The 115,773-nt window shown below is 42.8% G+C and overlaps 3 protein-coding genes and 1 pseudogene across 13 annotated transcripts; 1 reads left to right on the top strand and 3 right to left on the bottom strand.

The window, feature by feature from the left end:
- The first annotated feature begins 47,099 nt into the window (after positions 1-47,099).
- On the top strand, positions 47,100-88,311 carry lef1 (lymphoid enhancer-binding factor 1). 11 transcript variants are annotated; one of them, XM_019255355.2, is made up of 11 exons: positions 47,100-47,785; positions 49,788-49,854; positions 51,082-51,209; positions 69,257-69,389; positions 73,035-73,125; positions 75,219-75,338; positions 76,089-76,260; positions 77,064-77,171; positions 79,098-79,137; positions 79,763-79,798; positions 87,848-88,311. In XM_019255355.2, exons 1-10 carry the CDS (start codon positions 47,573-47,575, stop codon positions 79,789-79,791), a joined length of 1,101 nt encoding a protein of 366 aa, XP_019110900.1. In that variant the 5' UTR covers positions 47,100-47,572; the 3' UTR covers positions 79,792-79,798; positions 87,848-88,311. The 11 variants fall into 11 exon arrangements, with proteins under 11 accessions (XP_019110900.1, XP_019110898.1, XP_019110899.1 ...); XM_019255353.2 differs by having other exon boundaries at positions 79,757-79,798; XM_019255354.2 differs by having other exon boundaries at positions 79,095-79,137.
- An 8,154-nt stretch (positions 88,312-96,465) lies between these two features.
- hadh (hydroxyacyl-CoA dehydrogenase) lies at positions 96,466-101,030 on the bottom strand. The gene is made up of 8 exons (XM_010741301.3): positions 100,858-101,030; positions 99,222-99,350; positions 98,969-99,126; positions 98,720-98,846; positions 97,481-97,570; positions 97,328-97,400; positions 97,040-97,156; positions 96,466-96,955 (listed from the first exon to the last, which is right to left on the bottom strand). Exons 1-8 carry the CDS (start codon positions 100,972-100,974, stop codon positions 96,837-96,839), a joined length of 930 nt encoding a protein of 309 aa, XP_010739603.2. The 5' UTR covers positions 100,975-101,030; the 3' UTR covers positions 96,466-96,836.
- A 2,200-nt stretch (positions 101,031-103,230) lies between these two features.
- LOC109137375 (cytochrome P450 2U1) lies at positions 103,231-107,173 on the bottom strand. The gene is made up of 5 exons (XM_019255311.2): positions 106,633-107,173; positions 105,087-105,737; positions 104,192-104,353; positions 103,816-103,983; positions 103,231-103,716 (listed from the first exon to the last, which is right to left on the bottom strand). Exons 1-5 carry the CDS (start codon positions 107,051-107,053, stop codon positions 103,538-103,540), a joined length of 1,581 nt encoding a protein of 526 aa, XP_019110856.2. The 5' UTR covers positions 107,054-107,173; the 3' UTR covers positions 103,231-103,537.
- Positions 107,174-108,639: 1,466 nt separating this feature from the next.
- On the bottom strand, positions 108,640-113,546 carry LOC113746522 (phosphatidylcholine:ceramide cholinephosphotransferase 2-like; annotated as a pseudogene).
- Positions 113,547-115,773: the final 2,227 nt, after the last annotated feature.

Below are 115,773 nucleotides of genomic sequence, written 5' to 3'. Positions count from 1 at the left end.
TGTTGTTTTTTTCAGTTGATCAGTGTCAAAAACAAACAAAAACATAAAATTCTCCTTTACGTAATGCTGTAAAACATTAAAACATGAAGGCAGTGAATACATTTTATAGGCACCTTGAACTATTGACCTGAGCTGCTGCATCTGATATATTGTTTTAGCTCATACCTGACAGTCGCAATCCAAGCTTGTAATATAGTTGAGGAATGTGTGTGTGTGTGTGTGTGTGTTGGCTGAGCGGAGGCAGTAGAAAGTGGAGGGCTGTCAGAGTCAGAGGGACGGGCTGTTGTTTGAAGTGCCGGGGAGCGTGGAGCTGAGGTAATTGTGTCTGACGGGCGGCGATAATGATGAGGCGCAGATCAGATCAGCTGCAGATCCCCTGCCTCCAACCCCCCGCTGCTTGCCTTCACTTTTCCCTTCTCTCCTAATTGACCGGGCCGCGTCTCCCCTGAGCCCCTTTGTTATTATTTATTAATAATTCATCGCTAAATAATTCACACCCTTGGACCTTCAGTGTTAATTGAGCGGGGTGGGGTGGCAGTGCTGGTGTGTGTGAATATGTGTGTGTGGGAAGTAGAAGGTATGTGTGTGTGTGGGGAGGGGAGAGGCTTAAAAACTGGGGAGGAAAAGGGAAGTGAACCTTCCTCAACTTGTAGGTCAGCAAAAAAGGGAAAAGGTTTGTTTTGTTGGTCACAGGGACGAGGCTTTGGGGCAACCGGACAGTACAGTTGTACATTTGGCTCGTATGTATGTGTGTGTGAAGAGAAAGCGAGAGAGGAGAATCAATCAATACATTTCATTATGACTGGAAGTAAGAGCTGAACATCACCCGCATCTCAATTCTCACGGTGCTTACTTATACATGAATATTTTGCTATTTGGAATTTACTGGAAAATAAAAGCTAAAAGTATTAATTAAGTCTTTTCAAGACTTATGATAAATTAATAATTTGAGTAATTTCCAAGGTAAAAATGCTTCATGTTTGGTAATTTCCAATTTCCCACATGTGAGGAGTTGGTCTCTGGTTTATTTAGGAGATTTTGAACTTTTAGTCGGACAAAACTAGACAGTTTGACGATGGCACCTCAGGTTAAACATGCAGAACACTTTTCATTACTTTTGAACTTTTATACACAAAATGATAAATCTGGAAAAATAATCTGTTGGTTAATCGATAATGAAAATAACTGTCAGCTGTAGATCTACTCGAAAGCATGACAATCCTAAAGGCAATGATATGTCAAATGACTAACATACATATAAAGCAGAGCTATTAACCAATATTAAATTGTTGCAGATGTCATAGGTATATATGTAATCCAATAAATAACAAGAAACTGCAGTACAGGAATGTCAACTATACATAATTTAATGTAGAAACAGTAGATACACATTTGCCCATAAGGTATAATTAAAATATTTGTACCTCTTCTCATGAAATGAGTATGACAAAATGATTTATCCTTGATAGATACAGTGTATCTACTCAAAACTTTATTGATCAATCTCTTCCAAACATATCGCAGTGAAAATTAAACCACAATTAACCTGAAATAAGAAGAATGTGTCTAAAAACAACATTATTTCAGCTTTATGGGCAACAGTGTAGTTGATATCTTGGTCACAATTCTTTGATAAACAGCTTGTTTGTGTTATGTACTTATGAATATAGACACTATGTCATTATTACATTTTTCATTACATTACATACAACTCTCTAATACTCACTAAAGTCCAGTGTCAGCCGCGCTATTATATAGATAACAGAACCGTGGATATGCTCACATGTAAAATTGTTATACAAGTATCATTTAACGTCATAAAATCAATACGCACTAATCTCAACTTATCACAGACTGACATGTTATTTATTGTTATAGGACGAGCATGTGGGCCTGAGCCAGTCTGGTATCAATCATATATTCAGCAGCACAGCAGTCCAGTAGAGGTCAGCATCAGATCACCAGAGTACCTACCACATGCAGCGGCGTTGCTACGTGTGTTTGCAGAGCTGCACTTAATTTGGAATCACATGATTTGTTGACGTTAAATTATTCATGCAACCTTTCATTAACACCCTAAACAAATACAAATTGCACAGCATAGAGGGAATCATAGCAGTCACACTGTGCCAAGGAATGTTTTCTTAAGAAAATGCCCGCTTGCTTGATTCGTAAACCTACTTACTGTATATTATTACGAAGAATCACACATCTTTGCCAAAACCCACAGGCCGGCTCATTCGCTTTCTGCTCGCTAACTAGTTTGCAAGTGATTAGAATACATAAAATATGAACAGGTTGAACTTGGGAATTGTGTTGCCTCTGGCTGAATTGCTCATCACACTCAATCCAGTGTTTAAAATTTAAAATAGATTTAAGATTTTGAACATTGAAAATGCTGACTATTTCATAACAAGTTACAAAATCTTCTTTTCCCTCCTCTCTCTCTCTCTCTCTGTCTCTGTCCCAGTCAGTCTTCCTCAGACTCAAACACTGGCACTGTGTCGAGTCGCTTGGGCAATGTCGTCTTCAGAGCATTGCCTAGTTGCTAAATCTCTTTTAAGCAGAGCAACATATCAAAAAAAAAAAGAAAAAATCAAAGCAGCTGTGAAGCCAGTCTTTTAAAAGTTTAGGGTTTTTTTTTTGTTGGGGGGAAATTTCTGGGTTGGAGGAGAAAAAAACAAGTTTGTGTGAAAAAAAAAAAAATCTCCCTAGTTTGTGTTTCTTTGGGGAATGGTTTATCTGAAGCTGTCGACAAGGTCCATACAAGTCTCCTGCTACCACGGAGCATACAGACTGTCTTTCATGCTGTGGTGGTTTGGGACCAGAGAGGAAGGGCCAGCAAAGAGGAATCTGTCTAGCTGAGCTCAGTGTATACGCTGCATGTATTTTTGTAGACATCGGCGTAGACTTCACTTAATCTAAGAGTACATCAAAGCATCCTCTGCTCCTCTTCTTCAGCTAAATCCTTCTCTGGTCCTTATTACCAAAGTGCTCATAAATGCCTTTGGGGAGTTGAGAAGAGGAAAAAAACACAAACAAAAAACAAACATGTTTGCTTTTATCTTTCAAATAACTATTTATGCTTGTACAAATGAGCATTCTGAGAGCGGATCGTATTGTATGGTAGTGGGTGAAGATGTAAAGATTCATGTTGACTGAAAAGAACAAAAAGAAGACCGTGCACGGCAAACTAAATTGTTCCTGTGACGTTTGCCAGAATGTCATCATCGGTGGTAGATTTAAGCGGGGCTGCCAGTCCTCGAAAAAATGACGCTTTTTGATTCAGAAAGTGCCAGCGAACATGAGATTAACAAATGGCTTGCATCAGGCTCTTTTTGATTTATTTTTGATGGCTCTGATGTGAGCATGGAAGTGAAGGGACTGGTTGTATACTCCAGTGGACCTCGGGACCGGGGAGTAAACAGGCTCTCAGCGGCACAGGAGTCTTTCCATCAGGATAGAGAGTGTAACCCCATGGAGATCCTAGAGAGTTCTGAAGCCAGAGATGGTGAATAATAGAACAAAGTGAGGATGAGTCTTCTGAGGTTCCACTGCTCTTCAGCATCCCTCCATCGCAGGGAGAAGGGGTGGTGTGTGCATGTGTGAGAGAGAGGAAGATGGAGAGAGCACTGATAGTTGCAACTTCTCCATCAATCCTCACTAAACTCTGAAGTAAAGTTACCTGACATGTTTTTTCTCTTTATCAAGTGAAGCTACAACGCTACAACACCAAAAGTTAGTTCAGAAAACAACTATATTTCTACTAGAACAATGACAGCTACGCATAATGACTGCATTCATATGACAACATCCAAACCTAATCCCATAGGCCTGCGGGGCCCCTTCTCCCCTCCCTTTTTTTTCTTTCTCTTTTTCGCTTATGAAAAATTCACCACAGCCACCCCCCTACGTCTCTCTTCTGTGCATCTCCAACACCGAGAACTGACATGCGGTAAACGGAGAAATATTCAAAGGCAGGCCGGGGCTGCCTGTCTCCCACAGGGGTCTCCTTTTTACCCCCTCACCACTGCTGAGAAATCAAAACTCTTTGGACGTCACGCAGGCCGATTGAAGTTAGGCGCCTGCTCTGGAGCGGTCCCTTGCCCGACGATGGCAGGCTTCATTAGAGCTGTCAGTCAGGCCCTGGCGACGGGGCAGTGCCGCAGGGCACCCTCAGGGCCCAATCAATGATGGGGTCCCTAGGAAAGGGCCATCAAACGACCCTGTAAGACGATGCTGTAACCCTGCATCGCCGGGCTTCACACTCATCCCCCATTGATCACATGATTAATAGCACAGCTCCACACTTTCAGCTCTGTGTTTTTGAACTCTGATGCAAAGCTGTGGTCTTGTATTTTTAATCATTGACTTCCCATCGGCTCGGGTATGGAAATGTGCACCCTGGAAGTCTATATAGGAGCAGTCTTATCGAAACTCTAATGATGAAGGAGAATGAAACTTCTCTCACAAACAGCTCCCCAGTAGCGGCAGTGGGAAACAGGAGCCAGTTGTTATTTTTTGCATCATTTCAGCTTGCTTTTTCCCAGTGTGTTGCAATTACAATGAGTCACATGACGCAACGAAAATAAATGAGCCAGTGGGTGCTTCTCTGTCCAACAATCTCAAATCCTGGAACAATGAGATATCCACGAAATCGCAGTACACAATTCAAATACAGGAGCAAACAAAACCCAAACAAAACAAAGCAACCATCTTTGAAGAGCGAAAAACTCAGACTGCCGTAGTTCCTTTCAACAATATACAGAGTGCAATATTCTCAGTACCAGTATGTTATTCAGAGCGTTCCTCCAAATATTTGGAGAGAAGGAGGGGAGATGAAACGGGGATAGAACAATGGGACTTTGGCTGTGTTATGGCGTTCGTGCACCTCGCCCCGCCAGCCCTTTGTAGTGTGTGTTGTGTAGTGTCCGCGTCCCCAGTCGGTCCCCCGCTTGTTCTCAGTCCAGGTGGGGTCTCCTCCGTCCCTCCCTCCCTCCCTCCTCCACCCCCGGCTCACCCTACCCCCCTCCTGTCTTGCACACACCTGCTCCATCACTCTCACACACACACACACCTTTTTTTGTTTTTTTTTGTTTCCAGGCATCCAAACACAGATTAAAGAGTCAGGAAAGGGCTTTGCTTTGCTGCAGGTTAAATTATAGTTATTAAATATTTTAAGCATTTATCAAAATTAGTTGTTAAACACAAGTCTTGGATCAGTCTTGGTGACTGTAATCCAAATCTGACTTTGCCCATAAAATCATTTATCCCTCCATAATGTTAATAACACTGTGGAATATTCTGTTTGATCTGTTTGGTTCAATTCAGTTACATATGAGAAGGTATTTTAAGGATAGAAAAAAAAAAGTCTCTGAATAAAAACTTGATTATATAAAAATGGAGCTGTATTTAATATATACATATACATATTAATTCAGTCATATATTATTGATCACAAACAAGATCGCTGCTGTCAAGTGCTGTGGATAGATAAAGAAGGATAAAGGATGTTGTTAATTTATTCAGGCGCTCTCTTCTAATGGAAATGGGTAAAATATTCTCTCTGGACTATAGCAGTGAACAACTCCCGAAAGTTTTGCAGAAAGTTTCCCTCATTTCAAATGCATTTCATATGTAAAACTTTGCCCTTAAAGTGCCTAAAAGCAACACATTTAAACGTGGTAAGATATCAGTTTCATTTTATCTCACACTCACATCAAATCCATGAGATAAACCATTCACTGCATGTTTTCTCCCCTCTCCTCCTCCTCCTCCTCCTCCTCCTCTTACCAGTGTGTAGTACCCATACAACCCACTGGGTGATGCTGAGATGCGTGCCGCACGGAAAAATGAAGTTGTTGAGTCTGGAACAAAGAAAATAAAGTAATGATTTCTCTGTCAGATATATGGCTTTGGGTACAGAGCGTTGCTTGTGTTCTTTAGTAAAGGGTGATCATTAGCAAGCAACATGGACTGTAGACACCCTTTTATCCAGCAATCAAAGACAAATAACAACAGAAACGAGCTCTGACCTATATTCACTCTGCAGCAGCATCATCCCAAAGGAACGACAGGTACCCGTCATGCGCCCTTGTAGCAATACATAAACTCCTTTACGGGATGTGAAGTGTGCGTGTGATTAAAACAAATATGACATAACAATAAATGCAGAGTGATGAAAAAGAAACACCTTCTGACACGTGATCGGTAAATCGTAAATATTCAATATTCCATTTAAATCTGGCTCCATCCTTTCCTCTCCGTGGGGGAGTCGAGGGGTTGTCTATGGTCAACGTGTAGAGGCTGTGTCTGGTGGAGGTAATCCTTGGTGATCTGCCCTAATCTGTCACAGATACGCAGCTGAAGTGCAGAGAAGCTGTTAGAGGAGAGCGGAGGGTGTTGGGGGGGTGAGAGTCAGAAGAGGGGGGAAAACTGGATTATGGCAATACGTCTGCATTAACTCACTGGCCTTATCTCTTAAATGCTCTGCAAAAACAGCTTTGGCTTGTACACAGGGAATGGTGCAGTGACGTATATATGAGTGTGTGTGTGTGTGTATGAGCTTATTTCATGCCAGCCATACAGGCCTGAGAAATAAGAGTCCTTATTATAGAGAAGAAGCACGCCCAGTGCCACCTTATGCTCGTTCACATCCCGGCCTTACTTGCTCCCCGAAAGCCTGACAGCTGTTCCCAGGTGAATCCTCTTTGGTGCGGAGGGCAGCGACCAATTCGCTTCTCGGAAAACGTTTTTCTCGATTGCCACACATAGCTATCAAATCTCTCTTTGTCCCCCATATCTGAGAATTATGTGCTTTTGACATAATTTTTCCCGTTGAAACCGCACGCAATTATGGTTTACGCCATTATTGTGGAAAAATAACTAATTGTTGGTTGTTACGGATGAAACTGTCTCACATGTCGAGTCGCGCCCTCGTTTGTAGCCTGATTTACCCGGCAACACAGGAACACACACACATCCTTCGCAGCTGTAAACACACACACACTCCGTTGGTCACACGCCCACAATAAAAATCTCACAAAAAATCTTAACAACTCTTATAAAACTGATATGTTGATTGATACAGACGGTGCAGCTCTCCCCAACACAAACAGTCAGACGGCCAGAAGCACGCACAGTCCTGCGCTCGTGCAGTCCCTCATCTCCAGTCATGGGAGGGTCACCCCTTGGCCCTGTGAGAGAGACTGTGTGGATGCTCTCATGTTTATGTTTGGGAGATTAGCAATGATGAAAGAATGCCTTTTCAAGTCTGGGCTAGAGGGGCCTCTGTTCAATGCCCCACCCTTTTCACCATACGCACACACACACACACACACACACACATGCACGCACACACACACACATGCACGCACTCTGTCTCACACACACACTCGTGCATGTGTATGTACATACATACACTCACGGAGACATGTGTGATTTCGTCATCACTGCCTGCACATTGTACTCTATATAGCCACCATGTGTTCACCACATCCAAAGAGTTGCAAGACTGCAGAAACATTCCCTCCCAACCCAAGCCTGACATTGATTCAGTCATTGCTTGGGGTCCAGGATCTTCAGTCGTACTGTGCGTGGAAGCTGCGCTTACGTTTCACCCTCATCTATCCTCTTCCCTCTCATCTTCCCTTCATCATCGAACCCCAATGAAAGAGCCTCATTGTGCTACCCTGTCTGTATGTGGTCTCTCTTTCCTCTCTCCGAGAGTTCTCTCCGTCTTCCTCGCAGCCATTTGCTTGGCCGTCTTTACTGTTTCTTCATCTCATCTCCTTGTGGTGTCATGGAATATAATGTGACTTATTCATTTTTTGGGGGTTCCCGCGACCATGCCAGGAGACAAGCCCGGCGCACTCGATCTTCCTTGTCATTATCTATCTCCGCCAAACCAAACAAGAAGTTATGAGGTTTAAAGCTCTCTCTGTCTTTCTGTCTCTCTCTCTCTCTCTCTCGGTTGTGGATTTGGATTAGGGAATCCCTCAGTTTGAGGGGACAACATGCTCAGGCAATTTGTTTCCCATTAACTATAATATAAAGCAGGGTTTTCCAAACAAAACATGATTACCACTGGGTGAAGCACTCACCGCATCTAGGCCTCTCCCAGAAAAATGATCTAACGACTATTTGGTCACAGTCCCGTGATTCTATTCACTCTTGAACTATTCCATTGTCTGAACTGCATCAATCACAGGTTTGTTTGACCAGGTATTACATGCTCTATTGTGTAACTTTTCTCCTTTATGCAAAGCCGATTCTGTTTTCTTTGGCTCTTTGACAAGGCCCCACATGACAGTTTCATCCCACTTGCTTGGTGAACAGCTCATACTATTATGCCAAAGTTCATGCTCGTCTTTAAACTGACTAAACACTTTGATATACTCGGGTTTTATTACCTGGCGCGGTGACTGTATCCAGCTACCTTCAGCTACCTTTGTTGTCTCTGCAAGCAAACCATTCATTCATCAAATGGTTTGGACCCACAGATGTAATTGAAGTTTGTAGTATGATCACTGTTTCTGGGGGGCCCTGGCTGTCGAGAGGCAAACTCCCTGAGGTCTTACCTACCAAACAGTGGAAAGCACCTTTTCAGGTGAAGTCATGAGGGAGTAGTTTTGTGGTTGAAGACTGAGGTTAAAGGAAACAGAGGTGGGCTTTTAGAGCCTACTGGAAACTACTTAATTAAGCATAGATTCAGATGATAGTCATTATCTCCTGATTGGCTTGATAATGTGTTAGCACCAGGAGCCAAGGTCCTGTTCGGAAAGCCAAGGGGAGAATAAAAGCCAAAGAAAGATAGACAGACATATCAAGGGAGTATAAGAGAAGGAAAAAAGATGAAAAGCTGTCGTAAAAGGCACCTTAGCGAGCAGTAAACCTTGAGGCACTGGCCCGGCTGCCTGTGTGCAACATGATACGGCCTCTGTGACAGCTGCTGACACTGCTTGATGTGTAGACCAGTCAAGAAGTAGTATGGGTAGTGTGGATAGTTGTGTGTGTGTGTGTGTGTCGTGGCGGTGTGGGGTCGGCGTTGGCATGCTTATCCAAAAAAAATAAAAAATGCCACGAGGTAAATGATACACCGTACGCCATTTCTAGAATTGTTACTTGAAGATTAAATTGCATTCCAACGTGCCCTCCGCTCTCAAGAATGCGGCGTCTTGTGTGTTGTGCCCGCTGTCAATCACGGCGTCTGCTGTTAGCGACACACAAGAATGTGATGTCACGGGGAGCTGACTTATATCAGCGTGCCCTTAATACAGATCGTTAACACTGTATATGCCTGCTGGCAGCTGCCTGCCCCTTCTCTGCTGCGCAAGAACAGCCCTCTATTATTTGTCTAGGGCACAAAACTAAGGGAACAAACATATTGACTCAATCGACATTGCCCTCATGAAACTTGTATGAGCAGTCAGACAAACATCCTGAATGTATTACACAGTATATGCCCTAATATAAAGCCTATAGACTCATCAAAGCCACGGTCTGAGGAGCCGGTGTGTATGCCCGGATTGGATATGTGTTTGGACAGCGAAGCAGTTTGTTGATGTAAATGTACAGTATTTGTTGTTCATGGGGAGCAGATGGCACTACCGTTGACCCCCTCGGTGTGTCTTCCTGTCCCCTAGCTGAACCACAGCGTGAAGGGGCCCTTATCTGGTCAAACTGGGCGGTGGGGAGGGGAAGGCTTTGAAGGCACGGTTGTGTGGCGATGCAATCAGGCAGACTGCTGTAGGGCCGCGGCGTCCCCCCAACCCCCTTCCTCCCCCTCAACCCCACAACCCTTTACTGCCCTTCTTCTGCTGTGCCAAACCATAGAGGTATGCTTATGGAGAACTCTGGAGGCTCCCTGGGTGGACGGGCCTTGAGAATTATGCGGGTGGAATCACGTAGTGTCCTTTCCATCCCTCAATCAAAAGTAACATCAAGTGATAAAACACTTACAGAAAACCCAGGGGATTGGTTGCAAATTTTCCACCCTGGACAGAAAAATAAATAGAGATTATCTATAGAGACAATATGATCCCAGTGGTCCCCCCCTTACTCTACCCTCTTCTTGGAGGACACAGATAAAGCCTCCCAGATATCAGCCGGGAAAAAAATGAAGGCTTGTACAGTACATTCAAACCTAATAGTATTGTAATAAATGTTTCAACCTGCTGTCAAAAAACGTAGGTGGAAACGTGGGCGAGGTTTAATTGATGTAAGTGCAGTCTACATTACGCTGTCAGCCAGGTATGACTGAAACTCTGGTTTGTAAAATGTCACTTGGGCTAAAGAAGCTACGGCTTCCTGTTCATATGTGGTAGGTCACATATGAGAGCATTTGCATGTTAGCAAAAAAAAAAAAAAAAAAAAATGTATGCCAGCTCTCCCAGATTTTTCCAATTATTTCTTGTGATATGAAAGACATAATTTCATCTAGCTAACCACTTTGATGCTTTCATCTTCCGCTAATATGTTCCACACTAGCATTGTAACAACACTCTACCACTCACAGATATTGATTTGGATTAGGCTCTGTCACGTTTGGGGATTGCGTAAATGAGGCTTCTTCTTTTTTTTTTTTTTTTTTTTTTTTCTTTATTCTCCCCTCACTCATTTTCGTTCCCCCTCTCACTGTCACATCTCCATGCTGCCTCCTCACAGGCCCTTTGATGTGCCTGCTTTAATTTGGAGCTTAATGGAATCTGTGGCACTGCTGTGCCTATCGGTGGCAGGATCACAGATCCCAGGGTTCATTGCGGCATGCCTCCATTCTGGTGAGTGGGTGTCAAGATAGCCGTGAAACAATGGAGGAGGGCCTGTAGCCCTAGGAGACCAACTGCATTTCCAATGCAGATCGCAGAGTATCGGAAGCCCCTGTCGGGTTATTGCCAGTGTGTTTGACTGGAGGAAATCCCATCTGTGGCTCCGTGTTGCAAACAACTGTTGACTTAACAAAGACAAAAGAAAGCATCGATATTACATGACGTGTTGGACTATTATGTATGCAAGAAGAGGGGACAAACATGAGCAATGAAAGGGTTAAAACTTGAATAAGTAGGTAGTAAATGAGCATGTGAGTCAGTGCAGATACATACACATATATATTGTAAATAAATGCACATAGATGTACATATGCATGCATTGTAAATACAGTAAAGTGTGTGTTACACTGATACATCCTGATTTCTCACGATTCTTTATTTCTCCTTTTCAATCATGCCACAGTAAAATAAAGATATGTACAACTGGACCATCATTAGCAGCCCTCTATATAACATGAAAGTACATAAATACAAATCCAGACAAAATTCACAACGACTTTCTGGGGTCTAAACTCACCACTTGCCTCTTTTCATTCAGGAGTCTGGACAGTCACTTCCAGTCAGCCTGCATCTGTTCGAACAGAACAGCAGGAGTTTCACTTTCGGGATATGCTTTGGCTGCAATTTCTGAAACATGCATGTTTTATAGCCAGACCCTCTGGCTTATACAGCTACATGTGTGCCCTCAGATGGTAAAAAGATGATGTTGATTTATCCCTGTGTGGCACACTTCGTATTCGTATACAGGTTGTGGATGCTTGTGGATGCTGCCACCCTACTGTGGATCACACATTATCTTAAACTCTTACCAGTCGTCCCCGTTTGCAGATTTTCTTTTCATATTAGCTGTCCATATTCAGGTCTAACTCATAATTCAGACCATCAGGCTTAAAGTCTGGACTGATCAGAGCCCAGCACAGTGACTGAACCTAGAAGGAGATGTCAGGGATTTCATATACTTGCAGTCCAGACTACAACGTACAATCCATGGGGGTTATAAATCAAAGCAGGTGGTTTCCTCCCCCCCAAAAAAAACCTCTCCACAGGATAGAGTGCTTGGGGGCAGCGGGTTATGAGTGAGCGATGATAAAAGTATGGCCATAAATCAATTCTTCATCCTTATCAAAGGCATATTTCAATCTCTGTATGTACCGTTTAACTAGCATGCTAGTAAAAAAAAAAAAAAAAAAAAAGAAAAAGGAACTTCCATCTGTGTGTGGAAAGAAGACAGGATCTGGGATCTGAGGCCTGATGAGAAATACGCCCTCAGCCATGCATTTGTACAGTATTCAAAGACACAGGCAGTCATGTTCAGGCAGTACGCTAGCAGGGGGAAATCCCCCAATACAGGGGCCTTTATCTCTCCTCACATACTCAGCTTAATGAACTCTGCTGCATGTAATGGCACATACAGGAGCCGTGTTGGAGGTGCTTTGGCTCTGTCTTTCATCCATGTTTGTATTTGATGTGCGCCTGCCAGATCATTATATCGCAGGGAGAGTTGTTTATGGCTTTGAGGTCCTGCCTTTTGGAAGCAGAAAAAAAATACATCACACTGTAGGTCAGATATTGAAGTAAAACACACTAAAGAAGATTTGATGTGTATTAACAATAATGCATTTAATTATATGAGGCCTGCTGGCAGTAATAATGCATATTTGTTTTTGTATCAGCTACAGGAGAACTTTGTCCATTCACCCCCCCAGGAATGGAGACCGTGTGGAAAAATTGCTTTGAACATTAAAGTCCCACACCACAGCTTATTTCAAAATAAGAGGCATGTATGCACACAACCTCTGAAATGTTAATGCAATCTCATTTCGGGTGCATCAACAAATCGAAATTATGAATGAATGCAGCAGTTTGAAATGCAGTATGTTTAACTGCTCGGTGTGTAATTGAATTTTCTTGTGCGCAGAAATGAGATCTTGCCAAACATTTCAGAGATTTGGCGCATGCACAATTCATATTTTCAACCAGGCTTTGGTCAAGAAATTAAATATATATATATTTTTTTTCACCAGTCAAAGCAATTAATTCTCTGAAACAGCCTCCGTTCCTGTGATGTTCAGATTAAAACATTCGACTGAATCTGAGTTGTAAAAAAAATTGTATTATTACTCTTTCCTGCATTTATTTGATGTCTGACAACTCCTCATACAAAGACATATATTTCACTTGACTTCAATGCAGTTCAAAGTAAAATATGTTTTTTTTTTATCGCTTACAGTGATTTGAATACTCCTCATGCAGATCAAAGCTGAAAAGTAAAAATCTTAACTTTGGTCAAACTCAAATTCCAATACACCCGCAGGCATGTAAACAACATTAGCTTTGTTTGTGTAATGTACCTTATGCTACATCGACGTAGAAATCAGTCACTCTGGACAAATCGCTGTTGCCATGGCAAGCTCCCACTTCCTGTCGTCCCTCTCATGTCTCTCTGAATAAACTCAGTGATATTTAAGAGCCATGAAGATAAAGGCACATGGGCAAATTGCTAATACCATAAAGCAGTTTACTGGCTGTTGGAGCATGCTCTCTCGGGGGCTTTGATGTACCGACATACAAACCTTTATGGCTCCTGCTGGTGGACACACCACCTTAGCCGACGCACGCTTCATGACTCCGACTGTTTGCGCTCTTGCTCGTAAATCGATGTGTGTAACGAACGCAACAATGAACCTGCTTTAGCAGAGCTGTCCGAGCTGTCTGTTCCATTCAAATTTGACAGATGAGGAGGTTGTGGAGCTGCAGCACCAACTCTCTTGGCCCTACCTGTGCATGAGGAAGCCTCTCCCTCTGATGTCTGTCTGTAAATTGACTTGCCTTTTCAGGCTTTGACCCTGATGTCTGATGTAAGACCCAGACACCCACACATCAAAGGGAACCGGGGGTGTCAGGGGTGGGAGAATGGATTTCTATTTTGGAAGAAATATTGACTTTAGGCACTAAAGTGATGAGGCATCCAGCTTTTTCGTATCTCGTGATATTATTGGATCAAAAAAATGTTTGTTTTTTTTGTCTTTAAATCAAACTATCATAGGATTTTATTTGATTACTATGACTTAAATTGATCTGTTTATGTTTTATGTGGCAATTTCATCTGGATGCGTATAAGATTCAGCCTAATAACAGGCTAATTTTGTCTTCATATGCTCTGACGTTTGTGCTCTGGTTTAGTTCGGATGCTATATTTACCATATTAAATATTAAAGTCTGCAGTGTTTTTGTTTTTTACTCAGGGCTGCATTTTATTTTTTAATCTGGCGTTTCTCAAAAAGTCATTTACAGAAAATCTGAGTGATATTTCCATCACAGTTTCCCAAAGCCAAAGCACAGTTCATCAAATTACCTATTTTGTCTGACCAATAGTACAAAACAAAACAAATGATATCAAACAAAGACAACACATGAGCAATACTGGACTTAAAAATAGAGTAAAAGTAGCAATAAAACCAAGTAAAAATACTCATATTCATTGTATTATATATTTTTTTATTACTGGATCATTATTACTGATGCATTAATACATACAACAGAATAGTAATGTAGGTGGTCGAGGTGAAGCTACTTTACTTGCTGTTGGGCAGTTTATACTTTATTAATGCATAACGTTTCATAAGCCGATCAAATGTTTTGTATGTAAAGTCATGAGCTGCCAAGAAGTATCTTCTATAGCTGTCAGATGAATGCAGTTAAAAAGCATATATATAATATTTACCTCTGAATCGAAGCATATTAAAACAATAAAGTAGCTCAAAGTTTTGCTACATGCATACATACTGCATTTCTAAAGCTAAAACCAGCAAATATTTTGCATTTGTGCTTCATAAATGACTTAAATTACTATTAATAAACTATTTTTCTGTCCATTAACGAATGAATTAATAAACTAGTGCTAGTTTACACCACATGCTCTCTGAGTATAAGCGTTTTTATCTGGGAAACATCTTCCAAATGAGTTATATTCATGTAGACACATACAGACGCACTTCAGCCTTAAATATAGGGATTTAGAGTTTGAGTGGCTGGATTGAAAGTGGATGGATATTGAGCAGGCCTCTTCTCCTCCTGCAGCCCAGTATCAACAAACGGGACCCAGCTGTTGTCACTAGAGACATGGGCCACCTGCTGCTTATCCTGCAGGCCCATTCTGCTGCAGCATAAACATACCTGCACAGCTCGGGGATCTGGGACATGAGGGAGAAGCTGAACACACACACACACACACAGCGAGGAACCAGTTCTCGAGGCCTACAGGTGCTAATTTAGCTGATATCTTAGGTCAGAACTAAGACTGGCTTTGCTGGATTCCAGTAAAGACTCTGGTGAGAGGAACTGTGGTGAGTCACACGCACTGCCAGGAAAGGCTGAACAAGCAGCCGCTGTAGTTTACTTCTTTTTAATGAGCAGTTAGCCAGTACTTCATTTTTTAGTCACGTTCATCATATATATATATATGTCAACAATTTGAGGGCAATTAACATGCGATGCTTTTACCAAAAGCAACAATTTTATTTGGCATTTTCTTACATTTTATTGTCTGAATGTGCGATGAATCACCTGAAACGGAGTTCATGGAGTAATTAAAAAACGCGGTGAGACTGCAGCCACCGCATTACCCCCCCTCACACACACGCCAAAGCTCCTGATGACGGGATTCTACTCATACGCACACCCACGAACACGGGCGCGCACATCTTAATGGCACTACCAAAGCTCCAGATGATCTTTGTTGTGAAAAGTTAGCTGAGACTCTTAAGAGCCGTCTTCAAGGTTCAGTCAGCCGCTGCGCTCAGAGAGGAGTTTGCGGGATGGAAAAGCATTTAAGCTGGATTCACAGCGGGGATCTCCACAAAGCACGCTCAGAAGACGGCAAAACCGAGTATTATACGGCTTTCTTTGAAGAGTGGGAAATACCAGTTGTTATGTTTCCCCAAAATAAGCAGCGCGGCACACTGTGGGTTTGTACCTTCAATTTTTCTCCTTGTACAAATAAAACTAAACATGGGGGGAAACGCAAACACACACATCCATGCATGAGCACACACAGGAAAACTCTTTTAGATTCACGGGCACGTTGTATACATGAAAAAGCCTCAGTGATTTACTGTACTTGTACACGCATGCACACACTACACACACATGGCAAACCACTTCCTAACCCTTTACCGCTAACTAGAGTGTAGCAGTCTGAGAGTTATGTCCCTCCTCTGACTGCTCTTCTCGTAATCGCCGGCTGGCTGCAGCCTCGCTGCCTTGCTCAGGAGCCTCCGGGAGAACAAGCCAAGCCAGCCACCTGTGAGGTAGCCTGCCTGGCCTGTTGCCAGAACAGAAAACAGATATGAAAGATAGTACCTGTGAAGGCGTCACACTCTAGCGCAAAGCATACACACCAATGCTTGCACACATACACACAAAAGGAAGGATAATTCCCGTGGCCACATGAAAGCGGGAGGCGGTGGGCAGGACGCCAGCCAGCACTACCTGGAGACAAAGGAGCAGCACCTCTGGGGGGAGTTTGATGTTCATCTGGGATTCAACATGCTGATGGATCCTGCCCGTGAGGGGGGAGACTAGGTTTGTGTGTGTGTGTGTGTGTGTGTGTGTGTGTGTGTGTACACAGATGAATATATTTGAGCCTGCAAGCAATGTGTGCTCCCAGCATGCTGCAGCTCCGTAGTCTGCAATTAATCTCTCCAACATCAGGCCTTACCCCAAGGGGGGACGGAGGGGGGTGCAGATTTCTCTGTGCTGCTACTGATCTCCGCCGCACAGCGTGCCCGGGGGCATGTGGGCGGTCTGAGAGCTCACCCAAGTCTTACTGAGCCAGGAGAGGATCCACCTGAGACGTGAGCCGCAACTCACCTGGCTTGGCAGGGGAGATAGTGTGATGTAAGATTAGTTGTGATCATTGTCTAATTAAGTGTAAGAAAGCACCTTAAGTAATGTCATGACACGTTTTATTTCCCTCGTCATTAACTTCGTCTCGTGAAGCAAAGCGTGTGTCATGATAACTTTAACTGACCTACTTGGTAAAATGAAAGTTTTGTTTGTGAACATTGTCGTCACGTGCAAACTTTGCCTGTCCAAAACATGACTCCTTCTTTGTAGGATGTAAAAAGCCAAGCTGTGATTTTTTTGCTTTGATGACAATGCATTTTGACATCATCCGACGGGTTTTTAAAAAAAGCTTCTCCAGAGTTTGATGATGTCTCAACTCTGAACTTTTCCTTCAAATGATCTGACAGCATCCGAATCACCAGGATTGGAGAGTTCTCAAACATCAGCCCTGAAAGACAAAAACAAATATGAAAATAGCTCTTATGTATTTGTTCTGTGTGTTTACGCTGTATATGCTGTCTGTTATATCTTAAACAATACACACACGTTCGTGTTTGACAGCCTCAGATTTAAATTATTTGGTGAAAGAAGAAAATTTGAATTTGCAGTCGCTAAACTAACTAAAAGAGACCAAACTAAATACCACGTGTATGCTCTGCTCTCCTTTATGGCAACTAACGATTATGATCATTTATATTATTTAATATTCTGCATTCACTTTCTCAATGAATTTATCACTTATTTGGTCTATAGAATGACTTCAAATTGTCTTCAAATTGCTTGTTTTGCTGAGAGTTGCAACAAAACAACAACTATTTAAGCAATTCCAGCAAGCAATATTGCTGCTTTTCTTGGTCTTATTGAAAATGATTGTATATTGATTGTTGGTCGTCTAAAACAAGACGTTTGACATTGTCACTTTAGGGCTTTAGGACATTGTGACTGGCATTTTTCATTGCTTTCTAATGTTCTACAGAACAAACAGTTCAATTAACTCAAGAACGTTAATCAATAATAAAGATAATCATTAGTTGAAGTCCTAGTTCTGTTTAACCAACTCTTCAAAAACCCAAAGATATTACGTTTACTATCATAGAAACAATCTAAACCCACTAAACTCTTCAGCTCTACTCTTGTTTCTCTGGTTTATAGCTAGGCACGGAAATGTACGGCGACTAAAATCAATCAACTTTCCATCGAGTGATGTGATCTTCTCATCCCTCTTTGGTTGTAAGGCATTCCATTGAACATTGGCAGTATGGGATGAGCTGTTACCTTTGCAGAGTTACATAATCTGAACAAGAATAAACAAAAGGGTGACACTGGAAAGAAATACACTTTTCAAGCCTCTTGGTTGTGTTCCACATACGACACAGCTGATATAGCTCCGGCGTAAACGGTGATGCTGCTGCTGCCGGTGCCAGATAATCCCGTGTTTGTGTTTGCATGTGTATACTGAAACATGCACAGTGTCACTCCACATCAGCACAAAGGACCTGTGATGTGAGGATTACCGCGTTTAGAAGCCACGCGGCGCTTTTTTGGTTTCATGCCGCGTGGAACGACGGTCGGCCGCTGCGCTCCACACAGCCTCTGTACCGTCCTAATGATGTTGTCTGAGCGCTGAGGGGTGGGGATGTGGGAGGGGGTGCGGAGGGAAAGGGGGCAGGGGAAAATGGGGGAGAGGATGGCGGAGGGAGGGGGGTGTAACTTATCTCCACGGCTCGGCAGCATTTCTCTTAATTAAAACTCCTATCTGTGTCTTTGAAGTTCATAATGAGTCAGTTTGGTTACGAGGAGGAACAGGGAGAAAATAAGGCCAGGGCCGATATTTATGCTGTTATTTCTCCACCTCTGATTCCTCCCGGTATTCGACCCCCATATCGAATGTATGTTATTGTGTGTTATGTTAGGAAAGGAGCATTGTTGCGTTGTCTCTTATTTTGTTATTTACATGAAAACAACCCAAGAGGAGTGACGATGTAAGAAATGAGGCTGATAAAAAGGAGCTAGTGCTGCTCATTTTTTCATTATAGGATGTGAATGGGTTTAATCTTATCACTGGCTGCTCCTCACAGCTTGTGCTGATCTCGTTCTCTCTCTCTCTCTCTCTCTCTCACTTGCACACTCCTGCTTTCACAGGCCTTTCAGATTACAGTCAAATATTACAGCCCGTGACCAATCTCCAATTAACCAAATGTTGTAGGGGTATAGTATCACCCTTGGCTCCTTTCATGCTCCTTTAACGCCTTTTCAAGGGGTTTGAATATTTTTCCCTTCTGTACTATGAAATATCGTTCTGTTAAAGCCTCCTCACTCTTCCGCACGGCACCAAATGGAAGCTTAACCTAAATAAATCAGTCTTCCTGTGATGTATTCTAAATCAGCTCGGAATTAATTGAACCTCAAGAAATTGTATTCCAATCAAGTAAATTAACAACGCATCCCGGGGTTTTTGAAAGGCTGACCAAGGAATTTTAGTGTCTAATTTTCAGTCACAAACTACCGGGCATAATCGAGCGTTAAATGAGCCGATCTTTTGACAACATGGTCTACATGCGTTTTTTCCGCTGCTCTACACGCGTTTACATTGTGTGCGTTTTGACGTGCTTTGGCAGTGGTGTCGCTGTGACGTTTCTTTTTTTATCTACCCTCTCTTTCTCTCGTGTAGCTTATGCTTCACCATCACGTCTGGATGCTGTCAGTGTTTTAAAGCAGATAGAAAAATAATTAGAGGCTGAAACGGAACATTATGGGCAGAAAAAATCACAGAGGTCCAGTAACGACGACCAAGATGCAAACTGCTCCTGCCAACATTGACGAACAGATTGAAGTCTCTCTGGCTGGGAGACTATAAATGTTTTCACAGTGTGTGTGTGTGTGTGTGCTGTGTTTTGTTGACCTGCAAACAAACACAAAGTATTTCTTCTGCAAGTTTCTTAGAATCAGATTTTTTTTTTCCTCAAGTGCTTTTATTTTTATTTTCTTCGGTTGCTCAGCGATAACCCAAAAACTTTTTTCTCTCTCTCGCTCGCTTCTCTCCTAAACTCCAGTTGCTCGAAGCTTGCACCTTCTCTGTTTGCTTCCGAGCAAAGAAATCTGAACCTTCGTGTCCAGATACACAGGATATGAAACTCCAGATAGCATGTTATTTATTTCTTCTCCTTCTTTTTCTCGAGTCGAGAGAACTTCAAAAGAACACCCAGATAGTGTGAAGGACGTTTGATGTCACCGGGGACAAATATCGCAGGCGAGATGTGAAAAGCTGATATGAAAGACACGGAAAAGGTCTTACTATATATTCTGTATATGTCATATATGGCAAAATAGTGTCTTTGTGTTTCGAAATGAGTTTGGATTTAATTTCTAATATCTCTGAATTGACCTTTTGAAAGGACTTTTTGAGGTTGACACAGAAAATGATGACTGTGGGAATGGAGACTGTGAGAGTGTTTTGGAGCTTCTGGCAATCAGTTTCCTGTTTGAACTACCATAAAATACAGTTCTTGGCTATGTGGTTTTTTTAATTGCTAATCTAATTGTTAGCCATGCCTTTTTCTCTGCTTCAAAGGCCGATTTGATCAGTTGCAAAGACTTGGAGTTTCATAATTCAATTCTTGAGCTGATATTTCTGTCTAATGGCGCTGTAAATCGACAACATGTGCGCTGTCTTAATTACTCCTAATCAAGCTCTGAATAAAATTGAAATGACTCAAGAAATTAAACGCACATTTTGCAAAATGTTTAAAGATGGTTATTTGTGTGGTAATGTCATAAACAGCACAAGCGTGAACGTTCACATTCGCGATGTCACCCGCAGGTTTCTGTGGATCCGCCTGAAGCACGTTGCGGTGGCTCTGGCTGCTGCCACCATCTTGGTAGTTCTTTAGCTGCTAAATGCTCAATATGTTCACCAGCTAGTTACTAACTTGATCTGTTTTTGGTGCTGGGCGGATAATATACAGTTCTTTTTAACTGAAAACAGCTGCCTGGTTCAAAACAACACTAACCGTAAGAGAGTGCTGAGAGTGAATGCTATGGTTTCCTAATAAGGGACTGACTTTCATCTTTTTATGTAATTTGGCACTAATTACAGGGAAAGTTATGTACCATTGGCAGACTTATTAATGAATACTAACTCTAATTAATTGTTTGTAACTCTAATAAGATGTTTGCAATCTCAGCTGACATGCTGAGATTGCAAACATCTTGGAATTCAGTGGCATGAATTTTCCAATCGTTCATATTTACTTGGACTTTCATGGATCTGAATGAATTTGGTTTCAAGGGACAAATCAGCAACTCAACTCTTCTCAACTACAGCTACGAGTATTACCTCATTTATCCTCAGAATCTAGTCTCTATTTTCCTTATAATTAATGCGACTGTTTAAGGGAACAATACGCTAACAGATGTTAAAGTGTTTGTAATTAAAGGGAGTTGCAGGGTTGAATTGTTGGATTTGTCACCATGAGGGATGCTTTTCACGTTGAATCAGGTCATTTAGACCTTTAATGAGATAAAAATATTGATTATTAGTTATGAAGCTTTAATTTAATCAACTTTAAGCTCAAAATAAAAGAAAAAAAATGGAGAAACAAATAAAGCAAAGTTTATCCTTGACATCTCCAAGGCGAGGGCTCCGGCCGACACCAGATTTTCCAGGCACCTATATTACTGACATACACAGCCCAGGGCCTGGAAATTGCCTTTCTGTGTCCAGAGGCAGAATTCACTGGAGCATCTTGAGAAAATGCATCTGCAAGGACACAGAAGTCCTCTTCAGGTCTAAACCTTTGATCCTTAAGAGACCCCCACCTTCCTTTTACCCCTTAGGTACAGGCATCAGTGTAATTGAAGATCATTACCAACCCACAATGCAACCCTCTCAGCGACCGTCTCCATAATGGAAATGAATTGTGCGGCGCAGAGCTCACAACAGCAGAAAATGGAAGCCAAGAGGTAGAAGAAGCGAGGGATGTATTCCAAATTGAAATGAAGTGGAAATATCCTGTCCGTGGTGCTATTGGTTAGCCAAGGAGCCGAAACGAGCAAGATTACTGGCTTACATTTGTAGCTCCTCGGTGTTTTTGTTTTGTTTCGCTGAAGTGGGGTGGTATGGAGGGGGTAGGTTGGGGGGGGGTGAGGTTTATGTGTGTGTGTGTGTGTGTGTGCGCACTTCAAAAGAATTTGCAACAAACCTAATTCATCTGAAGCGTAGGATGAGCTGGTAAGAAAGATGAAAGATGAAAGTGAGTTGGCATGGAAACAGAAAGCACATCAGTGCTCGCCGGCACACAAAAGGGCTGCCTGTGTTGCATGTTGCATTTCTGCGGGAAAGGATCCAGAGAGGCTTCAAGTGCTATCCTGACCTTACACACAAAATTAGCCAATTATGACTAACTAGGGTGCTCAATTTCCACTTTTTTTTTACGAGACCGTGCTTATCATGTTTGTTTTTTTTCTTCTCTATTTTTACATAGGCCTGTAATCTGGAGCATAGAATCAACATTTTTGTTACACACCTTCGAGTATATCCCCCTTCACACTTGTTGTTGTGTTGGAGAACACATTCAAGATTTTTCCAAAACACCCATAAAGCTCACACCGTCTCATGTTTCACACTTTCTTTCTTTTCAACCTCTGGCTGTCCCCAGCTCTGTCGTTGTTACTTTTCATCTTCAGGTGAAGCATTAATTGGAAAGCAGTGAGAGGCCCATATATCTTTTTTTTTTTCCATTTGATCTCAGGTGGGGGAATTCCACAAGTTGCTACTGCACAGACCTCCAATGCTGCCGTCGCTGTCGCTACACACACACACACACACACACACACACATGCGTGCACTGCACATAAAAACACGAGCAAAGTCAACAGAACATGAAGAACTTCTCGGAGAGAAAGTTTTTTTTGCAAACTACAGCAGGATTCACAAAACAAACCAAGTAAGGAGGGAGGTGGTGGTTGGGGGGGAAAAAAAGAGAAAACATTAAAGCAATCATTTCCAGAAAAAGCAAACATTGTACAACACTGTTGCCCCTAAACATTTGTGGTCAGAACATTTGAAACAAAGAGAGCTTCTAAACAGGTAAACCGCCAGGACACTGTGTTTACCATTTCATGTTCTCTCTCCGCGGAGGAGTTTGATCTTTTTCTCCTGTATATCCCGCAGTGTCACAAACACAATGCAGTGTCTCGTAGCTTCAAAGGCCCATCGGTGACAGGTTCAGGGGGAAAAGATCAAATATTCATTTCTAAGACACAGAATGGAAATTTAAATGAAATACAGTGAAAATAGGAAAATAACTGCTTGTGTCACTTGTGACAGGGAACTCGCTCTGGAGGATAAAACCTTTGGGCTCTTCTTTGTGTTGCGTGTTTTATTTTTGTAACATTGTTCGGGTGTGCGGTGGAAATGGCTGTTTTTTTTTTGTTTTTTTCCTTAAATTTGCTTGCACAGAGAGTTTCGTACTTTAAAAAAAAATTAGTTCTTTGTTTGACAGTCAGAGAAACAGACAGACAGAGTCTGATTTTAATTATTCCCTCCATCTAAAAACCTTTTTCAGCCTCGTTTTTTAACGAAACCTTGGGCTTTCTCACTCCTCGCTGCAGCCAACTTTGTGTGTGAAAGATCGCGGGCTTGTTTTTCCCCCTTTTAATTAAAACTTTTCCAGTTTTGTTGCTTGTTATGGCACCAAATGTTCTCATCATATCATCATATTAACTGGCAATCTCTCTCTCTCTCTCTCTCTCTCTCGTCTCACTTCTTTCACTCGCCGTGTACCATCAACAAAATATCCCTCTGGGGCTCCGTGGCACGCCCAGCAAAGATCTAATTGAATTAAACTGCATTAATATGACATACTGTATGTCCTTCCAACCAAAGAGCATCGCTCTCTAATGCCCTCATGTTTATGATTATATGGGATATTGATTCCAGCACTTTAAAGAGATGTGCGTTTTATCAAATCACTCAAACGGCTCTCTCGTGGTTGCTTGTTTACAGCGCTGCCCGTCTAAATCGTAAACACAGATAGCAAACACATGCATGCAGAAATTCCCACAGCAATTTGAATACCATATCTTGGGCTCCTTCTTCTCTCTTTCTAATGCAACTCGCGGAGGGAGCAGCTTAATCTCTCTCCTCTCTGAGGGCGAGCCGGCTTGTCAACTGGAATATGGGCGGGCTGCAAACCGATGGCTAGCTGAACGTTTCATCAATATAAAAAACGATAACAACGGGGCTGACCTCGCGAAAGCCTCCAAATCCAAACTTCACAGGGAGGTTGGAGGAGGAGCTCCCTCCACTTCTGTTAAGTGTGTGAAGAGGTGCAGGGCTTTAGTGGATTATTATGATCCCTGTCTGGCTGGCACACGCATGGGAGCGTCTGTGCCGAAAAGTCAGGATGTAAGAAGGGATCCGTCACTGCCATCGTTGTTTTCCTGTTGTCACGTTTGTTGCATTTGAAGGTGAGCATCATTGGCCACAAGTATGCTGAAGTTCTTAATCAAATCCTACAATTACTCACAACAGTGCAAGAGCTAACGTCACCAAACACCAGAACAGCCAGGATTAAATGAACACCTCTTTCTCTCATCCCTTCCCCTCATACTGCATTATTATCACTCCTTCTCCTCCCTTTATATTTTCTGTATGTCTGGATGCATCTGAAATGTGAGAGACTGCTCCAGCAGAGGGGAAAGCGGAAGAGAGACCAGCCGGCACATGTTGAAAGGCATGGCTGCTCTTTAATGTGGCTCCAGCTCGGGAGTCCTGGGCCTAATGAGGTGCTGTGGAGCTCTGCTACTTCGTCTCCCATCGCCTACACACCAGCAGCCCACATACTGCCACGGCTGCACCATTCAGGATCATTAAGGAGATGCTCCCAAATTCCTCTAGGGACCCCTGAAAGAAAAGACCTTCAAAAAAAAAAAAAAAAAATCAGCCCTCAAGATTGGCACACTGGAGTTTGGGTGAAAACTACGCTCCAGTCGCCAGCAACCACACCCTACATCCAGCATCCAACACGCACACACACACACACTGCAGATTTATCATTGACCAACACAGTAAATTAAAGAGAGGTGGAGTTGTGGTCTTTTACTACACACAAGTGTAATATAAAAAAGGATAGATGGAATCAGTTATGATTTAGATTTTTAGAATTATTATTATTAAAATACATGAAAAAATAATGAAGTCTCTGAAGGTTCTTGGTCATGGTTCTTTGAGAAGAGTTAAATCTGGGCCAACTGGATTTGGTTGCAGATCCGTGAAGAGTTTCACCTCTCGTCCAACAACTTCTGAAGCCTCTTGGATGAGCGGTGCGTTTTCATGGATCTACAACAAAGTCCAGTCTCCCCAGATTTAACTCTCCTCGAAGATGTTCTACCTGAATGCACAAGTTGGATGTTTTTGAACAGTTTTTTCATGGAGCATTATGATATCTAAGAGGCTACTGATGACTTTTTTTTCAATTATCGATAAATCTGACAATTGTTTTTGATCTTTAAGTCCAAAGTATTTCTGAAAATAATGAAAATTGCCTGTCACAACTTCAAAGAGTTCTAGGTAATGTCTCCAAATTGCTTGTCTTGTCTAACCTAGAGCCGCAAATCCTTCAGTTGATGAAATGGTTAATTGAGTGATCAGTTTAACATTTTTCTGTATGTCTTTAGCTACAATTTTATGAGTATGAGCTAACATCTGTAATAAGATAAACATACACATACAGTCTTAACAGTCGTAAACGGAAATCACTGAGCATGCCACATAATTAATCCTCTTTACCGAGAAAAGCTTTTGAAAACTGATTACATCAAGATTTTACCTCCTTAAATTATTTCTTTCATTAGACTTAAGTTTAGATTATACTGCCAAATTTTCTCTTCATTGACATTACCTGATCTAAACTCATGAAGCTTACGCAGTGTTGTTCAAAAATACTTCATGAAGAGTCTGGACTTCCATTTCTGAATCTTCTCTAGCAGTTGAGCTGAATTAACATGTGTCAGCCTTTAATACCGACAAGTCTATAACAACAACATCAACATCCCATACTTTTTCTGGTCTGTAGCATAACGGATAATGTACTCACTTTGCATTTAGACACTACTGTCACTGGTATTTTACTCTTAACTAAACGGTTTTCTCATAAACGTGTCTATATCATACTAATGATTTCTTTCATTTGAGTATGAATCAAATTCAAAGTAATAGTAGTAGTGTAACTTGTGTAAATAGTGGAAAATGCTAGTTGAAACAGTGCAGCTATGGCTGAATTAGACAAGTATCTTATAGTCCAAAATTCTACCCCTACATTATTATTATTATTGAATATAATAAAATCCATTTACTGAGAGAACAAACTATTTTCTCAGTGCCAGGCTCTTGTTTGTTGTCAGCAGTTCTCGCTCCAGGATTAGATTATAGAGGCTGTCTGGATGCTGGGTTATAAATATCAGACGTATTTGTCAAACATGTTTGATAGTTTGATAGTTCAGGGCTGCGTTTCCAAAATAGGAATGGAAGTCACTGATATGAACACAGGTAGTGTCAGAAATTGTTTATTTTTGTCTAAAATCTGTCATTTATTTTTAAAAAGGGCAATTTTTGACCTCAGTTTGTAGGTTGATCTTAGTATTGATTTAAAAAGATATTTTTTTTAAATGTATTTTTAATATATTTTAGTAGTAACTACAAATTCTTGGTGACTGATTTTTTTTTTCCATTATAAGTCTGATAATGATTGTACCATCATGATGCTAAGAATCATCAATACTGCATACAGTAACTTTACAGTATCTTGATAACAGCACTTCTGACATCAAAGTGCATGTCTGTATATGCATGTGATACTGCTGCTGCTGCTGCTGCTGTGTGACAGTGCTATACGGCCCAACGAACAGGATGAATAATCCCCAACACCATCAAAGGATCCTCAACTAGAGAGCTCAGGCCATGACAGCGGCACATACAGCCAGTCTCCTAGCCTGCCTCATACCCCCTGGGGACAGCGGAGGCCGAGGAGAAAGGGGAGAGAAATAGAGAAATGGGAGGAAAATGACGGGAGAAGAGAAGGGGAAAGAGCCGAGAGGGTAAATTGGAATGGGAGAGAAAAGTGTAGATAGTCGGTGATTGAAGGGAAGAGATAATGTGAGCTGGAGTAAGTTCAAGAGCATTTAAGAACTATTTCTTCAGGGGGATGGAGAAAGTGTAGTAGATAGTGTTATGTTCGAGCCTATAGGGGAGCCTGGACTGACATTCAGTGTTGACTTGTCCAGAAATCTGTTATTGTTAGGGCAAATTCTTAACTTGTGCATACATCTTGGTAGATAACTTTCATGCACATTGTGCATCATTTCTTGGGACTTTGTGTACATGTACATTTACCTAACAGAAACAAAAATGGCATCAAACCTGAGCTTCACACTCCTACCAGTCACAAAACTGCTACTGGATCGTGCAAAGTTTGACGAAATGATCTACAACTACTGCATACTTACACAGGATTATATGTTTTAGCCACATGCAACACCAAAACTACCCAGGCGGACTCTAAAGTCACAATAAGCAAATGACAGACCATCAGACATAGTACACAAAGCAAGTGGTTACACTTAGCTGGGTTGACGTGTGTAATCAAGTCAACTTAGACTTCACTTTGACTTTTATTGGCCAAGTTGACAGACGGTTTTACAGTCAACTTGAACAACATATGCACACTTGACCCTTGATTTGAATTACGAAAAAAAACTCCCAAAAATGATCATTTAACTGGTAAAAAGGGAGAAACAGAGGACCAACAGTGGAGCGAACCCTCTTCCAGATCAGACATGTACGTGCAATAATTGTTGTATATGCAGAAGTGATAGATATTTAATCTTTTTGTTGTATATGACCGTCACAGGGAGCAAGACAGTTTGTTCTGATGCCTAAGCTGACTATAGGCTGCATGTCATGGTCAAACAATCTGGTCCAAATTGTGTGATAGCAAACAAATACTTTACTGTGTCACCTCTGTAAGCTTCAAATCCTCTCCTCTCCTCTCCTCTCCTCTCCTCTCCTCTTGGCATCAGTGTGTTACTGGCCTGCCTGACAGAGAAATACAGTAGATCACAGCTGGCTTGATGCCCACGGATAGAGCGGCTCCCCAGCGTCCTCACACCACTGCCTCAGATCCCGGGCCAATTCTCCTGCCCCGCCTCGTAGGTCAACCTTGGCTGCTCTCTACACCCTCACACTCCATCCCCTGAGCCGATGCCCAACCCACCACCCCTGGCACAGGCGCTTCTGCCTTTCCCTGCCAGCTTTTTTACGTAAAACCAAAGAGGATACAATGCACTGTTTTTGTTAAGAGATGGACATGTAATTAACCTTGGACCGTGGGTGTTTTTACTCCGTGTCAAGACTCGTGGAGAGGTACGGAAGGCAGGTTAGCTGAGAGTCAGGAATGTTAGTGAGTGTGTGAGGGGGGGGGGCGGGGGGGCTGAATTAATGAAAAAGCCATCCATTAACCTTTGTGGCTCGCTGGCTGTTCACTCTGGGCTTCTGGATTGATCACAGCAATGTAAACCGCAGACAGCATGTTTATACTTAGAGCTGCAACAATGGACGATTAATTGGACTCTATCTTTGTAATTGATGAATCATTTTAGACATTCCCTAGTTCCTCTTTGGTGAGATTTCTCTGTCTCACATTTCTGTAAACTGAATTTCTTTGATTTTGGACAAAATAACAAAATAAGGAATTTGAGACTGTCCTCAAGAGCAAAACAAGAGCACCAGCCCTTGAACGCTTTTGTTCAAGTGACAAAGCCCTCTTAACGGCAAAAGGATTCGTAAGTTTTGTCCACCGGGAGCAAATTTGGGAGTAGTTTCAAGTCCACAGCGGGAGGATGTTGAGATGGTTGGATGGGTCAACAAATGTCAGATACCACTGTTCTGTTTGTCCTGTTTCCGGCTGACAGTTAAAGTTTGTTACTCATTCAGAGGCCTTTGAGTCATCTGCGAAGGCTACAGTGAAATTTAGATTTGCACAGTCATACAGCTCGAACACAGCTCCCAATGTAAAGATAGTTCTGGTCACGTGTTCCTCTAAGCCGTCCCTCCCCCCCAGTCGTTTCTGTGACATTGTTCATCAGCAATTACATAAAGCCCTTACTGCCGCTGCCGATGTTAGGCAGCATCTATTCACATGCAGATGTTACTAAATCCTCTTCTTGTTTTTTTGCAGGGATGCCTCATTTTGTTTTGCCCCCTCCACCCCTCCCACGGCTCCCTTTCCTTCTGTGTTTGTGTGTTCATAGCCAAAAAAAAAAGAGGTTAAGCCCAAATGTGGATGGTACAGAGATGTTAATTGGTTGCGTGGTATGTATAATCAACCCCTGCACGCTCTGGATGACTGTATAGATGACTGATTAATATTTTATTGCAGGCGTGAAGCTGTATGCACAGCATCCCCCCCTCATACTGTGTCGCCTCAGCTGAACAATGGGCCCCGATATTCCTCTCCGTGCTCATCCATTTTTCCTTCTTTCCCCTTCTCATTCTCTGCCATCCTGTCTTTAAAAAGAAGCTCACAGATGCCCCATCAGCAGGGGCTCCCTTTCATCATACGCTGAATCCATTGCTCGCCATTTTTTCTCTTTCATCACCCTCACAATAAGTCAGGAATCATGGCGACATTACGCAATATGCTGTAACGCTATTACCTCATTGTCACATTTTAGCGTCGTCGTGAAGGCGGGCACGCCGTCTTCCAACACTGTAATCCAACAAATTCAAATGTCCCCTCCACACAAGAGAGGCACACTGTGACTTCCTTCCTCTGCCAGACGAGCCAGTCACACTGTGGCTGCCTGGCCATCTCTAATTATTTCATGCCCTTTGGTTCTGCATGTGCGGGACGACATGGCATAGTGTTGTAGAAGAATGAGTATGATTGACAGCCAGCCTCCATCCCACAGGAACTCATTAGGCTTCCTGACTAAAAGCTAGTGGGCACGCTCATGCTGCTCTTGCCTCCGTCTTCCTCTGGTCCTCCTTTTAGTCCAACACTCAGTAAGTTGGAAAAAGAAATGCCTGAACTCAGCTGCAAGCAGAGAGTGAACTTACTGTGCTCTTATCTCATCTGATCTGAGGATCAGCTCAGAATAAAAGTTTTTTTTTTTCTTTTGGTGCTCGGCGCTCTTTCATTTTCAGTTTCTTTTTTTTTTTCTGTGAGGGTTTCTTTGCTCATCTCAGCCCCTATGACTCTTTTGCATTTTGGTTTTAGAGTGTTCTCCCCCTTGCTCGCTGTCTCTCGCGTTCTCTTTCTATTTCTCTTTGGCCCTCTTTTCTCGCCCTCTCCCGGGGTGATACAAGGCAGTGGTGTGGGTTCTGAGAAGCCCTTGAAGTGTTAGCTCCTCTGAGAGCACTTTAAAGGGCCATTTCATCATGTTCATGAAGCAGCACTTGAGACCAAGCTCAAATATGACTTATGCGAAACTGGCATAAACTCCCTGGAAAGTTTTGTTGCACCCGTTCACAGCTATAAAACCACTTTTTTGTGCTGTGGATGTCAGTGTTTGCTGACTTTGTTTGTAGTCTTGTATCTGGTTATCTTCAGGCCTCCGTTCATGTACATAACATTTCAAGTTCGAGGAAAAGGAAAACTGAGTCACTGGATGCTGATAGGTATTAATTATGTTGGACTAGAACCCTGAGCTTTTCTGTTTTCCAGAACTATTTCCTTCACCAAAATTGCTCACAGAATAGCGTGGGGTAGAAAGACACCTACTTTTAGACATGCCAATTAGACAGAGATAGAAAGATGGGTGTGCAGCTCTCCAGTTTTATAATCCGCTCGCAAACTGGGAAATCTTTAGAGTGCATCCGATTTGGTTCACTTACTGCTGCTCATTTAACACATCTGTTATCACACACACGTGTATGGATGGAAACACGTGTTAAATAGGGAAGGCAAGAGTACGAGTCTAAGTAATCTAGCCGATACAGAGACTAGCACTCGGTCGTGTCTCTATTTAAATCTTTCTGGGCTCGACTAACTCCTGAGGAAAATATATGACTGTGTCGCTGCTGATCGCGTCTTAACTTTCTCTTTTGCTTGAAAACAACGCTGATGAGAGCGGCAAGACTGAACCAACACTGTGAAGTTGTGAGCCATAAAACCGAAACAATGAACTGAAAGAGGCTAAAACAGACGACGCAGCGTTGAAGTTCTTGGTTGCATGATTACTTTACGTGACCACTTTCACTTACAAGTAGTGATTTGAATTATTGTTAATAATTATTAAAACATCTTAACATATTAAATGACAAGAAAGTTTACATTTCTTGGATGTTTTTACCAAAATGGAGTTAGTTTTAACAACCAAATTATATTGTACACCAATATTTTGTTTGATTAGGAAATATTAAAGAAGCAAAATGTGTTTTATTGTGATTTAAATGAGTTTAATATCGAGTTATTCCTCCTGTCTGTGCAAAAAAAAAAAAGTCCTGTTTGACTAGATTGTTTAATTAATGGATTAATTTACCATTCATTCATTTATTCATTACTGCCATGGTGCCTGAGCACACACACACACACACACACACACACCCAGCATCTTGTCTGCATTCAATACTATTTAAACCAAATTTATGTTGTTTGAATTTACATTGACCCGGCACCGTTCACCAAAGCAGCTTGCCGTCTCTGTCTCCCAATTAGGTTCCAAACACATCCGAGCAAGTTCCCATTTGAGCTCATGCAATTCAGTGTAGACAATTACTTCTTCTCCTTGCATTGTAGTACCAAGACTTTAAGGCTCAACAGCTTGTTGTGGGAGCCGGGGTAAATACAGTGCTGTTTGAGAAAATGTTGATGGTGAAATCGCACAGTTTCATCTGCGATTAACATTATTTACGACATTGTTTGGCCTGGGTTTAGCAGTAAGAAATTAATGATGGATTTTAGAAGGCCATAAACACAATCTTTTTTTGGTGCCAAGCCAATGGTTAAATATAAATTAAGAAGAAAGCGGAAGATCAATGGGGCCTCGATCACTCTCAAATCCCCATTGCTTTATGTTCTGTTTGATGTCTTAAGTGAAGAGCTCATTCACACTAAAATCAAAGACCTGTCATCTTGGTTGCAGTAAGAGCAGATAATATCATGGTGCGGGACTTTGGGTATGGGTTAGCTTTTAAGCCTTTAGGAAATTGTTGTTTCCACCGGGAGGTTTATTCGTGCTCGTGTTTGCCTCGCTGCCTGCTGACCAACATGTTTACACCACTTATTGATTGTCATTAGGGACCAGTGAACAAGGCTCATGGGATTTTGACCAAACAGACTCCATTAGATCAGTCCTTGCACATGATTACTTTTACTTTTAATTTTGAACATTTACTTATAAACAATAAAGACTCTTCTGTCAACTTTTATGGTGAAAAATCAGTAAATCAGCCGTAAAGCATGCAAACATGTACTCTTCATCCCCTTAAACCACAATGCAACCTTCCTAAAATATGATTAAGATGAATATGAATTTATACATTCATACAGATTCTGTGTGTGTTGCTGGTGTCTTATAGTGTAATTCCTCTCAACAATATTTCTTTTTAATGTAACTGATTTTTAATGATTGTTTGGGGGCATTTTTACCTTTATGGACAGCAAATATCAATCCAGCGATGGTGCAGTTATATGGTATGCATCTTAACCCCTGGTCCACCAGGAAAACTGCAAAATCATGTAAAACATTTCAAACAATAAATCCATGTCCACTCTGTCCATATCCTGAAATAAACCTGCCATTCCTTCTATAACTTCCATCAAGAGCTGAAATGATCAGTTAGTCGACAACAGGAAAATCAATCAGCAGCTATAATCTGATAATCGATTAAATATTTGAGACATTTCAAGCCAAAATGGCCAAAAATACTGAATATCTTGAGACATTTCAAGCCAAAATGGCCAAAAATACTGAATATCTTTAAACATTTTAAGATGGCGTCTTGGGTTCTCGGAACATTTCCATATTTTCAGATTAATATGTTAGTTTGAATTTAGGGGGAAGTATGATGTTTCCTGAGCTCCTCTAACAGAATGATCATACTGAAAGTGTCTGTATCTGTTTGCTAAATGATTAATTTTCCAAGGTGACACATTCTGGTGAGAAATTTGTCCCTGTCGATGAACTCTGGTGCAGGATGTAGTCATGACAGATCTCAGAGATTATTGCGTGAGCATTCACTTAGATTGCGCTCGTAAAGCTTTGGAGGAAAAACCCACAAGCCACATTGTGAGAGTAATGAGATGAGACAAACACAAACCACAAGCAGCAACAGAAAGAACTTCTCGTCCCGTCAGACGTCAGAAGAAGGCCACTCAATGTAAACAAACAGCGTGTCTTGTGAGTGATACAAAGAGGGAGAGGGAGTGTGTGTGTGTGTGTGTGTGTATTGCTGAAATCGTGTGCGACCCAAGAGTTTAATTGTGCTGTGCCCAGAATGCCTCCACCAATCAGATCCTTTACTCAGGCACGCTTCAGGGTGACCGCAAGGGAACAAAAAACAAATGCTGGGCAAACAAACCAGCCCTGATCCGAAGCCACTGAGCCCATCGTGTCTTAGCAGCAACAGAGCTGTCAAGAGGCTTTCGGGAACAGACCCTCATTCCTCCACGCTTTCTCCTTAAGATTTTCCTCCCAGGATTTTCCTTTTACCCCAAATGATCCCTTCATTTTACTTCCCTCTCCTCTTTCGACTTTCTTGCACCCTATCTCTGTCTCTGCTCTCCGTCTCCCTCCCCTCCTTCTCTCCCTCTGTGTCACTCGGCCCATCTGGGCTGTCTGGTGGAGTTGGGAACATCGGTCCCTGTCAGGGGAGCTCAGTGGGGCCCTGTTGAAGACACAAAGGGCGGATTACTGCAGCTGCCAGTCACACTAAGACCCACACAGCAGCTCCTCGGAGTCTATTCCAGTGTCCTCAACCCTCACACCCAGCCCTATCACAAAGGGACATCATTAGCTCCGGCACAAAGGAGCGCCCTGCTCACCCCGTCTTAAGCAACACTGCAATCAGGCCCGCAAATAGCATGATTAGAGAAGATAATATGCATGTGTAATGTATGCTAAGGCAGTGTCATCTGCTCAAAATAGGAAGGGTGCGTCGAGGGGCTTTGTTTTTGAGGAGCATCTTTCGCACGGATTTCATGTCATGTCCGCTCATAATTGAATGTAGTTTTGTGAGTTAGGAGGCAATCGTGCATTACAGTTTACATAAAATGAAAGTTTATGATCAGGATAAACAAACACTTTGCGTTTACGTTTGTTTCCTTTCTATTCCTTAAATAGTTTTGTGTCAGAGGATTCAACTTAGACCTCATGAAATCACAATGCTCAGCTGAAAGGTTATATTATATATTAAAGCAGTTTTAATTATACATCAAAACGGTGAGTTTTAATTGGACTTTCCAGGAGAATTCTTGTCTTGATGATGGCGTCTGCTGAAAATGTGTTTTTTTTTTCTATGAGAAATCATTACATTTGATTTTAATTGCAAGAACAAAGAATCCCCCGGCCCGTCACTCTCACATCATCGAAGCAACCACAATAAACATAGTTTCCCCTTGTGTTTTTTCTCTTTTATTTAATCACATCTCATATCGTTGAGAAGAAACAGTTGTGCGATGTCGCGCTCCACCAAGATTAATTTCATTTCCCCCCACTGTGATGCAGACCGAGCCCCTGTGACAGATCACACTGAGCATCTGGCCAGATCTGCTAATGCAACAAAGCCGAGCAGCACTCAGGGTGCCTAAAACACATATTCAGTGCTCCAACATTCATGCTGGGTCGCCAACACTGTCCAGTGTGGTTATAGTGTTGGCTGCAGACTATAACTAATAATGTCTCCATTCATGCAGTTTGGCGAGTGACAACGCTGAATTCATTGCATGGAGGGCCGGCTTTCTGTCTTTCAGAGGAACATGAAAATGTTTCGTTCTGCTTGTGTCTTTGGACGTGTTATTCCACTGACATTCTACATCCAGACGGCGTGATGAAGATCAAAGGGTCAACAGCTCATGTCAATAATCTCAAAATAGCTTTGAAATCTTGGCGAAATTTCTCCTTGAGCGGATGCTACAATTTCTCTAGATGTCTACTGTTGGAATAGTTGCACATTTTGGCGGAGAGTTGGATGAGAAAATCAGTAACACTTTCCTGTCTGTCTGTTAAATGTAAGACTATAGCATAACGACTGGAAACAGGGAGAAACAGGTCTCTGTCTAAAGCCAGCAAAAAACGGCACCTTTAAATATATACATAATAAACATAATATATGTGTTTTGGATGTGCTGCTTCTTCCGCCTCCTGGCTGATCTAAATATCGGTAAAGGCGTGGATCATCGGTGGATCTGAGGCGGGTTGAATGAAGCCTGGGTACTTGAATAAACCATCTGTACTGGCACCTACCCTTCAATCGAGCAGCGACGCTGTTAATTATGTGCAACTTTCGAAAAATTCCTCCCCCTCACCGTTGTCATGAGTCCAAAATTGTTGCTTGAACCAGGCTGTCAACATGTTTATTTCTGCTGTGAAGAGCTTGACTCATTTCTGCAGCCTGCCGCGAGTGGCCACTCGAGGAGTTACAGTTTTTAGCACTTCCGCACTGGCTTCCCAGCACCGGTACCCGGAAGTTGCCACTTTGTTTTGACCTATTATGTAACAGGTTAATTGGTGACTAAATATTGCATAGGTGTGAATGTGAGTGTGACTGGTTGGCTCTATGTGTCAGCCCTGTGAGGAACTGGCAACCTGTCCAGGGTGTTACCCTCCTGCTTGCACAATGTGAGCTGGGATTGGCTCCAGCCCGCCATGACCCTCCAAAGGAGAAGTGAGTATGTATAATGAATGAATGTGTTTTATTCGGTCCAAAAAAGTGTAAAAAACGTCAATTTGCTGTTTTACTGGGTGGGTTGTGCCATGCAGCTCTTGGCTTTGATTGGCCCCTGACTGTAGTTTTATATTTAACTGACAAACATGAGAGAAAGTATTGATTTTCTAACAAACTCTCCATCAGAGAGCGATTACGCATACTCCCTAAAATGTTGAACTACTCCTTTAAATATAAGAACACATAGTTTTAAAGTACACTCTCTTCCACAGAAGCTTTAGGAGGCATATGTCTGCATTTTATCTGTCGTAACTGATAAAATCATAATGTCTTCAGTACTGGTTGCTTACATTGCGTTGCCCGTCTTCCCCTTTTAATAGGTTTGTTGATGAACTAGACTTTTCCATATCAATTGTTTTATCACTGACCCGAGGAATGCTCATAACCTGAGAACAGCCTTTGAAAGAGTTGGATTAAAGCAAAGGAACGATATAAAAAATGAGGCTCAAAGGCTCGATAAAGAGTTTATAAATGCCTTTTAAGTCTGAACCTGAACCAGTGGCAGTCTGCAAAAGACAGGAAACATTCCCATGTTTTATGTGTGGTGGGAGGGATTTCTGTCTACGGAAATGTGTGAACATTTTAAGTGTCGTGTGTTGGAGGATTGGCACGGTTTTCTCGCTCTCTCCTCTGTCTGTCTCTCTCTGTGTCTTTGACATTGTAGTGCTTCAAAAAAAGGTGACCCGAACAGCACTGGCATTCCCAGACAAATCCGACGTCCAACAAGTGACTGTACTGGACGGAGATGAAACCGGAGAAATGCGCATGGGAGACTTGTTTATGAGCATCGCTGTAAGTCAAAGCCAGGGCAAGTCAAGTGAATCAGAAGAGGGCAAATGACATTAACAGCAGTGAGGAGGCACAAACAGTGGAAAACCCCACAGAGGCTGCGGGTCACGACATCCTGAAAGAAACGCCTTCCTGATGGATTTCAATTATGTGCGAGGAAATTTGGGAAAGAAAATAGGATGAATGTTTACAGAACATTCTTTTAAGGTGTGGTGGCACAAAATCTTATTCTTCCAGGCTCCTTTTTTTTTTCGTGACTACAATTTATGAAGCAGATGGCAGGGCGAGGCAGGGCGAGAAGGATTTTGGCACAGCCACTTTACTATACATCCTCTGGGATTTTACTGTTTCAGATTTGGCTCCAATTGGGCCGCGACTTGGCGCGACTGAGGCCAAGAGTTCAAATGCTCTCCTGGCTGCATATTTCAGCTGTAATAAAATTAACAACAAGACAAAACAGGCTGTACGTCTGGGGCTCCCCGTACTGTATGTATCTCACTTCAGAAATATTACCTGCAACCACATGTTGGAGAGCTCAAAGGGAACTCGGAGGGGAAAATATGACATTTTCAGTTTAGACTCTGATCAGCAAATGAAGGCCAGTTACAGAGAGAGACTAGGACTGCCTTTGATCTCCACTCGCAGACCGACAAGAACAATAACACACTCATTTACCAACACATGAAGTCATGCATGCACACAAACATAAACCTCGACACATATTTTCCAAAATCTTTTCCTACACACACAATCCTCAGACAGAAGTCTTAAAATCGGCATGTGTGTGTGTGTGAAGATAACTTACAACACAACTGCCAAAGATGTAATTTGAGATATCACAGAAAATACATTTCACTATTACTAATCACCACTTTTATCAGAAGTAATTAAAGCAGTGACAGGATAAGTAAATCACTTTTGTCTGCTCACGAACATGGCTATTCTTTTTTTTTTTATTCGCCTTCGCCTGAGGCCTGCCAAGAAAAAATGACTCATTTGCAACAATTTCTTCATGTTGGGAGACGTGGGGGGAAAACCCTTAGACAAAGGAATGAAATGAGTTGTTTCCCCACGCTGAAACAGAGTCAAACACAGTCTACCAAAAAAAAAAGAAAAAAAAAGAAGCTTTTTAAATACAACAAAGGAGCCAAGGTGCCTAACTAAACCTGTCAAATTGGCAGCATGTGTCTGTGTCTGGAAATGCTTTCCTCTCTAGTAACAACTCCCGGGAATTGTGGACTTTTCCTCTGTGAGACTAGAAGAAATCAATCAGCACGAGTAAGTATCACACTCCAGTGGTTTTAACAGTTAATATCCTGATGGCGTAGGCCGGTGCACACAGGAAATCAGCTACCAACCTGGTTAAATATTATTTGTTTGGGCTCTTTACACAGATCCCCTTCAGCTGTGGGTCCTTAGAAATGAAACGGAGGTGAATTTGCATTATAATAAACCCAAATAACACATGGCTGCAAACATAAAGACATTCAATTTGATTTAGGAAGACAGAAAAACTGAAACTGTTTCAAATGTATAAGAAGAAGCATGCTTTATTTCACTCAGCGATACCTGAAAGAAAAGGGAAGAACCCATTGTTTCACTGTGCTGAAATAATTACATGCAAGGGAGGGAATCTGTTGTGAAGAGTTTAATGTAACATGTTGTCTCCAGTCAAGTCATAATGTTTCAAAATATAAGTAATAAATAAATTCAAGTGGACCCGATTTGAGAGAGATAAAACAGGTGTGAACAGCAAAGATTAAACTTGTGCATGGTGTGTTTTCTTTTATTGAACCTCTTAAACAAACAGAATAACAAATATTTCATTATTAATTTCGCCAAAGAGTGCTTATGGCAACAGAAAGCTGCTCTAATCATTAGTTTTTATATTAATGGGGGGTCAAATGAGTGAGTAAATGAACGTGCCAAGCATCCAAAATCTGCATCTTTTTTTAGCATCTCTTAGCTCAATGTTTTGGTTTTACTTGTTTATTATTCGTTTTACTGCTCCCAACGGTACAATTGCAATTTCCAGCCACAGCAATGAAATACCCAGTCTACGCCACTTGCTTGGCACCCAATGGCAGACAGGCAAAGTTTGCATCTAGCTGGCGGACATAGTGGAGCCAGATATTTCCCTCCAGAGTTGGTGGAAACCAAAAATAGAGCTAAAAGAAGAAGGAATATATCTTTGTCCAGTCGCATTTCATTAAGTTGAAACATAGTTTTAAATGCTAATGTTGTTCCTTGTCTGCTGGATGTGGAAATAAACAACTGTTTGCTAACTTTCTAATGTGATAATATGTCAGTTTGAGTGTTTACAGCACTGCCAAGAAATATTATTTAAATGATCTAAAAGTAAAGGTGCTTTTTCTTTTAACTTTTCTCGACTTAATCAAATAAAATGGCAACAAAAATGTTTCATAAAACCCAGAACTGATAAGCTCTGCTAAGAATCAAAGTATAAATCAGAATTGATCATATCTAAAAAAAACAAAAACACTAACCATATACCTGCATACACCCAGCCACAGTCACGCACAGGCTTCCATACTGATATGTACACAAGCTGGCTCACACACACACACACACACACACACACACACACACACACACACACACACACACACACACACACACACACACAGTGAGTGAAACCAGGATGGCTGTGTTTACTGTTTAGCCCTGCGTGTTGATGTGATGAGACACCCAGGCTGATAACACATGGCCAGAGGTACTGCCGCTCCGTGTTTGATCTCGGCTAGCTGAGGTGGGCCGAGGCTGGGGTGATGGGACAGACGGAGGAGCGGGGTCAGCGAGGTGTGCTGTGTGCTTGATTACAGACTGGATGGGGGCCCCGCGACCTCTTAGCAGGTCAGCCCTGACCCCTGACCCCGACACAGCAGGCCCTGACGCGGTGCTCAATGCTTTCTCCAATAACACAGTGGGATGAAAGGAGTAGCTGTGAGCGCTGAGAGGACTAGACCACTTCCCCTTTGGACCTGAAGAATGTAGCACAACACAGCAGCGCACAGTGGAGGGCGGCTGGTGGTGAAGCTTGGCCAGCCTCTGGACATATGCAAGGCCCTGTGCAGTAAAAAGGAGCCTTGTCATGCCTCTCTAAAGCTGATCAATTACACCAGTCGAGACTTTACCATTTCCCACAGCGTAACTGAAGGGAAATAACTCTAAACTGTCACTTAGGAGAGGGCAAGAAACTGCAAGAGATATGCCTTTTTTTTCTGATCTTCGAAAATATTTCAGCAACCACTGTGGTGGCACTGTGTGATAGGTCATTTCAGATCATTCTCACAGCGCGCACACGGTTAAACAACTGCCCCTATCAACAATAGGGAAACATGGTGCCAATGGGCAAGCTCAGCAGATTTCCTTAAATTCCTGCAAACTGACAGTCCGCTGCAGAGAAGGTGGCTGTCCTGTCCTAGCTGGGTGAAGTTTGTAGGTAAACACCCTCACCATCATTTTCCCTCAAGGCACCTGGGTCAGCCAAGTGCTAATCTGCCCATTAGTCTTCACGAGTGACAGCGGGACGGGGCTGCATTTACACACACACACACAGCAGAAAGGCTGCCTGTCATGATATTATATACCCCAAAGGATTGCTCTTTTGGCTGTGGTGAGGCAACACTCACCAGTATCAGAGCATGAGGAAAGTCAGGGGAAGAAATAAAGATTGTGTTTGTGCATGTGCGTGTTTGCACAATGTTTTTCACCGATGATGGCGGCATGCAGGCACTCGGGTTTTTGAAGCTTGGAGAATGTAAGTTAATACTGTCTCGCCTGTGAGAGTGAGCCAAGTCTCAGGGGGAAAGTGATCCCTGACTCTCCCTCTCTTTCTCTGAGGAGCTTACTCACTGCTTCTCTCTTTTCTGTCAGCATCACTGACGGGCGAGGATAGAAGGGTGGAGTCAGGTGCCACTCGGAGTGAATCATTCTTTATTTTGGCGAGCGAGACAATATAGGAGTCTGCTGATTGGACTTGGTATTGTGTACAATAGGTGGAGCGGTGGATCCTCATGAGGAAACTTGTTTTTCTGCATTGTTTCAAATGTCGAAAGGCTGCAGCGTTTCATTTTTAGTCGCGCTAACTCTATCTGCTCTGTGGATAGCAATGTCGGTCGAAATATGTGATTAAAATATCTAGATTACACCCAGAGTTTGGGCGGATATTCATGGCCCTCAGGGGATGAACCCCACTGACTTTGTGGATCCTCTGACTTGCACCAACAGCAGATCAAAGTTCTCACTTTACCCAGCAAAATGACTTCCATACCTGCATGGATACAGTTTGCATAGACGTTTATAGCTCCCAGATGATGATCCCCTGACTTTTCCTCCAGCACTACCATCAGATTGACAGCTGTGACTTTTAATGAAATTTCTCAACAGCTATTGGATGGATTTGGATAAAATGTGGTTCGATGAATCATGTCCCCTTCAGGATAATTCATTCATTCACAACAACTTTGGCATCATCAAGTCCAGATTACTAATTTCACACGCTAACACATTGAAATAAGGCAGTGCCACCAAGTGCCACTTGGTGTGAATCATTGTTTATTTTGGCGAGCAAGACAATATTGACAAGACAGTAGTGCTGATTGGACTTAGTAACCTGTTCAGTAACTGGAACAATAAATCATCATGAGGAAACTTGTTTTACTTCATGTCACACTAACTGCGTCTCCTCTGTGGATGGCAATGCCGCTCAGTCAGTCGGTCTCCCACTTTGGTTGAATTATCTGGATTACCGTCAAAGTTGGTCAGGCATTCATGGTCCTCAGAGGATGAACCCCACTGACTTTGGCGATCCCCTGACTTTTCCTCGAGTGCCAACAGACAGACAGGTGTGATTTTGAGTGAAATTTCTCACTAGCTATTGAATAGATAGTCTGGAAACAAATTCAGGATAATTCAAAACAACTTTGGTGATCATCACCATCAGCTATACAGTTGTCCCTCACTATAACGCGATTCACCTTTCGCGGCCTCGCAGATTTTTTAAGTGTAATTTTGCATGCTTTTTTTTTTTTTTTACAGGTACTGTACAGTATGAACGCGCATTGCGTTCGGCGTCCTTAGCCTGATTGGCTAAGGGAGAACTGTACAAAATGCGTTCGGCTCGCCAGATTTACACAAATGTTCAATCGCTAGCAGTGTGACTCGCGAAAGTTTGAATTTGAGAGTGTTTAAATAAGAGAGAAATGTGAGAAAATGTTAATGCCTGTCTGAGAAAAGTGTACAAAAGTGTGTGGTTAGGGGTTTTACGGCCTTAAAACATGCATAATAATTCTAAAAAATAAAGCTGATTACTTTGCGGATTTCGTCTATTGCGGGTTATTTTTAGAACATATCCCGCGTATTTATATATTTTGTGTTATTAGCAATTGGCAAATGTTAGGATGATAACACACTGAACCGATGTAGTAAACATTGTAAACATTATACCTGCTGCACCAGCCAGCATGTTAACATTGTCACTATGAGCAATGTCACTCCTTTAGCTCAAGGCACTGCATCGCACAGGTGTTATGATTTTTTTTTTCTTCCTTGCCTGTACTCTTACTGTAGTCTACTTATTGCTTTGTGTATTCTAGCCTCTCCTTTCCAAATTGGACACTTCCAAAATATATATACATAGCATGACAAATTCCCCTCATTTCCCCATCAAGGAGATAATTTCATTTTAATGACAGTTTGTCTGAGACAGCCTCCTGACAGCATTGCCATAAATCATCAGATCACACATCTGCCTCCCTCTTCCTCACCTTACCCCCAAGACACTTTCCTCCCCTTCAAGAAGATGACTCACCTTCCACCAATCAAAGAGCAGCACAAATAATCACTCACCTCAGACCTCTCCCCCTGTTTTTTGATTTGCACGTTTGATAAATGGTGTCTTTTCTCGGCTTTAATTGCAAGACCTTTTCATCATAATTTGATGTTTGTTTCCTGTCGTTTTCTTGGAGATGGCTGCGAGCTCAAGGGCTGTAATTTCTACATCAAGGAAGTTGTTATGAATGACTAGCAGGTGGAATTGACAGCCGAGTAGGGATTTCACCACTGAACTCCTGAACACCGAAACCTGGCAGGTGAATTTAGGAAGTTATATTGACAAATCATCACACTGAACAGGCTGACGCTCTCTGTCTCTCTCACACACACACACACACACATGTAGACAAAAACACACATACACAGCACAAAAGCGCGAACGGGAGATAATTAGGGTATAATTTCTGTTTGAAGTATTATGCATCGCAATGAAAATAGAACAGATAAAAGATGAGACAATAATAGATCTAAAGAGGACCATGACTGAATGTTGTTCCAACAAAGAGCATTTTGTTTGACACAATTCATATTGTCTATACTAAACTGATATGCTCTCCCAACTTTATAAGAGGGGAGGGGGCAAACATTATATGAAACTAAATATACCAAATACATTATGTTCATCAACACTTTGCCACTCAGCACAACGTGTAGACCATTAATATATTTATTCCCGTCTTCAGATTGACTACTGGACCACTGGATCGAAACCCGCTGGTGATAAATTATGCTGTGTGTATAGATATACGCCTTCCTTATATAACATGCAAAATGTAGTATCTAAAGTGAGAGACAACTGAATTCAGGTCACAGCGCAGCAGGAAATCTTCCTTTTCATGTGAGATCCAGAGGGGTCACTCTTATGAACTCATTAGGAGAGAAATGCTAATGTAGCTCTGTGTTTTTTTTTCTTCTTCTTTTCCTCCCCTCTTTCCTTCTCTCTCTCTCTCTCTCTTTTCTCTCCACTCCACAACTTTCCTGGTTATTTTAACAACCGAGAGGCTGCGATACACAAAGCCTCGCTGGAGAAATATAATGCGTTGTGATTGCCAAGGGGAAAGTGTGTAAGGTGTTTCTGACAGCGTCTTCATTAGAGAGGCTGTCGTTTGTTGCCTTGTCATCGAGCCGCTGAACTAGAATCGTTACACAGCAAACAAAGCCTTGTTTTTTTTTCTATCCACGCTGCTGGATTATTACTGGTGTGGCTTATACTACTGCTGCAAACAATACTCATTAGCTCAATTTAAAAAAAAGAAAATCCATATCGCTCAGTGATAAAATGTTCATCAGCGGTGCACAGATGACCTCTCCTCGCGGGCCTTCCGACCAGGATCCTCTCTCTGCAGTGGTCTCTCATCATGCAGCAGAGAGCATTAAATAATGAATCTCTCACTCACCCAAGACTTCCACAAACTGTAGACCAGAATATGAAATTCTAGTAAACCTTTAGGTTATTTTTTTAAAAGATATCCATGCAGGAAAATCAATTAAATCAAATGATTGGCTCTTTTTTTCTTGTTTCTTTGGAAGATAATACATATCCTACAAAACGGGGTTATGTAACTTGTGCTATAGATTAAATATGTTTGCACATATTGTCATTCAACCGACTTAAAAATGTATTTATGATTTCATTTGTCAGCTTTTATTAATTTCTACTTCCGTTAGCAGAACACTTTTATCTTGCTGACAACGGCCTTACTTTCTCATTACTTGGGGTCCCACTGTTGTGTGAAAATAATTTAAAAATCGTCCCACAATTTTGAATATTTTTTTTTTTTGCTTTTAGTCTGAATTTATTACAATAGAAAAAGTACTGAAGTGATAACTGCTTCTGTTTGCCACATACTTGGCAGAAAGGACAGAAACAATCGTCTATCCATCCATTTTCGGTCACCGCTTGTCCTCATCAGGGTCACAGAAATTCAAACACCAAACAAAAGTGTTGTTTCATCTATTGTTTATAATCAATTTTCATAATTACATCAAAAGTCATGAAGTATAAAGACGATAAAGGTGTTTTTTTATGAGCTGGTAAAGATGGCTTGGGGCCTCCAGGACCCTCAAACAGAAACATTAGGATTAAGTTTATCCCTGACAAAGTCTTATGTATTTTATAATATCTTACAATGCCAATAAACCAAAAGCCAAAATCCCAAACATGAATGATTCAGTCCTGTGGTTTATTTAATCTGTTTCATTTTTCACACTTCTTCACCTCTTACCTCAGGCCCTGCAGGCCTTGCACTGTCTCTTTTTAGTTTCTTAATAGGCCTACCAAAAATCGTTTTTTTTCCCCTCTCCCTCTCACTGATTTCCCCCCTTTTCTCCTAATTTCATGATTAAAACCATATCCAAGGTGAATGCTGCAAAAGACACGGAAAGAGAAGGGAACAAAATATATATATTTCCAAGGCTGTTTCTAGCGTGGTTCTAGGGCTGCTTGCTGGTGGATGTAGGTTTGCATCGTTTCATTTCAGCTTGTGCCAGAAAAAACAAGTGGCGGATAATTCAATTAAAAGAAGTACTGTAATTAAGTACTTTTTTTCTTACAGAGCAGGCAAAAAAAAAAAAAAAAAAGGGAAACAGCCAGAGTTTACACCTTGTGTCACATTTACTCTTTTTGGCTGGAAACAAGAAATATAACGTCAGTGAATGAAAAGGTTTGGGTTGTTCGGGTCTTGCTTGTGTGAAATCTTTCTAATTAACTCTCTCTCTCTCTCTCTCTCTCTCTCTCTCTCTCTCTTTCTTTTTCAGTGCTGTATTTACGCGCGTGCGCTGGTGCCTGTATCCCGCATGCATGCATGCGTGCGTGCGTGCGTGCGTGCGTCCGTGCTCGATGCGGGCGCGCGTTTTCCGCTATACTCTGGAATGCAGCCAGTCTCGGCTCTTTTGAATCCACACTCTGCTTTCCAAAACCGAAAAGCCTTTGATCTTTTTTTCTCTCTCTCTCTCTCTCTGTCCTCTTACCGGAAGAGACCCCTTCTCTCTCTCTCTCTCTCTCTCTCTCTCTTCTCTTCTTCTCTCAGCTGGATGAACGCACACGTGGAAATGTGGCCCGGTCCACACTCGGACCAAATTTGTCATACAAAGGCAAAGGGAGAGAGAGAAGAGAGGGAGGAGGGGGGGAGAGGGAGGAGGGGGTGGTGGGGGTGGTGGTGGTGGGGGAAACGGGCGCGAGGGGGGTGAGGAAGAGAGGGGGAGTCGGGGATGAAAGAGCCAGCCGCCGCAAGATCAAAGGGAGCCGCGGCTCCGCCCCGCTAACCCCACCTCCGCGCTTTATAAAGATCTGCCTCCCCATCCCAACTTTGATTCTCACGCAATCTCTCACCGCACAGAAAGCACGCACCGCTTCACCGCTGCCTCTGCTCCTTCTGTTCTGTGTGTGTGTGTGTGTGTGTGTGTGTGTGGAGGGCTTTTTTTTATTTTTTATTTTCTCAAGAAATATTCCACACAAACACTCAAACTTTTCTTTCCCTTCATACTTACACACACACACAAACAACCACATATGTTTGTGGCCTGTTTTTTTTTGGCACATTTTGAATTAATTACCAAATCATTTATTTTTTGTGTGTGTGTGTGTGTGTGTGTATGCAATTAAATAATAACTGTGGAAACAGCCAATCATCTGTCGCCAATTGTATTGTGTGTCCTTATTGTTTTTTTTATATATATATTTTATATTTATATATGTGTGTGTGTGTGTGTGTTGTGTGTGTGTGATCAGATATTTCATCCTCACCGTCTCGCAGCTGATCCTGGATCAGATTCAGTGTCTTCACACTCCAAACTTCACTTTACATCTACGTATTATTTAAAAAAAAAAAAAAGTTCAGAGACGTTTCATTCACATCGGGCCTCTTATTATATTTTGATATCATCTCTCCACAGTGGAACAAAAAACAACATTATTTTGTTTCATGGCATGAATCTTGTTGTTAGAGAACACCACGCCCTTCATATTAAACACCCCAAAAAAACTAAACATATTTTCACAAAATGTTGCCGGATAAACGTGATAGATCAATAAATAAATAGCTTTAATAAATCAATGTGACACTTCTACATGTGTGGACGGCCACACACCTGATTGAGACACGTGGATGTTTGTTTTATTCCTCTAATATGACCTGATTTTTTTTTATTATCTCTTATGATTTTTTTATTTTATTTATCATGATTGTTTGAACTCATCGGTGCGTGTGTCAATCACATCTTCTCCTTCTTCTCCTTCTTCTTTTACTCCTCCTGTCTGCCCATTTGTTGTGCGCCGTGCATGAACCTCTCTCCTCTCAGGAGGAGTGTCAATCGGTGCGGTGTCAATCAGAGCCCCGGCTTCCCTTTCATCTCTCCTTCCTCCCAATGACTGAAGAGAGAGAGAGGAGGAGGAGGGAGGAGGAGGAGGAGGGAGGAAGGGAGGGAGCACACGGCTACATTACCAACACACACATACACACAGTGGTTACATTACACTGTGGAAGCAGTGCAGGGAGCAGCGGGGAAGTGGATCCGAGCGACGCTTTTCTTTCCCCCCTCTCTTCCTCTCTCTCGCTTCTTTTTTCTGATTTAGTTTTTTTTTTTTAAATGACTTTTGATTTTCTCTCACTCTCTCCATCCTTTTCCTCACACACACGACCAAAGCTTTTGAGGATGTATCCGCGACGCACGAAAAGCGACGTTGTCTCGTCTTAAGTGGTTTTTAAGAAGTGTTCATCAGTCCTCACCTCCTCACGGTGTTTTGGTTTTTTTAATATATCTCCTTCCAAAAAAAAAAGGACGCTTCTTCTTCACTTCTTGGACCACCGAGGACATATTTTTTTAATTTTTCTCTCACTTTTTAAAAAAAAATATATATATAAATGTTGACTCTTATACTTGGACCATATCCGTGCGTGTTTTGACTGAACAACAACATAAAAAAAAAAAGTAGTGATGAGATTTTAACTCGTGGTTTGCTCCTTTTTTTTTTTTTTTCTCCTCATGACACCGTGAGCCTTTTACAATTCAAGTTTTTCTCTGGTGAGAGTTGTCATTTTTTTAAATATATATAAAAAAAGAAAGTTTGATCGCCGTCCGCAGACACTCCTCCTGTTGCTCCGGTTGAAAACACACCGGCTTGGCAGCGTGTTCGCACGCCGCTTCCTCTCTGTGACTCACGGTCGACTCTCCGGTTCAACAACAAAAAAAAAAGAGAAAAGAAGAGGGATCAACTTGGTTTTCAAAAATTTGAAGTGGGAGTTTATCCCACAAAAGACAGTGTCTTCACTTTTGTACACAGTCTAATTAAATAAGTTCAAATTCAAACATGCCACAGTTATCAGGCGGTGGTGGTGGTGGTGGTGGAGACCCGGAGCTGTGCGCCACGGATGAAATGATCCCGTTCAAAGACGAAGGAGACCCGCACAAGGAGCAGATCTTCGCCGAGCTCAGCCACTCTGAGGAGGAGGGAGACCTGGCAGACATCAAGTCATCTCTGGTAAACGAGTCAGAGAGCAGCCCGAACAGCAACAGCCACGATGTGAGTAATATGTGTGTGAGTGAGTGTGTGTGTGATGTGGTGATGAATGATGAGGAAAGGTGGGTATCAGCTCTGAAACAGCCTGCATCATCAGCCTGTGAGCAAAGCTTTTTTTTTTTCTAATCCTTTTTGAATCATTAAATAATCTTCTTTGCCACTTTTGATCTGAGTGATGCTGGGTGATGATTTAAAGAGCAAACTGACAACAACAGGCTTGAAAATGATTTTTCCTCCTGCTCACTTTGTATAATTCATGTCGAACCTTTTACCACCAAGATTTATCTCAGACTATAAAACCAAAAAAAAAAAAAAAGAGAAGAAGAGTGAGTTCAGGTGCATTTAAATCCACTGGTCTCGCTTTGCACTCTTTTTTTAAATTGTCTTGTCTTTTGAAAATGAACATCTGTGGTGGTGCCACTCACAGTGTACCAGCTTTCACTCCTCCACATCATCCATTAATCTTATTTTCTGGAAACATAAGTCTAAATGCACATTTGATGCATCCGCTCCAGCTAGAATTCATTCATCAGTGGTGACATTAATAGAAATAAATAGAAAAATATTTTTAGATTGTCAGATTTGGGGCCTTGTGTGGTGTGTGTGTGTGTGCTGCCTGCCTGCCTGTGACAAGCAGGCTAATAGCTGTGTTTGCAGGGGCACGCGGTCACCCTCAGCAGCTGTAAACAGCAGCACATGAATGCGTTTAGCACACACGTGCCTTATTAAAACCTATTGACAAACAACACGATTAATTTGTTCCAAAGGTCACGGCTTATTAAACAGAAGGACGATATCCAATGATTTTGTCGCCAGGATGTGCTTGTTTATCTATTTCCAATCTGATTCTCATATTTCATCATCGTGGCACGTGTGTGTTTGACGGCGCACATAAATAATTTTTGCATTGTTTTGGGGAGGAATATAATAAAACAAGATCCACAGATACGTTTGTGTCGTGCCCTCGTCCTCGCTGATCAGATTAAAAGGAGACAGATGTGTGTGTGTGTATCCGAAGAATTATTAATGATGAGTTTTTAATGTTTCCAATAATGCTTTTAAATATTCCACATGTGGCGTTTTATTAGCAGACATAAGAAAGGCGTGAAACATCAGTTAAAATGTAGTTTTTCATTTTTCCCGTGCACTGACCTCAGGATACAGGCTGCAGCTTCTTCCTCCACCTCCTCCTCCTCCATCACCGAGTTAGTCGTCTGTTTTGTCATTAACCGCGGTGTTAATGAAATTTTGGGCACATCCTGAACGAGACTGTACACACATTCACCAAGCGAATGTCCTAGAGACGCACGAGACGGAGGCTGAATGTTAATTAGGAATTCAGTGAAGTTCCCTCGCTCAGCTTGAAACCATCCTGAGGGGTCTGAACCCCCCTTACCCCCCCACCTCAAAGAAAAAAAAAAGAGAGAGAGAGAGAGAGAGAGAGAGAGAGAGGTCCTCTTCCCAATTCTGATTCGAAAAAGAGAAAAGGAAATGGATGTGAGGAAGAGCAAGGGGAAATGTCTTCTTTATTTCTTCTTCTCCTCCATTTTCTCTTTTTTATGGGCTGATTTTTATTTCACTTTGCACCGAGGCTTTTTTTTAAAAAATTCACGACACAAAATACACTCGATTTTATTTGAATTTCGAAGAAAGGCTTAAACTGAGAGCTGAAAATGAGAGTGGACCTATGGTATTGAAAACAAGTTAATTTGTAAGCTCCTTAAGGACATGAAGCTTAATTAAGTGGTTCTTTTGAAGCTTTGATGCAGGCTGCTCCATCACCCCTCTGTAGATAGTCGTGTGTGTGTGTGTGTGTGTGTGTGTGTGTGTGTGTGTGTGTGTGTGTGCGGTGCAAGCTTGTTCTGCTTTGGTGACGAGCAAAAGGGACGGCGTTTCATCCCAGCAGTGTTTGTGTGCGTCTGACCGCATCAGTGTGCGTTTTAATTGATTCACCATCACTTAAATATTTGATTGATTTTTCTTTTCTTTCTTTTTTTTTTCACAGGCAGCTAGACAGTCCCAAATACCGCAAGATTCATATCACGAAAAACACAGAGACCTTCAGGAAGATGGTAAGTGACGCGGCCTTGAGTTGGATCATCTACAGGACGACCGAGCACGTTCGTTTGCTGCGACACAGCCGCAGATTTTTTTCAGAATAATTCGCTGTAGCTTGAGAAGTTGAAGGTGAAAAAAGTGCCACTTCCTTTTTTTTTAAGGAGTGATCAGTCACACTCCTGCACTGTTTGGCCTTATTCTCACCAGAGCCCCTCTCTGTTTCCGCTGCTCCCAGACTGATACCAAGTCTTGTCAGGACATGCTGCACCTTCATGGACACAGCTACCTGTTACCTACCCCACAGATGAGGGTGCCTGCAGGAGGAGGAAACAAAAGAACACTTTGATTTGAAAGGAGGATGCACTAAATCAATCCATTAAAAAAAAACAACCTCTGCTCTTGTGTTTCTTATTAGACAATTATCCTAATAAACTATTTCCCCCCACATACATCAGCCCTCCGGTCGCTTTGTCACATGCGACGTGTTGCTGCCGCTCGGGGCTCATTGCTCTTTGGCTGTCGCAGTCTGACCCCGCTGCTGCAGGTCATCATTAAGGCTTTGAAGAGGAGTGTGTCTCCTCTTTGTTCCCCCCCTTTGCTCCTGAATAGGATCCCCTTCAAACCAAACACTGGCTTTCTTCACACAGACAACTAAGATCCATGTTGCCATCAGGCTAATATAGCACAAACACACCCAACCCCCCCCCCCCTGCACCCTCCACCCCGGCCTTATTACGCAGCGTGCAGTTGAGTGGCGGCGTATTGAGGCCTCTTGTATAAACCCCCCCCACCCTCTCTCTTTCTGGTCAGAGGCATAGAGGAACAGTTGGGGCGTCTCCTGTTTTGACACACTCTGTATGTTCTTCTAATTGGTGCTAATTGGCACAGAGGGGCTCCATTGTTCCTCTGCATAATACGACCCTCCTCTCCAAGACGGGAAGAAAGGGGCACAAACAAAAGGCCGAGGCAAAATAGGGCACGGGTTAAAGCGATCGACAGTGATATCATTACAGCATCAAAACATGCGGGGCGAAACTTGTGTGCTTTCCATTAAGTCGCCTGATTTATTGACTGAAGCACATTCACAATTTGTCATCTGGAAGATTTGTTGACTTGTTTTTTTTACTCCACGGCGTGCAGAGAAATCCAAAGTTCTGACGTGGATGAATTTTTAAAAGAAATGCCTCAATGTGTGCTGTTTGCAAACACACTGTAACTTCTCCCCCTTTTTTTTTTATCAGCAAAACTCCAAGACATGTACAGTAAAGGCCATCCATACTCGGGCTACCCAGGCTACATCATGATGAGCAACATGAACGACTCCTCGTACATGAACAACGGTTCCCTCTCGCCGCCCATGCCCAGAACGGTCAGTACAAACTCTCCGTGCACTTAAACACGTATGATATGATGATATGAAATGTATTTAAGCCCGACAGGACAAAACAAAAGTCAGCTGAACATCTCAGACAGAAAATGGTTTGAGTTATTTTATCATATTCCATCCCTGAAATTTCCTGTGGTGGCTTTCTCTTTGTTAAAAGTTTCCGCGAGTGCTCGTCTGAAACGAAACGTCTGCTTTGTTCATGAGCACGCGCTCGTGGGATTGAAAGCAAAAACAAACATGAATGACGATGACAGAGCGGCAGACGTTCAGCTTCACGTCGCACCGGCCTCGTGGTGAAGTTCAGGCACTGATTTGGACATCACGGTTCGAGACATGGAGTGAAGTCAGGCGACAAAAGTTGTTGAAGTGTTTCATAGTAGTGCTGCCTTTTCTGGTAATATAACATGAAGCAAGGAGAAGGAAAACAACCTGTTGCTTCACCTGCTCCGCTGTCATCTTGTCATATTAAATATCACTGATGGTGTTGGTTCTTGTCGAGGTATCATATTGAGAAAGTGACTGTAAATAATAAACATTTTAAAGTATTTTAAAACAATTCTAATACAAATCTTACAAAATGAAAACGTGCATTTAATCCCGCCTCTCATTCTGGCAGCAGATTTTATTACCAATGGATTAAAAACTGGAAACTTTTGTTGTTTTCAAGCTTCACAGATGTGAACATTTACTCATATTTCACTATTTCCAGTCTCTGTAAATTAAATAGTTTGTGGTTTTAGACAAAATAAACATTTTTATTATTTTTTTTAGGATGTGGCTCTGAGCTGTGATAACTTGTTTACACAGATACAGTTTCAGAGACCAAACAATTAATCGATTAAAAAGATATTACTTACTATTAAATTAGACTGATTAGATTAGAATGATGCAGCTCTACACGAGGTTAATAAAAAGAGATCATTAGCCAGCAGAGGACTGTTCTCATGGCCTCTTTGAGATCAAATACTTTTATAGTTAACCAAAGCTCTTGGGTCAAAATGCTACAGTGTAATATATGTGTCAGATAAATATGTGTCAGCTCTGAAATGATTAATTTGATTAACATTCAGGTACGATCACATTCTTAACTTACAATCCGATTTTAAATAAAAGTCCCAAAAAAATATTCCCCTTGCGATGTTGGTTATGTTTAATGTCGTTTGTGTGTCTGTTTGTGAGACCGTACGTGACCTCTGGAAACCGAACGCCCGCCATACTTTCCCAGAAGATTAACATACAGTATTTCTCATCTTGTTAAAATCTCAAGCGATGCATGTCTACATGACCCAAGTAAAGCCCTCTAATTAACCCAGCATGACAGAGGAGGCCTTAAGGCAACACCACGTTTTTTTTCTGAGGCTGCCCTGTAGAGGAGTTTATAGTACCGTCCAGGGGCGGCGTGTGTTGTTGCAGATATTGTCCCTGTAACGGTATTAATTTCAGGCCAGCTGCAGGTCTCTCACTGGCGGCTTCCTGTGTCTGTCCCGTTTGCAAATTTCTCCTCTCAAGACAGACATAAAACGCAGGGCACACCAGCAGCTGTCCACTCTAATTCTGTTTTGTCCGTGTCTCTCTCGTATCACACTCGGGGAAAGACAACCAGCCTCAGTCTGGCTATTGGGTTTTTTTTTTGGTGTCTCCATACAGGAAACACTCACACATGGTGCAGGGGAACCAGAGGCTTTGGATTGTTTGTGCTTCTGCAGTGCATTGGGGTTAGTTTCATCAGGGTAAAGTTATGAAATGTGTGTTCCGCGTTTATTATAGGAATTGGCTTTCGGAGGCAGATGTGATTGTCGGGGGCAGATACCACATGCTGCGTGTAAAGGAGCTTCATTCACACGCAACTCCATCGCGGAATGATGTTAAAATTGCGTTGCCTTCCACCGCTGCCAACGTTGCAGAGGGTATGAGAGTATGTGACATTGTTGGAGAAAAACGTGATCCTGATTACCTCATGATTCGCCCTCTTCGCTTTTACTAACAGAACGCTTTATGAAATGCGGGATATGATGCTTTCCAAATTCTCTTTTTATGGCTTGTTTTCTGGTCAATTTTGATCAATTATTCCGTCGTACGCACTGAAAAAAAACTCTGTATGGAGACCAGCTGACTGTATGAGAGGAAATTACCCCTCACTGCAGATGAATTAGGCCAGGCACTCGCTGCCAAAACTTTTTAAAGCCCTGCTTTCATTTCATTTACCATGGCTGCCTTTTTTTTTTTTTTCTCCCCCCCCCTTCACCCTGTCTTCAATAAAACGGTAGTCATTTTATATACGTTTCTCTCACTTATCCAATAAAAAGAGCCAAGGCTTGGTGGAAGGATCACGGAACATGAGTCCTCTGGCTTTCTCACTGATGTCAGCTTCGCTGCCTCTGCTGCTGGCCACCGCAGCCACAGTATCTGCAGGCCTGGGATCGGTTTTCACCGAGATCAAAGGCACATTCTCTCTTTCATTCTCTTCCATCCCCAGCCCCCCCCCCAATCCCAGTAGTTTAGATTGATTTCCATTGACCATGACATTCCTGCACATGCCGTCCAGTCATGATGGAGCTGTTGGGGAGTAGCTGATTGTCAGCAGATTTTTTTTTTTTTTAGGGCTTTCGAGCCTGATAAGTCGCTCTCAGCCATAAGAGCTGAGATTTTGGTGTCAAGATGCCCTAATGGTGTTCAGTTGCATATGCATGTGGATTCAAAAACAGTGTCGACCACTTCAAAGAGTCACTGGTGTGTCATGAATACCCTGATGTTTATGTAAACCTATAGCACTTTTAGGATGTGGAGTCTGCAGGGCATCCTGTGCACAGAGTGTAGAGAGAGGGAGCTCAGCATCACATGATGTGGATCCTTCTCTTCAAGGAGCCAAAAAGGGCATCGGCGTCTGTTTTGCACGATGCTCGGTGGCTGAAGTAGCTGCATGTGGTTTGTAGTGATCACCACGCTCGCACATCTTGGACTGATATTATCGTCTTGACATTTATGTGTAGACAAATAAGAATGTATTTGGAGAAATGACTTTGAAGCAGGAAATCTGCTGGTGTATTCGAATTATGTTAGTGATTTATGGGACTCCTCAGCTGGTAGAGTCAGATCAGAGAATCTCTGTGCTGAGTTGTTTCTTATATTGTGAATGAGCTGCTGTTCGGCAGTAGGAATCAACTGTGCTTATTTGTTTTATAATCTGACTTTAATTCATTTCTTTATAGTCGTATGATCTCTTCTGCCCTCCCACCACCTCACAATACACATGTGAACGTGTTAAAAGCCGGTTTAAGACCGAGTTCAACACATTTATCATCAAGAAATCTCACCTTGTTAAGTTTATTTAAGTTAAATAAACGGCTTTACTTATTTAAATATGTGAGTTCCTGCAAAAAAAAGCCAACAATAATCTGGTTACTTAAGTCGACAGAGCTGATTATGTTGATCAGGGTTTGTGTGTCTCGTTTCTCTCAGCATTTTCAGATGTATCAGCTTGTCTACTTTGACTTTATCGTGTGTAGAAATGGGAAATATTATTATGAAGAAAGGAAAGGGGTTGTGTCCTCTTTGGCTTCCGTGTCTCTGTGATCGTTTGCACCGACAAACGAAGCTGATGCTTTTTCACGATTTCTGGTCAGAGTGATCATAATACCCCATAACGGTTTTGATGGTGATGGTTGCGAAGTATGATCTTCAAAGCATTTAGGATGTCATCACTCCAGGTTTGATGTGTGGAAGAAGAAACCGCTTTGAGGGTTTTTTTTGTGGGTCGTGCAGACTCCTAAAACTCAAGACTCGGAAGATGACAGGTTTATAAATGAAGATCAACGTGCGCGTGATGGATTTTTTTTTTTTCAAATCTAGTCTCAAATCATGTTGCTGCTAAACAAAACGTCCTCTTCTACATGCTCCTCTAAAGAGGCGCTACAGCCTCTGAGCTCATGACTTCCCACTGAAACCCCCTTTTGAATAAACTCATAAATGCATGGCTGACGAGATAAAGATGCAACCGTGTGTTCGCGGTTTGGAAATGTTGATGGTGCAGAGATACAGTACAACTGTATCTGACTGTGAAGATGTGCTGGTGATCTCCAGCTGTGCAGAAACAGTCTCGTGGTCTGTGCAACAGCTTGAAGAGAGGAGAACGGATAGAATCGCTGATTTTTTCTTTCTTTCCTTCTTCTTCTTCTAAGCTGAGTTTTGCTGCTGTGGTGGTTGGTGGGGGTGTAGTAAAATAGAGCTCCTTCTCCTTTGCCGTGCTTTTTTTTTTTCCCCCTTTGGACCATCAATTGCAGATCCTCATGGCGAGAAAGAGGGGGTGTGTTGCGAGGGGGGTGGGGTTGCAGTGCTGTACTTTTTCCTTTGATGTAGTGGGAACGTGACGGATCTGCTAGCCAGTGTCTCGCAGCGTGGAATCACTAACCCAGGCTTACCTAACGGGATTTGGTAGGACCGCTCTGGTGTCCCTCAGTGCCATGTGTGTCCTGAGCTCATGCCCCCAGCACTACCGTGGAAGATCCCTGTTAAAGAGAACACTACATTTACCAGCAGCCTTCCGTGTCCACACATAACGTTCTAGATGGCGGCTTATGGCACCTCGTGTAGTTTTCTCACAGGATAGGGTGGACGTGCTGTGAAGTGTCCTCCAGCTTAATGCAGTGTTTTGCCTGTGAGTAGCTGGATGATACAGTATCTAAAATACATTGAGAAAATATAAGTCAAAAGACGGGCATATGATTGCCTCATTTTATGCTGCCTATATGACCGGATCAGTCATTTTCATCAGCCGTGTATCAAAGAGCCGCGCTGGCGTTGATGTCATCTGCTGTGCAGCGCTATCAAACGGTGAAATATGTGCGTACACATGAAGGACAGCACCAGGGACCTCACACAGAAGAAACACGGAGCCTTTGTAGTGCCTGCCGAGGTCGTGGCGTTTTTATAAACAGCGCCATTAACGCCGAGGTTTCTCCTCGTCCTCCTGCTGTACGGTGATGCTGGTTGACACATTTGCTCCATATGCACGGCGCTAATGACGCCATGTGGTTGCAATCACCTTATCGGTGCGTTTCATCTTGTTGAATGGAGCACAGCGGAGCGATTGTCTACCAGGGCCGGGAAGTTTCTGGTTGTTTTTTTCCCCTGATGGTGTTGTAGTCGTATTTCTGTGTATGTACCCTTTAAATAGATGGTAAATCAATATTTGTGTTTGTTTTTACACACGCTAATGCCAATTTTAAGGCAGTCGACATTAAAAAACAAGAGCCAAGCGTGCATGAATAGGCAAGGTTTAAATCATTAAGTGCTGAAAACGTGTGTTTCCATACAAGTCTGTGAACCAGGAGTGTCACGCTCGTGAGAATGACATGCAGGCGCACACTTAACCCCAGTTGATGTTTATTTTGGGCATGTGTTACTGCTCAGAGCGGAGCGCTCATAGATGATGACACTTTCTTCGCTCCCCCATCCTCCCACTGAATTGGATGAAGCTTAACCAATCAAGCTGTGCTGCCTGGAGCCAGCCAGTCAGGCTTCCACAGACAAGAGCCGCCGCCACTGCTGCTGCTGCTGCTGCTGCTGCTGCTGGAGCCCACAGCACCTGCTTAGAGGACTTCACTCTTCACCAGCAGCCTGCAGCTGATCTCCAGGGGTCATTGGAGGGCCTCGCCAAGGTTGTCCCTCATGCCCAGTTCTGTTTTGAATGGCCTGGGTGTGGACTTCCTGTAAGGGTGGATCAGAAATGGAGACTAGAGGGGCGGGGTGTTTTTTCTCGTCGATTTATTGTGCAACTGTTACGACTGTGGATAGTTAGACGGGACAGTGGGTGAAGATGTTTTTTGTTGGGAGTTCAGGAACTCAACTCAGCGCATTAAGCTTCCAAACTAGTTTTATAGTCTTGTTTGTTATCTAACAATATGTTTCATACGCCCCTGCAGCAAAAGTTTCCCCTGTCTCAGAAGCCGCGATCGAAGCTTCGCAGCGGTCGCTCAAAGCCGATCGCTGTACGTCGCCGTTGCCTGACATAGTCGTAAAATGAGTAAAAAAACATGAATGGCTTTATTGACTCCATCCTTGACAGCTTGTAGGTCTATATAGAAGCGAGCAGTGTTCCAGCTAGTAAACTGCAGCAAAAGGAACAATAGTGGGGGGGGACCCACAGGAGTGAAACATGGGTGCAAATCCTGCCGGCTGTGTCCAGACTTCAGAGAAGCTCAAACAGCCCTCACTTTGTCCGGCTAAGAAATGGAGCTATGATCAATAGCTGCTCTGTTTTGTATGAAGTTGGTCAGTCTCTCTCTCTCTCTTCTCTCTCTCTCGCGCCCTCCCTCCTCTTCTCCTCGTCGCTGTTTCATATTTTTCAGAAGCTCATTATTTCTCTTTCTGCTGTGGGTGTGAGGCGCTAAAGAGGCTCACATGCAATGTGTATCTGACAGCGCTGAAATATTAATGGTCCCCAGTGTAGGAGGTTGGTATAGGGCCTGCATAGTTACAGTACAAAGGGTGCCTTCTCGCCACCAGGCTTTATTAGCCAAGCTGTTAAATGAATAGATGGATATAGCTTGCGCTCTTTTTCTTCGTGCCTCCTTTTGTGTTTTTGCGCTAGACATCAAACCGCTATTTTTTTCTTTTTCCTCTCTCCCCTCCTTCCTCCTTCTCCCGTCTTCGTCTGACACTTCATACACTAAACGGGCGTTTTTTTTGTTTTTTTGTCTTCGACGCATGAGCGTGCACGCACCCGTGCGTACAACGCTGCGCCCCGTTCGAGCTTTTCTGCGGGAGGACAAAAGAGGAGGGCTTTGCTATCAGTTCGTTTTGTGTGGTCTCGGCCATAAAAAAACACCCTGTTCTTTGACTGTGAAGAGAGAGAGAGAGGAAAGGAAAAAAAAAAGCCTGTCTTTAATTTTTGGGAAACCCATAAAAGTTTGTCGCTCCTTTCATATCGGCTGCAGAATTGAAAACAAATGCTACATTCTCCCCTCCTCCTCCTTTGAACTGGCCAATTATGGAGTTGTGAAAATAAAAATCAGTCTGTAGATCTCTTTACCCCCGCACACTCTTTTCTTTCCTTCCTTCTCTCTCTCTCTCTCTCTCTCTCAGTCACTTTCTTTTTCTTTTTTTTTTCTCCTCCCCCCCCTTGTTTTTGAAGAAACCGAGGGGGGGATCACTGATGTCAAAGTCAAAACCAAGAGCATTAAGAAAACTGGCGAAATGCAATACAGCTGCAATCCGACATGACGCTAGAAAATAGGGCTGAGGAGCAGAAAGCCTCTCTCCCATATTCCCAGGGCGCGCAACTGCTCCCGGCCTTGGCTTTGATCTCTTCAAAGCCTCCTGCCTCCTACTAGATGGAGAGTCTTGGCTGCCGCTCGTGAGCGCTGGAGAGAGGCAATGGAGGGAGGTGGGGGTGTTTTTTTCGGGGAGGGGGGCGGTGGTGGTGATGGTGGTGGTGGTGGTGGCGGCGGCGGTGGAGGGTGGGGGGGGTTAGCCGTCGTCTTTTCCTTTCCAGGGCTGAAATCAATCACGGTGCCGAGGCAATTATGTGTAATTCAACCCCAGCCAGATTAGTGACTCTTGTTACCTGAGCGACCGGAGCTCTGTAATCTGTGAGACACACCGGCCTCACCAGCAAAAGGAGTAGCCAGGAACAGGCGAGGGCACTTGAGGGAAAGGAGGAGGAGGAGAGGAGAGGAGAGGGGGGATTGAGGGGAGAGGTGCTGAAAAGCAGGCTGCCATGCTGCTGTCCAGCAGAGCAGAAAATCAGAGTACAATGGAGTGATTACACTTGCAGATGTAGCCATATTTCTGACGAGGCGGATAGAGAGAGAACAGAAAAGAATGACGAGCGCTGATCGCCATGGAGCTCTCTAGTTAGTGTGCTAACGAGCCAGGTCCCTTTTGTGTTAAAACATGTGCGTAATGTCACCTCCACTCCGCTTCCAGTCCCCCCCCCTACCCGCTGTTTTCACCAATCCACCCGCTCTGTTCCCCCCCCACTCCCACTCCTCCTCCAGTGCCATATCTCTATCCCTCATGCCCTCCACAGTCGGCTCCGAAATGCAAGCTTGGCCAAGGCTCCTGCCCCAGGCGCCCAATTTACTATGGCTGGAGAAAAACTCAGTGGCCCCAAGTCACAGAGGAAAACAGTGCTGCTCTTTCCCTGCTGCTGCTGCTGCTGCTGCAGTTCGTCTGATCTGTGCAACTGTTTCAGTGTCTTAACACACAGCAGCGTAACAATTTACACCCTTCTGCTTTTTTTTATGTGGCACACTGAGGAGATTTATTCCCAATTATGTTTGCTCCTAGTTTAGGCAAATCTAGAACGTGGTTGGAGTTTGACGCTCATGACTAATACCACCTAGACTTTTTATTTTATTTTTTAGAGCCTGATATTTTTGTATCAGAACAATTAATTAGAGGTTGGGCAGAGGGTAAATTCACATTATTGGTATTTAATTGGAAATATATGATTGCCCAGGCTTTGATTCTTCCTTTACTCTGCCTGTAAGCGCTGATGTCACAGGGATGAGAACAAGGCTTTGTTTTTTTTTTTTGCTCAGCAGTCACTTGATGCAGGATGATGAAACCCACAAAGATATCCAGCAAGAATGTGTTTGTTCATCTGATGAGCTCGCCTTGTGCTCCATGTTTCTTTTGATCATCGGATCGCTTGGTTGTTAGTGGGAGGCATTTATTTTTCCTCGTGGGATGTACACATTGAATAAATTAGATATACCGTCCTGTTTATAATAGAACGTAGTTGATCAGGACCTCGATGTCTGCCATAGTTTTAACAAGGCAGGCTGACAGGGGAAGCGGAGCTGACTCTAAAAATATAAAGGTCACGCTGAATGGATTATGTGGCATCAATGGAGCCACCGTCCAGATCAGCAGGAGCCCTTAAATCCACTAGCAGCCATAACCCCTCGGCTCATGGGGCCAGGTGACGCTTTTCATGTCCTCCAATGGAGAGACATCACAGAGGCCACTTCCACTTTGAGCTGCCCGTCATCAAACAATGCATCAAAACATCAAATCAATCCACCCCCACTGTATCCTTATCTTTCGAGATGAAAGATGGAGGGAAAATCTAAGTGCCCACTGCCGCCCGCATTGCAAATCTGCATTTTTTTTTCAGCTCTCCAGATTGCAAAAAGTGACAACTGCTTCCAGCCATCGATTCAACGATCCAGTGAAAAAGTTAGAGGTGGCTAACTGAGCTTGCACGGTTTCGTTATGAAATTGGCCTACTATAGTTTATACTGTAATAGATGTGATTGCGGAGATGCTTTAACATAATTGTAATCAACTTGAACAGACTTTAAACCGACATAAAACAAAATATTGAAAAAGATTTCAACTTTTACTTTTCAGATCTACATTTATGGTTCCCAGTTGCCATTTCGACATTTCCATTGTTCTATTGGACCGAGAGTCCAAAACCCAAAGATATCCAGTTCACTATCATTAAAAGAAGAAAGATATTCTCCCCTCACATTTAGGTGTCAGTTTATTCAATCTGACATTGCTTTGAGAGATTATATTAAAACGTATGTGTGTTCCACTATAAATAAATCCACCTAAGAGCCAAATTACAACCACGGTGTGTTCATTGTGCGGCTCATCATTGAGATTTGCGGCATCAGGTGCGAGAGTGTGCCCTATAATGTTGCTGTAACCATATGCCCCGAGCCTGAGGAGTCTCTTTTGTGCTCCCGAAATGCACTATTACCATTTCTTTAGAGGTATCAGGGGATAAGCAGACGTTGTCCGTTGCCATGTTGTACATGGTCATTGTTTTGTTTGTATTAAAGCCCCACAAAACCCTGCCACAATGCTAATTGATGAGGCGGAGTTTTCATGTCGAACGTTCAGGTCCTTGGAGAGGTTCTTGAAGTGTCCCCTGCGTCTGTGGGGACGGAGAAAAAGCCATTTGTTCAGAGGGGGATCCGATTTGAATAGCTTTGTACGTTTTCATTCAGATCTTAACAGGGGCGTGTGCGCCCGACTAGAAAGGAGCCCTAAAATGTGTGGTTTGATTAATGACTAATTCCAGGCTGAAAGGCAGTTGTTGGTAGTCTTTACCAGTTAATCCTTTAAAACGTGGAATCACACCCAAACAGTGGGCTGCTGGTATTGTTGCGACGGTCCACAATGTGAATAAGCCGAAAAAAGGTTTGCAGTGTGATCCACAACCATGAATGCTTTTTCTTAGCATGAACCTTTTACGTCATTATAACCACAACTGTCAAATCATTCGAAGCAGCAGCCCTGTCTCGTCTAATTATGTAAAAAGCTCATTTCGGAAAGCAAAAGGAGACGGAGCGAGTACGCCCTCGAGCGCAATGGTTCACTCAGGTGAAAGGAGCATTGATCACGTGACTAGGACGGGGTCAAAAGTTCATCTCAAGGCCAGAGCACAGGTGTCTTGACACCTGAGGCGACGGGAGGGGGGCTTCTTGTGACCTGTAGTTTTCCCAAATGTTACATAACCTATATCCTATCACAAGACATTTCTGTTTACTGCATCATCAATGGCACAGATTCACCAACCCCATCGATATTTTTTATTCTTTCTATTCTTACGCGTCCTGTCGGTGGGCGTGCATATGTCTGACTGACTGAATACGGCAGGAAAACTAGGTCAATACTCTCTACAGCTCAGGCAGAAGCAGCTCTCATTCAAATCACCTCCCCATCCACTCTTTCCCGGTGCGTGCCATTGAAAACCTTCCCCCTCGAACGCCGCAGAGACTCCACAGCTGGCCGCTGTCTGTCTCTCTCTCTGTCTGTCTGCTTCCATCCAGCTCTCTGCCCGGCTAACTCGCAGTACTAATATTTGCCCCGTTCCTTTTTTTTTTTTTACGTGGATGCAACGCCGCATCGGAGCTACCTGGAGCTTAGTGAGAAGTGTACTCCCAATCTAGCCTCTCGTTCTCCACAGGTAGAGACACAGAAAGACCCCCACCAGACTCTATTTTCCCCCCCTCAACGCTGAGCTCCCAAATCCAAACTGACAGCCATTCATGCCCAGAATACCTGGGCGAAAGCTGAGGGGGGGAAACACTATCTAGGTGTAGCAGGCAAATCCGCTCTTGTTCGACGGATCTATGAAGCTCCCGCATAAGGCAACTCATCAGCACTTTTTCCCTCCATTCTGCGCCGCATTTTCTCTCCCTCTTTCTCTCCGTCTCCGGCATTGTGCGGAGGTTTTTTTTTTCAGCGCGCTTTGCCACACAGAGTTAGCTTGTGCTGCGATTTTATTTGTGTGCATCTCTCAGGGCCTTGGAGTGTTGTTGTTGAATGTGGATGTTGGCACCGATGTCGCTGCCTGGCATGAATGTAGCTACTCAGCAGACCAGAGCTGGCTTCTAATGATAAATCATGCAGCGTGTTAATGCAGCAGCAGGGTTGCTATAAATAGTTGCTGGAGAGGGAATGTCGATTGAAATAAAAAATAATAAAATGCGCTCCAAACATTTTCTGCTCGTGGTGAGCTTTAAAAGGCTGGATTCAAACACAAGGCCTCCAGATTAACGCGCTCCCTTCCCTGGTTTCAGAACACACAGCTGATCAGGTAAAGGAGGCAATGACTCAGCTAAATGCTTTATGACTCTGATTTTTTAATACAGTGAGACAATTTGAAAGTTTCCAGATCTGCTCAGTAGCTGTGTTTATGTTTCTTTTGTGCAACCGTTGCCAAGAAATGACACAATTCTGCACGATTTTTTTGAGGGGGGAATTCGGTTAACTTGTCTCGCTAGATCCAAGGCAAGTGATGGTGCTACAGCAGAGAGCAGCCGTGTTCTTTGTGGGTGCTCAAAGTGTGTGTATGTGCGTGTGTGTGTGTGTGCGGTCCGTCCTTTTGTGTATGTGTTTGCGTGTGCGCTTGCAGGCCTGCTGACAGTGGCACTTCAGCAGAATGTTTGCCCTTTCCTCAGTCCTTTGATGTGACCAGGTCCTGCTGTGATAATGAGCCCTGTGCCCCGCCGCAAGGTGAACATCCTGCAGTTCGCCCAGGGCTCTGCCAGAACCGGGGCCCAACCCCCACCACCACCACCACCACCACACACACTCTCTGCAAACACAGCAATGGAAGAGTCGACCTCCACTCAGCGCTGATCAGCTTCCACACAGATCGTGTGAAGACGATGACGGCCCTTCATGATGTGGCACTGATTTGAAACACCGAATCTAAAGCCGTACTTATGTACACAATATTAGGGCCAATACAGTGATCGACATCAATATTTAAGCTGGTGATATATCCCATCCGTCCATTTTCTGTAACGGCTTATCCTCATCAGGGTCACAGCTGGGGCCGGAGCCTATCCCAGCTGATGCAGGGCGAGAGGCGGGGTACACCCTGGACAAGTCACCAGTTCATCACAGTGACAGAAATCCAATGAAAAGACCAAAATCCTCTGTTGCTCTGGGCGACATGTCCCTTCATTTACGTCTATTTAGAATCCAGCGTACACCATAAATACTCGACAGTGACCGTTTATTCACTGACTTTTGAAGACAGAAAGTATTGAGAGAGGGACTAACATAACGCTGGGTTTGGTCTTTTCGTGGGATTTATTGACTGGAAGAAAAAATAAAGAATACCACAAGCTTCATCTTGTAACTATGTTGGATCGAGTTATGTTGTATATACGTAAGCCAAAACTCTTCACGCTTGACATGATAACAATTCTTTTAGCTGCAGTTTGCAGAAAAACAATGTGAGCGACGGTATTTTGTAAGACAATAACACAAAGTCCAACATAATATTTTTTTTTTTATACCGCAGCTTCTAATGCAAACCTCCACGACCTCTCTGTGTGACCTTTTACAGCCTCCAACACTTTAAAAACAGACTGTGGCTGTTCTCACATTTAACTTAACTCGCTGTGGCTTAACACGGAAGAAAAATAGCAACCGGATCATTTCTAATGTTCTGTAGCTCTTCCCTCGGTTTTTTAATAGCTCCGCGACGTATAGAAATTAAGAGTTGAACACTTTTTTTTAAAGAAAGCGGATCAAGTCTTTTTCATCCGGGGCAGGCATATTTCACACAAATTATCTTCTTTGCACGTTCAGATTGTCAGTATGAGAGCTAGTGTGATTGGTTTGCTCGGAGCGCACGCTCTTCATGCCAACTGAAGGATGATGGGTAATCCACCTCGTCCTATTCAGTTGAGGCTTGGTGGTGGTGAGGGGGGGGACAGTCAACTGTCAATGGCTCCTTTTGTGTTCATACGAAGTATGCATGTGTTAAATATAACATGTATAATAACGCGTGCCGATCGCCGTCTCCGATCAACATGTGACCGTATCTCACAGCTATACGTGACCGTGTTTTCAGTAGGTGGCGGTGGTTAATTCCATGTTTCTGCGGTGGCATGTGTCGGTCACGTGCGGTAATGCGAACGTTGGCTTGCGTGGGCGTGACGGTGGTATTTTCGAGGACAGCGTGACAACAAGTTTTCCCTCGCATGATAAAAATGTGCTGCAACTTAGAGCCAATAAAAGCATAACAGTGCACATGTGGCCTGTTTGTGTTATCTGAGTAATTCATCGAATGCCGTTCTACTTCATGTTTTTCTACCCTTTTTTTGTGTGTGTGTGTGTGTGTGTTTTCAGACTGCTCTGTTCAACTTTTGGGTTCTGACTAACGCGCTAGGATTTATGATTTGAAATGAAACGAGGAAGGAGAAAGAAAGAGAGAGAGAGAGAGATTGGTGGGCTTCACAGATGTAAATTTCTCTCCGGGGCAGGCTTTTCCTGTTATTCGTTGCCTCCTCTACTCCTGTCCCTGTGGTTGGCTTCACTTGTTCGTCTCATTACCCCGGGCGCGTGGCGCTCCTTCGCTTGCTGGCGGCCCGGCTTTCTTCTCCATTAATTGGGTTTCGTTACATTAAGCCCCCTGGCCAAGGGGCCATCCTGCCAATAAAACATTCCATTTTTAGCACTCCACTGCAAGCTGGTGGGGTTCAACCCGCTCTGCGAATGGTAATTGGTTATTTATTTAAGCTTCCTCAGGTTGGTCTCCACTGGTTTTGGTAAAGTGGAGGGAGGGGAGGCGGAGGAGGAGGGTGGAGGGAGAGGTACAGTCCCTTTTTTCTTTTCTGTGCTTGTGAAGCTACTATGGGAGAATGTTTGCTCACTTTTTGTTGAGCAAAAGGACGGACAACTTGCACATAAAACGCACCTGAGAGTGAACACCTGGTCGGAGGGTGACTATAGGATTTCAGTGCTGGGCGCGCCCTCGCTTCATACTCCTACTTTTGGATTTACAGAGGCTTTCCGTCTGTAATCTTGCCCTCTTTATGATCACATTGTCAGTGGAAACAGTAGCCAAAGACGGTATTTAAACAATCAGAGGAGGGCGTGTGCTCCTTGCCGGTTATTGTAAATGATTTCCTCAGGCTGTAGGAAACATGTCATTTTATTTGAAATTTACAGCAAACTCTTGACGATACTGTTTACAATTACAGTATCCCCCTTTTCCCCTCTTCTGCTAATACCCAGGGCCTTGTTATTATAATTTTTTGATGCATCCCTTTCCTCCAGAGTGCAGAAAATCCAGTCAGTAGGTGAGGTTGGCTTTTTTTGGGGGGTGAGAAGGGCTCCTTAAGTGAAAAGATTTAACAGCATGGGAATCCATAGCCACCACTTGAGCTGCCATCTCCCCAGCTGTTTGTGAAACACCTCACACGGTTTCTTACACACTTGATTGTAGCTGCAGGCACGAAGAGTCCTCATTGCATATAAATTACAGAAGTGGGAAGTGATTATTATAAAATTCCCGCTTTCCCTTTTTTCCACTCCACTCTGCAGAAGTGGTATAATTGAGTGGAGTACAAAAGGCGTGCTGTGAGGGGGGAGAGAGATGGTTTTGAAAAAAAAAAAAGAAAAAAAAAAGGCAATATTGCAGAGATAGTTATTGCATATACCACATAGACACACAGTCATTTGCAGAATCCATGGCAGGATGTTGGTGGAATCTGACAGAATACAAGCTCGGAGACACCGGCGTGCCGTCAGTGAAATATTCCTTCAGGAAAAAAAAATAAAAACCCAAAAAGAAAAGAAACAAAAACGAAACGTCCCATTTCCCTTCCCCACCCCCCCAATTTTTAGACGGCACGCCAAGTCATTGGCTCCCCGTGCTGAAACACACTGGAGTGTCTCCTCCATGGAGGGCTCCCTGCCAGCTCCAGTTCCGCACAATGAATTTCTCTTAAAACCACATCTGAGAGGTTCTTTAGAAGGGCCGGCCAAGCCTGGATATGAAATTCCAAATGGAACGTTTTCTTTTCAATCCTCGCCGCCTCTCCTCTTTCGCTTCTCCCTGAAAGAAAAAAAAAATGAATAGAAAGATCCTAAGCCTATTATTTCTCCTATACAATAAAAAATGGACCTCCAATATGGACGCCCTCCATCGCAAAACACCGCCGCTGCTGCTGCTGCTGAGGACTTCAGGATTGAGGATGAGATGAGGATCAAATTGCAGCGACGTGGCGTGACCCTCTTCGCAGTTGTGGTCACTTTTAGTGTCTCCCAACTATTTCATCCTGGAAATTGGTAAATGTCCCAAAAAGCTCCAAACAACAAGTCAGAATTATAATGATGGCTCCATGATAGCAGTCATACTGTGTATGGATGTTTAGAGAGAGAGATATGAAGATCTAAGGAGCCCAAATGATGATTCATTGCTCGTCCTTCCTTTTAGAAAGTAAACCATGGTCGCTTTATGGCATGCAGTTTATGTAAATGTGCACCCAGTAGCCATAAATTTTGTATTTGGTCACAGAGGTTTTTCCTTGGCGGATTTTGCCACAATGGAGGCAGTTTATTAAGAAGTTGAGAAAAATGGGATTTGACAGCTGTAACTGGGGAAAAGCATAAAAGAGTGCTTCTCTTCCATGGCAGAAGCCTCCAGCTTTCTAAAGTGCTAAGGAGTCAATAACCTTTTTTTTTTTTTTTTTGCATGTACAAGTACGAAGGACTAACTTTTGTTTCCAGTCGCATTTTTTGCTTTCCGTTCTCGCTGCTGCGAGTTGGAGAAGACTTCCAGCTAAAATGATAATCCCCCAGGTTCTTATCTCATTCCCACAGGATAACCAATGGGAGTGGAGAGGCGTAAAATAATATGGGCGAGAATGCTATCATTTAGCCCCTGGTAAAGGCATGTCCCAGCCAACCCCTAGCCCTGGTTAACCCTCCTTTAGGGTTAGCAGCCCTCACTAATAAGCCCTCCCCTTTGTAGGATGAGGTCTGCCACTCCCACACTTGCAGATTATCCCATCACCTTTTGACTCTTGTTGACCGGGGGGGGTCAAAGAACCCGCGCTCACCTGGGCTAATGTGGAAAGCCTCTGCACTGAGGCGTAATTAGTATTCAGGCAGGATTTGTCGTATTTAAAAAAAAAAAAAAAAAGATTTTGCTGAGTTTAGGCGGCGTGTGCGATCTTAAATGGCGCAGTGGTGGACTGTGCCGGCCTCGTATCAGCAGAGAGAGGAACTAGGAAAGGAATTGGCCCACGGAGATGAGATTCCCAGGCCCGATAAGCGAGTCTGACGTGGACGACGCGTCATGTGGCTGAGACACACCACACATACTGGCCTTTGTTCCCCAGTTAGGACGTTCCCAGAAGGTGGGGGAGAGGGGGAAAGAGACGGGGAGGGTGTGTGTGTGTGTGGGGGGGTCTTAAGTTGAGACCGGTGCCAGTCTGCGAGCGGTTCGGTGAAAGGCAGACATTCCAGTTACCAGCCAGCATTTATATGTGTGTGTGTGTGTGGGCGAGGAGGACCGCCAATCACTACTTAGCACTGAAGGAATGTCACCTTCAGGGACACCTCACGAGGACAACGGAGTGTGAGCTAATAAAGAAACAGTCCCTTGATTATTGCGCCTCTTCGGAAATTTATGCTCTCACTAAATTTAGACGAGTATCTTCAACAACATTATTAATCAGGTGATTGTTCCTTAGAGAGAGAGAGAGCGAGAGAGAGAGAGAGGAGGAGAGGGCGTCTGATTACAATTTCATGAAACTCTTTGATTCAAAGCTTGTGGGAGCCCTTTTTGGTGTAAGATGTTTCTCACCCAACGGTGAACCGATGTCGCTCCGATTAGCCATATATCCTGTGGAGGTGATACTTTGACTCCAGCCCAGCTCTGGGCTCAGATCGTGAATAGTAGATTTAGCATGGCTAAGCATTACCATGTGTTCCGTGCTGCTGAAGCATGTAAGCGCTGTTGGCTGGGGGGTTGGAGAGGGGGGGGGTTTTAGGGCCTGGCTCGGTCTATTTTAGTTGTCGGGAGGCAGGTCTCTCTGAGTCAGCCGGGGATGGGATGGGGTGGGAGAGTTGGGGGGCATGTGGCCAGGCCACTGTTGACGTGATTACCCCTGCATTAAGTACCGCTGCAGACATCTGTCTCACTCGCGCTCCCTCTCTCTCTCTCCGTAGCCAACCCCCCCCCTTCTTCTTCTCCTCCTCCTCCATCCCTCATCTCTCCTTCCCCCGGCTCTTGCTCTGTAATGAACTCCCCTTATTCACCAGCTAATGACTGCCTTTGATCTCCCGCCTAAGACCTCTGCTCTAACTCTACCCTGTGAATCTCTCTCTCTCTCTTCTCTTTGCTCCATCTTTGCTTGCACACTCCTATTCGCTCCTGCTCTGTTTCCCGTCTTACTCTCTCTCTTTTGCTGTCTCATGCACCTCTTTTGACTTGTTTTCCCTCCTTCCTTCAGGGAATAAGTTTTTTTTTTCTCTGGTCCTGCTGACCTAGGCTAAACAAAGTTTTTAAGGTGCTTTTTGCTCAAGCTACTAAAAGGAAACCGATGAAATTATTTCAGTTCACTTCCTCCCCCCCCCTCATCCACATCTACAAAGAAGCAGACCACCCCGCCACTATATGTGCCGTACCAGTCCCCTAGATCATGTGGCAGGGAACGGCACCGTACATCACGTGCGATAATGCAGTTGAAACTCATGTATAGTGTCATGACTCTTTGTATGTAAAGTCTTGTTTTGTTTTGTTTTTTTCTCCACAGTCCAACAAAGTACCTGTGGTGCAGCCGTCCCATGCAGTCCACCCACTCACCCCGCTGATCACGTACAGCGACGAGCACTTCGCCCCGGGATCCCATTCCGGTCATCACCCCCAGGATGCCAACAACAAACAAGGTAAAGAGCAAGCAAATAAACCTCTGCATGGGAGGAAGGTGCTGTAATAGATCTGGGAATGATATACGTTCTTGTCATTCTTGAGCTTTATGAAGTCAAGAATCATCATCAATTTGAGGAGTACAGATCCAGACTCTGATTCTGGTACCTCTGCTCCAGATATCTAGCGATACAGATCCAATACCAGCGTGCTTTTTCGCAAACGTATAATGGATCTGTACGTCTCACTGCCTGGAACTCAATGAGATCATTTTAACATGATTCAACACGAGGCCGGCCTGGTATGACCACAGTGGAAACACTGAATTTCATGACAATAATATCAAATTATCTATATCTAATGCAACTGATCACATAATAGCTGACACCTGATCCACTTAATAAGATTGGTGCAGATCTGGATCTGTGAGCATTCCTCACCGCTGTTTATTGCCATTAAAAGTAGTAGTGTTGGCCTTAATAAAGAGATTTTACTCCACCAAACTTTGTCAATATGTATCGCTGGATTTTATTTGAGCTGGCATTTGAAAGTCTTAGAGAAGAAGAAGTTGTCTTAGAAACATCACATTTTATACTTTGAAGGTTCAAAAATAAACCGATTCAGTTCAAAATATCACAATAATGCTGAACGTTGAACTCAAGTCTTTAAACTGTGTTTTTCTTTTTCACATCCCCGCCTGCCAACACTGTCAGGAATCAATAGAGACGCGCAAAACCGAAATGTGTCACAGCGAAGTCATCCTTTCCTCTCAGTTCTGAACGTGAACTCATTTGAAGCAGCCTGTGGGACGGCGCGCTGAGCTCTGCTGCCCTCTCCCTCTGCACTCTCCTGCCTCTCAGTAACAACATCAAGCCACAGCTCTGACAGCTGCAGAGGAGCTCCTCAGCATTTTGGACGAGCTCCTCGGCACCGCACAGCTGGAGACTTTGGCAGCTTCTCACGAACGTTGAAAAAAAGAGAGATAGAGATACGTGGGCCTCTTCCATAGTTTGGTCCCCGCACCTTTTCTTTTCTCTCCTTCGCTTTCTTCTCCAGCGGCTGCCAGATGAAAAGGAGGAGAGGGATCAGACAGGATGTAGGCGATGATGAAGGTGACGACGATGGTGGTGATGATGATGATGATGAGGCTGGGAGGTTCTGAGGGACCAGCTATAAATAACAACGTGCGCGAGAGTACACAGCGTAGTGAGATGAAGGCAGAGAGAGAGAGAGAGACATATAAAAAGAAGCGTGCTCCACATATGTCAGAGGAATCACGCATCAGACACATTCCCGTTGAATATTTTTCTAATAGAAGCAGGAAAGAGTTGTGTTGACACGGAACCGAGCAAAAAATACACCGTGCGCACATGCACGCCTTCGATTTCAGAAATTAGTTTGTCATGTTGTACAATTTATGTTCTCCGTTTTTACTGTTTCGTGTTGGTCTTACCAGTCCATAGAGATCCAGCGAGTATCTGACAAACACAGAGGAGCAAAAGAAAAAAGACCCCTGGAGGGTCTTTTTTTTTTTTTCTTACTATATTTGATCTTTGCACTCGCAGCCCGACAGAAATCCATGTCCAAGCGATCCAGTTGCAGAATTAGCTGCAAATGATTACCTCAGGCATATTCGTGCGCGCGTATACCAGCAGAGCTGATGCTTAAAATCTCTCTTATTCTGTTTCTTGCTGTCCCTCTCTCTCTCTCTCTCGCTCTCTCTCTCATATCGACCCGTTGCTGCTCTGTCCTCCTCTAGCGGGCTCAGACTTTGATCGTTAATTATGAAAAACAATCATGGATTTTCTGATTATGAGCTCTAATATGCACAGGGCCGCGCTCTGCGGGATGGAAGGTCGTGCCTGGGTTTGTGGGTGTGTGGTGGGCTTTGAACATTTTTACGTCCAAACTTGTAAACGTGTGTTTTTTTTTGTTTTTAAAGAAATTTAAATATGGGAATTTTGAATATGGATTATTTCCAGCTTTCACGATGAGAATCACGTTAGTGTTGCTTGTTTTGTGTGAAGCCGGGTGTCAACGGGAATGTGTGAATAGGGGGAGTGAGTAATTAGGCACCTTAGGGGTGTGAGTGACAAGGTTAACACGCTGGGGCTCTCTCCTCCTCCCTCGACCGCCTTCAACCCTTGCCTCCTTCCCTTCTGCCCTCAGGAGGGCCCTCAGGAGTGTAACGTGGTGGATTAGTGGGCAGGGGGTAGTGCTATGCACGCTATGAATCCAGCGTTGCAACATTGGCTTTGGAGATATAAGCCCCCCTACTCGCCGAGCTTCTCTAAGGAGGGGAGGGCCCCTTCAGACCGTAGCCTGGAGAGAGAAAGAGGAAGAGAAAAGATAGAGGCAGGGAGAAAAGGCTGGCTCCAGCAGGGATTAGAAGATGGGGCTAATCTGGAGGCATTTGCCCTCTTTTCTTTGTGTATACTATATGTGTGTGTTTGAGCACACATAGGCACGTCGCACTTGTCTGTGTATGAATAGTATTCCATGATATCTGCAGACTTTTAATCATATTACAACTCTCTCTGCTCCAAAACGAAAAACAAATAAGTGCTAGCCGAGCAGATTTAGTTAAATTTGAGTCGTCTTACAGCTCCATTCCCCGGTTTTAAAAAACCCCCTCGACCTTGAAACCCAGCAGGAGCAGGCGAACTGGAGATGGAGGGAGCTTAGTCCTGAAGATCCACCGACAGTTAGTCCAAGTCAATCCCGTGTCTACAGGGAGAGCTGCAGCCTCTGCCACAAAGAGGAAGCCTCAATTAACCAGCTTAAAGACGCTGAAACACACTGGAAGGGGCTCGAGCTAAGCAGAGGAAATATTATCCTTTTCTTCCTGGTTGATAATGTGAGGTCAAGAGGTGCATGCAAGCCCCGGCATGTGCACTGTCCTTGACTTGTAGTGAAGCAGGACGAGTTTTCAACTGTAGCTCGTAGCTGTCTCGGGTTGTCATGGATTAAAGCTCTGTGGAAAGTTAGTGCGGAGACCTTGAGTTTGAGATTTTCTTTGTGGAACTGTTTCCAAGGTCAAGAATTAACTTTCACAAAGTGGATGCACCGATCCAAGTCTTTTCTCTGCTGATACCTAAACTCAGAAAATGATCCAATCCCAGGGCTCTCTTTTCCAATAAACGTAACCTCAATGCGTGGGAATCATTGGAATCATTCTAACCTACGGTAACATGAGTTCAGGGATTGCTGTGGCCAAAACAGACAGCGGAACAGTGGAAACAGTTTGATTTTTATACTGACATTGGCGAAGAAAGTGTTTGCAGTATCGGTCACATCGAGGCTGATACCCAATCTGCTTAATAAGGCTGAAGGAGTCCTCCTCCTCGGATCAGTGACTGGCGATTGGTGTCAACTTTGAGGAACATCAACTCCACATGAAAGCCCTTTTTTTTCTTTTCTATTAAAAGCGGAACTGGAATACAACCTTGTTTAATGCTGTCTTAATAAGCAGCTACACAAGAATATTAAGTAATATAATGATCCACAATTGGCACTTAAGTCAGGAAATGTCTGATTAAAGACCTGACAAGCATTTGATGCAGATTTTTAGTGCTGTATGTAATACGGATCACAAAATGCTGAAACATTGCATCAGGCATTGAATACTTTCTAACTCTGTCACCGTTGTTGTTGTTGTTGTGTAGGAATGTCAAGGCATCACCCTGGACCAGACATGCCCAACTTCTACTCCCTCTCTCCCGGAGGAGTCGGGCAGATCACGCCACCGCTGGGATGGTGAGTCACAGACCAACCCAACAAAAAACAAAGCATGCACGGTTGATTAGCATACAAGGAGCAACAACAAGGAGCGATTTCTATCCTGTCGCTTCACATGAGATGCACACTGACACTGTACTTTGCTCTGTGTACTGAGTGAGTGGAAGATCCCACCAGTCCTGCCCTGCAGCAGCAGCAGCAGCAGCAGCAGCAAGCCTACACAGGGGAGGTCTGCCTCTGGCTTTTCCTGCTGCATGGCTGCGGCTTGAGCCACACCGCTCGTCTGCGTGCCCAGCACATGTCAAACACATCACAGCATACGTGCCCCTGCATAACCATATGGCTGCTTAACCCCCATCAAATCTTCCTGGAAGCTCCTTCCCTCTCTGAGCCTCACTTCAATACTTTTCTTTCTTTCTTTTTTTTTGGCTAAATCATTGTCGCTGACGTTCCTGTTCTTATTTTTTTTATTCTTTGTCGACACATCTTTGCATTTTTTGTTTCTTCTTCCTCACTATCTCTTTCTCTGTCAGCGTGGTGTTTGTAAAGACGCAGCTTTAGGCATACACTGAGTGAAGCCAGATGTAAGGTGCAGGATCAGGCGGTGGTTGACGGCCAGACAGTCTCCTCTTGTTTTGCTCCTCAGACCTCCTTGATTCTGCATACATACAGTTCATTAACCCAATTTATTTGAGTTTTTCTCCACTTTTCCACCTAGATCTCATTTTGGATCCGTGATAGTCAAAGTCTGTGGACTGGGGAGGCATTGTTTTTGCATTTTTGAACATTGCCGATCAGTAAATTTCATGCTTCTATAACGAACATTTCTTTGAAACGTAACCGCAGCTTGATGAAGTGAGTGCTGAAACAAACGGACAAATGGAAGAAAATGGGGAAATTGGAGATGCAGACATTAGACCCACTGATGGACGGATGACAAGAAACAAACTGTACTATTTATTATTTCAGAGAAATCGTCTTAAGAGTCGGCAACGAGGAAACAAAAACACATCCAAAGATGTTTAGCAGAAAACAGTTCTGAGAGGAACTCGAGCCAATTCAAACAGATTTGAAAACTAAAGACCACAGTAGGTTTCTCTGTCGGTTCCTCCGATTTCGTTTGATGCTCTGAGATACAAAAACACAACTCATGGAAACTTGTAGGTCCTGACTTTAATACTTATTATGGTTCCAAACAAACATGTAATCATAAACCAGCCAGTTCATTTCACTGGAAAGAGTGTCTGTCTGTAATCATTTTATTTTTCTAATGTCCCACCTGTGCAATCTCATGACCCACAACATTTATCTTGCGACCTCTCGTAGAGGGAGATTTCCATGTGTTTACTGTGTCCAGCGGGATATTATTATTGTTCCTGACTGCTGTCAATCGGCAGCATTAAAGTCGGTATGAAGGCAATTCTGAGATTTCTTTCAAAATACATGAAATATGTTGGAAAAAAGTTGCTGGAAACACGTGAAGAGACTTTGAAGATATATTACTGAAATGTGGGCGGTCCTTAAAGGGTGGCTCGATGACACGCTGAGGTCACCCTGAGCATACCCCTGCACCCCTAGCAAAGAGATAGAGATATTTCATGTAGCTCATTGTCTCAAAGTTAGTCATGTCATTTTCTGAACTCATCTGACACGTTCCAGTCGCTTCACGTGTGGGCGTGGCTTCAGCGCATTCAGCGGACACGCCCCCACAGTCCTGGAGCTGAGAATTCATTTTTACCCGATTTTGACAAAAGATTTTATAAACTTGTCGACATTTTTAATCCTTAAAATTTGGCTGGGTGGTTAATAACACTTTCTTCTTTGGTCTGACAAACTCATACACATATGTTTATTCTTTCTTTACACGGACCACTACTTTAATACTGCAGGAAAAAGGGGTGGTGAAATCAGTGCTAGAGCGAAAAAAGAGCAGCTCGTTCTTAATGTCTTTCTAAAAATGAAACTTACCTCAGGTAAATAATACGTGTGGAAGGATTTCTTTCACCTTCCTCGTGACCTCTGTTGTCACTTGCCTGAAATATAGAGGATCCTTTTCATGTTCCCGTCCTTCTTCGTCCTCTTTAATTAATCAAAGTCTGCCGTTATTGCAGGTTCTCACACCACATGGTGCCCGGCCCCCCAGGTCCTCACGCCACAGGAATTCCCCACCCGGCCATCGTCAACCCACAGGTCAAACACGAGCCTCTGCATGAAACAGACATCATGCACATGTGAGTCCTACAAACACAAAAGTACCTTCATCAAACACTCACACACTCACACACTTCCCCTCCCCTCACCCCCCCTCTATCAGCAGTTTTCTGAGACAACATACTTCCAGGTATTTTGTGTGCACTCCACCACTACAGCAGGCCATTGCTGAACAAACCCTCTGTCAGAGCCTTGTTCTCATTCCCTTGATGTGAGCAGATAAGTAGCGAGGGCCCGTGCTCTACTGATAACAGGCCTATGCTTCATTTGGCCTCAGGGATCACAACACACTTAGCCAGCAACAGATACAGGTCCTAGATTAGTGCTCGGATGAACTGAATTCACATCCCCAGTGTGTGTGTGTGTGTGTGTGTGTGTGTGCAGTGGGAAGTGCTGTGAGCGCCCTGAAGTGGTTATCACTGATATTTCCATTATTCATGGCCATCCCAGCACCAAGACTTTACAAGTATCAAAAAGGTTTTTAGAAAGTAAGTCCAGAGTGTAGACGAGAAGGTTTGGTTGCCATTACTGGCGAAGTAATCTCTCCGCATGAAGGGCTGTGCAACTGCACATGATTAAAGAGGCAGGGGCCCATGGCGTGGCAACCTCTCTCTCTCTCACGCTGCCTCGCCATTGGCTGAGAGCAACCAGACGCTTCTTGCTTTTTGTCGCCATCGCGGGCACCCACAAATGTTGCCTTTGCTCTTTTTCACTCCCCCCGTTTTGTTTCCGCCTCGTCTTTACCTCCATCCGTGCTGTTGTTGTTTTTGTCTTTACAGGAAACCCCAGCACGAACAGAGAAAGGAGCAGGAGCCCAAAAGACCGCACATCAAGAAACCGCTAAACGCCTTCATGCTCTACATGAAAGAGATGCGCGCGAACGTGGTCGCCGAGTGCACGCTGAAAGAGAGCGCTGCCATCAATCAGATCCTGGGACGGAGGGTAGGTGCATGGACCTCGTGCTCTTTGTTGCCGCGCTTTTATTTTTTTCGTTTTAATTGAGTTAAAACAGGAAGAGCTCACACTTCTAAAGACGGCGGTGCGGGCCAGGCACAATTAGTTTTGAAAAAGTACAAGGACTCCTCTCTGTATTAACACACACTCTTTTTATGAACTAGTTGTGATTATTGTCATAATGATCGCCCCGACCAATTACTTCTTTCTCTCTCGGCGCGGCACAGATACAGACCGCCTATCTAACTGACATTTAATCAAAGTGGCTTTAATAAAACATGCCTGGATAATGGCACGGTTGGAAATGACAAAATTTGTTCCTTTTGAGGATTGGGAAAAGAGTGGAACCACAGAGCCATGTTAAAAGCCTTAACGAATAGGCCTAGCGGTTGAGGCAGCCAGCCACAGCAAAGCCTAGTTTGTGGCCTGTATAGGGTAATTGCTCGCTGACATAGTTTGAATAAAAAAGCGCCGCTAAATTGGAACCAGTGTTTTGATATGAAATCAAAGTTTTTTTTTTCTTCCTTCTCTTCTCTCCCTCTTTCTGACTCTGCATGTTAATCTCTTCATCATGTGTCCCCCTTATTCTTCTTTGTCTCTTTTTTTCCTTACACCAAATGTTTGGAAGTTGAAAGAAGTTTTTTTTTTTTTTTTTAATATACCAAAACACCAACACACTTCTTTATGCAGGGAACATGCAAGTGCATGCCAGTAATTGACTGTATGCTATTTCCCCCCCCCACCCACACCCCCCCCCCCTTAATCTCCCTTTTTTTTTTGTACTGAAACAGTGGCATGCTTTATCTCGGGAAGAGCAAGCTAAGTATTATGAGTTAGCCCGCAAGGAACGGCAGCTCCACATGCAGCTCTACCCAGGCTGGTCCGCTCGAGACAATTATGTAAGTATCAACAGAACAGATTGGCAAGTGGTGCGCGTGCGTGTGTGTGTGTGTGTGTGTGTGCGTGTGCGTGTGTGTGTGTGTTGATTCATGTTGTTTGTTTATGTCAGCGTCACATGACTTGTTCTTTTTTTTTAAATGGCACCCGATAATGACACACACACACACACACGCACACACACACACACACACACACACCAATTCACACTAGTAAGCGCCGTGCTAATGGAGTCCATTTGTTGGGAGCCTTTTGTTTCAGCCTAATGTGTAATTCATAACACTGTGATTCACTGTTCTGTTACCATCCACACTCAAATGGATTGTAGTATCACGGACATTATTATAATTATTATTATTATTATTATCATTGCCACAGCGAGTGAAAAACTGCCAGGTAATGGTTATGCTAGTCTTTTGATGTTCCATATCAGCATGGAGCTCTGGATGTAAAAAGCACCTGTTAGACTGAGCTGAGGAGGACGGAGCATACATACAGCATTCAGCAGCAGCAACCTTTGCTCCTCCAGCTGCCCAATTTTTTGTTTTTTTTCCTCTTCATTTTTGTTTGTGAATGTGGGAGGTTCAGCTGGATTTAAGATGCAAGTCTGTTTTTCTGCTGTGTGTGTGTGTGTGCGTGTGTGTGCATACGTGTTGTTGCGTATTGGCTTGGAAGTTGTCAGATCTGTCTCTCTGAGTGTGTGGTATGAATTTGTGTGAGAGAGAGAGAGAGAGAGAGAGAGAGCACCAGTCCTTTATTAAAAAGTGTGGCTCCGGCACTCACATTCACTCCACCACCAAAGTGCTTTGTGGTGTTTATCTGCCTCCCCTCGGACACCGGCAGCATCCCTCCTCCTTCTGCCTCCACCGCTCCGCTGCCAAAATGCCTCGTTGAGAGGGGTGGGTGGTGTATTTTTTTATTTTTTAGTTTTCTCTCTGCTTCCAGTGAAGCACAGTTAAAAAAAAAAAGCTAGTGACAGTTAGCCCAGTTCCCATTTAATTTCCAGCTTTGTTAGTACAAACATACTTGACGGGTAGAGCAGGGGGAAAAGAATGAGGAAAAAAAAGAAAGCAGAGGAATGGTTTTATTTGGCACACGCCGAAGAGATAAAGGGAAATGATGATGAGTATCACTGCGAGCGCTATCCTGTGACCCCACCCGCAAACAAAAATCCTCAACTGTGCCCGGAAAACACCCAAAATAGGTAACGCACCGCCATGGCGAGTGTGTGCAGCACTCGTAGTGTACTTTGCTGTGTATACCCCCCCCCCTCTCATCCCTTTCCTCTCACCCACCCTCACTTAGTCCCTCTTCTTCCCCTGTCTGCCACAGCAGTAGAAGGCAGATTAGCTCATGAATAAGTGGATTAGCAGACTTTGCAGCAGGAAACCAAAGTACTGCTCATATTTGACTAGAACGACTCTACGCTGCTATCTATACCTATAGTCTCCCCCCTGGGGATTTAGCATAAGCTATAAATCCTTACAAACTCCCACCACCTCGCTTCAGAAAAAAAAAAAAAAAAAAAAGAGTGGCTGCTCTTCACAGTCATTGAAGCTAGACTAGCCTAATTACAGTGAGCATTTTTAATTGCACTTCATGTTAATATTTGTCATTAGAGGGACTTCAAAGGTAGGCCACAACAGTAGGAACAGGCCGTACCTCCTATCCAGGGTTCTAAAATATGCTAGAAAGTAAAGTCCTTTAAAAGCTGGTGGAGCCAAACACTTTACATCACTCGCTTGGTTCCGTCCCTCTCAGCGTGGCAGTTTGCTCTCGGAGTCCGGAGTCTAAGGGATGCTGGTTGGTTGCCCAGCAGGGGATGAGTGAACATGGCAGTCAGCAGCAGGATACCAGAGTGGTCTAGTGAGCGTGAGTGCTGGAGCCACACTTTATGTGTTCCTCTGTATATTTTTTAGGGAAAGAAGAAGAAGCGGAAGAGGGAGAAGATGCAGGAAACGGCCCCCGGTAAGCAAAACGCCCCCTCTCCAGTTCCTTCTCTTTTCTCTCTCGATTCCTTGTTTTAAAAATAAAAAACTATTTTGTGTGTGTCGCATCTTGCAGTCGTGAGTTACAGCATCTTTCCATAGATGACGCGTCATCTTTTACATGCCCGCTCTGTAACAAACGGGGACAAACCCCCTCACATACTATCCTCATTCTGGCTTCAGTAGACTGGCTTTGATTCTGTGCAGGCACTTTTTTCTCACAGACTTTCTTTGTGTTACATGCCCTCCATCCGTTTGTTCCTTCCCTCTCTCTCGCATCCCCGTCTTCACATATTACACCTACTTTGGGATTAGTCTGTCCATTCTATACGACTTACTTACCGATTCTGGGCTTTTTTTTTGCACTATTTGTTTGCCTGCTGCACTTACAGTATGTCTTTCTGCTGACCTTGTTTAGCTTACGCTTACGAGCACTCCTCTCAGCACTTCCAACTGTAAATCCATTGAGAATTACATCTTGAGTAAAAATGTCAGTATATTTACTACTGTGTAGGCCAAAAAAAAGGGATGGTTAAAGATCCATGCCGTCCACATACCTCAATAAGATTTCTTTTTAAAAAAGATGCAATTTTCTGCAGGTACAGGCCAGAGAATGAAAACGGCGTACATCTGAGAAAATGGTAAGACAAACACTCCATCCCCCTCCCTGTCTGATCAGTTCAATATATGTCAAGTCTTTTCAAACTGACTAAACACTGACTTGAGAGTATGTACTCACAGACTAATCCTAAAAAAGGGTCCACCCTAACCTCGCCATAGTCATTGTGTCAGTGGTGTTAAGGCCTGAAGAGGGATTGTGCTTTGTGTGTGTGTGGAGTTTGCTCAATGACCTCGGCACAATAGGCATTGGATTTTCTCCATTCTTTGTGTGTGTGTGTGTAATCAAACGTGCATGTGTGTGTGTGTGTGTGTGTGTGTGGGAGTTGAACCGACTCCATTGAATGTTTTTGCGTCGAGCACTGGTTGGATGAAAGGTCAGATGTTGTGTCAGCGGTTTATGGCTTATTTTTCTTCAGTCGTGTTTTTAGAAAAATGTCCAAATAAAAACAAAAAAAAGGAGAAATTATTGCTTAATAAATCAGACGTCTCATCCACTTGGTGTTCTCTAAACACAGACTTAAGTGATACATCTGAAAACGGTTTCACTAGCCCACTTTTCTTTTTTTTTTCTTCCTCATTTCTTTTACTGCCGGTGAAGGCTGAGATGTCAGCTCAAGCTCCATATGGACTACATGTGTTGTCTCTCTCTCTCTCTCTGCATCTTTGTGAAGCAGAGGCAGGATTCAGCAGCTTGTTTGGCAGGAACATAATGAGATGCTATACCTTTTAATAAGATTTCATGGTATCTGGGGTTTCAGGGGTGTCTATAATGCCTTCATGACAAAGACACTCAGCTGTGTTTTTCTTTTTTTTTTAACCATATGCTGAGATATATTGATTCAGATGACGTGTCAAACCCTTCGCCAAACTTGTCACCTGCCCTTTTTTCTCCTCCTGTCCAAAGGCAGATTAACGTCCCCAATATGTGGCGAAGGGAACTCTATTTTCACACTTTGAGTCTTCCACTTACTCTCCATCTCTCTCCTCTCCCCTCCCTGTGAGTCTGGTAGCATCCTGTTGTTCCGCTCCCTTTCGGCAGCACAGTAAGCCGGGCAGATGTGACAAATCTGGTCTTACGTAGAAATCGGCCCCAAGCCAGACAAAGGTTTTCCACTTGATCGATTCCTGACCCCGGTGGCTCTCTCTGAACCTGAAATTGGGCTTCTTTTCTTTTCATTTTTTTTTTCTCACCACAGCCCCGGTTTTTCAAAGTGCACAGAGAGCGAGAGCCAAAAAGAACTTTATCTCTGATCCAATAATTAGCAGCGCCTAGCCGCAGCGGGATGGACACCCTTGCTGATTCTCAGTGACAGCCTTAAAACTAATATGCATAATACCAAGGATACTGCCACAACTCCCCAAGCCCTCAATTTATGCAGATCCCAAAGAGCTGGATTGAGGTTAGCTTGGTGTAGACGCCGAAAAACATCTTTTAAATGAACTCGTTTGTCTGTTTCTTTTCATCTGCCCCCAGCCTCCACCCCATCTGTCTTCCCCTCCACACGAGAAATCCAAAAGGAAATTTGTTAATGAGTTAAATTCGAAGACACAATTATTATAATTTTGTTTTGTACGATGGCTCAAACGCAGTGAACATTCGCTCCGTTAGATTATATTTCCAGCGTAATGGACAGTATTCAGCATAACAAAGTGAAATGCTTCAGTCTAGGTGGATTTTATGAAGGGAAAATTGACTTTAATACACGTTCGTATTAAAATATTTTATGGCTTCTGCTGAGTTTTTCTGCCTGTGAGGCAAACCAGGAGTCGGGTCGCCGGGGCTGTGTTTTATGGTTTGCCATCGCCTTCTCTTTGTTATCTTTAGCATGTCAAACACTGGGCCCGCCACACAGCTGGCTCTCACCACAGTGGTGCAGCACTCCGAGAAGTCATTACTCTGACAATGTGAAATGAGGGTTTCCGTCTCTTCCCTTCGTCACTCCGTGCCCCAGCCCACCCCAGTTTTTTTTTTTTCTTCTCTGACGCTGCCTGGAAATGTGCAGTTAGTTTTAACCCCACCTCTTCTTCACTTCTCCTGCACTTCTTTATTTCTCTCTCTCTCTCTTGCTCTCTTGCTTCCTCTCACGCCTTTTTGTCTGACTAAAGCCCGCTGATTCACAGCCTTTGAGATAGTTATCTGGCCGAGACACATACATGCCCCGGAGGCTTTCTCCCGTTTCAGCCACTGCACATTTTTTTCACATGGGGGAGACACTCTTAACAAAGGTTGCCTTTTAAATGTGGCCAGCGAGGGCCGACGGAGTTGCAAACACTTGCAAACTGCCATAAAACGGCACATGAGTCATCTCGCTCAGACTCATGAAGGCGCCCTTTTGTTGTCAAGTCAAGAGACACTCTCAATCATCCTTTTTAAAAAAACAAAAAAAACACCAATGTTTTACGATTACTAAAGCAGAGTAAGTGCATTAAGTGTCAACTCTCTCAAGAAAGTGTTGGTCAAGCAGGAGCTTTGGTGGCCGCCCTCCTCTCCTCTTTCTTAGTCGTCGTGCTCGGGCTCTGCTCCCTCTGATGTGTGCAGCCAGAAGTCAGCTGTCAAAAGACTTTGATGGGTGAGGAGGAGAGAAGGAGGGAGGGAGGGAGGGAGTGTGTTAGGAGGGGGTGAGAAAAGAGCCAGAAGAAAATCCCTCATTCTCCCTCATTCTGAGTTTACTCGACTGCCACTCACCCTTCAGTCCCCATCCCTCATTTCTCTCTTTATTTATTGCCTATCATCTTCTCACACTCTTTGCACATTTCTCTCTCTCACACACAAACACACACACACACACACACACACACACACACACACACACACACACACACACACATATATGTATATATATATATGAGCAGCCAGCCAAACACCCCGGCTGCAATTAGGCAGGATTCAGCGTCTGCCTCTATTTCCCGAGTCGTTTCAATTTGGCACCGAGCCTTTAGGCCAATGTGGCACAGCCCAGTGCCTCCACACCCCGCCTTATTAGTGACCTGGGATAATTGGGGAAAGAATCCGGGAAAAGCAAAAAAAAGAGAGAGAGAGAGAGAGAGAGAAGAAAAATCGGACTCTGGGTCTCGCTCTGAGCAAGCACGCAGGAGACGAGAGGATGTTTTTTTTAAAAACTGTGCTACTTTACACAAAAAAATAGTTATGAGTGGGAGGTGGAGGAGAGAGAGCGAGCGAGAGATTTGTGCTTAAATCAGAGCGACGCCCCGGATAATGTTTCTCTGGGTAGGAAATAAAAATCGGAAATGTTCACCCTCCCGTTCTCTCACTCCCTCTGACCTCCACAAAGCCTACTCTGTGAAGAAAAATGACCCTCTCAGCACTTAATGAACATCGACTTCCAGAGGGTGGCGGTATGTCAGACTTGATGTAATGTAAGTACACGTATGTGGGTTTTAGCTTAGATGTACAAATCAGTTTTTTTTTTACACTGCCCGTTGCTCGTCTTATCCTGGCCTGGAAACCTTATTGGACACTTTTAAGAGGAAATAACCATTAAGACCCTCTTGAAGAATCTGTTTACATGTGAGAAGATGCAGCCATAGTGCACCAGTTGTTTAGACTGGGGCTTGAGATTTTGTTTTGATTGAGTCACGGGCCCTATTGTGTTGCGGTTTGGCCAGCTGCAGGAACAGTATGAGGGTCCAGTCTCTTGACTTTTTTGTGATGTCTTCTCCACTTCCTCCCTCTCTCTCTCCTTCCACCTCCTCCCTCAGCCTCGCCCCTGTGGCTCCTCAAGGCACTGCAGCTCTTCTTCTTCCTCTCGGGAGGAGGAGGAGGAGAGATGTGTCCTTATAAAACGCTCCCCTCGTGAGATGCTTATCACTCAATGAAAGGCCCCCAGGTAACGCTGGGGCACAGACAGGAAGAGGGGGGGGGGGGACAGTGAAGGAAGTGGTGTTTATTTTAATTTTACTCTAGTCTAGTCAGTCTGGCCATTGTTAAAGGAAGCTCCAGCTTTTTTTTTCTTCCCTCCTCCCTTTCTTTCACTCATTTTCTGCCTCTTTACACCCCTCTTTTCCCTGCTCCTCCTTTTCCTGCTCCTATGCTCCGTCCTGACAGAGAATATGAGCGGCGGTGGAGGCCTTTGAAGCGAGACCACAGCAGAGGGAGCGGTCATTGTGCAGGCTCTTTGAATGTGCAGCACACACACACCCCTCTCTCTCTCTCTCTCTCTCTCCCCCCCAGCCTGCAGCGGCTCAGACCGAGCTGTGCGGGGGCACACGGCCAGACTTCAGCTGCCTGGGCCCCCCAGCGATGCCGCCTCAGATGTGGGCAAAAACCCTCCCTCTTAAAACCCCCTTTTCCTCCCACACCCTCCTGTACTCCCCTAGTCTCACCCACACATGCTTGAGGTTTGTGGGGTTTTGGTGACGCCCCCCCCCACACTCCCCCTTTTACCCCTTTTTGACCACAACCAGACCCCACCCTTCCCCTCTCTCTCTCTCTCTCTCTCCAACATTTAACACAGACACCGACCTCTTCTTTTTCCCCTTCACTCTCCTGGTTTCAGCCCTTCCTGACTTGACTTGTTGGTTTCTGATAGCCCCCGTGGAAAACAACATCCCCCGAGCCCGTCTTTGTGATTGGAGGTTAAAAAAAATCTCAAAGGCGGCGTTTTTTTTTCTTTTATGTTAAATGTCTCGGAGCCAAAGAAAGTGCTGACTGCGCACGGCGTTTTGTTCAAAACATTGCTTTGTCTTCCAGGTGCTTTTTTTTTTTTTTACTTTTTTTTTATTGGCCTGCTCGTTTTATTTCTCCCTCCTGTCTTTTAGAGCGGCTCTGCCACAAACGTGCAGAGACGAGGCTCCTTTTTGAAAAAGGTGTCACACACACACACATACAAAAAAAGAAACCAGCTGTGCGTGATCCAGGCAAAGGTCACTGCCAAAATATGCCACCGCACCATCTAAATGTGTGGACAATTACTTAAGTAGAGCTCTCGAGTCTGTTAGTCTGAGCCAGACTGAGCTGGAGTGGATGATGTAACAAAGGGCTGGCACTTAAGAGTTTGCTGGAAGTTCGCGGGTTGAAAATGAAAGGGGGGCTGCGGTTTCGGCGTTCACCGACTCGTCACGTTTGAAAGACACTGATAAAAATGTCGGTTCTGTTTCTGTCTGAACAGATTACATTTATCAGTGATGGCTCGCGTAACTCTCGCTGAACAATTTGGGGCGATACGGAGTCATTTACAAGCAAAATTCACTGACTTCCACAATCAAACAACAAAGTCAGATAAATAACGGATGGATTAATAGATGATAATTCTCCGCAGCCCGACCTTTGAACCGATTTTCTGTAAAAAGTTAGTGAGAATATTTTTGTGGCCTTGACTTTGACCTGACGTTTAAAGTTTTATTTAGTTAATTCTGGTCATCCTTCCTATCAGTAACAATGAGATTCCACTCACTATGTTATCTGCAGAGATGAGATTACACATTGACTTCTCAAAGGAAGTCCAATGGGGCAAGAAACATGTGTCAGCCAGGTTGCAGGTGAGGTTATAAACTTCTTGTTCAACCCACAGTAAGAGCAGCGTAGTCGTGCGCACACTTTTCCAAGGACTAAGATAAAAATATCTGGTGTGTTCACTGTCACCTCTAGATAATCTGACTGAACTGTTGGTTTGTTTACAACCTGCCCAGTCACCTGACTGCACGTTTTCCCTGTCAGACTTCTTCATAGCGATGTCACCGGATCTTAATAATTCATCCGGAGAGTACGGTTTTATGGCTAAATGAAAATAAGATAAGTTGTAATAAACTGGATTCATCTTTCAGCATGACTCTGAAACATCTTTCTTTGCTCTCTCAGCCCTCCCGGTCTTTGCCTCTCCTCCTAAACCCCCCCACCTCTTCTCTCTCTGCCATGGTAAAGTCTGCGCCGCTGCCTGTGCCGGAGACACCTCTCTCCAGTTGGCTTATTTTTAGAGTAATTTGTCGGTGGTGTTTTCCTTTTTAATGGCACCAAAAGAAACCCCAGAGCCGTGTGTAGGGGAGCGAGGGAGCTGAGGAGGAGGCGGGTGGGTTTGGAGGTTAAGGGGGGGGGGGCTATAAGGCAGGCGGGCCCCAGCTGCGGGTGCTTTGATTTGGCCTGAGAGGTGAAAGCGGCGATTGAGACGCGAGGCTGTGCCAGTTATCTTAACCTCCCACACTTCAAAAGCTGGGCGAGAGCTTGTCCGACTCCTTCCCCCTCCTCCAAAGCTGGGCGAGAGCTTGTCCGACTCCTTCCCCCTCCTCCCGCCCTCCGTCCGTCCCGTAGAGGGAAAGGAATTGGAGGGGGGGGGCTAAACCTTCGCTAGCCCTCTGAACAGAGGAGCGTTTCATTTCCTGCAAAAAAAAAAAAAAAAAAAAAAAAAACCAGCCGGCATTCCTGAGCACTAATGTAGAGGGAGAAGGAGGGAGGTTAGGGGAGAGGAGAGGAGGGGTCAAGTTGCTCCTGAATCCCAGTGTTTGTGGCGGCTGGACCTTGTGAAGAGCTGGCCTGGTGCCCCCCCCCCCCCCAACCAACCCCCACCCCAAAACAAACCCCCCCCGTTACCCCCCACCTTTTTTTTTTTTTTTTTTTTTTAAACTTGCACACACACTCGTTTGCACACACTTCTCGCCCGCAGCCCCTCAGGCCTCTTCCCCAGGCAGGAAGGGCCGGTGCTTTTCATGTCTGCGGTGGGGGGAAGGAAAAATGCTCCCCAGGAAACTGGGTGCAGCGCCGGGCGTGCGGGCCCCGCTTTGAGATCCTGGGATGAAAAGAGAGAGGGCGGCGGAGGTAAATAAAAGCGACAGGGGCTCTCTCTTTCTCTCCGAGCGCTGTGCTCCCTTTCAGTTTCTGCTCAGGGTCAGCTCTCCTCGGGAAAGGTGGCCTCTGTCCTGTTCCCTTTTATCCACATGTGGTAAAGCAGTCTGCAGGGTGGTGTGTGTGTGTGTGTGTGTGTGTGTGTGTGTATGTGTGTGTTTAAGATTTTTGAGTGTTAAGATGCAGCGAGCAGCAGGGCTCAGCTGACTCCTCTCCTACAAAAACACACTCTTGGCTTTGCCACAAGGGAAAAGCAAACTAATACCGTTTCTTTTCCCTTTTTTTTTTTTTCGTCTTCACAAAACATCCATCTTTTTAGTCGCAGGAGGCATCCATCCACCTCTGTCTCTGTCTCTCCACTTTGATCACAGATTCTATTTGATGCTGCTTGGGTCTAAAATAACTCCTTGGCTTGTCAATAACTGGAGCTAACTGTGTTATGTTAGCTCAAGCCCGGATCACGAGAGGGAAAAGAACACTTTTGCTGCTTGACAAACAATTTCCCTGTCAGGGAAAGGGGCCAATTCCACGAGAGTCCTGTGAAGTAGATTGAGCAGTCAGGTAACATTTTTCTCGCACCGTAGCGTCAGTCTGCACTCTTGATTTTTCCAGCTCTAGTTTTAAACCAACTGGGTCATTGTGGCGATCCTCCTGCGAGGACAGCATTTTACTCGTCTTGCTCTCTGAACGGCCCACCTGCAGCGGCGGCTGAAACTGTCAACCAGAAGCTACACAACTGGGTGTTCGCCTTTGAGAGAGTGAGAGGAGGAATGAGTCAGTCAGGGGAGGGCAAAGAAGAGTAGAGCGCTGCCAGCTGGGTCACGGCAACCCCCATGTTAGACTAGATCAAAGCTAGACCGGCCCACATCCTGTCACTGACCTATAACCCCCCCCACCCTCTGTAGTCGAGCGCTTTACTCCACGCCGCTGCAAAGGCTTTAATTCAATCAGCTGTAACGTTACGAAGAAAAAAATCATAATAATGATGATGGATTGTGTAGATAGTAATGACTTATTGGTTATTTGTCCCTCCCTGAACTGGGGAGGCGTGCTTGCATGGTGAGACACTCTCGAGTCACTCTGAGTCATCTTGATGTGTCTGGTTTTGGTTAATGTGATGTGAATGTGACCAGTGTGTTTTGGTGTGGGTTACTAATGTGTTTCTAACCCCCCCCCCCAATGATGAGGGGAAAAAACGCAACATTTGATGCAGTTACTTCACAGTTAGAGCGGTTGATTGATGCTTTTTTCTTTTTCTCTTTGTCTCCCTCAGGAGGAAAACGTAGCAATTTCTCCACATGCAAAGCGAAGGCAGCAGCTACGGGCCCTCTGCTAGAGATGGAGGCCTGTTAGATTCCATGAAGACCCTTAAAATCTCCAAACTGAAAGCCTCCAGTTCTCAGAGGACCCCCCTCCTCCCTCACCCCAATCCTCCCAACCTTACCATTCCCTCCCAAACCCCACCTAACCTCTTACTCCCTTCCCTTCAACACAGTCACCACCACCACCACCACCAAAAACACTTCACTGTTTGACTCTACTCCTTTCCTGAAGGGCGACTGCTGTAGAGACACTGAACTGAACAAGACAATCATGATTCCTAGGAGCACCCTCACGTTCTTCTCGCTGAGAAAGCATCAATTTGACGTCTGTGTTTTTGTCAGCTTCCTTTTTAACCAATCAGCTTTACCGCAATCCAAGGCACTGCACTGAGAAAAAACAAAACAAAAAAAAAAACAGCAGCACAAACTTCCTCCACCGCACCGACCCAAACACCCCCGAACACCTGTTTCTAAGTTACTGTAATTTATTTGTCACTTCGGTTCCTTTGTATAGTTCATTAGGCCGACATTCACTCCCCTCGAACACCTTCTCCCCCTTCCCCACTGTCTCTCTCTCTGTCTACTCTCGCTCTGGATTTTTGAGACCATTTGGGGTTTTGCCCGACCGACCAAACACCTCTTTTTAGACTGCACTAAAGGAAGACGGAGGGATCTCATCTTGTCTAAAGAAAAAAACGTCCTCAAGACGCCCATTTTAGTTTGTCGCTGACCAGTTGGTGCAAAAAAGGATCAACACTTTGATTTGCTTTTTTCATTTTTAGACTGAGTTTTATTTTGAATGCTTTTTTTTTTTTTTTGTATCTTGAACCCTTGTTTCAATTTCTCGGTGTATATTTTAGTGATTTTTTTTTTTTTTTTTTTAATATTTGTTTTTTTTATATAGTGGTATATATGAAAATAAGCTTTGGACACAGGAAAGCCATTTTTCTTGTTGAAGCATCTTGCAGAAAATTGAAACTTAAGGCTTCTTTTGATAACTATTTGTAACAAATAGTGACCTCGAGTCTTGCTCAGATGTAAAATAATGCTCAGTATGTGTACTTTTTAAACTGTCAGGATATGTCAATTTTCTTGGTATTTTTGCAGGCAACATTAGGACAAAGGCGAGAGTGATAGCTCAGAGGCCTATATTTTATTGTTCTGAAACATGACAAATGAAGCAGATATATATATTTACCCCAGCACTTGGCAGTCTTTCTTTTATTGCAATGGACCTTTGTCTTTTCTCTCTGGTAGCTAATAGTGTGGTCTTTAGCCATGTTGTTTATTCCATGCAAGCATCTCTGTACCATTTTGATTTTAATGCTCTATTTTAGTATTACTTGATGAATTCCTTTTTTTATTATCATGTTTTTGGGTCACTGTCATCTTGGTATAGCATTTTGCTATCCCGAGTGGTCATATTTGAACTGTTTCAACATGTTTTTGTTTTCCTTTTGTAAGAAAAATAAAAAAAAGGCACCATTGGCTCATTTGATCACTCGTGTGGTGGGAAAGACCAGAGCTGGAAGTGCCAGATGTAACGACGTGTGTCATCTTTGGAGGTGATGTTTTAGTCTTTGTGGAAACTTTCAAGAAAGTTTCAAGAAAGTGATAAGCAATTAAAACTCCAACAGCACGCAGTGTTGGGGGTCCATTTCTACAGTATTATTTCGATAATAATAAAAAGAGAAACATCATCTGAGGATAAAAACAAGTTGATTTCAAGGGTGAGATCCAGATTTTCTCTGGTCTGTTGTAAGTAAAGACTATCAGGGGAACAGGCTTTATTTAGTAAAAACTCTTCAGGTGACAATTGAATATTCGAGGCAAATGCAACATTTGTGATGGAGCCAAGATCAAAGCAAATTTCTATTCATTAACATGTGCATTGTGCTGCTTGAATGTCCATATTTAAAGTAAAACAGCACCACCTTGTGTTCCCGTTGGGTTAACAGAAACCAACTGATGATGCTAAATGTTTCCTAAAGTGTGTGATGCTGTGTGAAAGCATCTGACAAATGATTCGTTCTGTGGTTTCAGGTCAATTTTCTTCTTAAAACCACAAATCACCTGTGGTTTCAGGTCAATTTTCTTCTTAAAACCACAAATCACACGTTTATTTCACACACATTTATCCTGCAGTTTGGATAAAACTCACCAAATATGAGTATCTGGTGACAGATTGACAGACAGAAGTAACAAAAGAGTAGAGCTACAATGTGAAGTATATACTCAAATTGTGTTCTGCTTGTTGACGTTTGACCTTTACTGTCAACATTGAAATGAGAAATATTTGCATATTAACTTTTGACATATTATTGAAGGCAAATTATCCGTTACTGGACTTAAAATATATCTAGAGGTAATATTTAAAATTGGTGGACCCCCTGCAGTGCCTCTGCGGACCCCCTAGGGGTCACAGAACCCTGGTTGAAGACCCGTTCAGACCGTTTCACACATGTAGCGCACAACAAAGATTCTCCGTGCTCTCACATGTTGACAAAACTTTACAAACCGAGTGTCAAAATGACAACACAGGTCTGTGACGCAGTCAACATCCACTTGATAAGTATGATGTCACAAAACAGTGCTGCAGAGAGGACACAGAGAGCAGAGAGACAGACAGAACACGGGTTAGTATATGGCCCTAAACTAATGCATGGACATTAGCATACATTACCTTACCTTACCATACTTACCTGTTTGCCTATGTGCTGATGCTACATGCTGCAGAGAGGACACAGAGAGCAGAGAGACAGACAGAAGACAGAGAGACAGACAGGACACAGGTTAACGTATGGCCCTAATGTCCATATGCATTAGTTTAGGGCCATACACTAAGCTTCTATTAACATAAAGGGGAAGGAGGGGGAGTCCCTCGGCAGTCTAATTCTATGGCAGCATAACTAAGGGATGACCTGAGCCAGCCCTAACTACAAGCGTTATAAAAAAGTAAAGGCTTAATTCTACTCTTAAAAGTGTTGACTGTGTCTGCTTCCTGAACCCAGAATGGTAGTTTGTTCCACAGAAGAGGAGCCTGATTATAATGGAGACTATAGGAACCACAAGGAACCCAGCATCCTGAGCATGCAGTGTTCTAGAGGGGTAGTAAGGTACTATGAGCTCTTTTAGATATGATGGTGCCTGACCATGAAGAGCTTTGTAAGTAAGGAGAAGAATTTTAAATTCTATTCTAGATTTAACAGGTAGCCAGTGCAAGGAAGCCAGAATGGGAGAGATGTGATCTCTGATCTTGGTTCCTGTCAGAACGCGTGCAGCAGCATTCTGAATTAGCTCCAAAGTCCTAAGAGACTTATTGGAGCAGCCTGATAACAAAGAGTTACAATAGTCCAGCCTAGAAGTAACAAATGCGTGGACTAGTTTTTCTGCATCCGCTTGAGATACAATGCGTCTGATTTTGGCGATGTTGCGTAAGAGGAAGAATGCAGTCCTCAAAATGTGTTTTATGTAGACATTGAAGGACAGGTCACAGGAAATGTAATGTGTCTATCAGTATGTGTCACGCCTACATGGCAAAAGTGTTGCGATCAGAAACTGCACCGCTAAATGCCAACAAATCCCATACACTGTTCCTTTAAACATTGTAGGAGCCTACAAGCACCTGGTGCCCATCTGTAATTGTGAAATGAATCTGTTTCTCCAGAGTTGTTACCGCTGAAGAAGAATTTATGTGATTTAACGTTACATTTGTGAGGTGAAATGAGGCTGTAATGACAGTCCACCTACATCTTCATTGGAAAGAAATAATTCTTTTATGGAAATATTAGCACAAAATACTAATCTCACTGACAGACACATTACATTTGCTGTGACTGCTTTATGGTTTAGCATGTTTGTATACAACAGTGTCATCGACATACATTTGCCCTTTCTGTGGAAGCTCATTAACATAGATTAAATGGTACGGGGCCTAACACTGATCCTTGATGCACACCCATTATGTATTTTACTAAAATGTTAAAAGGTACTTCTTTTCTTTTTTACTTGCGTAATGATGTCAGCAGAAATGAAGCATCATCAGTGTCATGATGACATCTCATGTGTCCTGTGACCAATCAGACCGGAGCCATTTTTCCACACATGTAACATACAACGAAAATTCTCCGTGTCAAAAACTTCACAAACCGAGTGTCAAAATGACAACTCAGGTATGTGACGCAGTCAAAATCCACTTTATAAGTACGATTTCACATCACGGCGCTGCAGAGAGGACACAGAGAGCAGAGAGACAGACAGAACACAGAGAGACAGACAGGACACAGGTTAGTGTATGGCCCTAAACTAATGCATATGGACATTAGCATACATTACCTTAACTTACCTGTTTGCCTATGTGCTGATGCAACATCCCCACTGGTGAGGTCATGTGACCTATGATGTCACAGGTCACATGTGAAGCTCTTGTTTTCTGGCCCCAGCTCCACTGGTGAGGTCATGTGACTTATGACATCATCAGTGACATCATCTGTGACATCCAAAAAAGTCTATAAATAGGAGCCAGTTCGCTGATGTTTGACATTAACCTCTCTGCTCTCTGTGTCCTCTCTGCAGCATGAAGCATCAGCACATAGGCAAACAGGCAAGTATGGTAAGGTAAGGTAATGTATGCTAATGCACACTAACCTGTCTCTCTGCTCTCTGTGTCCTCTCTGCAGCACATAGGCAAACAGGTAAGTATGGTAAGGTAAGGTAATGTATGCTAATGTTCATATGCATTAGTTTAGGACCATACACCAACCTGTGTTCTGCCTGTCTTTCTCTCTGTGTTCTGTCTGTCTCTCTGCTCTCTGTGTCCTCTCTGCAGGACATAGGCAAACAGGTAAGTATGGTGAGGTAAGGTAATGTATGCTAATGTTCATATGCATTAGTTTAGGGCCATACACTAACCTGTGTTCTGCCTGTCTTTCTCTCTATGTTCTGTCTGTCTCTCTGCTCTCTGTGTCCTCTCTGCAGCACAGTGATGTGACATCATACTTATCAAATGGATGTTGACTGCGTCACATACCTGAGTTGTCATTTTGACACTCGGTTTGTGAAGTTTTTGACACGGAGAATCTTCGTTGTGTGCTACATGTGTGGAAAAATGTCACAGGACACATGAGATGTCATCATGACACTGATGATGCTTCATTTCTGCTGACATCATTATGCAAATAAAAAATAAAAGAAGTACCTTTTAACATTTTAGTAAAATACATAATGGGTGTGCATCAAGGATCAGTGTTTGGCAAATGTATGTTGATGACACTGTTGTATACAAACATGCTAAACCATAAAGCAGTCACAGCAAATGTAATGTGTCTGTCAGTGAGATTCGTATTTTGTGCTAATAATTTCCATAAAGTAATTCTTTCTTTCCAATGAAGATGTAGGTGGACTGTCATTACAGCCTCATTCCACCTCACAAATGTAACGTTAAATCACATAAATTCTTCTTCAGCGGTAACAACTCTGGAGAAACAGATTCATTTCACAATCACAGATCTATTTATTAACCCGTTAATTATTTTACAATGATAGACTTCCTGAGAGGCCATTTCTTGATTGAGTCCTTTCCAGCCGCACCAAGAGTTAGGTTTCGATTTCGTCATCAGCGCTCCGCGCCCTCTCATTGGTTGAATCCAGTCACGTGTTCTGAGCCCTCATCTTGCAGGAGCGCAGCAACGACACTAACCGACGTCTGCAGGTAGGCTAAGAAACTAAAGTGAATAAATAATGCATGGAATTTTTTTTTTCACGTTTCAATCCGTAAATAACTAAAAACCTTAACGGTAAGACATTAAGGAGGCAAACACGGTTTCAATGTAGTTTAGCTAACATGCTATATCAGTTGTAAAGTCACTGCAAATGTTTAATTTATCAGAATTGATATTGTGTAGCACTGTGAAGCAGGTTTTCTGACAGAGAAAAACATAATTCGTTTGTTAGCTATCTTAAAATAAGATAATCTGTCCCGGTGGCTAGCTTTTGTATGTGTTGTGTGTAGCTGTGGAAGGTCTACAGCAGGGGTCTCCAAACTACGGCCCCCGGGCCACATCTGGCCCGCCTAAACAATTGGAGTGGCCCACTTAACGATTCCAAACAATCCCTCTAAACATTTTTCAAAATTGCATTTTCCTATTATAAAATATCCACACTTAATGATTAAGCTTGGCATTCTAATTAAAATCTACCTTATTTACGAACTGTTTACAGTATTAGTTAATTTTCATCCCCTCACACAATGGTATATTCTGTCGTGACTTGCTCCTGATCAACTTCCGCGCAGTCTGCCCCGGGATTCAACTCGTCGCACAGTGCGGGAGGATCCCCTCGTGGGACCTCTCCCCGGCGCTGGCTGGCCTCTACCGGGCGCATTTCTTCCATGGCGGTGCACCGCGACTGGCTCTGGGTCGGCTTGGAAAGGCTCGGGGGCGAAGGTGGCTCTTGGCTCTGGCCGCAAGCTTTACAGCGCCTTCCTGCCTGAACCTCGCCGCTTCCCGGGGCCGTGGACTTAGTGCTCGCTGCGCCCTCTCAGCAACTGTCGAATCGCAACTTTCACTTCTTCCCACAACAAAATCGCAACAAAAATGTAAAAAGCACTGCAACTTTCACCGCAATTTTTTTGAAAACCTCATGCAACATCAGGCATTTAGGCCGCAACTATTTCAAAAAAGGTCCACGAAATCCTGGTGGGACTGATATCATTTCCTTTTATAGACTGACCCCGGCCCCCCTCTACGTCCGCCAGTGGCTTGCTTGCTGAAGCGGCCCTCCACGTTGCAGGGCCTCTACTGCTGTTCTGTCTGGGCTGGTTTTATTAGTGCTTGCTACTATTTCGTCATTTAACCAATTTTCTTGTCTGTGCGCATGTGTGGGTCTCTTCCTGGGCCACACAGCACTGTCATTTTGTCACTCAATAGTGTTGAGTGAATATGTAATGTTGTACCAGGATCGCACAATGTGCAAATCCTCACCCCTATAGTACGTTGCCTAACTGTGCTTCTTTCTTTTCTTTTGGATAGGAGCTGTGGTGCCGCTGGCGTGAGTGACTGGCTGGTCCCGGTTGTCGTTGTTCCCTTCACTTCCTTTGTATAATAGCGCACTTGGGTGTCCATAATTTGTGTGTAGGTTTTCACGTTTGGTGTATTATAAGGACCCCCTCCCCTTTCCCTTGTCAGCAAGTCATCTCCGCCAGTGAGCCCTCAGTCTCCCTGTACATTGCACTTTAGAAGCAACCTAATCAATGCTTAGATAAAGAGGCTCATTTGGTGATTTATTAAATCTATATTGTATTTTAGAAAACAACCAACTTTTTGTAATAAACTTTGTATTTTGTGTTGGAATCACGTCCACCAATTTTAAATATTACCAGATATCTAGATATATTTTAAGTCCAGTAACGGATAATTTGCCTTCAATAATATGTCAAAAGTTAATATGCAAATATTTCTCATTTCAGTGTTGACAGTAAAGGTCAAACGTCAACAAGCAGAACACAATTTGAGTATATACTTCACATTGTAGCTCTACTCTTTTGTTACTTCTGTCTGTCAATCTCCGTTGTGCGCTACATGTGTGAAAAAATGACTGGTTACAGCCAGCGAAGTGCGTCCCCCCGGTGCGGCTGCCACCAGCCGGGCACCGGGCTGCCACCGGCCGCAGCTGAACGGTTACAGCCGGCGAAGTGCGTCCCCCCGCCGGGGGAAGCCGCTGCTTCCCTCCCTGGCGGACCCGCACCGGGCTGCCACCGGCCACGTGGCCAGTTACAGTAAAGACTATCAGCGAACTGGTTCCTATTTATAGACTTTTAGGAAGTCACAGATGATGTCACTAATGATGTCATAGGTGACATGACCTCACCAGTGGGGTGGGGCCAGAACACAAGAGCTTCACGTGACCTGTGACATCATAGGTCACATGACCTCACCAGTGGGGATGTTGCATCAGCACATAGGCAAACAGGTAAGTTAAGGTAATGCATGTTAATGTCCATATGCATTAGTTTAGGGCCATACACTAACCTGTGTCCTGTCTGTTTTATCAACATGTGAGAGCACGGAGAATCTCCATTGTGCGCTACATGTGTGGAAAAAATGGCTCCAGTCTGAACTTTGTCTGGAGTATATCTGTAATTCAGGGGTTTTCAACCAGGGGTCCGTGACCCCTAGGGGGTCTGCAGGGGGTCCGCCAATTTTTGTCATAAATTGACAATTTTCACCAAAACAATGGCAAATGTGAGGCTGCAGGTAATTGAGAAAATACAAACAGCGAGGCATTTGCACTCCAATCAGATGAATCAGCGGACATGTCCAAAGACGCACAGTTCTTGGCATTCAATAACTAATAATAATTATGCATTAACTTTTTATCAATCATAAACACATACGGGCCCCTGACACCTGATATAGACTTCAGATGTTTAACAGATGTTTTTTGAGGAGGGAAAAAAATTTGTGCCACTTTTAAACTTCTGCTAGTAAACATGAGAGGCATTCACATTTTATGTTTAACACAAATGTCACCCTGTTCTTTATGTTAATCTGACAAAGACAAAACCAGACACCAAATATTTGAAAAAACTATTTAATCAGAATTAATTCATTCACTCATGAACTCAAAGATGTAGTTAATTACAGTGTGTCCATAAGACAACAGACTGAGACAAACATGATGACATTTAATGCAGAAGGCACAGGTACGTTTATCTTTCCGTCCTGACTAGTTTCACAGTGACGTCTAAGCAGTGTTGGCAACTCTAAAGAGCGACTAGCGACAAATTTAATTACTTTTTCCAATCAGGATGTAAACAGTTAATTTGATGTGTTTTTTGTTTGTAGATTAATTTCGTTTTTACTTCAGATACACATGTATCGATCATCATCTGACAACTTCTAGAACTCGTGCTGAAAGAGTTGGCAACACTGTTAAACTAAGTTACTTGTATTTGTAGAAACCTTCTCCACTCTTTTTGCCATATTTGCCCTCTGCAACCAACTTGTTCAACATCTCACTCGGGGCAAACAGTGGGTTGCTGGGATCCGCTGCACTCCAACCTGCAATGACAAAAAAAATAATAATAATTAACATATTAGCTCTTTTTATAATATCTCAAGATGTCCTACTACGTCCACACTCACCATCAATGATGAACTTAACGGTGTCTAGTCCAACATAGTCTCCCAGCTCAAAGGGTCCCATGGGATATCCCGCACCAAGTTTCATGGCAATATCAATGTCCTCTTTGGATCCATGACCTGAGGAAGACGACAGAAAAACAACGGTGACCACGCAAAAGCTGCTCACCTCTTTTCAAATCGACCCCAAATAAATGAGATGCTTTTACAGTCTTGTGTTTCCACTTTAAATCCTAGAGAAACACAAACTATGGCAATTTCACTGCTGACATGACTTGCAGTTATACGTACCCCTCTCGTGCAACCGGATGGCCTCCAACATGTAAGGAACAAGCAGGCGGTTTACGATGAATCCTGGCGTATCCTGAATAAAGAGATGTTCTGCTGAGCGAGCTGTTAAATACATTTCAAGGAGCTATAATGACATCAGACGGCAGATCTGACCTTGCAGGACACTGGTGTTTTTCCAAGCTTTTTGCTGAAGTTCAGGAGGGAATCGAACGTGTCTTGGCTTGTTGCTGAGGTTCCAATGACCTGTGAAAGATGAACACCTCAGTAACTTTGATTAAGCGTTATACAGGTGTCTCCAGACTGAGCTTAGCACGAACACGAGGAAGAATCTCACTTTGGCTGTCTACGTCACACCACGCTGCGACACTTTATTACATTATGTTGGGGCATATTTCAATTCTCGGCATTTCCCTCCCTCATGAAGCTGAAGGAGAGAAAACAGAAACAATAGCCGAGAATATTAAATCACTCAAATTTAAATCAGATCTCTGAATCTCTTCTGTACACTGCTGGGTAATGTAACCAGTGTAATAGCTTAAGAGCACGGAGGTGGTGAGCTCTGTATCTGAGAGCCATCTTCTGTAATTCATTTATCGGTGCTTGGGGAGACTTCTCTGGAAAATCTTTGGACATTTGGCTCATTTGCTTCTTTTTACTGGATGTGAGATAAGAGTTATAACACTGCAATGTCATGTCTCATTTGTAAATGTGAAAGTACCACAAGTAGCCAGTTAGTTTAGCACAAAGACTGGACACAGGGAAGAGTGAACAGCTGGAAGCAAAATCTCCATACCAACAACTTTAAAGCTCACTATTAAACATGCCATATACTGTTTGTTTGTTTAATCCATACACATAAACACACAAACAAGACACACCCTGTTCTAACTTCTCCCCTCTGGGAGGTGCTACAGATCACTGTACGCCAAAACAAACACACACAGTAAACCTCTGTGTCAAACATCCACTGGATCTGTGAATTATTTATTCCCACCGTTTAAATGAACTTTTGTTCTCTAAGCATGTAAATATCATGAGTCAGAGGATGGCCTGTGGGAAGAAACTGTACTTGTGTATATTTGTTTTGATGTACAGTGTTCTGTAGCTCCTCAGAGGGGTTGCGTTCAGGGTGTGATGGATCTGCAGTGATGTTTCCTGAGTCAGGTCAAGTCCTGAACTTTGGGCAGATTGGCGCCGATCATTTTCTTTTTAGTCCCGACAGTCTGTTGTAGTCTGTTCATATCCAGATTTCTTATGTCATAAGTTTAATTCTCCACCTGATTTAAGTGTTTACTCACTATCTGTACCTGTAACTAATAATATAATACCAATATATTAATATTGATAAAAACACAAACAAAATAACTGAAAATATGTATTTTTTTCTTTTACCTCTACAAGCTTCATTACAGGGACTGGGTTAAAGAAGTGAAGGCCACCGAATCTGTCCAGCCTGTTGGTGGAGCTGGCGATGTCAGTGATGGGCAAGGAGGATGTGTTGCTGGCAAAGATGGTGTGTCTAAAACACAAAAGTGCAGAAAAAAAAATAACAACTTTTAATAATACACACAGAAGTTGAAGTAGAAACAAGAATTAACTGTTGTTGCTAATGATTTAAAACAGAAATGGGACGGTGCTTACGCTGGTGCCACCTTGTCGAGCTGACCAAAAAGATCCTGTTTTATTTTTAGATTTTCCACAATGGCCTCCAACACAAGGTCCGAGCTCTGGGCTGCAGACGCAGCGTCCGTGGAGGTTGACACATTCTGCAGGATTTTCTGGATAAACTCTTCACCCGCCTGAAACAGCACACCAAACGTAACGTCCCACAGTAATGACACACACTTCACTCTCCTGCTGTTTGAATTTGCTTTCATCGTCTACCGTGTCTCACCTCTGGCTTATCAGCAAACTTCTTCTTGACCACTCTTTTAAGGCTTCCTTCAATTCCTTTGACCGCCTTTTGAAGGATGTCGTCATTGGTATCCACCAGCGTCACAGAGTGGCCAGTCGATGCAGCAACCTTTCAGGAAGAAAATAAAATGATGGATTTAATGTCAGTGATGTTGAGGCGAGAGCGAATAAGGTGATACTGTTCACTCTAAACCTAAGTAAGGACCTACAAGAGCAAACAGAAACCAGAGCTGTGTCCCAGTTAGAGATACTCAATAGTCAGTATGTGCACTAAAACACTTCCGGTTGTTGATGTTGATGATGGACACGATTATTCCAGACTGCAATTCATAAAAGGCAGAGGAGAAACACATTGGCATAATTCCAATCTGTCCTCTAGATCCTCCCCCTATCCACTCTGTCCATGTTTTTGTGTTCGTGTGGAGGGGTCGCCACATTAAGTATCATTCCAAACCAATAACATTAAGTGGAAATGGGTTATAAAGTCCTCCTAACACTTGAGTCTGCATCGATCCGGCATTACAAACCACACTCCTCTCATTTGTGCACACATGGCGGAAATAGAGGTTGTAGTTTGGAATGGACATGCCATTATGTTCCTGAGACAGTATGTGTATCATACTTGCTCTATGAGCCACACAGTGCTGAACATCTGGGTAATTTTATATCTGGAAATTTAACTTTTATTAGCTTCACTGCAGCACTGAACAGCTGATTAACTCTCTAAAGTTGGTTTTATTCAATTATTTATTCTTATATTATTTGACTTTTTTCTACTTCTTTTGATTCTCATTAATCTAAATAATAATAATAATAATAAATAAAAAACAGTGTTCTTATACATCCATGGTTTCACGCTTGGCAGTGTGACACTTTACAGCTGTTACTCTGTTAACACAGGTGCCTCATATGAACGTGTACATCACTGATTAAACGAGCTTCTGTAGATTTCAATGCATCAGTTCAGTGTTGGGGAAGCACAGCAAGAAGATTCCTGTCTTTCTGTGTACAGTTTGCATATTTTCCCCATGTCTAAAAATACTGTAAATTTGTTATATACACAGTATAGATGCAAAAACAGTGAATGCATTTTGTGACTTCTTTAAATAGACTTTAAATTTCTCTCAGCATGCCCATAAACACAGCTGATATCTCCAGCAGCAAACATGGAGAGCGACATCATGTGGCAACACTTTGTAACTCCCTGCAGTGAGTCTGAATTCAATCCTTAAAACTTGTTATGTGACCCCCACAAGGAAACATCTGTTTAAAACAGACAGCTGACATGTTTCTTCACATAACTTCCTTATGCTGTCAGTGGTTTATTGTTCTCAAGGACAAGAAAAACAGTTTGAAATCAGAGAGAGGTTAAGTTTTAACGACAACTGCGTGCTTTTATTTTGAAGGTTTGGCATTTCTACACGTTGCGCTAAATAAAACATGTTTTTTTTTTACAGAAACATACATTAAACAGCGACGTTTTCTGTGTTTCTCGTGTGCAAACAGCAGGACTAATAAAGACTTTTACAGTCAGCCTCTCTTGGTTTGGTCTAAACACGTCAGTTAGCTAGCCACACTGAAGCTAACACGGCTAAACAGGTGACTAAAGGCATTACCTGTGCGATCCCTGCACCCATCTGCCCTCCTCCGATGATCGTCACATTCTTAATGACAACATTTCTGACAGCTGAAGAAGAGAAACCTCTGCAGATCTGCTGAGAGACGAAAGCCATGATGTGTGTGTGTGTGTGTGTGTGTGTGTGTGGACCTGCTACAGGACTGCAGGAGGAAGGTCGGCGGTCACGTGGCCACATGGGGACACTTGAACGACCTTTAACACAGATACTCAGGTGTTGCATTACACCTGACGTAATATATTTAATAGTGTGTGTATACACTTTAATATTAAAGACTTGAATATGCAGAACTACTGCAATACTTCTTTTAATTACTCAAGTATAAAAAGTGCAAAAATATTTTAATTTTAAAACTATTTATTCATACAGAACAGCCCTTATATACATATATATATACATACATATATATACGCGTGTATATATATACACATATATATATATACATACACACACACATATATATACACACATACACACATATATATATACACACACATACATACACACACACACACACACACACACATATATATATATATATACTTATATATACACATATATATATACATACATACACACATATATATATAATATAAAATAAAATATTTATTACAGTTGGTCAAGGTCAAGCTCATTTTGGTAGTTTAATCTGTAACAATCTGTGGCAAAAAGTAACTTATTTACTTTTTAACTTTCAGTGTTTATACACTACACTGTATTTCATTTAATGAGTACTGTGTTTTAGTGAGATGTTAGCAGTGGTGGAATAAGCACATTTCAGTTACTATGTGTTATAAAAACTAGGATTATACTGGGGTTCAGATGTTTTAACTCATATAATGTGTGTTTCCTGTTTTTAGCATGTCTCGTGCACTTCCCTTAGTATTATGGACTGTGTTTTACTGAGGATGACAGGGAGAGATAATTATAAATCGGTAGTTCAAGGACAGGAGAGACAAGGATGTGAGAGACAGGCCTGAGAAGTGTCATTTTGGACAAGAAACATAATGTTCATTACTGAGCAGAAAACCAAAAAAGGAAATTATCAGTGGGGAGGTGTCCGAGACAGCCCATTTTAGGAAAATTGTATAAGAACCAACTGTTAGAGCTCCTCAGGGAGCCTTTTCTCTGTAACCCCTTTTGTGTCTTGCTCTGTTAAATGCTCCTTCTTGTACAAGAATAATAAATTCAACTTAAACTTTGATACTTTGAATCCAGTCTTCCTTATTCAAGGGGTTTTCTTAAAAAATTCTCGTAACACTATGTTTCATTATAATTTGAGGTACTTGTGTTTTACTTTATTACATACATTTTTTTTTTTGTTATATTACTCTTGTACTCCACTACTTTTTGCTCCATTACCTTAACTTGACAGCTATATTTAGAGTTGAACCCTGATTTCACTTCTTCACTACACAGTACGTGTTTATTTTAAAGACCTAAATTCATATTTAAAAAAACACCTTAAAAAGAATGTCCATACTGGTGTTTACACAGCGTTGGGTAGTGTATTTCATTATCGATTCATTTGTCAAGAAAGTGTTTTCTTTCACAACATAAGAAAAAGGGATGAGTGGAGTGGTTGCAATCTGCAGCTACACCACTCGATGTCAGTAAATCCAACACACTGGTCCATAAAGTGATATTTAAAGATGCAAGTCAGTTGTTATGAAGCAGCAATTCAATTTCACACTGGCATACTTAAAATATATTTGTCAGTGTGAATTACTGAAAGATACAGTACAACAATATACTATATCCTTCTACTGTCCTGATAAAAGGATAGTTGTTCTCATAAAATTCTTCATTCTCATCCTCAACAATCTAAAACAAAAACATTGAAAAAAAAAAACATTGGACCCTAAATAAATATTCATGATAAATGAAGATATGTAGTATTCAGATAATCTGTTTTTATTGGCAAGTCTAAGTGTTGAAAAATTAGGATTATACTGGGGAGTGTGTGTGTGTCCTACTTTTTGCATGTCTCGTCCACTTCCCTTATTTGGCCTGTGTTTACTGAGGCTGGCAGGGAGAGATAAATATAAAAATAGTACAAGGACAAGAGAGACAGGTTAGGGAAGTATCATTTGGATATGAAACATAATGCTCAATACTGAGCAGAAAACCAAAAAAGGATGTTATGATGCTGTCTGTATCAGTAGGGAGGTGTCCGAGACAGCCCATTTTAAAGAAATGTATAAGAACTAACTGTTAGAGCACTGTTAAACACTCCTTCTTGTACAAGAATAATAAATCCAACTTAAACTTTCATACTTTGAATCCAGTCTTCCTTATTCAAGGGTTCTTCTTTAAAAATTCTCGTAACACTAAGCACAGAGGGTGCACTCCCTGTACAGATTGTAAAGCCCTCTGAGGCAAATGTACTTTGTGACTTTGGGCTATACAAATAAAATTTGATTTGATGTTGCCAATAATCCTTTGAACAAGTCTGTATGAAAATATATATTTAAACTAAAATCTTTCTTCATCCAATGCCTCAATGCTGGACCTTATAAAGACACATATGTGTGCTAATTTCTGTAAATTAGTAGTATACATCATTACAGTAAAATAAATATTCAGCAGGTATTTTCAGTTTGTCTCTCCAGGAGACAAACATCTTTGGTCTTTCTACAGAAAAGCTGCTCAGTTCACTTCATCCACGAGGGCTCACACACACAGAGTATGAGCAGGGTGCCAGTGTCAGGCCGAATCGTCCCTGCAGGTTAGGAGGTGTTCCCTCTGGGAGTCTGAATCTGAAGGCCTGCAGTAAGCTGGTAACCATCAGGAACAGCTCCATCTTCGCCAGTTGTTCACCCATACACACCCTGCGACCTGAGATATACAAATTATCAGAGCATGGTCAAGCACAGACATTAAAAATGTATTAATAAATCAATGTCATTCAGCCCTTATGAGTAAGGAATGGCATACCAATCCCAAATGGTATGAAGCACTCTTTCCTGAGCAACTTTCCATCATCGTCCAAGAAGCGTGCTGGGTTGAAAGTGTCTGGGTCGTCCCACACAGTGGGATCTCTATGGACAGACCACAGATTGGGCACAACAACTGTTCCTTTGGGAATTGTGTAGCCTCTGAACTCTAAATGGGGAAGATAAAAAACATATTGCAACGCTTAGTGAATCAGATTCTCATGAAGTTATGAGGAATCATTCAAATATAGCTCTATAGAGACACTATTATTATCGGAGACTTGGAGTGACTGACAAGTTTAGCACCAACAGACTAGTTGAGCATTAACAGAGAATATAGTGAAACACAACGGGGTCATAGTGTTGTTTAAGTTCACCTGTTGTCTCGGAGGCCATGTGAGGAATAGCCAGAGGCACCACTACAGTCAGTCTCTGCACCTCCATGATGGTGGCTTCAGTAAAAGGCAAACTTCCCTTATCGGTCAAAGACGGGACCCGATGTCTGCCTACCACTTTATCAATCTCTGCCTGGACCTTGTCTAAAATCATAGTAGAAGCAAAGAAACAGTAAGTGCATGATTTTTGAATGATGAATTGAAGTCCCCATCCAAAAACAAATCAGCAGAAATGAAGTGTGGCTTTGGAAAACACCATAAACTAGACAAAATCATAAGTACTAGAAAGTGATGAAATGAAAATGCATGTTTTGATTTGCTAATCAATGTGGTGGTGAAACAGTTAGAGAAGTGGTCAAATACATATTCCAGCTAGACATTTTGTTGTTGAGCTGTGGGTTCCTGCAGCAGATTTCTAATTCCCTTTTCCCACCCAGAGTTTTCCATTTATGTAATAAACAGGATCTGTGGTTCGTACAAGCATAAAAACACAAACTGCTCAACACAAATGTCCTGTCAGTATCTGAACTATAGAACGAAGCTCTACAGTGTTGTATAACTGCAATTATACAGTAGTTTATATTATGGAATAATAGAAAAGTATGTTTTCTACACTGTTTATTTTCTTTATTCATCAAAAACGGAAAAACAAATCCACTGGAAATCTGCCATGGGAACTCAGAGCAAAGGTTTTTTTTGGATGCTTTACCACTTTATGACTATAACATTAGATGTGGACAGAAATCTGATCGGAAACATCTCAGATGTCACAGGTGATGGTCACACCACTCCAGTGTGTTTGTGAAAAAGGCAACAGCTACATTTCCCAAGAGCATGTAAGCAATCCAAAAAAATTATGGATTGTTGCTATTTTTACCTTGGATATCAGGGTGTGAGACCATGTAGAGCAGAATCCATAAAACTGAATTAGTAGTGGTGTCAGTGCCGGCGATGAAGAGATCTCCTATTATGTAAAAGAGATAATCTTCGGTGAAGCTGCTCTCCTCTTCTCCAGCAGATTGCTGTGCCAACATCTCTATTAAGTACATATCCGTAAGGTCCCTCGGGTTGGCAGGATCTAATGTTTCCCGGTGATTTGCTATAATCCTCTTCAGAAACGCTGTGATGTCTCCTTCCACCTGCCGTAACTCCTTGAAGACCCCAAAAGGTAAATAGTAAAGCAGTGGAAAGATGTTGATGAGGACTGCAGGGCTGTTGATGCAGATCTCCAGGCCACGAACCATGAGGTCCAGCATGGTGCGAAACTCGTGGTCTTCATGATGGAAGCGCTGACCCAGGATCAGCGAGCAGATGACGTTTGACACGGCGGTGCTGATCAGCGGAGCCAGGTCCACTCCGGCACCACCAGACACCTCGTTCAGTCTCTGCAGCTCTGTTTTGATGGTAGCCAGACCCTGCAGGATGCAAGGCTCCAAGCTCAACCTCCCCAGGCCAAAGTTTCGGAGTGTGGCGTGGCAGAACTTGCGTTGCTTTCTCCAGACTGGACCGTAAGGTGCAAAGACTATTCCTAAACCAGAAAGAGTATGGAATATGGCTCAGGTGAGCAAAGATAACATATAGGCCATTATTTTTTTACTATTGGTCAGCCTGTTTACTGCATTCAAGGTGATAAATAGAGCCTGTCTAGTTACAGCTACTGTATTGATGACAAAATGTGTTGTATCAACAACAGAGAATGTGAACCTATCCTTTAATCTGGGTCCAGCTTACCAAATTACTTTATTAGTGAGAGAAACACTTGCAACAGCACTGCCAACTACAGCCTCTAAAAAAGGACAATAAAGTTAAATTAACATCTTTTTAAAGTTGGAATAAAAAATTGCAGGGTTATTGGACTGCAGTAATTTTTATCTACATGTACCTAATAAAGAGGAAAGGAAGTTTATATGAGCATGTCTGCCTGATACATGCTTAACATTTAACATAAGGTTGTAAAACAATAAAAATCTCCCTTGTACCTTACTTTTACGTTTTAGTCATGAGAGTAAAGTTCAGTTAAACCAGGAAGGTTATGAAATATGGCTATGGCTGGTTTAGTTACAGCTAAAAAAAATGTATAGGAGTGTTGTATTAAGATACAGCAGAGAAAATGTGAACCTATCCTTTAATCTGGCTATGAAATAGGGTAAACACAGGCCTTACCAATGATACTAATTAAGGCTCCATTCCATTTAGATCAAACAGAGAAACTGACTCACTGGAAAGTCTCTGCTGCAATAAATGGAACTGAGCCTTAATTAGTATAATTAGAAACACCTATTCTGTGTAAAAAAAAAAAAGGTCTATAGCACCACACATACAGCCTCTAATAAAGTTTACTCTTTTTTAAAGTTGGAATAAAAACTGAATTCAATGCAGGGCTCTGAGCTAAACGTGCATAATAAAGAGGAAGGTGAGTTTACCTTTGCGTTTAGTCATGATGGTGACAGCGGGGATAGTTGGCCTGTCGGAGAACACCTCGGGGTGGTTTGAGAGAGCATCCTTCACCGCTTCATAACCATTAAGCACAACCATCAGCTGACTGCCTACGAACAGGCTGTACACTTTCCCATACACGTCGGCCTGTTTCGTTAAAAACACCACCGCGTTCGTCTCCCTGCTGTCCGCCTGCTGTGCAAACCTCCTCTGGATGAAGGCAGGGATGAGAAAGCCGCCGAAGTTGCCGACTATCGGCCACGGGGTCGGTCCTGGAGGAATCCCTGCGAGGTGTCGTCGTTTCTGATAAAAAGAAACTAAATAAAACACAACGAGGAAAACTAACAGCGCTGCAATGTTGACATGTGACAGCACAGAGCTGCTCTCCGGCCACGGCAGCGACACCATGGTGTTAAAGTGCAAATAAACCGAAGGCGGTGAGCTGAAAATATCCCATTTATACAAATATGCATATGTAATAACTCCGGTGTTTAACGGGCTGCTCGCTGCTCACGCTCTTCCTGTGTTGTTGTCAAAGGCCACGAGTCAACGTAGCGCCGTTACTGGCTTCCTATTGGCTGACAGCGCTGTGCTCTGCTGTGATTGGTGCACTTTGACAGGTAAGGAGGGATTTTTGCCTTTTTATTATTTTTAAAGGACACAGCGAGGTTTTAATACTTGGTACAACGAAGAAAATTAAATTAATTAATTTAATTAAATTAAATAAATTTAATTAAATTAACTTTAGGATGCATAAGTGGACATTTGAGAGATTACAATTGATATATATTAAAATGTATTATATGTCTCATTAACGCACACAATCTGTCGTTAATATTTTTTTTACTATGTTTTTGCTATAGTCAAATTCCTTGTAAGTGCAAACCAATTGGCAATTAACTTGTTCTGATTTTTGATATTAAAGATAAATTCTCAATTATTTATTGTCACTGTTTGCATTTACATGTTTGTCTTTAAAACGTTAAAAAAAACACACTTAACACAATCTACTCATGCTGTGCATACTCTCTACTGCCTCAAAATACAACCTGCTGAAATAACTATGCACTATCCCCGATCTTTATTTAGTCTACAAATGTTATTGTTGTTCCTATGTGTACATATAGATAAGAATACGTATAGATCGTATTTGTTAATACAGTATATGTATATATTTTTTCTATACATAGTTTTTATATTTATGTTTACCGTCAAGCTTCTTGTTGTTCTAGCGGTACTATGGATCTGCAGAGGTTTACACAACCCTGTGGATTTTATTTGGTATCATTATCAGAGGATTGTGATTTCTTAAAAGTCGAAGAGAAAAATTAAATATGAAAGTGTCTAAAACATACAGTTGCAGTATATAGCATAATGATTAAATAATAATAAATATTAAAAAAAACACACTGAAGTTTTGTATGGTTAAATTTTAATACAATAGTATGTTGAGACACAACTAGGATACACACACTGAAGGCTACTAAAATGAATACAACTCAATAATAATAACAATAATAATAATAATAATAAAAAAACTCATAGGAAAAAAAATACAGCAAGACTCGTAATGGCAGTTTTGGAACACCAAGACATTTAACACACTAAGGCACCATGTGACTCAGCACATAATATCATATTGAGGTAAACCCCATCAACACAACAGTATGAAAGACTTATGGTAGCAGATCTAAAAATAATCTAAAACAAATACTGCAACAAACGGTCTGTTCATGATTGAAATTCACTGGGAGCTGACACAAAGTATCAGTTACAAACACAACGATGGCTTTGCAGGAGTTTAACTCTATAATAAATTACATAAAGAACACACGAAGACAACATGACTATCCTTCTAGACATATTTTTTGCAGAAACATCCTTGAATAAGCTAGGTATTTGGTACAATATGTCCTGTCCAGTAGACCGGACTGAATGAAAGAATACCGCTTTCAATTGATTACAGGCAACACTGCTGGGGTATCGGGGTCATGTCACTCCTCTCGTGTGCTCTGTACCATGGAGTACTTCTTGCAGGGTTCTTAAGGCAGGCTGGAGGCCAAGTGATGGGCCAACTGTAAGAACATGGCACCGAGGTTGGACGTTCCTCTCCAGGAAGTTGAACAGCGGGTTCCACCAGGTGTTGGTGAGGTAGTTGTTGGGGAGCATTTCAGAGTCTGTCGAGAAAGTAAAAATGATCATTTTGGTATAAAAGTTTTTGTTTAGTTTTATATATATATATAATATATATATATATATATATATATAACTACACAAACCACACATAGATTGTTTATGTAATTTATATAATTACATGTTAGATATTTCTGGTAGCCATATCACAAAAGATAAAGCATGTGGACCGTTTGTTCTTGTTGTTGTCTTAGTGGCCTGGGAGTGTGAAAGTTGCATCAGAAAACTTTGGACTTTGTATTTTTGCACTGAACAAGTCTCTTTACGGGTAATATGAACTGAAGGAATTATTGCAGTAAGCAAAAACAGTTTTAAGACAGACTTGGTAAAACCAGTCCTCTAACACACTCCCCAAACAGTAAACAGGTAAGTTAATATGAATAGACTATAACAATATAATATAAGTCTTAGAATTTACCGTCTTATTTAACTAAAATAATCTGAATAGAGGGTCTGTGAAAACATTTGCAAGTTTTAATATTATTTTGTGTTAAACATTTTATAAATACTAACACATCCAAATAATTAGCTTAGGACCACAACAACGGTCTATTTTTTGGCCACTAGATGGGGTCATTTGCCAGTGTTGAGAAGCCACATGCGTGTCTGTTGAAAGAATGCTGACCAGATACAGACAGTCTAAAAATAGACTTGTACTTACTGTAAATATATAATTAGACGTAAATCGACCAGTTTCTTCTAAACATAAACTGTTATAAATTCTGTGTGTTGACACGTAACTTTTAGCGGGGTACACTTGAGCTGAACAAAATACAGCCATGTGTGCACCAGACAGACAGTACACCCTGCATGCATAATGATTAATGTGTACCAAGGTTCAGTGAGAGGGGAGTCTTCAGCTCTGAAAGCCTGGTTTAATTCCTCGTGGTTTGACACACACCACACACCACACACACACACAACACACACACAACACACACACACACCACACACAGGTTCACTACCTGTGTTCTGACCTGTAAGTTGGCCATGGTGTGATAACCACAAACAGGCGGAGGTGATAAAATAGGCCACGACCACGTCCACACTGTAGTGCTCATGTGCCACCAGATGCACACCACGCCTACAGCGCTTAGCAGCCAGCACATCAATGGTACCCACCAGAACGACCGCGGCGAGTCTTGAGACAGAGAGAGAAAGGGAAGGAGAGACAAGAGGATGGCATATTGATGACAGCATCAATTTGTGGTCTATCTTCCATGTTTCCACTGTCAAAAAAAAGGCGTCTGTGGCATTTCAGTGCAATGTGACAAAAACAGAGGGTTTTTTTCTGCAACACACAGACAAACAGGGTTACAGTAAAAAATGATAATGGGAGACTTAACTTAATCCATGCTAGCAAACTCATCCCCACACATATGTTCATCCACAAGCGGCACACACTCAAATGCTAATGTATTACGTACACGTTGCTAAAAGTAATAAAGTATAGTACCTACCATTATGAGAGTCATAACTTCAAATTGTGTCAAAACTGTTTTACAGATGTGTCGATTTAACTCAACGTATGTGTGTATGGTGTATGGTGCTGTGTAATTGTATGCATTATACAAGAGAGGTGCTTTAATACATGTCTACTCTTTATTGATATTATGGACAAAATATGAAGACACCTCTCGTTATTACAAACATAACACAAACAGAACCAAACTACAGCCTTAAATATGATCATAAAGTTGAATTATACCTCTTTAAATGGATTAATTAAAACTGAACATTACATTAAAGCACAATTTACTGCAGGGCTGGTTGTATAAGATTGTATTAGCTTAGATGTAAGTAATAATGCAGCAACATGTAGCTTACAAGATATACAACATACTGCACCTGGAAACAAATGATTCGATTCGAAGCTAAAGAAAAATAGTGGCAACACACGTCACTTATGCGTATCCTGTTAGTCCATTGAAGGCCTATGTTGTCATATATTATTCATGGAAATTCACATAATGTTCCATACAAGTAAACATACAAGTGCTGCTTTGAGTACTTACACTCCTTGATGAACAGATTAGGGAGAGGTGAGCATCACAGTTGGGTCCACTGTAGAGGAAGTCTCCACACAAGAGATGGGAGTTTTGTAATGGACAGACCACACCACCAGAGACCAGCCCGAAGAATTCGCTGGAATTTAGCCTGGGAGTCTCCGTGAAGCTGAGCGAGAACAGGAAGAGGATAGTAAAGAGGGAGAAATAGAAACCTGGATCAGCAGCTATCAATTATTTCCATTATCAGTCCATTGTTGAATATTGGTAGGAATTAGTCACCATTAAGTCTACAAAATGTCAAAAAAGCTTAATGTAACATCTTGGAATTGCCTGTTTTGTCTGACCAACGGTTCAAAAGTCAATAAATAATTTACAGTGATGACAAAAAGCAGCAAATTGTTTGGCTTTTTTTCTTTGATAAACAGTTTGGGTCTAATTGATTATAAATACTGTACAAGACAGGGTTTGACATGACAGTCTCTGGCAACCTCACATGATGACAAGACTGCAAGAACAAGAAGTAATTTGGCAGATAATCCCTGCACAAGTTGTTTTTAACACTTTCATTTAATATTATTTGTGTTGAAAAAAGAATAATATTATAATAACTCAACTTTGAGGTGCTGGTCAGGATTTTGTAATCGTTGGACAGAGCAAGGCCTCGCTCTTTCCCCATTTCCGTCTTTGCACTAAGATAGACTAACCAGCTGTAGCTGTCATATTTCCAACACATGAGAGTGGTATCAATCTTCTTATTTAACTCCCGGTAAAAAAAAAAAAATAAAATAAACATATTACCAAATAATAATCATTTTCCATTGATCTTTTCCAATTTTAGGACACATTATATGAACTGGTAACTGGAAACATGTGGTCAAAATTGAAGAGGAATTGAAGGAATTGCAACAAAAGAATTACAGAATCACACTCCACACATTCAAATCAACAATCAAAGTTCTTGTTGCTCAATTGCAGAGGATAACTCACTTCTTATAAGTAGTTAAAGGCTTTCATACACTGCGAGAAACATTTCAAAATCTTGGGAAACAAAACACTCCAAATTGTCCGACTCTCATCATTTTGCAACTGCACACACAGCAAACAACTGCCAGGAGCACATGTTTTTGATCAAACACTGATGCCACAATATTGTTGGTGTCCTCAGGCAGTAAAGAGTCAAAATGGGATTTTTTTATAGCTGTCTCTCTTGCATGGTTGTGCAAAATGAGTGCCAGAGGGTGCACGGGAGTACACGGTTGAACAACGACAGCTGATGCCCGCTCTGATGTTTGCATGCTACTCACCTTAGGAGCGCAAGTCATATGCATGCCAGGTACAGGCAGGGTGGGGATGTACAGAGTGACACAGCGGTACAAGTACAGGGTGCCAATGAGGAAGAAGAACCGCTACTCGCTATTGACCTGAAAATAGGACATTATGGGAGACAAAATTGATATCAGCATCTTTTTGACACTATTTAGCATGATTCTGTCAACGTCCTTCAGATCTGAGGTCTTCTATTCAGTTGGTCAAAGTAACTGTCATACAAAGAAAACACCACTGTAGAAAAGGAAATACAATTTCCTTACTGATAGTAGTTTTACACACTTATAAAGATGCAATTGTTGCGTAACAATAAGAGACATGTTGACGTTGACAAGTTGCAGTTACAACACACAAAAACATATAAATATCTCTTTTTCTTCAAGCTAAAAGGTTCCCACTTGTATCTGAAGAAGAACACTGGATCAACCAAATGGCCAGCAGCACCATGCCATAATCTCTGTCACTGTAAATGCCCAGTTGACCCTGTCAATATAGTCAAAGAACTTGTCAGGAAGAGGTGGGCTGCTTTTCTTGGGTGGGGACCCTCTCGTGGACAATGGTGATGACGACGGTCAGGACCAAGTTAAAAACCAAGCAAAAAGAGCGATTACTGTCTTCCACCCATTCCTTGGCAAACGATTGGCCTTGGACTCCGGCACAGAGATCTTCACGTAGTCATTATGTCTCCCGATTCTTTCAGAAAGCCCCTCTTTGTGTCCTCTCCGCCTGGCGTGTGGACAGGACATGCGTTTACCATTGCCTTCAGCACACACCACCCTCCATTTCTCTCTGGGTTCAGATGATCAGTGGGAGAGTTTATCGCATCCACAAGCTCCTGTGATGCCATGGATGCCTCCACTGGTCCATCCACAGACACCGCTCGTCTTGGCTGAGGCCTTTTAGCTGTCGTGGAGAGAAAACAACAGGTTGGAAAATGACAAAGTCTTCGGTTTTGGAAAGCACAAGCATGCTATTATATAATTGCACAAGACAAAGCACAGAAGTAACAGGTTGGTTGCATTGAAAGTGCTAAATCACTGTGATGAGAAACAGGGAGAAGATGAAGTACCATTTACTTTGTTTCCACTCTCTTTTATCCTATGCATAACAAAGAAAGAGATAGAGCTTTTTAGTGCTACAAAATTCTTGATTCCATGGGCGGAAATGTCCATTTTAGGCTGAACACGCCTTTTTCTGAGACAGCTATTCTAGATGTGGTTGTCTGAGTTAACACTGTGTGTTATATTTCCTTTCCCGGGACATTCACCAGAACCACTGTGACAGTCTTCGTTTGATGTTCAGTCACACTTCGTCTTGTTCGGTGGGGCCTTCCAAAGTCTTTCCGCCACACTGCTATGGTTGTCTGTGGTCATAGCGGTTTTAATGGACAAACATTATGTTGCAGCACAGGAAGTGGTCTTCAAGTTGTATGAATGCAAAAGAAATGTATCTAAACTTACTGAAATTGAAAGTTCATTCTTGACCTTGAAAAACTGCATACAAAAATTTTTAGAGCTAAAAATATTTAGAGCTTTATGTATGTCATATGACAGCCTTTTTTTGCTCAGGTGTCATGGAATTGCAGAAAACATATTTCTACTTGTTTAATGGTGGCTTAGAAGTCCATGAGAACCGGGCAAACTCCATCTGGTGAAGAAGATCGTGTGATACAATGAAAGCTGGAACTACTAAAGGGACCTTGCAGTTGAAGGTTTGTTTCGTCAAAAGGAACACAAAATAAAACTAAACCAAAAACTTAAATCAAATAAATAAAGGATGTATTGTTGTGAGCCAGAGGTGATGATTAGTAGTGACAACCCAGAAGGCAAACAACGTTGATGATACACTAGTATAATGTTTGTTGTTTTGCTCTTTTCAGTTAATGACTTGAGAGAGCACACAAGCAATGACCATTGTCATTCTTTCATGTCTAAAAAAGCTTCTTTCCCTTTAACGGCTCCATTAATGGATTGAGGATACTGCTATCAGCCACAAATGCATCACAAATAAATGTCATCTGGGATACATAGAGATAGGCCACGTTCACTTGGAGACAAACCTGGCTCTAGGAGAGAAGATGGGATAGAAAATAGAGTATAAGAGCTGCTGAAGTATACAGTTTCCTCAGGATCAATTTTGGGGAAATATTAGTACAGTGGAGAAAAGCTTATATAGTAGAAATGCCCTCTGACCATCCACGCAGATTCAGCTCCTGTTATGCAACTGATAGATGCCCACACAAAGTCTGACTGACAGACTGAGGAAGTTAAAGAGTCATATGGTTTATTAATACGGACCAAGAATGGCAAATAAGAGCAACAGAGCAGACAAACATATAAGCACAATTACAAATGCCACACCCTCATGTTATTAGTGAGATTTATGTTGCAGCTCTGTGGTTAGTTTTTACTGCAAATTGTGATCCTATGTAAAAGGGCTGTTTATGCAGCCAGTGAATGGACTGTACTTATATAGTAGCACCTTTTCTAGTCTTCAGACCCATTCACCCATTCACACATATTCATACACTGATGGGACTGGCTGCCATGCAAGGTGCCAATTGCTCATCATTGAGAGCTACACATTCACACACCCTTCGGGAGCAATTTGGGGTTCGTAGCCTTGCCCAAGGACACTTCGACATGCAGACTGGAGGGGATCGAACCGAGGATTCAACTGCCGATCTTTTGATTAGTGGACGACCCCTCTACCACCTCCAACCACAGCCGCTCCTGTGGCGCATTAAGGAGGAGAGGACACATTCACAGTCTGTGAATGTGAACAGTGAAGTGTCTGTATTATAATGTGACATCAGTAAGTCGTGACTTTTAGAAAACTAGAAAAAAAGACTGTGGTGACAAATCGTGCTGGTCCTGCAATACACCACAGCTTGTTTGAAATGTTAAAATTACTGACCCAGCTGACCAACATGTCCCTCAAGCTGAAGGATAAAAGAGGTGTGTTAGTTATTGACTTTCAAAAATAGCCATGACCAATGTGAAACGTCATTGTTATAAAATGAGTCAGAATCTGATCGACTACCCCTATACATAAAAAAAAAAAAAAAACTAACATAAGCTGGAAATTTAGTTTTTTTTCCTGACCTTGGAATGGTTTAACTTTCACTTTCAAGAAGAGTTGGCAGAGGATTACTGATTTTAAGCCTGGTATTATGCTCTGTTCTAAAAAAAAGTCATCAGGGTTAAAAAGAAATACTCTGTTAAGTTTAACACTTGCTAGTTTTTTATGGGCTTTCATATGTACACACAGTCCGTCATCAATGGACAGTGTAACCTCAGTTGTTTGGGAAATAGATATGTAGTTTCTGCAGCTTTCCTTGATTATGGCAGTTATGTTACGACAATATACTGGCTGCAACAATAGTTTCCAATCGTTATCTTTTAAAAAGTCAGTCTATTCAAACTTAAGCAGATATTTCTCAAGTGAGTCCTCTGCTTCATCTTTTAGAGGTTCAGCCTGGGGAGTAGCTTGACATTAATCTTTACAAGCTTCATAAAGGTTCACAGCTATCTTAGTTCTAACCATAGCAGACTGTAGTAAGTGGATTCATGAGTTTTGGAATGGGTTGTGTCCAAACGA

Source organism: Larimichthys crocea, chromosome X, assembly GCF_000972845.2.
Source record: "Larimichthys crocea isolate SSNF chromosome X, L_crocea_2.0, whole genome shotgun sequence".
NCBI classification, from domain to species: Eukaryota; Metazoa; Chordata; class Actinopteri; family Sciaenidae; genus Larimichthys; species Larimichthys crocea.
The sequence above is the reverse complement of the archived record's forward strand: the minus strand, read 5'-3'. Positions and strand labels throughout refer to the sequence as shown.

Coding starts and splice junctions, on each gene's coding strand:
- LOC109137375 (XM_019255311.2), bottom strand. CDS start 107,053: ATGGTGTCGCTGCCGTGGCCGGAGAGCAGCTCTGTGCTGTCACATGTC. Junction 104,354..105,086: donor CTCACACCCTGATATCCAAG/GTAAAAATAGCA, acceptor CTATGATTTTAG/ACAAGGTCCAGGCAGAGATT. Junction 103,717..103,815: donor CTTCATACCATTTGGGATTG/GTATGCCATTCC, acceptor TGTATATCTCAG/GTCGCAGGGTGTGTATGGGT.
- lef1 (XM_019255344.2), top strand. CDS start 47,573: ATGCCACAGTTATCAGGCGGTGGTGGTGGTGGTGGTGGAGACCCGGAG. Junction 49,855..51,081: donor CAGAGACCTTCAGGAAGATG/GTAAGTGACGCG, acceptor TTTTTTTATCAG/CAAAACTCCAAGACATGTAC. Junction 77,172..79,088: donor GGTCCGCTCGAGACAATTAT/GTAAGTATCAAC, acceptor TATATTTTTTAG/GGAAAGAAGAAGAAGCGGAA.
- hadh (XM_010741301.3), bottom strand. CDS start 100,974: ATGGCTTTCGTCTCTCAGCAGATCTGCAGAGGTTTCTCTTCTTCAGCT. Junction 99,351..100,857: donor TGGGTGCAGGGATCGCACAG/GTAATGCCTTTA, acceptor TCTTCCTGAAAG/GTTGCTGCATCGACTGGCCA. Junction 98,847..98,968: donor CTCGACAAGGTGGCACCAGC/GTAAGCACCGTC, acceptor TTTGTGTTTTAG/ACACACCATCTTTGCCAGCA.